The following is a 124,611-nucleotide window of genomic DNA, read 5'->3' on the forward strand; positions in this document are numbered from 1 at the left end:
ACGATAGACAATTGGCCATAATACACGGTTGCCAGTTAGGAGATTTTTCAGTTAGGATGATACCTTGCAAATCGTGACTTCGAGGGAGTCTGCACACAGTATTGTCGACAATTGTCGACAAAGAGGTAGGTCCTTTAGACGTCCTCGTTTCATGCCGGCGCTGCCATGAAACGCACGTGCGTCAAGGCACGCCGCGGGATACGAGGGCAAGCTTGCTTAGCACCGGTTTCTTTCCCAAGTACGAAATAATTTGACATAACGTACATGCCAAGCATACCACAGTACCCAAACCCGGTTTTACCTGCCGGCCAAAGCAAACACTCACGGTATTAAACTACAACACCGGAAACAATTAAGTTGCACAGTTCCGCCATACTCAACCGCGTAACCAGCTTCTGGATAAAATTTTACAGGTAGAGGGCCTAGATACAGTGCGTGCAGCACTTTTGCGGAAAACGCTGTGGCCAAACCACAGCGGTAAATTCCCACTACCCCATGATTGTTGAAGAAACATAGAATGTGCACAGTGCAATGTCCAGCAAACATCCCCAACGCAATGCTTCGCCACCGCATTTGCCCTTTAAAAAATCTCGATGCATCCGTCCCCTTTCCCCCAAGCCGCAAAATCCCTCCTTATCAGCACCCTGGTTTTTAGTTTGAACAGGACCAAGCTCACATTAAGCCCTATACCTGAACCTCCCTTGCAAACCCCACCCGTACAATTTTCATTTCTACGATTCAGGGGCAGCTGCCGTTTCTTACACGATCCTCGATGAGAAATCGGCGCATTTGGCAGTACTGCCAAATGCGGCAGTACCATTCAGATGATCATAGCTGGCAAGACAGATCAAAGAACCAATTTGTTAGTTTTGTAGTGCCGCACAAGGCCACAAGCAAAAGCCCTTTTGTAATAAGACCCCACGGATTTTCCCCTCAAAGCACATTTCCACCTCAGCGCGTGAAGCCCGGCAGCGGCGCCACCGAAGGCAGCCACTCTCCTGCCTGTGCCCGGAAAAAGTCCGTCTCCGTCGTAAACGTCGCCTTGACCTTGTTGTCATCAAACATGCGCCCCTCCATCGTCTGCTGGCAGCGTTGTGCGTCAGCGGGATTGGTGTATTTGAGATAGACACGGCAGGGCTCGCCATCCGGTACGTGCAGTGGCGGCACAGGGATCGTAATTCCCGTCAGCGTACCGAACTTGGACGCCTCCTGGTACACGTCCGTTTGAAGTTCCCGTCGCTCCTGGTCGATTCGAATCGCTCCCACGTTCATTACGTTCTCCAGCACGACTACTGTTGTAGGGCCGCCAGGGACGGGGGGCACAGCCACTGGCGTGGGGACTGCAGAGACGGGCATGGCACCGTGGATACCGGCAACAGTGGGGAGAGCGGTGGGCAGGGCTGCAGCCGGAACTGCGGCAGGGACGCCAGGAAGGGTGGCGCCACCAGTAAGCTGCTGCGCGAAGACCTGCATTAGGTGCCGCGGGAAGCACGGGTAGAGAGGGAACAGAATTAGACAGTGTTCAGTAATAATTGAGCCTGAGTTGGGTCCCAGCCAAATCAATCAATGGAGGGAGCGTGGTTAACACACGTCAGCAATACATGGAGCTACACGGACAGAAAAATCGCCAAAGAAAACTCTGCGCTTGCAGTCAATCACAACACCGTGCCTACACAAAAATCTCGATAAAACCAACTCCCATCCCCGGCAGCATCCTTCCGGATAGGAGAGGTACTATGAGGTTTGCGACTGCATAAAGTAACTCTTTGTCACCGGCCATGTCAGAGAAACATAATCACTTCGCCACGCACACGCTACTGTCGTTGTGGACCCAAGTCATTTGCCTTCCAATCTCAGAAACAACGCCTCTCACGAACCTGAAATATGCCCCGAGTCAAACACATATCCTTATCCTCTGCGCATCCTGCCAATTCTTCCCACCCACATACCTGCGCTAGTTGCATTTTCTGGGCCGCAGCGTTGAGGTGTGCCTGGCTGTCCGTGTAACCCTTGGCGCGCTCCACCGTCATGGGCTTGCCGCACAGCTCCATCTTGTGAAGCTGCGTGGCAGCAGAGGCTAGCTCAGGGGACCGCAGCTCCACGAAGCCGTACTTGCCGGACGAGTCGAGGCGCGCGGTGATGACAGGAGGGTTAACGAGGGGGTCGGGCACCATATTCGCCAGTACCGCGTTGAACAGCTCGCGAAGCATTTCCGCAGAGACTAGGCCGCGATTAAGGTTGCCGACAAAAATTTCCCTCGCGCGCCGGTCGCCCAGCATGGCCGCAGAATTCGCTTGTGCTGTAAGCAGCTGAACCTGCGCCTGGAGGGCTTGCTGGGCTTGCTGCGCCTGGAGCTGAGCTTGTAGCGCCTGTTGTGCTTGAAGGGCTTGTTGGGCTTGGAGAGCGGCAATGTTTGGAGGGATGGTCGGCGGGGCGGGGAGAGCAGGCGGACCGGGCAAGGGCAAACTGTTGTGGTGATGTTGGTGCTCAGGAAGGGGGTTAGGGGGTGGTAGCGGACCGCCAAGGCCGGGAATAGTTGGAGCTGCGGGGGGGGCGCGCTCACTACTGCGGCTGTCACGCCGGCTGCGCTCGCGAGAGCGAGATCGACGGCGGTCGCGAGAGCGGGACCGCCTAACCACGGCTGTGCGGTCGCGAGACCGAGATCGAGACCTTGCACTGCGCTCACGGCTGCTGCGCCTGCGGCGCTCGCGAGATTTAGAACGGTCCTTGTTAGCACGATCTCGCGAGCGTGAACGGTCCTTGCCGCGCCGGCGTTCCCTGGACGCGCTGCGAGATCGAGATCGTCGTTTCTCATTCTTTTCCCGAGAGCGACTGCGGCTGCTGCGGCGCTTCCTTTCGCGTGAACTGCCACGACTACGCTCTTTGGAGCTTTCAACTGCGGGCTTCGGTGGAGGCGGAGGCAAAGCCGTGACATCAGCTGAACCGTCATTCACGCTGGGAGCCGCGTCGTGGCTCTGATGCTGCTGGTCGTCATGGTGCTTGTCCACATTCTCAGCTGCTGTACCAACGTCAATGTCCGACATTATTAACTGACCAAGTGCTGACCGACTGCTTGGAGCGTTGAATCCAAGAAATGCGCTGTCTAGAACCGCTCAACGCCAAATAACCAGCGCAGCCCTCAAGAGCTGGTCTGCTTGGGAGGGTACGAAGCGTGGGACGGGACGGACAGGAAGGGTAGGGCGGGGCGGGCGGGATGGGGAGGGCGGGATGGGAAGGGGAGGGTGGGAAGGGAAGGGCGGGAGGGGAGCTCAGGCCTCGCGCCAAAAAGTAGGAGACAAATTGATTGTAGGCTATGGAAAGGCGTTGTTCAGTGAAGAAGAGATCAGTCGGCTATGTAACCGTCCAGGCCCTATCCAGCCTTCTAGCCTACTAGCATTTACTTGTGAGGGAGAACAATATAGTAACAAGTCGCGCAAAATCGATTCCAAAGGGGCGGCTCGTCAGAAACGGTCCCCTGGAGCCCGAGTAAGGCCCTTTTTACGCCCAAAGCGGGAGATAGAGCGAAAATGTCACTGCTGCAACAATGGAATGAAGTCACGAAGCTGTCCAGGTTCATTTTCGCGTGGTTCACTTTTGAGTATTGCATTAACCGATAGGAGTGTTGACAGCCAGGCTGAAGGACAGAAATATAGTGCATAGAGCCTCGTGTGCGGTCCCACAAACATGGCCATGAACAATTTAGATGACGAGCTTTCAAGCTTGAAGATAGTTACGAAAGATGACGAGGTGGGCTTCAAGTAGGCATTGCATACTGAGGTTTACCTTTGTGCCAGCCCAGAGATTTGCATGTAGACAGGCATCAGTCTGGGTGACTGCTTTGGGAACGATGGCAGCCCAGCACTTGGCACCTGGCAATGTCTTTGTTCCATCCGTTCGGCAAGGTTGGGAACTTGCAGGACAGGGCATATGCTACACGTAGATGATTAGTTGAGAATAATGTTTTCTGGCCTTAAAGGCCTCAGAAAATGATCTGCAAAGACTTAGCGCCCAACTGACCCATGGTTCACGGAAAAGGCACCCTTCCCACCCACATCACACAGTCCCCCCGCCTCCCACATGTTCCATGTCATCCCCTTCCTCCCAAACTCTTTTCCACCAATCAAACACACCTCTTCACCTCCACACCTCCCCCCTGCTTCCCCAACTCAAACCCTAAGCCTTCCACACACACACACACAAACGCACACTTCCCGGGAAGCCTCCAACCTCTACAACACAACACAAAAACAAAAGCAACAACCTCTCCACCCCCAATCATTCCCTGCTAGGCAAAAGAACGAACGAATGGATAAACGAACGAACGATTGAATAAACGACGTTGCCAAGGTGGATCTGAATAGACCACCACGGCCGTACGGTACCTCAGCCAGCCACATAAAAACACCCGACAACAAAGGGCAACACTGTTACGCTGCCACCAGCTTCACTACCTTATTCCCTCCATCTCCGCCTTGCTCGCTGTCTACTCTCCCTCGCCTATGCTTACCCCCTTATCTCCCCCTATTTGCACGCACCCCCCTCCGCCCTCCCTCTCTTCCCTCCTCCTTCCGTCGCTCTCTCACACACACCGTCAGAAGCTGGTGGGCCCTGCCCGCTGGCTACCCCGCGTGGAGCTCCGCTGCGAGGACAAGCACTGCCTGCTCCTGGGGGGTGAGAAGGAGGGGGGAGGAGGAGGGGAGGAGGAGGAGGGGAGGAGGAGGGAAGGCGGGATGAGATAGGGGGATGTGTATGTGTGTAAGGCGAGGAGTTAAGGTTTCCGCGGAGGCTTGGAAGCGACAGGAGCCGATAGCGATAGTGATTTGTTTCCTCTCTGATACCCACTCCAACATAACTCCGACCCCCCGGTGCTCTCCCCCCCCTTCGACCCGCCCCACCTTCCCGCCCTCGACCCGCCCCGGACGCCGACAGCTTATATTCTTTTCATTTCTTGCGTCGCCATCATCATCATCATCATTATCATCCCCCCTCCTCCACCTCCACCTCCCCCCCACACACACCCTCCCCTCAGGCCACCAGTCCGCCACCAACACCATAATGGTGTGGTGCACCTGCCCGCTGGGGGACACGCAACATCCGGAGGGCACTCGGCTCATGGCGCTGGATGCATGGGTGGTAGAACATTGCAAGTAAGGGAGGGCCCGGCCCCCACCCGGGGGAGGGGGGGGGGGCCTGAGGAGGGAACACCCCCTGCTGCAGGTTACCTTTCGAACTTACAGGTTTCGATGTGACTACTGGTTGTGGTCGTTGGTAACAACGGGGGGTAACGGTATGGCGGTTGGTGCAAACGGAAAAGAACAACTGCCGGTGTTGGGGAGGGGAGGGGAGGGGAGGGGCCGCGATTTGGGTGGTCGGGAGGGTTTTGCGGAAGGGTTGAGACATACATGCATACATGCATACAGACAGACAGACAGACAGACAGACAGACAAATATATAAACAGATATACGCGCGAACATATGATTGTTTACGGGCCAACGTAACATTGTCAGGGGTGAGAACCTGGACGACTACAATGACGAGGATGATGAGGATGAGGACGAGAAGGAAGATGAATCGTCGGCCCGAGTGGACGAGCTGTGTATGGAGCAGGCACTAGTGGTGCGAGCTGGGCCCAACGTGTTGCCTAAACAGGTAGCGCCCCGGGGGGGAGTGGGACGTGGGGATGGGGTCGGGTGGGGTTTCGGAGCCCGGGAACTGGAGGGGGAAAGGGGGTCGCAAACAGGACAGGCAGTTTGGGGGACGTGGGATGGTGTGAGGTGGTGGAGTGGATGGGCCCACGGCTACCCCGCGGATTTCCAAACGGCACATGCGGATAGGGTATGGACCCACATCGCCATCCCTCCAGCCTAGTAACCCTTTTGCCTTATCGCAACACCAGCAGCACCACCAGCAGCACCACTCTGCTGGGTATCCCCCTGAAAGCTCTCACTCACTCACGCACACGTACACACACTCGCGCCCGCACACACACATTCTCCCCGCACCCAACCATTTTCTCCCCCCCCCCTCTCTCTCTCTCCCTCTCCCACTCTCTTCCCCTTTCCCCTCGCTCCTCCCTCCCTTTCTCCGCGGGGTGGTTATGTTGGTTATGTTGGCGGTTGTGCCCCCCCAGATGCCCCTCCGTCAGCTGCTCAGCAGCACGCTGGTGGCGCAGGGGGGTAACAAGGAGCTCAAGGGGGCCACGTTCTGGGTAAGGGGGCGTGTGTGTGTTTTGTGTGTGCGTGTGTCTCATGGAGAGGGGGGAGGCCTGGGCGGGCGGAGTCGGGTTACATAATTGGGGGAGGGGGGGAAATGACTGGGTGGGTGGGTGGGTAGGTGGGGCGTTCAAGGCGACCTTGGATATGGGGATATGATTCTAGCGGGGGCTCTCTCTCTCTCATCTGTTTTATCTATTGGGCGGGGAAGGGGGGAAGGGGAGGGGGCTTTACGTGGGTCAGGATCCTTCAGTTTTGTTAATAAAATTCGATGGTTCGGGATATGTTGATTGTTTAGTTTCGACTGCATTCCTCCTCCCCGGCTTTGTGACCTGTCCTGTCTAGTGCCTCGTGGCCACCTGTGTAAGTGTTTCGTCGCGATGTGTCCGGGGCACCACAACCACCTGTCGGTGAGACGCTATCTCACTGCTTTAGGGGATGGGATGATATCCCCTAAAGAGGGAGAACAGAGGGGGATAGAGGATAAACTTTGGTTCATTATCCCCTTCGCCTCCCCCTTCGTCTTCCCGAAGGGCCTATAGCAGACACGGCTAAGAGTCATTGGCCGTTACACGTGCTCGGGAGGTCCGCGACCTGCCTGGGGGCGTAAACGTCTGAGGTACTGTTACCGGTAATCTGAGGTACTGTTACCGGTAAACAACAGAGCCTTTTAAAGGCTTGGGTAGCCTATCCTGATGGACGAGCTGGCAGTACTTTAGGACCTGCCAGCCGTTGCTCACAACACCCTCACGGGCGGTCTTCCATATGCCACAACCGCCACTCACAGCAGTCTGACGGGCTGCCTTAAACAGGCCACAACCATTACCTAAACAGGCCACGGTGCGACACGGCATCCCTTCGCATCAACACCACCACAACCACCACCACCACAACCACCACAACCACCTCCAGACAGCGAATCCGGCAATCCCTCCTCCACCCCACACACAAACACACACACCCCACAACCACACCGCCACACTACCACCGCAGCCACAACCACCGAACTGCTCCAGGGGGTGGCGCCCGCGTGTCGTCATATCCCGCAGGTGTATTGGTACGACCAGCCCATCCCCACTAAAAACTCCTCCGCGTACGGCGGTCTGGGTCGTACTTGGGCTCCGGGACCACTTTCCCGTAACGATCTAGGTGTTTGGTACCGGGCCAGGATTATCAAGTGCGAGACGTCCACCGGGGTTGTCAAGGTGGGGAAGGAGAATTGTGTGTGTATGTATGTATGTATGTATGTATGTATGTATGTAAGGGGACGAGAGGGTGCTGTGGTATGTATGTATGTATGTGAGGGTTATTATCGAGGGGATGGGTGATCATATTCTGGCTTAAGAGGCCGATCTCAGGAAAGGGTGTCAGTGTACGACACCGTAAACTGCTATTTGGAGCACCTGTCCAAAGCGATGACGCAACTGCGCGCGAACCGTACGGACATTACCTGTGCCGTATCGTGTACCCGTAGCCGCCCTCCGCGTGTTGTTCGCCGTGTTTGGGGGGAGGGTGGGCTTGAGGGCTGGGAGGTGGTGGCGGTAACTTTGTTTCCTGGAAAATGGAGTCTTAGCGAACAAGATCTGACACACACGATTATAGATACACATACACACACAGCGTGTCGCCATCCCCCTCGCCCCCCTCCCCCTCCGCTGCAGCTTCGAACGCCGGCAGTCGCCGTCTTCTTCCTTTGCCTCCACACCCCCACACTCCCCGGCAACTTCTAATGCTTAAGTGTATATATATGTCTGGTATCTGCTTCACTCATCCGTGGTTTGCCGTACCCCCACCTCCCCTCCCACCACCACGGCCACCACCCACCCCGGCTTGACAACCCCCGGGGGCAAACCCCCTCTGCTGGCCACCGCTTCCGTCCGACAAACCTTATAAAACCCCTCCCCAGATCAAGTACGACGTTGACAATAGCGAGGACACAATGTACTTGTTGGTGGCGTTCGTACACTTCGGTGCGACGCCACCTGCCCGGGGCTCCCGACCTGCCGTACTGCCGTACATGGATCTGGTGGGGCCCTTTTTGGTGTTGTTGTGGTTGAGGTTCAAAAGTGATGAGCGTGTGTGTATGTGTGTATGTATGTGCTCGATGGTGGTTGTGGTGGTTGTGAGCTTGTCGTAGTGGGAGGGGTTGGGAGGAGGGAGGGCACGGATGTGAGTGAAGATGAGGGTGGGGGGGGTGGGGGGGAAGGCAGGGCCCGGGTGTGGGGTTCAGCTCGCCAGGGCGCAATGGGGGGACACGTGCACCCTGGGAGGGGACTGGGTGGGGAGATGTGTGTGTGTATATTGCGTGTGTACGTGTGTATGTGTATATGTGTGTATGTGTGTGTACTGGCTAGGGGAGATGTTCCCCGAACCCCACGCACCCAACCCGGGTGTTGGGCAAAAGGAGTTGCCTCGGCGTGCCACGTCCTAAGTGTACGGCGTTTTCCGTGCATACGGCATGATTCGTACGTATTGTGCCAACTAACACGCAGGTGAAAGACCTGGGCCTCCCCAAGTCCGCCACCTCGGGCGGCGGCGGAATGGGCAAGGGCTGCGGCGGGAGGGGCAGTGGTGGCGGTGCTGCCGCTGACCCGCCCAAAAAGCCCTCTGCCGCTGCCGCTGCCGCCAAGCCCTCTCCAGATGCCGCCGCCTCTCCCGTCAAGTCAAAGCCGGCTGGAAATCAGCCCAAGGCGCAGGGCCGTACGGCAACGGCCGCCGTGCCGCCGGCGGTCACTGGCACGGCAGCGGTGCCGCCGCCTGCGTCCGCAGGTTTGGGGGTGCCGCCACCGCCGCCACCGGCGACCGCCGCCGCTGCCGCTGCGGCCGAGCCCGCCGACAAGACCAAATGCCCCGCGCTCAAAATCAGACAGCTGGCGAGTGTCAACCCTAAGGGCTCCTTCTCGACCCCCAAGGCGGCCCCGAAACCGCCGCCGTTGCAGACGCTCGCCGCTGCCAAATTGCCGACGGCGGCGGCAACGGCAGCGGCGGCGCCTCGGGGAGACCCCCAGCCTCCGCAAAGCAAAAAGGCCAAGTTGCATCACCATCAGCAACATCAACAACAGCCGCCAGGCAGTAGCAGTTGCCCAGTGCCGAAGGCGGCGGCGGTGGCGGCGGCGGCGGCGGCGGCTCCGCTGCTGCCAGCGGTTCCCTGTCCCGCAGGGTTGCGGCCCGCAGCCCCTGCGCGGGGGCCCCGTCACGAGTTCGACATGGTGCCGCTGGCGGTACGTGGCGGCGGCGGGGGGGGAGTAGGGGCGCTGGGTAGGGGGGAGCTGAGCCGGTGCTTTGCCTGGGGTTTTAGGGTTTTTAGGGTTTTTTACAACTTTACAACCTTAAGGTGAATATTGGTTAAGGTTGAAATCTAATCCTCCTGTGCTCTGATCTGAGTGTGCTCCTCCAACCCCAGGGATCGGGGAGGGGGAGGGGTTTCATGCCGCATTCCGCACGTCCGCCGTACCCCACCTTCATCCTGTACGTCATCTGGATCGGCCAACTGTCGTCAACCACTGCCAACCGCCGTGAACTGCCTCCAACTGTCTCTCGCTCCGGCCCCCTCTGCCCCGACAGTCCTTAGATCCCCAGCCCAAGGGCTCCAGGGGGGAGGTCAGCGGCGGCAGCTGGCCCCCTCCCCCCCTCAGCACCGCCGCCTGGTCCGAGTACGAGGGCAGGGTGCGGCGGAGCGGCAGGTCGGGACTCGTGGGGCTGCTGTGCGGGAGACAAGAGCAGGTGCGTGTGTGTGTGTGCGTGTGCGTATGTGTGTCTGTCTGTGTATCGGTGTGGGAGGTGGTCGTAATGGGATGAAATTTCTTTTCTTTTTTCTCCCCCAACGAACCCGCCCACTCCCCTTCAGCCGCTTTACTCCATCCCATCTTTTCTCCCCCCCCTTTGTTTGACCCCTCCCCTTCCATCTCCATGCAACTTTGCCCCCCACCCCCCCCAACCCCCCAACCCCAACCCCCCAACCCCCCCCCAACCCCCCCCCCCACACACACACAACCACCCTCCGTCAGATTCCCATACCTGTCTTCAACGAAGTCGACCAGGCGCCGCCGCCCCTGCTCGGGGAGTACCTTTCCGTGGCGGCCTTCGAAAGCCGGCTGGCGGCGGACCTGGCGGCGGCGCGGCGGCAGCAGCCGGCAGTAGCTGCGGCGCTACAGGAGCTACAGGTGCTGGCGGACGCAGCGCAGCCGCGCTGGGGACAGGAGTGCGGCCTTGGTTATCACGACGCTGTACGGCAGCGGGAGTTGCTGGACGAGCAGCGGAAGGTGGAGCGGAGCGGCGGTGGCGGTGGCGGCGGAGTGTTGGTGACGGCTGAGGCCATGAGCTACGGGGCCGACGGGAGGCTGCTGTCTACCCGGCCTCTGGGTAGGGGTGGGGGAGGGGTGCACGGCCCCTGGATGAGAGATGGGGGGGTGTACGGCAGTTGGTTTGGGGCCAGAGCGGGGAGGAGAGGAGAGTCTTGTTGCTTGTGGTAGTGGTAGTGCTGCTGTCCGCCTGCCTGCCCCTATCTGGAGTTGTGTGCTCCCCTGCCCGCCGTGGTGTGCTTGCTGAGGATACTGCATGGCTTTGTTTCGTAACGCCTGGCTGCTACTGCTATTGCTGCGGCTCTGCGGCTACTACTACTGCTGTTGCTAATGTTGCTACTGCCGCTGCTACTGCTACTGCTGCTGTCAATTACTCACTGCCAACTGCTAACGGCCATTGCCGCAGGCATCCACGAATGCGGTCCCTCTTGCAGCCGCCCGGGTTGCAGGGCGAACATGCAGGTGAGGGGGCCGGGGGCGGGGGGGGCCGGGGGCGGGGGAAACCGGGGGAAGGAGGAGAGGAGTTGGGTCTGGGTGGGGGAGCACATCCCGATAACCATGGAGAGAGACCTTCCCTCCCCTCCCTCCCCCCCCCCCCGCGGGGGAGGTCCAGGACAAGGAAATGTCGTACGGCGCCCCCGGCAGCTCCAAGCGGTGCGCGAGGTAGCGGCACTGGGGCCGTTGGGACCATCCCGACGTTTACGGAACGCACCCTCCCCTCACTCCCCCCCCCCACACACATGCACTTGTGACCATTGTGAATTGAATATTAGCCCCGCCAATAAAACTGGCGGGATGGCGTCCCTTCTCCCTCCCCTCAACATCTCGGCCACCAGTGGTCCTCCGACCTCCGTCCCCCTCTGCTTCCACCTGAAACCTCACACGTGATACCGTAACCTTATGTACAAAAAATATTTTTTTAATCTGTCGTACACGTTCCGTACCTATGCCGTACGTGGCGTTTTTGCGGGGATCGGCGGCAGCTTTCCCTCGGTGTACGCCGTCCCCTTGAGGTGTTTCGAAGCCGCAACCGATCTAACGGTGATAACGGTAATAACGGCTGCGGGCGGTGGTCCCTCCGTTGCTCCGAGCCCTTGGAGCCCGGGGACTTCGTTGCCCCACTGCTGGGTCGAGTGGTGGCTGCACAGCAGCTGATGGACGAGCTGCTGTTGGGTTCCGGAGCAGCTGTCCGGGCCTCAGAGGAGCGGCGGCTGCCTGACCCCCCCGAGGTGCTGCTGCTGAACCACTTCTTTGGGCTGTGGGAGGTGGGTGGTTTCGGTCGGGCTGGGTGATGGTTGACGGGTTGGGTTTGTGGGCGTGTGTGTTTGTGGGTTTTGAGCAGCGTGCGTGTGTGTGTGTGTGTGTAGTTGTTTGTGTTTTAGAACATCTCAACTCAAACAGATGTTTGTAAAAAGAGACCTGTTTTCAGAATCGTACTTAGTCTTAGGCTCATGACTTCGGGAGAAGCATTATTCTATACCAAACCAAACTGCAAATAAGAGGTCACATCAGATATTTAAGCCCCAAGGGTGTTTGTGACTCCTGCCCGTGATTTCATGCCCTCCCCCTGTGCTGTGTGGCCTGCGTTCAAACGTTCGTCTAGAGCAGCTTCTGTGCGCCCTGGCGTCCGTGGCAAAAGCAAAAAGGAGGAAGACAAAACCCAAGCAGGCATGCAGGCAGGCAGGGGAAGGCCTCAACCCGGGCGGGCCTCCCGTCCGCATCCAACTCCCACCACTTCCCCTCCCCTCCCTCACCGCCTGGCACCCCCTCCCGACCTGCGGGCGGGGGGGGAGAGGGAAGAGCAGTTCATGTGTTACTGCCGCTGCCGCTGCCGCTACCCCCGATCTCAACCTTCCCCCCTTTCCCACCCCCCTCCTGCCCCTCCCTGCTCATCAAAACCCTAAAACACCCAAACCGACACGCTCATCGCCAACCACGGAAAAGGCGGTATTCACTCGGGGGCTGATCTGGTGCGATCAACACATGAGGCTGTGGCAGCTGCCGCCCAACCCCCTCTCCTGCGCGCTACGTAACGCCAGCTGTAGCAACAGCGATGACACTGCTACAGCCGCCGCCGGATCCGACCCAGCTCGTCCCGCCGTACGGCGCCTCGCCTGCATGCTCGCGCTGGATACGCGCAATGTTGGCAACGTTGCGCGGTTTGTACGGCAATGGACGCAGCCGACAGCGGCGGCGTCAGCAGCGGTGTCGCCGTCGGCGGGTCCGTCGTTGGTCGCGCAGCCGGTGCTGGCGGGCGGCTGTCGTAGTCCGTTGTTGTACTACGTGGGGTTGTTTGCAGCCCGGCGGGTGGAGGCTGGGGAGGAGCTCACATGCGACTTTTCGGCGATGGCGGTGGGGGGTAGGGGACCCGGGGGTTTAGAGGGCCCTGCACGGTGACCGCACGTGTGTGTGTGTATGTATGTATGAGTGTGTGGGGAGAGCCAGGGGGTTGCAGCTGCGGATGTGTCGTGCATTAAGGGGACGACGACGATGATGGTGATGGTGATGATGATGATGATGATGATGATGGTGGTGATGAGGACGAGGAGGTGATTGGGGGTTTGGGGGGAAAGTGTTTTTCGGATCCTTTCCTGATCCCGGGGTTTGCCTTGACTGTTGGTTGACTCCGCCGACTCAGGGAGCCCCAATCGCGTTTATCCAGGGTTTACTTGGGAGGAGAGGTCAGGAGATACTGGGGGTAGCATTTAGCTCTAAATGCCTTACCTTTTTTTGCAGTTTGTGTGGCTGGCTGGCTGGCTGGCTGGCTGGCTGGCTGGCTGGCTGGCTGGCTGGCTGGCTGGCTGGCTTAGACAGGAACGAACGGACCGACCGGAACCAAGGATGAGGCGAGAGCCGCAGAAAAATACTGCGTTATGCGAATAATCGGGTACGAATGATGGGGTACGATTGATCAGGTACGAATGATGTGTTAATGATAACGGGGCTGGACATTCAGGCATGGGTGGAAAGGCCACCGTTGCTGCTGCTGCTGCTGTTGTGGCAAAAAGCTGTAGCAGCTGCGACTTAATAACCGGTCAGCCGGATGTGGCATCTTGTACAGGCAGCAGGTACAGCATGCCTTGGGGCGTTCGCGGGGCTTAAACGTGCTGAAATGTGCCCTTGTTTCGTCAGCCAGGCAAAGACAAAGGCTGAGACAATCAAGTCTGGAATACATTGACGATAACTTCAGATGTACGTCTAGTTATGCCGCAGAAAGATACAGCCTGCAAAAAAAACAGCCTTGGGCAGGTGTATTCATAAAAAGTCCAACAATAAAAAGCTACTTCGAGGAGCGCATGTCGGAAAAGCCGCTGCTGCTGCTGCTGCTGCGGAGGAGGAGGAGGAGGAGGGAGCCACGAGGGAGCTCTGCAGCGCCTGCCTAGCGGGTATATCTGCGTGCGCCATGTGCCTGCAGGAGACCCCGCCCTTTGCCATTGAGCTGCATCAGCCAGCAGATCGGCCAGGCGCGGCCATTAGAGTCGCAGACACACCTGATCTAACTGAGGATAGAGTTGCACCCAGATGTGTGTAGTGTGTGTGTGTGTGTGCTGGATGAAGTTGTCGGCGTGGTGAACACCTCCACTCACCCCAAACACCAGCATGTAAGAAGGGTTCGGTTCCCATGGCATCTTGTTGAGTACTCTTGGCCTCTGGTGATACACAAGACCCGTGAACTGGGCGACATGCAGGTGCGGGTGGTGAGGGTCGACAGCAGCAGCAGCAGCAGCAGTGCAAAGCTCTGGGCCAGAGCACTGGGTGTTTTTTCAGCTGCAGACTGCCACCGTGACGTTGAGGACAACGGCATTGGACAGGTTGGGTAGGCGGCAACAACTCCATGAACAGCAGAGATTGTGGCTGTGAAGCTGCTGTGTGCTTTCAGAAAGTGCCTCGCTGCCATGTGGGTCACCTGCCGAGATGTTTGTGTTGTTATGGCCCCGCAGTTCAGGAATGGGGGCCGGTTGCGTGTGGGTTCCATTTAAGGGTCAATTCTGATCGTATGCTGGATTGCCCTGCCCATGGGACGGGGGGTGAGTTAAACTATCCATCTGGTCCACATTTTAGTTATGTTTCCAAGCGAGTGCCGACGACTTAACTGGCATCATTGTCAGTTTGGTAGTCCAACCAGTGCTCCGTGATGCCATGTGTTCGGGTGAGGTGACGCGCCTCACAAGTGTGCCCACCACCGGGTGAATTCATGTTGACGTCTACGTCAGCCTGCCGTGCGTTAGTTATGCGTCTGGCCGCCACGGTGGCGCGGGATAAGGACGCTGCGCTTTGTAGCAAATGGGCATATGCACGGTGTGCAGGTTTGTTTGGCATCATATGTTCCTGGGCTTAACACGGTTGTTGGAGGCGTGTGCACGGCTTCAACCCATCAGCGCGCCATGGGTATAGTTTCGCGTTAAGTTTCTTCCAGCGGTACAACGGACTTTTCCTGTTTCAAAAGTCACATTTTAGAGCCTGGAGCCATGCTTCTATGTCCTCTCCTCTGTACTTTGTGGTTAAGCATTTTTCATACGGTGGTAAAACGTTGACGAACAGCAACCGGTCCAGGTGCAAATTAAAACAACGAATACGTCTATTGAGGCCCCCAAATGTATCAAGTTATTTAACCAGCTTAGTGTCGCTCCGATACAATCTTGTGTTACTAGCCAACCAAGGATTGGCCAGCCATTCGTGACTCCTGCCATTAAGCTGTTGTTCGTATACATAAAAGGGCTATATCTATGCCATAGTCCGTTAGATGGACCATTTCTGGATTCATGTACCGGTACTCATAGGTAAGGGGGGGCAGGGCATGTTTTCGCACTGCGGTACGGCATGATGGCCGTCTGACTGAAGCGGTTGGTGGATTTGCCCGAGGCCAGAAGGCCCACAAGACATGCTAATAGTTCACTGCTTTCAGCATTTTAACGATATTGATTTTGTTATTGCTTACGTCTGGTGGCGTATAGGACTGCCCATCTATACAGGCAAGGAAACTTTGAGATGGCAGAGACAATAGTTGCGCCTGAGCTTCCGCGAGTAAAGCCAGCAGAGGTAGCTGAGCGATTAAAGGCTCATGAGATTGTGGTTGTGGATGTTCGGGATGCCAAGGTACGCGCAGCAAAGCCGAGCCGTAGCTCAGTCGTATTGGTTCAGAGGCCAACGGGTTTTCCCACATAGTATCTGATACATCGCAACATTGTGACTAGCAGGAGGTGGCTGAAGGACGTATTAAGGGTTCTTTGAACGTGCCATCGTCGGTCTTTAAGTCCGATGATACCACTGCGCTGGACGAAATCATTAAAGGCCAGCTGAACGGCGCAAAGGAGGTAGGCTGGCATTACGGCAATATCAGGAAAGGGACTTCCTCTAAATCCGGGGCGCTTTTTCATACTTTGCAACATGGCGAAACGCCGTAGCCTTTACTAAGGCCACCCGCTTGGCCTCTCAGGTGTCTAGAACACAGTTGCATAGGCAGTGTTCTGTTGATATTCGGTCACAACCGGGCGGCTGTTTGCCGGGCTGGGCGCGCGTACTGCAGGAAATGGTTACAAGACAACCCGGGTCTCGCCCACCCGGATGCGCCCTAATGCACATCCTGAGCATGTACCACAAAACTATCCCTTTCAGTCCCTTGCACATCCCTTTTAGTTGGAAATCCTCAGTCGCGAGCTGCACACTTTAGGTTCAGGTTTCAAGCCAGCTTATTCATAATTCCTCTCTACGCTTCCAGCCGCTGTGCTTATTCATTACCGCCTAAAGTTCCAGTACGGCGACGGCGCCATGCTCATATCAATCTGTGCATGGTTTTCCAATTCTTAACTCTCACTCTGCATCTCAGGTGGTGGTTCACTGTCACTTCAGCAAGGTCCGGGGACCCACATGCGCCCAGGCGCTTAGCAAGCAGCTGAAGGCGCTGGGGTTGGAGGCTGGAACTGAGGTGCGCACGGCCTCTGCTCGTATAAGGGCCTAAGGTGCCTAAGGTTCAATCGATGCGCGGCGATCTAGGTCGCTTGTTGGCGCATTTGCGCTTGTTTCAGCTCGTTTAAGATCTTCCCTAAGACGATACGCACATATGGTTCACACTTACTGCGCAGATAGGCCATGGATCATCTGACTCATCGCAAAAACACGAACGATAAAAAAATAAAGACGCCTGAAATTGGGCTCTTTACCAACCCACATCTTCCGCCTCACCGCCAGCCAACGCGCTCTCATGCGCGCTGCACAACCCTGCAAAATCGACGTCTGCATACAGGTCAAGGTGCTTGAAGGCGGCGTTGCCGCCTTCATGGAGCAGTTCAAGGAGGACCCATCGGTGGTCGAGCTTCCAGATGGTGGCTGGAACCCCGCTCAGAAGCACTAGAGGACGAGTGGTTGAGTGCTCACCGGATCTCCGCGTGGAACACCGGGGCAGGGCAGGGCAGGGCGCACGACAGTGCATGGCCGGGCAGCGCAGACTCCCACAGCCTAGGATGGCAAGTGCTCTAAAGGCATATGTGGCTTCCCGCTGTCAGGGCAGACGCCTTGGTCCTGGTCCTGGCTTGGCGTGTTAAGAAACGACTCGAGACCGTCTGACGCGGACTCATGCTGCTCGGGGCCAGTGGTGCCGCGCATGTGATGTGCCTAGAGGCCAGGAGAGGAGAGAGCAACAGCGAGAGAAGGTATTGCGCTTAGCAAGTATGGGCATGTATGATGTTTGCTGGCATGCCCGGCATGCACATGCGCACACGCATGTGCGCATGCCGGGGGCACACGCATGTGCGCATGGCTTCGGATGCATCCAGCGTTGCGAATGTGGCTGATGATACTGACCTCTGCCGCCGAAATGCTGTTCATGAAAATCGCACCGAAGTGTGGAGTCCGTGGAAGTGATCCGTCTTCAACGCTCTTACGCTCTTAGATTTGAGTCGTCTAATCCATGACCCTTGGACGTCCTCTGGAAAAGGGTATTTGTTTCTCTTGCGGGGAAGTGATGTGGCTGCCCAGAGGAATGAGGGTTTGACATGATGGTGATGATGATGGTGATGATGGCTGGAATTTGTTTTCCGTTTTGAAATTTCTGACATGTAATATGATTACGCGCGCAGGGAATGTTCTAGGGCACAGTGGAGCGAGTATATTTCACTTTGTACGTAGAAGCCCGAACTCGCGTAAAAACGAGTAATGAACACAACTGTGCATACCCTTCGTCTTGTCACACTCTCGCACACATGCCATTGGACATGAATTCACACCTCTGACCGAGAGCCGCTATTTTCACCACCCCAGACATCGCTTCCGAGCAGCCAATGATGCAGAGCAGTCGCCACCTCTTTTCCTTCATAGCATCTCTTCCGGGATCGGAAAAACGCTTCGCGCCCTCGCCTCAATCACAACTTAAATTCGATTAAAGAATTGCTCGTTCATAGCAGACAGCTTTTGTACAGCTGCACTGTTAGCATAAAACAAGTACACAACCACAACAAGAAGCCGGCGGTCGTATCGGATGCGACTGCGACGAGGTTCATTCATTTAAATATACACAGACAGACACACAGACAGACACACACACACACACACATACACACACACTCACGCATACGGGTGAAATAGACCGGGCTGCCGAATGCTGATATGAGACACTGGGTTCCTCCGGTGCGCTGGGCGGCTGGAGGGGGAGCTCTCACCATGAAGGTGGAGGAATAATCCTGCATAGAGCCTGGACCAGGGGCTGTATTCCAGGTGGTGGTTGGATAACGAAACCGGGCGGCGGCAGGATTCGCAAGGATTTGGCTCCGGTGTGAGTGCATGGGTAGATCGTACAGCTGTAGAGGATGCACTTTCGGTGGGACGGAGGTTGCTTGGCCATGAGCTGGTGTATATAGCTGGCCAGAGGATTCGAACAGGTGACGGCGCCTTGCGTTGATGATAAGGGAGAACGGTTCGAACCGATATAACGCCGCTCCAATTCTGGAGTGCTCCGGCGGTCGATCCCGTTGGGGTACGGCTATGTAACACATACACACATACAGACAGACACACACGCAAACATACATACAGATATACACGCGCGGCTAAGATCATTAAAAAAACACGCCCGCGAATTCCCGAAAGCGCTCCCGCAAATCGCCACTCGCGTACCGTGCAGTGTGCCCGTCTCCTCGCGACCAACCCCCCGAGTTTTGGCCGTGCCCGTCCCAACCCTCCACACCCCCGACCATTTTCTCCCCTCCCCATTCTCTATCCCTGCGTAGCGCCTGCCCCTTTGGACGAGCAAACGTGCAAAAGGCCGGGAAGCTCACATGGTCCAAGTGTGACTGCCTCCAAGCGGCCCAATTGAATGAAGCTTCTATAACTGCTAGCCACTTCAACCGCCGCTTTAACAGCTCCTAAGGAAAGTTAAGTCCTTAACGCCTGAAGGCCCCGCCCGCACCGCTGCCCCGCGTAATGCCGCTGCCGCCGTCGCCGCTGACGCTTTCGATTGTGCGCGCCGCCGCTGCTGCTGCTGATGCCGCCGCGGCCGCTGCTGCTGCTGCAGCCCTCATGCGCTGGACTTCCGCCAAGATGGCGTCAAAGGAGGGTCTGGCCGTTGTATTTGCGTTTGTGCGTTTTGTGTGGGGTGGGATTTGTGTGGGGTGGGGTGGGTGGGGTGTATTGTATATTTAAAAATTGTGTTTGGCCCGGTGGTTGAAAAGCATCCAGAACCGCGACAAGGGGGCCCGGCTGGAGCCGCTCCACTCCACTCCACCCCACTCGGCTGCGTGGGCGACAAGCGCAACACACACAAGGACATGCACATGCACATGCACATGCACATGCACATGCACATGCACATGCACATGCACATGCACATGCACATGCACATGCACATGCACATGCACATGCACATGCACATGCACATGCACATGCACATGCACATGCACATGCACATGCACATGCACATGCACATGCACATGCACATGCACATGCACATGCACATGCACATGCACATGCACATGCACATGCACATGCACATGCACATGCACATGCACATGCACATGCACATGCACATGCACATGCACATGCACATGCACATGCACATGCACATGCACATGCACATGCACATGCACATGCACATGCACATGCACACGTCAACTACGCGAGCCACCATCGGCACCACCACTTACCGCTTCCGAGGATCAGCTTGCCAGCAGCTCTCAGCGAGGCTCCGGTAGTCGGGCGGCGTGTGGGGCGGCAGCACCGGCCGCAACCCCTGGAAAGCCACTTGGTGCGGAAGCAACGCCCGGTTTATACCCTTGTACGGCCGGTCCCCCGTAAAAAGCTCGTACAGGAGGATGCCGTACGCGTACGTGTCGCAGCTCTTGCTGATGTGGCCGTGCAGCAGCAGCTCCGGTGCCGTGTGCGTCAAAGTACCCTGCCAGGGGGGGGGAGACGGCAGGGGTGGTGATGTACGGCAGAGCGATGCTCGATCTGTACGGATGTGTGATGCAGGGACCGGCAGTAGCTTACAGAGGACCGAGTACGGCAGGGTACGGCATAGCTGCCACCCTGCGGAACTACAACAAGTTATAATCAGTGTATTCTCAGGGTCCCTAAAACCCTAAAGTAAAACCCCCTAAGAACTTCCCCTCCCCCAGCTCCGCAAAACATCCGAGAACCCCAACCACCACCCGGCTCACCTGCGCCGCAGATGCCGAGACGTGGGTGCCGTGCGCCGACTCGTCAACGTGTGTCGCCAAACCAAAGTCACCCACCTGGACATCGCGGATGGGGAAAACACGGCGGGTGCCACCAAAAGCCGTTAACTGCTTCAGGCCGCCCCCGCCTTCCCCCCCCCCGACGGGAAGGGGCGCCGGCGGACAACTGAAGAGGTGCAACTGCTGATAAATACAGGATCCAAATACAGGATTCAAATACAGGATCCAAATACAGGATTCAAATACAGGATTCAAATACAGGATCCAAATACAGGATTCAAATACAGGATCCAAATACAGGATTCAAATACAGGATCCAAATGCAGGATCCAAGTAATGGATCCAAATACAGGATCCAAATACAGGATCCAAATACAGATTCAAATATAGGATCCAAATACAGGATCCAAGTAATGGATCCAAGAGACACATACATGACATACACGCAAGCAAATGGGCAGGCAGGCACAGAGCAAGCACAAGGGAGGAAAGGCAGTCCGCAAAGCAGGACCGTTTCATACCAAAGCAAAACGCGGCAAACCTACTTACACCCTACCTACACCGATGGCCTCCCAGGGCTGTGTACGCCACGGAGTCACCACATGTGTGCGTGTGTATGTATGTGTGTATGTGTGTATGTGTGTATGTGTGTATGTGTGTATGTGTGTATGTGTGTATGTGTGTATGTGTGTATGTGTGTATGTGTGTATGTGTGTATGTGTGTATGTGTGTATGTGTGTATGTGTGTATGTGTGTATGTGTGTATGTGTGTATGTGTGTATGTGTGTATGTGTGTATGTGTGTATGTGTGTATGTGTGTATGTGTGTATGTGTGTATGTGTGTATGTGTGTATGTGTGTATGTGTGTATGTGTGTATGTGTGTATGTGTGTATGTGTGTATGTGTGTATGTGTGTATGTGTGTATGTGTGTATGTGTGTATGTGTGTATGTGTGTATGTGTGTATGTGTGTATGTGTGTATGTGTGTATGTGTGTATGTGTGTATGTGTGTATGTGTGTATGTGTGTATGTGTGTATGTGTGTGTCGCATCACAAACATAACACAGCAAATAGAGCGCGGCCAGGCCAAACAGAGCGCGAAACTGAAAGGACGGACGAGCTCCATGGTTCCATACTCGTGCACACTGCAAACGCGCACACGGACCTCGTACCGCCGCACCGCACCTTGGCCACGACCCCCGGCGGGAGCTCCGCTGCCAAGACTGAAGACGGATTGGAGCCATGGACAGAACTGCCGCCGCCGCCGCCGCCGCCGTACCCGCCAGCGCCGCCACCACTTCCGCCGGCAGCTGCTGCCGCACTGCCGTAGCGGGTCCCGGTGCGCGGCGGCGCCAGATTTTCCTCCAGGGAGGGCAACCTGGCGGCGGCCAGCCACAACGACCCGGCCTCCGAGATAGAAGAATCGAACCCAAATAAGCTGTCGTTGCCGTACAAAGTTGCCGCCGTACGGCCCGCGCCAGCGCCGCTAGCGGCATCGGCGGCTTGCGTGTAGGAGGGCGTATGGAGGCTTTCCAGGCGGTGGCAGATACCCGAGCTGAGCATGACATTACTCGCCTGCGGGGTCGAGTGCTATTTCGCGAGTGAGTGTGTCGGACGTGATTGGGGCCGTTGGTTCAGTCTTTTTGTGTAGCGGTAGCGACAGACGCCGCGATTGTGGTGACGATGGACGCGGATAACCGGTAAGAATCTTCTGATGGAAGTTTTTACTAAAATTGCACAGATGGTGCATTTTACCAAGACGCCAATACGCGTGCGCTGCCGTACCGTGCCGTACCTTTAGGTCGCCGTGCACGATCCCGTTGGAGTGCAGGTGCAGCATGGCCGACGCGACGTCACACGCCATCGCAAGCATCAGGTCGTACCGGTACGACGGCGTGCTCGTCCGGGCGCTGACGTCAGCCGTCGCCGCGGGGGGCGTTGCCGGCGCATGCGGATTCCTCCAACATCCCGCCGTCGCCGATGACGTCAGACACGTTATCACCGCGAGGCCATGTCGCTGCGCCTCCGCCGCCTCCGCCGTCGGAGCCGTACCCGCCACCAACGCCACTGACTCCGGCGGGGAGGTGCGCTGTGACGCTTCCCGGGGCAGTACGACGTCCACCTCGCCGCCGCCGCCGCCGCCATCTCCAGCGTTGCCACGCGACAGGGTGAACCCAGCTGGCGAGGAAGACGACGCCGCTGCTGCCGTACCCGCGCCTTCCTCTTCTTCGGCATCGGCGGCGGCGGCAGCACTGGAAAGTGTGGCAGCGACGGCGGCTGTGCTGGGTGCGGTTGTCGTGGAGCTAACCGCCGCGGCGGGTGGTGCCGTACGTTGTAGCTGGGCAAATGTTGCGGAACGAGGTGCCTTACAGGTCAGCCGGCAGGACATGGTGGTGTCCCCGTCGACCGGCCTGGTAACGATCAGGGATTCCATCGCCTCGTCAAGTTCCAACGCCGCGTCCCCCCCAGGCGCCGCCGGCGCCGGCGCCGGCGCGGAGACTGCCGTACAACCCGATGAGTACGGCACATGTCGCGGCGTGCGGGGGTGGAAGGCGCCCTTGTCGAGTGCCTCCCGAAGGGTTCCGAGGTCGCAGTACCTGTACGACACCAAAATACGGCGTATGGATGATCATGGATTAGTGTCCAGAATGAGTGTGTGTCTCAGTATTTGTGTCCTCGTCATTGACCTTCTTCTGTCGTGTCCTGTCGTATTACATGTCTTACGTGCGCTGCTTAGCTGTCGTCTGACTGCCGTATATTCCCGCCGCCATACTGCCCTGTCACGACAAACCCTCCCCCCTCCGCTCTCCCCGCTCCCCCCCCTCTGCCCTCCCCGTCCCGCGCCCCGCGCCCCGCCATTACGACCCACTCGAGGACAAGCTGTAGCTCGTAGCGGTGCGGGGGTATGGGCGGCTCCAACGCCCCGCCCACCATGCCGCTGGCCGCCAGCCTTGCAGGGAACCTGTCGACTCTCCCCCCACACACACGGCCGCCGTTGTACGGCACCGCCATCGCCGCACCGCACCGCAGCCGTTGGAACATTGATCAGCGCCGTGACGACAACGTCGCCGACCAGTGCGGTGGTGGCAGCAACAGAAGAAATAGCAGCAGCAGTAGCAGCGGCAGCAGTAGCGCGCGACATGGCAGCAATAGCCGAGGCACACAGCAAAGGCAACGAAGCATGACGGAAAAAAGAAAGAAGGAATATAGAACCTTAAAAATTCAAGATCCTTGAAATCAGTGGCGTTGGAATGCCGTACCCAGCCATATCGTACCAGCTAGCTTGCCAGCCAACAACAACAACAACAACAACAGCGGCACGAACGACAACCATACAAGGCTGCACCACACCACATCACCAGCTGTTGTCCAAAGGCTCCCCCGGGCTCGTACCCCCCCTTCCGTACGGCTCACATGTCCCCCCTTTCGTACGGCTCACATGTCCCCCCTTTCGTACGGCTCACATGTCCCCCCTTTCCGTACGGCTCACATGTCCCCCCCTTCCGTACGGCTCACATGTCCCCCCTTCCGTACGGCTCACATGTCCCCCCTTTCCGTACGGCTCACATGTCCCCCCTTTCCGTACGGCTCACATGTCCCCCCTGCCTACGGCACTGTCCAGAACCGCGTTGAAGTTGTAGCAGTACGTCTGGTGGGCTCGGGAGTGAGACGGGTAAGTGAACGACTAATGAAGTAATGAACAGACAAACAAACAAACTCGTAACAGAGAAACATTAATATATATAGTTTGTTTGTATGTCTATATATAATACTTTTTTTTATTATTTACTGGGATTCCACCGCTGACAAGGTCGGTCACATGGGGGTGCCATCCGTACATGGTACGTGAAAAGATACAAAGACACGAAAGGGGAAGGACCTGCTTGCGCTACTAAGAAATAGTAATACGACAGTGTGGTACGGTATACCGTACGGTACCTGTACGACACGCGGGTGCTGCGCCATGGACGATACGGCGGCCTCCATGACTGCCATGTGGTGGTGGCGCTCGTCCGGCGATAAGCTTGCTGGCAGCATCAGCACCTTGACGGCCACAGCAATGCCTTGCCACACCCCTAAGGAGCCGAGGGAAGGCGGGGGAGGAGGAGGAGGCGGGGGAAAGACGAACCACGAACGAGTGAAGCTGCTGCCAGGGCAAGAGTGTACCAGACGCAGAACTGACCAAAAGGCGTTTTTGAAGTGCGGCGACCTCGTGGGATGACGTTGTGAAGAAGATGTCGGAAAACTACCTACCTACCTACCTAGCCGCCAAGACTAAAATAAGAACGCAGAAGAAAAGCAGTAATGCCAAGCCGTAAAGAAGTAAAGATAGGCGGCGGGGAAGGGGCGCCCGTGCAACACATATGTCCGTCCGTCTGTCTGTCTGCCTGTCTGTACCACACACCCGCCTGTACGGCACGCACGAGCCCACTCTCCTGGACACGGTGTTCTCCCCGCCAGGAGGAAGAGACGCCGTTTCTCTCTCCGTACACACACATACATACATACATTACATACATACATATATACGCACGCACGCACGCGCCTCAAGCCATGAGCACGCGACTACCTCGGTACACGCGGCCAAACGCTCCCCGCCCGATGGGCTCCAGTATCCGGACCGCTGCGGACTGCCTGCCGCTGCACGCCAGCTGCCACCTCACCGCCTCCACAGAGGACGACGTGGTGACGGACAGCGGCGTGAGGCTCAGCCCCAACACCGCCCCGGCAGCAGCAGCAGGGGGGGGGTCTTGTGGCCGCGTTCTTACTGTACACGCTGCCGCCGCCGCCGCCGCCGTCGCCCCCCGATCTCCTGGTACAACATCGCCTGTTGGGGCCCCGCCACCGATGATGGCGGCGGCGGTAGTGATGGCGGTATCAACACCGCCAGCTGCAGTGTGGCTTGCGTGCACCTGACCCAACAGAACACCCCCACCATTGGCATCGCCACCACCACCGCCGCCGTTACCGCCACTACCGCCGCCAACAGCGCCATCGCCATTTCTTTTCCTGGCGCCGGCACTGGAGAGCTGGAAAGCAGCCGGCGCTCCAGACGCCGGGTAACCACGAAGGGCCCGGCAGCACACGAGGAGGAGGTCTAGGAGGGAGGACCGTCCGCCCGGGCAGTGGTGGCGCTGGTGTTGCTGGTGCTGCCTATGGTGGTGGTGGTGCTGCTGCTGCTGATGATGATGATGAGGTTGACTGTGGTTGCCCCGCCGTACAAGGGCGTACAGTGCGAGGCCTAGCAGCAGCAGCAGGAGGAAGAGGCCGACAGATCCTGAAGAAGACGCGGCGGCGGAAACGTGGACGGGTGCGTGACGGCGTGTGATTGTAGCTGGGGGATCCCGGAGGCAACACAACACAGCTCCACACGGACTCAAAACCCGGCATCATAAAGACGTAACGACACAAATAACACAGGCATACCACATTCACAACCATGCAGCTCCAACAAGCCCGCTTTGCAAATCCCGCTCAGTCCCCTCTTCAGTCCTCAATACTTTCCCCCCACCCCACCCCGCCGCCCGCGAGGGGCTCGCTCCGTCGCTCCTAAACACCTGCAGACACACAGGTAAGCTGAACATACCGCATTGACACACACACACACACACAGACACACACACACACACACCTAAGCTGGCACCCAGCGCCACCCGCCTCCGGGGTCCCGCGCCATCACTTTCTCCTGATGACGTCGCCGTCATCTCCACCTGCTGCTGCTGCGGCGGTGGCGGCGGCGGCGGCGGGGGCTGCTGTACTCCGCTCCCGCCATCAGTCCCTGAGCCCGCCGGCAGCAGCTGCTGCCAGCGCCCCGCTCCCTCCCCTACTCCCCCGTCGACCCCTTCTTCTGCCGTCGCCGGTCTCCCGCCTTCTTCATCGCTATCGTCATCTTCGTCGTTTGCGTGCGCTGCCAGCAGATCCGCCACGCAGCGATCCACCCCCAGCTCTGCCACACAACGGTCGTCCGTATAGTAGTCGCAGGCCATAGCGGAGTTCAGGTACCTGAAAGACGAGGACACCACAGCACAGCACAGCACAAAAGTTGAAAGTTCCTCGCAAGTGCGGGGCCCGTCCGTAAAAGCCTGAAGGGGGGCCATGGACTGCCAACAGCCATTGCTGCTGCGCCGAGTGAGGACGTGTTGACATATTCTCCTCCCCCGCTCGCCTGTGGCCTCAGCGCGCCTGCCTGAGCGCGATGTGCCTGTTGGTCTCCTCATCAGACCTCCCGAGAGAAAACTATCCACAGCTTTAAGGGGGACTTTCGCCATAGTAGTGCGCATTACGCGGCGGCCCCAGAAGCCAATATGCCCCCCTCCCTCGTCTAAAACTCCAAGCTGGTGGTCATTCACACTTGCAACAACCCGTTCTCGACCACTCCGCAGTCACAAAGCCAGCGGTAGGTAGGTACATGCAGCACGCTCTCGCGGCCTTTAGGACATTCGTTAATCTGTTTCACCACAGCCCCCGACAACCCAATCTGAAACGCATGAGCACCTGGTGCAATGGCCTATATAGGCAACACAGCCCCGGTGCGAGCGAGCCACCGCACTCGTGCGGTGCGGGAGGTGCCCTCATCTTGTACTGATACCGACATGCCTGCCTTCATAACCCCATCCGGTGACTCCGTGGTGGCAACACCCCCCCTGGGTCGGCTATAGGGTGTCAGCACACGCCCACCTCGCACCACCTTTCAGAATATCACCAATAGGCAGTTCAATGGCAGCATAATCAGCCACCAACCCCCTGTCGGCCCTGTAGGCCCCCTCACAGGGGCTGGGCTAATGCACCCGCCATACCGGCCAGGAAGGCAAGGACCCCTCCTGGCCAGCAGTCAGTGATACCCTCAACCGCCAGGGCCCCAGGTCTGAAACGAACGCTAGGTGGCACATTGTCCCGCCACGGCCTCTCGCCACGGAGATTCAAAACCTAAGAACAGAACAAGGGCGGCCCAATGGCACTGCAGTGGCCGCACTGAGATGTAGCTTATCGCTGTAGATTCAAATCATATCGGGATTTCTCGCAACTGCAACAGATCGCAAGACTGCTATCACGCTATTCCTCGACCAGTGGGTCATCAGCCATTGCGCTCACATCGATGAAGCCGGGGCCCCACACGCCTGGGCTGTGGTGCCGTACCGTGCCGTACGTTACGCGCGCCGCGTTAGGTCTTACCTGACCACGTAGCCGCCGTTGTTGTCCATTTTGAAATCGAGCATCTGGGTCATGAACGCCACGTCGTGGATGTCAAGGTACGGCGATCGGCAAAGCGTACGGTTTGCTGTCACTGCACCGCCTGTGCCATTTCCTGCCTTCGCCGCTGCTGCATTCGGCATCGGCCCCGCCTTTGCCGGTGGCCTTGTGCTCCAGCACAGCGGCGGGCTGCTGAGCTCCCCGAACACCTGCTCAGCTCCCGGTGATGACGACTGATTGCGACCAGGAGCGATTGTGGGTCGCGGTCGTGGCAGGCGCCGGAAATCTACGACCCCCATGGCCGGCGGCATGCACGCCAGCCGCCGCTGTATGACACCCACAAGCTCCACTTGCGCTCCTGGGCTGCGAGCCATGAAGGTCAGTCGGCTGCCGGTACCGCTGTAGCTGCGGAAAAGCTCAAGCGAACGCAGCGTCAACACCGCGCCTGGAACCAGCTGGATCTTGCCGTACAAGAAGGCAAAGTCCAGCTTGCTGGGTGAGCAGAACAAGAGCGGGAGGGCGTGAAGGAGGAACCCAGGTGATGATGATAATGACGATGATGATGGAGGAATTGGGGTTGGGTTGCAGTTGGCGATGTGTGCTAAATTGTTTAATTGTCCTGCGCTATTAGAAATTTTATTCCTCTGCAGCCCAGGAAAGCTGAGTAGAAACTCTAAACTAATGGATCGTTGTGTAATCTGCAAAAGGCTAAGTGCGTGCTGCTATGTCTTCTTACGTAAGCTGCAGGAATGAAGTTCCGTTGCTTGCGGCCGCTGAAAGAAGAAGCTCGGAGATTGGCACCGCGCCGCTCTGGTTTGCCCCAGTTCCAGATGGAGCACCTTCGATAGACAGGTTCCGACGGATAACCACGGCCGTGGTTGGCACATCCTTGGGATCCAATTGCAGGTCTGATCGAAGCTGGATGACCAGGACGGTTGGATGCAGGAGCAGCGTGAAGAAATCGCGGGTGGAAGTCGCAGCTGCAGTTCTAGAAGCCATTTTGCTTAGTTGAGAGGCTGCTTGCTGAACAGCTAAGCCGGCAAGTATTAAAGAAAGCAAGAGTAATGTTAAAAGTGCTGAGGTGGGGTTCTTCGCTGAGAGACTGCGTCTCATGTCGACCGCATGCTGCGGCGTAGCACGTTCCCGATAAGAGCAGAGGGTTTTTATTAGGATGGCTACTGTGTGCGTCAGCACGGCACGGATCGTAGACGACTTGCTGCAGGACTTTGGTTCTTTGGGCCTAAAGTTAACGTTCTGTGTAAATCAAAGAAAACCTTCGCGTCCGGTAGTGTCATGCACTTGTCCGGCGGCTAATCAAGGGACAGCGTTAACTCGGCATACGGTTGTCCTGAGCCATGCAGAATCGGGTATCATGATTAATGCCTTTCTTAGGGTTTCGTGGTTCTTAGACTGCTCACTCGTGGTTCCAGGCTCGGCCAGTACAAAATACAACGTAAAATGTTTTGTGTGGATTACCAAGATAAATAAAGGCGTTTTGTTGCCTTGCCTTTCGACAAATGATCCAGGCTGAATCCATTGCTGACCCTGGGGTCAGTCCAGGAAAGGGGAAAATTGTTGCAACTTAGGATCGTTCTCTAATGATTTATAAATGTAATTTATAGAAAAATACATAGGCGTTGGCGCGTTTCTCCTATTGCCTCCTATTGCCTCCTTGTCCATGGCTCCATTCTAAGGCCTATTTCAGGTAACATAATATAAATTTGGATGTTATGTATCAAATTAAATATTGTAATTGATGCCATTGCTTGTAATGCCTGGGGTCAGTTACGTACGGCCCGCGTTTCTGTGTTGTGCCAAGCCGGCCAGACTAGTGCTTGAAACCATCCTCCATATAAATTCGTTACCCTGATACCACTGATGGGCACTAAATATATCGTATTAACTAAGGAGAAGCGTTCACGATTATTTTGAACTCCTAAAACGGACTATGTTTCTGTAATTGTAAACATTGTCACCAACAATGTAGTCTAATAAATTCAGCTTATGTCTTGACGCTTGTTGCGCCGTTGCTGTTAGTCATTCGCAAGTTGTCGACCTAGCTAGCCACACGAACACTCAGAACTTCGCTATAAGAAATGACATTCTGAGGGCTGAACGTCAATGAGCACAGCGCAGGGAGATCGGCCGGGCTGGACACGGCATTGGGAGGTGAGCGTGGTGTCTGTTACACGAAACGATATGCCCCGTCCTGGCGTCGATGGCCATTAACCATCGATCATCCTTCCTGTTTCCATCAACCATGTCCAGGTTCTCGACCGCGTCGGCCTGCCAGACTTCACACCCGACGTGCTCTGGCAAGGTACATAACGGATATAACCGCCTCTCCGGCAAAAAGCAAACTAGCAACGCATTACCAGCCAACACCAATTATCCCATAAGGAAGTAATGAGCAGGGACTCACCCCACGGACCCCGCACAAGCCATCTCCACACAGCGCCGGTACACAACATCGGCCGTCCGCAACATCGCGCCTTCACGGCCCGCACAGCTCCTCCTCTCAGCACACGCCCGTCACCTCATCCGTACTAAACTCGCGCCTACTAACCCCAGTACCGCAACCCAGTATCATCAATAACTGCATTAAAAGCCCTAACATACATACATACAACCTTAAGAGTCATTCGTACATACCAACCTCAGCCTAATCCCTGGTAGCCACATAGCCACATGCACCCCGCGCGACCCAGCTACTCCAAGGTCTCCTTCCCCCACGCTTACCTGGAGTATCCGACCATCTCGGGGTTCTGCTTCAATTGCCAGTGGTTCGTCTTAACCCAAATCTTGTCCTGACCCGTGGGTCGCCGCCCGCAGCCGACGTGCTCCACAGAGCTGGCGTGCAGCTGGCCCCGCGTCCCAAAGCAAAGCAAGACGGCAGGGTCTCCTCAGCAGGCACCGCCGCCGCCGCGGCCGCCGCCAGCAGCAGCGTTGCTGTCGGCGGCGGCAAAGGAGCCAGCAACGTTGACGGAAGCAGTCGTGTAAGTCGCCGCGGCCCTCAGAGCCACCCCTTGCCAGCTCGGGTCGCAGTGGCCGCGGCGCTGGCGCAGAGCTCCGCCAGCAGCAGCCGAGGTGAGGGGTAAGGGAGGGCTCACAGCCCAGAGGCTGCACAGTGGCCAGAGAGCTTAATTACGAGCCTAATTAGGAGCAGGGGTGTTGATAGTTAGGAAACATCGGAAGTTGTGTAAGGTGGGGCAGGATAGTAACCACCTTTGGGGTCAGCGAGAGAGTTTTTCTTTTGCACTAACCCCCTCGCCATCAGAACTGCCATGCCCTTTCTGAACCTGTACGGCTGTACGGCACCCAATCTTCTCTCCTCAATTGACTCCACGGCGACGGCACTTGGGCCCTGGGACCGGTTCCACGCGGTACGACATTATTGTCGTACGGGGCGATGTTATCATCCATACGGCGGCGACGGCGTATCGACGGCAGGTAGCAGCGGCGGCAGTGGCGGCGGCGCCGTCAGCCTGCATGTACGTCTACGACCGGGGACTGCTAAGCAGCCCTCCAAGCGATGTCACCAGCCCCCAGTTCCGTTGCAAGCCGCCGTAAATCTTCAGTTGGTAGAAGATCTTGGAATGTACGGGCCGTACCAAGCGCAGCCACAGGCGTGGCCGTCGCCGTCGTCATCGCCGCCGTCACCGTCACCGTCGCCGTGGCTGTCCGGCGGCGGCGGAGACAACGGCAGCCCCAGTGCCGTGTACGGCAACGCCATTGGAAAGGATGACGTAAGCAGGCTCGCCGAGGATGGCGGGAGCTGCCAGTCGGCCAGCACTTTGCCGTCGCTGGGTCCGCCAACGACCATGAACTCACCACACGGGAGCGGCGATGTCTTGCTTAGCTCTCCAGGGCTGGCGGCGGCAGCGGCGGCGGTCGCAACGCAGCCCGACGGCAGCGGCAGGGGCGACGGCACGTCGGGCCGTGGTGTCTCCGTCGTGTCGTTCCGCCTTCCGACGCCGACAACGCAAGCGGCGCGGGTTGGACCACTGACGGCGGCGGGGCCGCTACCGCGTCCAGGCAGCGGCCGGTCCACCGCCGCCGCCGCCGCCGCCGCCACCACAGGTGAAACAGTGTTCAACGCGTCCCATGGCGAACCGAGTCCCGAGTTGCGATTGAGTTCTTCCGGAAGGCTTCGTCAAGAACAGCAGCAGCAGCTTCCCCACCCTCCGCCGCTGCTGCAGCTGCCATTGCCGCCGCCGCCGCAGCAGCAACAGCAGGCTACTGCCGGGCGGCCCTCTCCGGGCGTCAGCAGTAGCGGTGGCGCGCTGACGGCCCAACCCCGGGCGTCTTGCAAAGGTTCTGCTGACGCGGGGTTCTTGCTGTACTCGAACTCATATCCGTATACGCAGCAACAGCAGCAGCAGCAACAGCAGTGGTGGCAGCCTCCGTTACCGCCGCAGCTGGCCGGGGGAAGGTCGCTATCAGGGGAGCTCTTGACGCCGTCGCAGCACGGCGGTGCCGTACAGCTCGCGACGGCGGTGGCGGCGACGCCGCGGGAGCGGTACAGGGCCATTATGGAACGCGCCGGGAGAGCGGCGGTGCACAAGCAGCAAGAAGGCCGGCGGCTGGGCGCGCTGGCGGCGGCGGCGGGGTCGCCCCGCATCCGCCGACCTGGTCCCGGGGTAAGCGCTCCACTACCGCCGTTCCTTAGAGACCCCTGGGGCCCCCAGCCCCCGGGCTGTAGTTCTCTCCGTGCTCCTCTCCTCTCCTCTCTGTCTCTGTCTCTGTATACATGTATGTGTATACAGCTTGGGGTGGATGTCGTCTGATCCGCTGATGTACGACAGCTACTGCCCCTCAAAAATGCCTCAAACTAAGGCTCCGCCGCCGCCTCATCGTCATGTCACCTTACCCGCGCACAGAGGGTCTTTCCGCCGCCATACGGGCCCCGCTAGGGTACACCAGGCAAAACCATTGCCCATTCATAACCTCTCCGGCTGCTACTGCCGTTGTTGTTCTTGCTGCTGCTACTGCGCCTGCTATTGCTACTGTTGTTGCTACTGCTGTTACTGCTATTTCTAGGGCTCCGATTCGGATGATGCGGATGCGGATAGTGATGGCGAGGGCAGTGGCGGCCGCGGTGGTAGCCGCTCCGCGTCGCCGACATCGTACGGCGGTCTCGGCCGGTGGGGAGCCCGTTGGACGCCGGCCTTGGCGGCGCTAAATGCGGAGGGAACATCCTCAGCCGGCGGCAGTGGCGGAGTTGGCGGCAGTAGCAGCCGCGACGAATCACCGGGTGTGTTACCTTGTATTGCCTACTACTGCCGTACTACACGTGTGCCGTACACTTGCATACATGCACGCGCAAATATTGGGCCATCCCTTTTTTACCGACCCATAGAGAATTGTTGCCTGTGGAAAAAATGCCAGGTAAAATTGATGAGTCGGCGACTGTGGCGACGGCGATGGCGACGGCGGCGGCGACGGCGGCGGCGACGGCAGCGGGGGGATTCCCACACGGCGATGGACAGCAAGCTCCGTCCGGCCCACCTGCTCCGGAACCCAGCTACCAGAGCCCGGCCCAGCTTCGTGACGGGGCGGCGGCACGGAGGTGTGGCGTAGCGGAGCGTGCCGTGTGGCAGCTTCGTCGAGCCTTGGACGAGCTGAGCCGATTCAGTTGCGCGAACGCGATGCAAGGCGGGCTGGAGGAGGGAGGTTCGGTGCTGGCGCAGGTGAGGTGACGAGTACGGCAATACGAGTACGACATGCTCGTTTTCTCTTCTTCCTTTTCGGGTGAATAACGATGATGTTAATAATGTTAGTGATGATCCGAGACCGTGAGGACTATGTGTTTTTCCGCCTGTTCAAAGCTGTAATCGTACAAGCGTACGGCGTATACCCCTGGCGGGCAGGTCGATGCGCGTATCATGGCGCTACGGCGGTACGACAGGGTGGAGCTGGGACCCGACGGCCGCCGTACTTCTGTCATTCCTCCTCCTCCGCCAGCGTTCCCGCTGGAGGCAGCGCACGAGTACTTGACGGCGGCGCAGAGCGGCGTGGCGGGTCTGGAGCAACTTGAGGAGGCGGTTGCATCAATGAGGAAGAAACTACAGGTACGGCAGTACGGCGTTTGGAAATACACGTTTCTGTGGGGTTTGGATATACTGATGATTACTGACGATGTTACCGTTGTGGTTTGTTTCTGTCGTACAGATCGTTGTGGGTCAGGATACAGATGACTTGCGACGGGCTGCGGCGGAGGCCCTGGCAGATACAGGTTCCAGCGGGGTTTCGGAGCCGGGTCACGTCGCCTCCGAAAGCGGCGGCGCCGACGGCGGCGCCGGCTCCCAGGCGCTGCCGCCGTACCCCGTACGACGGCCCAGCAGCGGCTGCACATTAGGATCTGCAGCCCCCAACGGAGGCGGTCCTAATGCGAGTTATGACAACTACTATTACCAGAATTACCAGAATTACCAACTGCCTCTGGCAAATGGTATGGAACCGTTGTCAGCCAGGCCGTCGTACAAAGGATATACTACTCCACGACGAGCCTCAACCGCAGCGTCAGGTAGCGGTTTCGATACCGGGGCTTCTCTGTCCGGCGCCGTCGGAGACGCTGGTCTCAGTGCCTTCCAATCGCCGCCGTCTTCGTCGTACCCGTCGTACAGCGGCGGTGTTAACGGTGTCGCGCCGCCACCGCAGCTGGCGATATCTCCCCGGACTGGTCATCCCTTGCAGCCTAACCGCAAGCTTTCCAGCCTCTCTGTAGCAAGTCTGCAACGTCCATCAGGTCCCGGGCTCGATCCCGCCTGGGCGCTTTTAGAATCGCTCGTCATTCAGCTGCTCGATTCACACGCATCACGAATCGACATGATGGATGCCTTCGACAAGCGGCCTTCGACGGATTCTGGCGACTCCACTCGCGGCGGTGGCGCGTCCGCGGCGTTGCTGGCGGCGGCGGCGGCGGGCGCCCACGGCGCCGTACACAGTCGCCACCGCCGGGGGCATCGCGCCGGCGGTTTTGAGCGACTTCAGCGGCTGGTTGAAGTCATTGACGAAGACGGCAGCGGCGCCGGCATGGCGGAGGTGAAGGAAGCGGCAATGGAGGCGGCAGTGCACGGCAATGCCGTACGGGCGGCTGTGGCAGCGACCCTGGAGCCGAAACACACGGAACAGGCTCTTTATTTCCTGGCGAAACTGGCGCTCATGATGCTGCAAGGTACATCTTGAAACCATTGTACGTCACAGATCAACCGTGTACGGCTTTACGTACAATATGTGTTCAACCCTGTACGGCTTTACGTACAATATGTGTTCAAGGGCTTCACTGGAAAGGCCCCCATCAGCGCCCCCCCTTCATCATTCAAATCAAAACTACATCAACATTTTTATTCAGAACCTTTTAAACAAAAATCGTACACGGCCGATAGTACACGCTTCCACGACTGACTGCGGAAGCGGTCTTCCTAATCCTGCACACATACATACATACATACATACATACATACATACATACATACATACATACATACATACATACATACATACATACATACATACATACATACATACATACATACATACATACATACATACATACATACATACATACATACTAGGGTTTGGCACTACTGGTAATGCGCGACCATTGCCCCCGGGAGATCCCGGGATCGATACCCATTAGGGTCAAAAGTCCTTCCGATGGTGGAAGGCATTGCGCCCCTAGTTGATGGACGGTGGTGACCTGGGATAAAGTTAACCTGCGAGCCGACCAGGAATGGAGTTGGGCCGCTGTCGACCCGGCAGATTCCGTTGGATGCTGGTGGTGGGTGCGGAACCTGAGCGATCCACTGAGAAGTTGACTAGGGTGACTGGATGAGGGTGCCCCGAAATACCGGGGAAGGCAGGGTTTCGCAGGGTAGCTGCCACGGGCGAAGATACACCCCCCTGTTTCACACATCATACATACATACATACATACATATATACATACATACATACATACATACATACATACATACACATGTGCAGTCAATGCACCCTAAATCTGTTAAGTAAAAACCCTAAAACGCCAAAACCCCTCTGCCCCTTCCCCGCAGACCCCCGCATACCCCCCGACGCAGGTTTCCTGATCGCCGCCGGTGTGGATCTGCTGCTGGGCGAGGTGGCCTGGCTGCTGGCGCTGTTAAGGTGCGCCTCGGGGGCGGGATCCCCGCACCTGGCGGCGCTAGCGGCGGCGCTGCGGGCGTACGAGATGCAGCGGTCGTACACCACGACACTGCTGGCCATTACCGAGAGGTTGGAGCAGGCGGCGGAGGAGGCCATGGACAGGTACAGGGGCGGGGTGGAAAAGGGGGGAGGTTAGGGGAGAGTGGGGGATTTCAGCTCTTTTAACCGTTTTAACCGTTTAAAACAACTTTTAAAAAAAACAAGTTTTTAACAGTTCGTATAAACAGTTTTATACAGCTTTTTCCATGACAGTGTTCAGCGCCTCCTCCTCGTTCGCTTCCGTCTCCGGCCTCCATCCTCGGCTCTCGCCCTCACCTTGCCTTCACTTCACTTCACTCTTCATTTCACTTCACTTCACTTCACTCTTCATTTCACTTCACTTCACTTCGCCGCGCGCGTCGCAACCCCAATTTTCTCAGGTCCCCCATTCTACTCCTTCCGGTCACTACCTTCTGCCCTTTTCCGGCCCCTGCGGGCCCCCCCTCGCTCCCCAAAGCCCACCACTCCCCTCCCCCCCTCCCGCCCCTTTCCTGCCAGGGCCGCGCTGGCTGAGCGGCAGCTAGCTGCCACCCACTCCGCCCTCCAGAGGGCCCAGCTGGAAGTGGCGGATCTCGATAACAACATGCGGGAGATGGAGCGGGACATGAGGCAAATAAACGCGAGGGTACGACACACATACACACATACATACAAACATACAAACACTGGGGGCCTCATTTAAATATATACACACCCTTGGCATTTCGTCCAAGCGGACTTAGCGGGGCGTGAACTCTTACCTCTTCTTGAACCCTCCCCCCAACCCCACGCCAACCTCCCCACCCCACACGCGCACAGAACCAGGCTTTGGAGGAGACGGTTCTGGAACTGGAGGGTGACTTGGACCGCGTGGAGGCGGCGCACTCGGTGCGGGAGGCGGCGGTGCAGCGCTCGGAGTGGCTGTCCGGGATGATGAAAGAGGAGCACCTGGCCCGCATCAGGGCGAGGTCCAAGGGATCGCAGGTGGCGCGCGGGGGGGTGTACAGACCTTTGGGGGGACGGGGATGTCAGGGTTTGGGAAGTGAAAGGGTTGGTTTGCGGTTTTTAGGGGCTTTAGGGGGTTTCTAAGGTTTCTTGATGGAAGGGGACGGATGGGTGGGAGAATGGAGGGACGGGGGTTTTTTAGGAAAAGAATGGAAGATTTATGGTAGGGAACGGCGGGGGGGACGTGCGCTTGCGTGTGTGTGTGCGCGCGCGCGTGTGTGTGTGTGTGTGTGTGTGTGTGTGTGTGTGTGTGTGTGTGTGTGTGTGTGTGCCGTACCTAGGTAAGTGCTGGGGGAAAGAGCTCCGGGAGGGACATCACGTCATTTCACCTGTCCTGTGAAGTCTGAAAAGTCCTCCGCCTCCCGTCCTGCCACATCACCCGGGGCCCTATACATCATACATCTGGTGATAACACCTGGGCGGCTCCGGCCTTTGGATTGGAACCAAACGCAGGCAGCTCGGGGTACACAACATGAAAGCGTTGTTTAGGTTTAATTTCCTCCTGATTTCGTGTTTTTTATTATTTATTTGATGTTTGACATGCATGCTTAAATTTTAAGAAACACAAAAATTATGTCTGACTGAAGTTTTCTATTCTTATTACGATAATACCACAAATGAAGATTGAAGTTGCGGAACTTGGCCGGGCCGCGTGCTGCTGCGCTTCCCCCGGATCTGTATTAATAGCCCAAAGCTTTATTCCGTACAGCCTGCCGTATCACGGGTACCCTCGACGGGTCTTTATAATCCCGACGTCACACACGCACACACACACACTCTTTGGGAGTGCATCTCCGTGCCGTACCAAACGCGGTGCCACGTCACGCAGGTGGCTACGGAGGGCGACTGCAGCGACCCACGGGCCATTCCACCTGTACTGCAGCCAACCGCCGGCAACTACTACCCCATAACTCCCTGCGTATCTAGCCGCCACCTCAGCATCCAGCCGTCAAACCAGGAACGGAAGAGCCCGGAGCGTTCACTGACGCGTTCTAAGAGTCGGCGGAACGTCTCGGCAAGTAAGGCCCACGGAAGCCGCAGAGCACCGCCGTCAAGGACGACATCGAGGCGAGCGCCGCGCGGCAGCGGCGTCGTTGCCGCTGAGGCCGCTGCTGCAACAGACCTCGCGGCCGCGGCGGCAGCACTGGCGGCGGCTAGGGCCGCGGCGGAGGTGACGGACGATGAGGCGCAGGAGGATCTCGACGGTGACCGAGGTCAGGAGGGTTACGGAATTCGACGTCGGCACGGCAACGGCAACGGTGACGGCGACGGCGATGGCGGCGACGCCGCCGCCAGGCTCCGCGGCTCCTCCACTTCTTCCCTCGCCTCGAGGAGGATGTCGGCGCTAAGGAAGCGTGGCGGTTTCCGTACCGTCAGTTGGGTGGATCGATCTCCGCAACGAGATCCCGGGGACAGCTCAGCAGACGAGCTACACCAACAACAACAGCCGCCGCAGCTACAGCAACAGCGACAGTACGGCGTCGGCGTCGCCAATGACGGCCGCATTAGTCCAGTGGCGGCGGCAAGCGATGACGAGGATGATGCCAACGGTAACGGTAGTAACGGCTACGTTAACGGTAATGATGATCCTAACGGTCGTCCTAGCAAGGGCAACGGCAGCCGGGACTCCAGTGGCGCGCTGGGAGGAGGGGGGAGAGTACGAATTTCAGAAGGGGAGACGGGTTTCGGAGCGGCGCCTCCTCAAGGCGGAGGGCGTCGCGGCCGGTCCTCGAGTCCCAAGGTGACGGCCACGGGGACGCGACCCAAGTCGGCCCGAGCGCGGTCGAAAGGGAGCCGGAGTCCGGACCGGAAGCAGCAGCAGCAGCAGCAGCAAGGACAGCAGCAAGGACAGCAAGGCATAGGAGAACAGCAACAGGGCCGACAGCACGAGGAGGTAGAGCAGCAGCAGCATGAGATACAGCACAGCGGCCAGCAAGGTGTGGAGGGTGTGGAGTATTGGACGACGCAGGGAGATGAGGCGATGGTGGTGGAGGGAGGTGGTGGTGGTGCGGGGGAGGGGGAGGGGATGGGGAGCCGGCAGGAGCCCGCGGAGTTGATGCATGACGCGGCGCTGGAGCAGGCGGCGAGAGACATGTTCTCGGATGTGTTTGTACGGCAGACTCAGTAGTGTACGGCAGAGTCAGTAGCGCTTCCTTGAGCTTTGGTATTATATTGATTCTGGGGGAAAGGAAGGCTCCCGAAATGGGGATGTTTCTTTTTGGGGGGGAGGAGGTAGATTGCGGGAAGTTGTTCCTTCCGCAACGGTGTATGAGTGTATGGACCGCTTTCTTTTTTTTGCTGCTTTCTGCCTTTGCTCGTGCTGCTGTTTGCTGCCGCTTTCTCGCCACGGTGCCTTTAATAATGACGGAGAGGGGCGCGGCGCAGCCCAGGGGTAGGGACAGTGGTAGGTCCAGGCATGCAGAGAGGGGTGCAGGGAAGGTGGTGACGGCTGTCTTATGATGTGCTGTGCTGTGATCTGCCACTTGATGTGCGACCAGAGGTCGTCCTGTCCACAGATGCATTGCATTGCATTGCAGGCTGCAGCTGTTGTTGTCGTGCATCATCGTGCGCTCTCTTGAGGCTTCGGAAGGTTACGTGACACAACTCTGTATGGCAAGTTCGCAGGAAACAAAAGCTCGGAGTTGGGGCTGGGAAGTCAGGAAAACGGGGGGGGGGTCCCCCACGCTTAAGCTTGCGCTCTGTTGGCGACATTTTCTTAAAGGGTTGGATAGGTCTTCGATTCTCTGATGCCTATTGACACGATGCCATTGCACGATTCTGACAATGTGTGAATGTGAAAAAGCGTACTGGTGGACGCGCACCGCCGTACAGAGTTATGGAACTTTTCAGTGAGAAACGGCACAAGCGTCAGGATGCATCACGATCAGAAAGGCCAAGACGATTCGGTTGTCAGCTTTCCTGGAGCTGGGTGCGCAGCAGCCCCTTGCGTGAAGTACAGGCCTGTTTATTGTGCGTGGCGGCACTTGGCGGCCCTGTGTACCCACTTGAAAGGACTTGAAAGGACTTCAAAGGCGAGTCGTTCGCAGGTCACAGATGGCACAGGAAGGAAGCTGACACACACACACACACACACACACACACACACACACACACACACACACACACACACACACACACACACACACACACACGCATTCAGGAGATGCGGTATGGCACCTCGAGTAGATGATATCCGTAACCACCTCTCGCCCCTTAGGGTACTGGGAGTCCGAACCACTCGGTGCGGTTTTATGAAAATGTCCAGCTAGCCGCACATGCATGGATGACCCGCGTGTGTGAGCGCAGTATGGGTTGCGGCGTGGTGTGCGCGTGGGGCTGGGCAGGCAAGGTATGGATGTACGTACGGACCACCCCCAAATGCACGGAAGGTTTGTGGCGAGAAGGTTCGGTGAATGCGCGGCTGCGGAACTGTCTGCTCCACGTCCACGTTCCCTGACTGCTGACTGCGGGGTGCGGATTGACTGTAAACAGGGCCCCCTAACCCCCCACCCCACCCACCCACCGACCCCCGAATGGCGCCGTGCGCACTCAAGTCACTCACCATACACTGTACGACAGTGATGGTGGTGGTGACCACGTGAACACACCAAGAACACACACCACTGACACGACAGCTGTACGGCACATAGCACGTGGACTCAAATGCAGTTTTTCCGGCTGGAGTTTGTTGCTGTGGCGCTCACACTGTTCGACGCTGAGGCGGTGCGGCCACAGGAGTGCCACCACACGCAAGAGGCACTATTTGCTACTGCTGCGCGTCCGACGGGTCGCCAGGTGGCGGCGGCGGCGGCGGTGGCGGCGGCGGCGGCGGCTGCGGCTGCGCCCCAGGCGGCGGTGGCGGCGGCGGCGGCGGCTGCGGCTGCGCCCCAGGCGGTGGTGGTGGTGGTGGTGGTGACGGCGGCCGCTGCAGAGCCTTCAGGACCTGAGGGAGAGGGAGCAGCATGAGAGAGCTCCGCAGGAGGTTGCAGCAGCCGCCAGCGGCGGCCGTCAAAAACGAAATCAACGAACGCCATATTATATTCTACATATGGCCAACACTCTCCAGGTCTTCTCAAGCTTCGTGTCCGCATGCAACTCACATATAAGAACTTGGAAAGATTCGCACCGGCAGAGCATTTACGGCACATGTCGTATCAACCTGTCCCTAAAAACCCCCCAATTTCCCCCGTGGAAAACACACGACATCCCACACTGTCCCACCTGTCGTACCGCCGCGACGTCCTGCCGGCTGAGCGGATTGACTCGGTCGAAGAAACCCCGGATCGCGTATTGCAGTACGTCCCTGTTGTACTGGTTGAAAAAGGCGCGGGCGTCTAGCGCGCGGAACAGGCGGTCGAGCATGCCCTCCACCTGCAAGCGAACAACACAACAGCACAATGCGGTAACGGCAAATCGGATCCTCCTCCCGCATGCTTTCAGAATGTGGGGAGATGGCATTGGACGTGTTGCCATCGTTGTTGCTGCTGCTGCTGCTGCTGCGGCTGCTTCATGAGTTAGTGAGAGAGGTTGCTGACGTGGATGTCTCTGGAGGGAGGCATCAGGATTTACCGGCCGGGGCGGGGCGGGGCGGGGCGGGGGGAGGATGGCGGGGTGTAGGAAGCGAGGCCAGAGGGCCAGGAGGGAGAGGAGGGAGAGGAGTGGTCCAGGGAAAGTCCGTCCGTCAGCTGTGAGTAACCGCCGCCATTGCAGTGCTGTGCGGGGTGTTATCTGTGGGGTGCGTGTGTGTGTATGTACGTGTGTGTGTGTTTTCATTCCTAGCTCCCCCTCCAACCCCACCCCTCAGTTCCTCCCTCTTCCAGCCGCCAACGTATCGTGCCGTGCCACGGAAATGTGTACGGACATCGCTCTTCAGTCGCTGTACATCAGCTGGTACTGCACACGCGTACCTCCCGGCGGGATGCACGGTCTCGCTTGGCTCCGAGCCCAGGCCGTCGGGGCGCCCTGTACGACAGTTAAACCCCAGGCATGGACAGACACGTAAGGCAAGCTCCGAAACAGCACGTATGCAGGTAGTACGAAGTAATAAAAAGTGGAGGACGACGACGACGACTCGAATCTTCCCCCCGGGTCTCCCCCCCATCTCCCCCCCCCGGATCTCTCCTTGGTGTTCCCACGGAGGCCTCTCCCGCAAATGCGGCACGTGTGGTTCGTCCTTCCCATGTGCCACAGCTAGCAGTTACATGGCTGTCTCAATGGCGCGTGCGTGTGTGTGTATGTGTTGGGGGGGGGAAATGTCTCCTCCCATTGGGTGGTGACGAGGGATCAACCACCCCATGGGTCCGTGCACCCACACCGCCCCTCCCCGGACGCAGGTGCCCCCCCCCCTCTTACCCCCCCGTCTACCCCGCTCGGATACGCGGGACGGGCAGGCGCGCGCACACCTGAAGAGCTCATAGCACACGATGAGCACTGCCTGACCTAGGTTGAGCGAGTAGAAGGAGGGGTCAGTGTCGATGGTGAGAATTGCGTTGGCGCGAACCAGTTCCTCGTTGTAGAGCCCGTTATCCTGCGGGCAGGGCGGGGAGGGAAGGAGGGGGAAGGGAGGGGAAAGACGAACCACGAACGAGTGAAGGTGCTGCCAGGGCAGAAAGGAGGGGAAGGGAGAAGATAACCCCGGTCCCGGAGAATACCCGGAGAGGGAGAGAGGGGTGTGATGGGGGAGGTCTGGTGCAGCGCAGTGGTGTGTGGCGGCGGTGTTGAGGGTAGAACTGAGACCAGTTGTTGGTGGAGGTTGTGGAGGTTGTGGAGGGCGGTAAGGCTTATTGGGGACTGGTGGGGTGACAGGGGGTTCTGGGGAAGCGTTGTACGGCACACTGGCGGGAGCGCCACGTAGGGTCGCATGTGAGCTGCTTGACCTGGCCGGGGGGCTCCGGGGGGCCCGACTGTCGCGTCTGTCTGTCGCATCTGTCAGCACCGAAACAAGTTGAGGGTTTTTGCTGTGGTCATATTTCCCGTGGCCACGGAGGGGTGTCCGGGCTGTTCCGTCCGTCCCCTGCTAGCTCGCTGACACGTACGGCAGTGCTGTCCGATCCGCTACACCGCGGGTGATGATGAGGGGGAAGGTGATGAGGGGGAAGGTGATGAGGGGGGGGGGTGAAACTCACCTCGCGACCGAACATGACGCCTATTCGGGTGCCCGCTGGCGGCAAAGAATCCTGCGGGCCCACGAGGTGGCGAGATGCGTTATACACACATACATACACACATACATACATACATACATACATACATACATACATACATACATACATACATACATACATACATACATACATACATACATATATATATATACGTACACATACATACGTACACATACACTTTAAGCACGTAAAAGGCACGTGATCAGATTAATCGCGAATGGAACCTTTTCGGCAAACTCACCCTTTCGTTTGCGTAATCTCGGTACGGCAGCTTACCTGCACTTGCCGTAGGAGTACGACATCTTTCGCCAACTTGTCCTGCGCACGTGGCCGCCCTGACGCCGCGTACACATACTGCAAGTCCGCCAGCGCAGCATCCAGCGTGTCGTACACCTGTGCCGTACACGCGTTTGTTTTTCCTAACTGGGTGAAATCATGGTGTCTGTGTGTATTGTGTTTGGGGGATCGGGGGCCCCCTGTGCTGGAGAAGGCGGGGGGGTTCCCATATCACCCATGAGCCATGACACCTCGCATCCGCTGACCACTGCACCCAGGGGGGCTGCCGGTGGCGGCGGCTCGGCCTCCGCCGCTGCCGTTCCCGTTCCTGGGAGCCCGGCCAGGCTGTTCGGCGGTATCGGCGGCGGCGGTGGGCCTCAATTGCCCGCCCGCCCGGCGCCCAGCGGCCCCAGCGCGAGCAGCTACCGCTCCCGGTTTTCTGTCATCGGGGCATCGTATGGTGGCGCCACAGGCTGCGGTACGGCAACGGGCGATGGCGCCGACGACGCCACCGCCACCATGGCAGCCGCGGACGCCGCCACGGTCTACAGTCCCAATATGCACCACAACCCAACCAGCCCCGAGTTCACCTTGGCCGAGTCCACCACATCGACGGCCCTCGCCGCCACAGCGCGCGCCTTCTCATCCGGCCAGTACCATCCCCCACTGCCGCCGCCAGCATCAACAGCTCTGTCACCGCCACCACCGCCGCCGCCGCCGCCGCCGCCGCCGCCGCCGCCACCAGCGCCCGCCATCGGCCGCACCAGTCTGAGCTCGCGGAGCCCGAAGTTCTTCATGCCGCGCGCTGCGGCACCTATGTTCTCGCCGCGTTTGGGCTCTACCAGTACAATCACCAGGTCGCTACTGCTGTTGCTGTTGCTGTTGCTGGTGTCGGTGTTGGTGTTGGTGTTGGTGTTGGTGTTGGTGTTGGTGTTGGTGTTGGTGTTGGTGGTGTTGGTGTTGGTGTTGGTGTTGGTGTTGGTACCGTCGCTCGTTGGCGGCCCGTCTGTCCCTAAGACATCGTGGCTGCCGGGAGTGGTGGTGGTGGTGGTGGTGGTGGTGGTGGTGGTGGTGGACTGAGCAACCGTTGAGGATGATGATGATGATGATGATGATGATGATGATCGTGGATGGAGGTGGTGGTGGCGGCTGTGATGGCTATGGTGGTATAAGTGGTGTTGGGAGGTTTGGAGGAGGCTCAGATTGCAAGCAGGTCTACACGGACATGGCTGCAGCTTGATGCTTGTGGTATCATGGATTGGTTTAATGCTCGTGGACGGGAGCCGGCTTGGTATCAATGTCGACATCAAAAATAATTAAGGAGGTTATCAGCGTGAAGGCTGGCGGCGGGCTGAGGATGACGACCAATAAGCAATTTATTGCTTGAAATGCGTATTACGAAATCCAGCAATGCGGTAAGGGTAGTTTGTTTTTGTCAGCCAACTGCATCTTGAGGCTCTTGGCTTCTTGGGATTGATTTGCGCATTCTGGCAGTTAATAACAGTTGCTTGCAACTGAGTTTCGACGCGCCGTTGCCCCGATAACAGGGCGACTGGACGTCCATAACAGATTGCACGGAATTTCCGACAGTCACATAAGTTAAACAACGGTTCATCTGCTCTGCACGCGCCTTTGATAATTGTATTGGTGTCCTCCTATCTGCGAGATTGCGCACATTGCGACCGCGCGGCGGCTTTTCTCTCAGTCAATTATTTTATTAGCTTGAAAAGATGTCATGCAAACTTATCTCGGTTTTAAAAGTTGAGCCAGGGCTACGTAACCGTATGAAAATTTGACGGCTGCGGTCGTTAGCTACTTTCGTCGATGCTTACGTCAAGGCAGCTGCTTGAGCGGCCTATACAAGGATATTCTGAGAATGAGCTGCCCGGTACGCAGGCTTGCAAATCGTAAGTGCAATTTCTTCCGGTCGGCCGCCGACAGGGGCCATCGCGTATGCAGGACCGAGTAAAAGGCCTGGACCAGCCTTGCATGTTAAGCTTGATAACCACAGAATTGTGGAGCGCCGCGCGACTGAGATGAGACGACTTCATCGGCAATTCAACGGTGTCGTCACGCGCACATCGCGCTTCCAAGACGACTCCTTGGAGGCCTGGCGCAGCGAAAGTAAGTCATTTGGTTCCCTGATTATCCTCTTTATCTTTTCCATATGGGGCAGCATCCCGCTTTTCATTCCCGTTCGTTTTCCAACCCGTTGTACTTTCCTAACCTCCCGCAACCCACCCTTTCCCGCTTCGTTTCCAACCCCTGTTTTCTGGCATGCCGTATTACCAGCCTACGTCCCCGCGCGGCAGCGTTGGTGCCCACGCTTGGAGCGCGACATCCATGCTGTCTGCTCCGAAGCTGGTCTCTCTGCAGCCGCCACCGCTGCTATCGTCGACGCGTCGCGCCGCGGTGTCATCCCCCAAAACCCGGGCGTGCTACTCTCGCGCCTCCTGCGTTTCCAGGAGTGCCTCGGCGGGCCCCTCGGCCGCCGTGGCGTGCTGTGCGTGCTGCGCTCCGCGCCCAGCCTGCTACGCTACTCCCCGGAGAGCCTCCGGTGGAATGTCGACATGCTGGCGGCGCTGCTGCCCGACGCCGACGCCGCGGCGGCGGCGGCGCGACGGGCGCCCATGTTGCTGGGCGCCTCCGCCATTACATTGTGGGGAAATTTTGAGGGCCTTCGCAGATTGCTGCGGTTAGATCACGATGCGGCCGTCCGGTTAGTGGTGAGGGCCCCACGGCTACTTCTCAATAGCCGTGGCGCGCTGCAGGGTCGTCTGGAGGCGCTGACGTTACTGGCGGGAGGCAGCGGCGGCGCCGCATCGCGTCGTGCCGTCGCAGCGGCGGTCGCCCGCCAGCCTGCGCTGCTCGGCTATTTCCCAGGCACCCTGGAGCGCAACCTGCGCGCCGCCGCTGCCGTACTTGCTGTCCCGTTCTCGCGCGTGCAGCCGCTGCTGCTTAAGCAACCCGCGCTGGCGATGCTGGCCCGCGCATCACTCCGAGACCGGGTGGCGTCGCTGCGTGACGCCGCCATGCTGTACGATGAAGCCGACCTGGCTTCTGTCGTACTTCGTCAGCCCAGCCTGCTGACACTGTCCCCAGAGAATGTGCGGCACAAGGTTGCCGTTGTGGGGCAGGTTTTGGAGCTGGAGAGCCGGCCGGAGGAGCTGCGTGCCGTGCTCCGAGGTGCGCCGCAGCTGCTGACGCTGGCGGCGGACAGCATCAGAACCAAAGCAGCGGCGCTGTGGGAAGCGGTGGAGCCGGCCGCCGTGTTGCGCGCGCAGCTGCAGCGTGCGCCGCCGCAGACAGTGGCTGTGTGGCTTTGCATGAGCAGTCGGCGCTACGACCATGTTCGGTCTGTGGCGGAGGCAGCGGCAGCCGCTGCCAACGGCGGCGGGAGTGTGGGGCAGGAGGAGAAGCGGATTGGTGGTGCCGTACGTACGGCGGCGGACAACGACTCAGCAGCCGCTTCTAGCAGCCGCCGAGGGGAGCCAGGTGGTACAGAACGTGTAGGTGGTATGGCACGGGCCCGGCCGTTGTCGCTGTACGCGTTGTTGAAGGACGGGGGGTTATCGGCCGCTGCTCCACTGGCGGTGACGGGGCCGCCACTGGCGACGGCGGCAGCACTGGAATCCACGCCGCTGACGGAGGCGGTATCTGTGCCGGAGCCCGCGGCAGCGGAGGCGCAGCTTGGAGAGAAGCCGCGGAAGCCGCGACGGCGAAGATAGGCGAGTTTGGAAAACCAGAGCCGCCGGTGCCGTACAAAATGGCGCAATGACGACGATGGCACCGGCGGCAGCGACAGGGAGTGCTACAATCGGAAGGGCAGGGCTGTCTCCGCGGCGCATGCCGGCGGTTTTGGTTGTCGTTACGGTCGTTTCAAAATAGTTATGTTGTCGAAGCGCTTAAATCGTTTCACTTGGGGGGCCTTACCTGCCGTGTGGGTCCAGAAACGCCCTTTCCTGGTTTTTGCTTTCTCTCCCTCGTGGGCTTTGTGGGGGCCGGTGAGCTAGCTAGTTAGTTAGTTAGTTAGTTAGTAACTTAAACTGGCGTTACGGAAAGACACGTGTTTTTCCCAGCTGCAAGCACGTGTCGAACCCAGCTGCTGTCACATGATCTCGCGCCCAGGAGTGGCCCCCTGACGGTCATCCTCGACCGCCTGGCTAGAACACTCCTCCCCATCCGCGACGGACTGTCATGTCCCCACCCAGGTCGCGGAGGAACTCGAAGCGAAGGGAGTTGTGGTGGGGGTGTGGAGGTGGGAAGTGGTGTGTTTTGCGCAGCTGCAGAGGGCTGCGGCGGTTAAAAGGAGGCGTACCTGTATGCTATTAACAGCCACAACCCATAAGCATGTAGGCCCGCCCTACTGCGCTATGAAAAAAATGCCACAAACTCCTTGATATCTTTAAAATCCTTCAGGGCCCAAATTAGGTTCCCTGGGTCGCCATGTCTCAGGCCTACTCCGGGGCCGCCGCGGAATGGCCGATTTCGTGATGGCAGCGGCGGCGGCATCGCCAATGCCGCGAGGTCCGCAGCGGCAGCGGCAAGACTCGATGAGAAAGCTCAGGAGTATGGCGCGTACTATAATGCCGATATGTCACACACCGTACGACGCTCCCGTACTAGGATCCCAGTCGACGGCGACCCTTCATGTCGTGCAACGAGTGCTCTTTCAGGCCGGGCCGCCTTGCTGTGTTGTGGAGGTTGGGGCAGTATATATACATGTTTGGGTATGAATTAAGAACTTGAGACTGGGAGTGGGAGGTGGGTCCAGCGGGGTCCCCGAGATCCGCTGCTTGGAAGTGTACAGAGGCGAGGGAACCGCGGATTGCTGTGAGCTGTGTGGTGGGATAAGAGGAGAGAACAATACAGGGCTGGCACCTTGGCATTAGGGCCAAGATGTGGCAGGATCAGGAAGAGATGCGGGCTGGCGGAAGATTTTATAATGTTTTATATTTGTGATATAAGTTCAATTCATTATGATAGCCATTCAGCTTTTAATTGGCTGGCTGGTTCTGACAAAGCTAGGTTCTGACAAAGCAAAGTGCATCGATGAAGAGACGTCGAAAGTATGGTGTCCAATATGCAAGTAACTTAATTGGCAAAGAGGCAATAATTGATCAGACCCATACTGACTTAGTTTTAGATTGTCAGAGAGAAAATCTAGCCCGGTTAACCTGAACTGCCTGGATCGCAAAAAGCATAAATCACCATCTTATGCTATAATGGTTATACAATATTTCCCTGCTTCATCTGACCTGTCTATCTCCCAAATGTGAGGCTTATGTGATATAAACGGCTTGTCGAGACCGTGTTACGACCAAATGATTCAAAAACTCCGCAGCGATCGATCACGAATAGTCACTGATCGTGTTGACAGCTTGCTTTTGCACCGTGAAACAATTCATGTTCTTGCCCCGCACGCGAGGCGACCGCTATGGTCTCGTTCTCAGCACGCAGCATCTGCCTTGGAAAAAGTAGGCACCCCATCAGCCCCTCCCATCATGGCCACAGCTCAACTGAACTGCTCGCTGCGCGTCTTTTGTCCAGAAGACGATCCGACGGTTGCAGACCATTGCTGCGAGACGATTGCTCAGGTACGCAATCTTTGGCAGCTGATCCCGGTCAGTGGTCACGCGGATTGTACACCTCCATCACCCGTACATGCTTCGCAACGACAAATCGTTTGAACATACCGGGCACCGGCCAACTCCACTCTTACAACCACTCGAGAGGGGGCCTCCCCACACGCGCACATGCCAGGGCTTCCCCCATACACGCACATGCAGGGGCTCAGAATATGAAAAAAAAACACGCACACGCGCATGCCAGACGCTTCCCGCGTTAACCACGTTATCAGATTTATTGATTGCCGCCGCCGCAGGGCTTCGCCTCTGAGCCCAACAACGGCTTGTTCAGCGCCGATCCGTCCCAGTTTGCCGCGCGATGGCGGGCCATTGCATACAACACCTTGCTCCGAAGCCGGGGTGTGCCTCTGGTGCACTGTCTTAGCCTGGGGCAGGCGCCCGGCCAGGAGCCCGGTCAGGGAGTCGCGCCGGTGGTGGCAGCGGCGGTGATGTTGGCGTACCTGTACCCAGATCAGAAAGGCAAGTGCGAGCTGGTCGTAGATGTTCAAAAGCAGTACCTCTGTGTGTGTGTGCATGCAAGGCTGCCGTAGGTTGGGCGTCCAGGGTATTATTTGAGCAGCTGTCAAGACGAAAGTGAAAGCCGAAAGCAGCAGCATTATGGTGTAGAGAGGGGGAGAGAAGGGCGTTATGACGGGCTCTACAACAATCTGATTATCGCCCCGGGCGGAAGCAGCCCGTGTGGGTTGTCATAGCCCTATTCCCTCCATCTCGCCATCCCTCCACCTAGGGCATCAGCGTGATCCTCCGCGTCTACACATGTGCCGCTTATCGCACACGTCATCATTTGCAAACCGAACCCAGCCTCGGGGCCGTGAGGAGCCCGTCAGTCCACTCGTCTGCTCCTCCCCCCTTGCGCCGCCTCCCACACACCTCCACCTCTTCACCCCGAACCCCGGAGGGACCCCCGACCCATGGCCCACTGCTGTGTTGTGTTGATGTCGATGTTGTCCTTGTGTTGCCGCATATCCACCACCATGGATCAGTTCAGTTCCCGACGATGCGCCGGAACCTCCGGACATAATCGACCTGGCCGGCATCACCCGCCCTGAAGCCATGCCCGTACGGGATGACCTTCTGTCGTACATGTCTGTCAAGAAGGCGGAGTTCCTGGACGTAGGTTGCATGTTGGCTCCGGGTTGGGGTGTGTGACGTGTGCGCTTTCTCGGGCGGTGTGTGTGGGGGGGGGGGAGTGCGTACGGCAAGAGAAAGCCTTGTGTGTCACTGCGTGTATACACTCCATTATGTGTGTATGCATGTATGTATGTTGTTACAGGGTGGTTAACTTCGCCAGCGGCCCCCTTTCCCGAGGCAGTCCCTGCTCTCCCCTGCGAGAGGGGCACCCTAATCCATTCACCCCATCCGATTTCAGAATGTATTCGTTGGGTTCAGCAACTCACCACCAGCATCCAACCAAATCTAGCGGATCAACGGCGCATCAATTTAGTTCCTGGTCAGCTCGCAATGCATGTATTTATGTGCGTACGTACCAGTGCTGGTGCAAGTAACCCACGAGACGCGAAAATGTGCCCCGTTTCTGCAGCGCCCTGATGTGTGGACACGGGGCGGTCGGTAAGAGAATCTCTTCCTGCAATTCGAACTGCCGCATGTGCTACTGCTACGGAGTCCCGTCCCTTCCTGTTCCCTCAGTACCTGGTCACAACAGCAATGTTTCCAACACGGGGTCCGCGTCACTCGTCCTCCTCTTCCCTGCGCCCCGCGGTTTCATGTTGGGTTGCACACATGTGTGGTGGCCCCTCGGATCCCGCCACTCTCCGCAGTCCCATGGGTCGTTCGAGTATGTGGCCTTCCTGGCCACCCATCCGGAGCACTGGGGAAAGGGCCTTGGCTCGCAACTGCTGGGCCACGTCACTGATAAGTAAGCAGGCGCCGAAAAAGTTACCTCGTAATAGTAGTGTGTTGTGCTGTGCTGTGCTGCCGCATCTCCTTGCGGCGCCTTGCCATGTTCCGCCTCGCACTGCATCGCCCGGTGCTCTCCACAGTGGTGTTGGGCCTTGGGAAGGTTGAACGACCTGCTGCGCCCGTGCTAGGCAGGCACACAGACAGGCAAGCGCTGCTGTGGAGGGCCAATGCAAGTAATCCTAAGCTGCGTCTGTCCCGACTGTTGTTGTTCTCGGGAGCTTCGTCCAGCCGGGTTAGTCGGCGCGATTGCCATTCCTTCGTTCTCTCCCGGCGCGTTGTATTTGACCCGCATGGACCATCCTGACCCTCGAGAGGGACGTTTAATGTCGTACAGGGCGGACGCGGCAGGCCGCTGGTGCTACCTTGAGGCGACAAATCCAGATAATGTACGACTGTACGAACGGTAAGATGCTTAACCTGCTGGCTCCTTAGCTCTGCACTTCTTGTGTTCATATGTTCTCGCTTCCTCCTTCGTCATCATGACATGATGTTCTTGCTAGTAGTAGCACGCGTATAGGAGGCTTTAGTGCCCTGTGTTGTGTGGCCGCTGCACGCAGGCACGGCTTTCGGCAGTTGGAAACCAAGACGTGGAGCCTGGAGTCGCTACCCGGTCAGCGTATCATGCTCATCCCCATGGCCCGGCCGCCCCTACACCATATCAATACAGCATAAGCCTTCGGCACGGTGCTGCGCGTTTAGTTTCGAACGGCCGGATCAAGTCGGTTGCTGGGATGGCCCGCTTCCAATGCCTAAGAAACCGATTGGGAAATCTCTTTCATTTGCTCGAGTCAGGAGACTGCTTACGTCTTTAATGGGCAGCTTCGCATTCACTGCAGGACTTGGAATTTTGAATTTGGCATTGTCAAGTTGACTGCCTGCATGGCATGCTTTTAAAGCAACATCATAATGCTACATTCGCAGAATGGACACCTCGTCACAATTGAGTCTGTTCAAAATGAGCGAACAGCTTCTAAGGACAAGTCATCTATGCAGAAGTACGAACGGCATAAAAGAATGTTCCCTCCTAACTCCATAGACATCACACGTGCGATAGTACTGTATTGTGGAGTATATGCGCATGTGGTGGGTTCCATAAGGCGCAAACACACCGACACATTGCGATGGGCATGTTGCCACACCGGTATGAAAAAATGTGCACTAAAAACCTAGTGCAGTCGACTAGGGGGGCAATACACATCTGTTGGCACTCAGGGTGGACCAAAAAGACAGTTCGGCTCCTAAAACTCTACAACTGCAAAACACAAATCTCAAAACAAAAGTGAGATAACTGCATCTAACACAACCCATGCGAACACACAATGCGAAGTCCAGATAAAGTTAATATATCTGACCGCATTTATGCAGTGCTAACACAACACAAAGCCGAGCCATGCCCCTGACGAGGCCTACTTGAACGATCGGAACCAAGCAACACACGCCACCAAGTGCATACATCCAAGCCTCTACCTACAAACCTAATGTTACAAACCTAATGTCAGTGTGAAAGCATATAACCCTACAGAGCTTTAATTAAGCTAAAGAGTCCTAGCTCCAACCATCATGCATGGTTGAAAAAACTCAAAATAGCTCATGGGCTTGAGCAGGGGGCCGTTTGCAACAGATACGCGGCTATGCATCCCTACAGCACACGTAACAGAAACAGACAGACAAACACCCGGAGCGGCCGGGGCTGTGAACACTGCCACCCTGTGTTCGAGCTTTAAAAAGTGCTCGGACATCTAAGGGACAATTTGGCAGGTCTGTGGACACAGCTTGCACGACAAAAGAACTGAGCAGTCAAAAAAAAGAAGTGTTTTGTGTTCCAAATTTAAGCTTGCAGCTGCCTAGGGCTATTGGAGATATTGTTACTACAGTATGCAAGCTTACGAAGAGGTAGGAAAGCCCTGCTACTGCAAAGCTTACAACCAACCCACAATCGGGCCCACATACATAATCCTGCCAGGATCGCCCAACCTGCCCCTAACCTCCGACCCCGCCAGCCCTCTCGTCCCCACGCAACCCGCCTGCGCCAAGCATACCACCGTGTCCACACATGCCTCTCAAGTCGCATACCACACCGTCTCATACCTGCCCGCGCATGCGGGTGCACACCTCCTTGTGACCTGCACGCCAGTGCTGCTGCTGGCAGGCGCGGCAGCAATAGGACACGGAACGGCAGCCACCGCAGGCGCTAAACCCCAAATCAGCCTCGCTGGGCCCATCAAAGTTGGTGCACTGCGGGTTGTTGCAAAAGCGGGGCGGCAACAACACCTTGCCGGCCTCGCCAACCACTTCCTTCCCCTTCCCCTTGCCCACCGACATTGTCATTACCTCGGCCGGCGGCCGCAGCCAGGCACGTTTCGGGCAGCATAATGCAAAGCGCCGCATGTTGGCCAGCGTCGTAATCTGCCTCATGAACTGTCGCCGCTCGTTCCGGCGCAGCTGGCACAGTGCGACTACTATCCCCCTTGCATACTTCTCCAAGCCTCCTCTGCCGGACTTTGCGGCGAGCGTGACAATAATACCCAGCGACGGGGAGCCCCAGATGGTCTTGCTAAAACTGCAGCCACCTAACCCCGCTGTCTTCGTCGGTTTAGCGGCGGTGGCGGCAGTGCCGTGGCTTCGGGAGGCCTGCCCCCGGCGGGCGCACACCTCACATCTGCAAGCGAGCTCGCCACCTTTGCCATCGAAGTACTCCACCGCCTCTTCTGCCTCGCGAAACCGCGCCTGCAGGTCATCAGGCGCCGCCAGCGCTACCGTCAACAGCGCATCAAGAGACAGTTCACAAAACTCCCAATAACAAGGTTCGCATGCTTCGTCGCCACCATCATGTTCGTCATGTTTGCCGTCCTCGCCTTCCTTCTCCTTATGCCGACTCGAGCTGAAGCATCGCAGGCGGCCGGGGCAGCACAACTGCCCAAGCACGTGCTCCAACAGACGGAAAACGCCCATCTCCCGCAGCAGCAGCGCCCGCCAGCCCGTCGGCGAGGACAACTCCGATGGCTTGAGGACGATGGTGGCGCTGCCACTGCCGCAGCTGCAACCGGCTTCATCGAAGACCACATGGTCGGCTCGAGTCCCCAGCGGGCAATCCGTGAATAGAAGTCCAGGCAACAACCGCAATACCTCGCTGGCAATGCGGACAAAGTCACGATCCAACTTCAGGACCTGGAAGGCCTTCAGCGCGCTGTGCACTAGCGCGGGCAGCCAGCTGTGGACCGTGTACGATGCCATCCGCACCCATTGCTGCACCTCAGGCCTCTGGAGGTCTGCCGACTGCTGCTTGGCGGTTTCAGCGGCGGCGGTGACGGTGGGCGCTGCGGCCGCTGCGGTGTCCTCCGGACTTGCGTCCTTCTTCTCGCCACCATCGCCATCACCACCACTGGCATTACGACTCCCGTCGCGTGAGTGACCACCACGATGCCCTTCACCGTCCTCATCCCCACTCTCACCCTCCTCCTGGAGCATCTTCCAAGCTTCCATGCCGTGGAGGGATTGCATGAGGATGCATGCTAGCCGCCGCATCTTACATGAAGATGTGATATATGCGGCCGCCAATTCATTGTTCATTCCCAATCCGAACCGCGTTATCAGTTCCTCAGCCTCGACCACCTGACGAACTAGCAGCTTGCGTAGGGTAACAACGAGAGGGGCCACTTGGTGCGGCGGTCCGAACGAGAGCACGGCCTCAAAGAAGCGACTTGGATGCATCCTGGTGTTCATGTTCACGCTGTCGGGGGAACCTGGACCTGTCGCAGGCGCTGTAAGGCCGAATTGCTCGTAGTCTCGCAGGCTAGCCTGCATGAAGATATGGACAAAGACCGCGCAGGTTCCATCCTGAGGTCCCCTCGAGGCGTGGTAGCGCAGGCAGGCCTCCAGCGCGGGCAAGATGCCGCCGGACAGGGCAGTGAAGAACGCCGGCGGTGGCTGGAGCGGCCGGTCGCCTGCAGTTGAAAGGCGGGACGTGGGGCAGCAAGTCAGGCGGGAAGGCAGACAAGCAACGCTGTGCACATGCCCTTACAACTCTTGCTCCCAAATCGCAAAGGAGGGAGATTCCAGAAATGTATAGTGTCAAGGTAATCGCATCAAAACCGCATTTCCAATTCATGAGCGAGTTTCATTCCACATCACAAGCTCCAAATTGTTTTTGTTTGTTCACACAGTATTGATACCTACATACCTCTCTGGGAAAACATATGTAAACAGCAGCCAAGCAAGGACAACAAATAAAAACATCTCCATAATGTCGCCCGGATCACAGCCTGTCTCTGCACACTTCAGGCCAGCCAACGGCTGCTCTCTTAGCAACCGACGAACATTACCCCTTCCCTCCGCACCTGAAAAGCCACCCTCAACCGGTATCGAAAGCACCGTTTCCAACATCTGGTGTAGGGACGTCGACAGGGACACCCCCAAACACAGGTCTGCAGCGGGTGTCTTCATCTGCAGCACCCGCGCCACTGCCCGCCACCATTCCGCTGTCAGGGCGGACACATGCCCTGTCCTTGCTTCCGCTTCCGTTGCTACATGGGCTGAGCCAGGCTTCGCCACCGGTCCCGCCAGGGGCCCCATAAGTAGGGACTTGGAGGTGGCCAGTGCCCGCACACCCACGTGCCAGACAGCGTCACGTTGAAGGACGAACCTTGCCTCACTCGGGGACTGCCCCGTGGCTGCCGCTCCGCCATCCTCCTTCTCCTCCCGAACAGATGCCGAAGCCACAGATAGCTCAACCATGCGCATGCAAAGCTGATAGGCGGCCCGCGGCCCCACCACACACGACCAGCGAAGACGGTTAGCGGTTCCGCCCGCGGTGGCAGCAGCAGCAGCAGCACCACCACCACCCGGTCCAGCACCCTCAGCACCAGGAGCAGCTGCCGCTACCAGTGAGGACTGCCGAGAGCCTGCCAACGCGAAAGCGGCCTCCAGCACCTGCAGCGCCTCGATGAGGACCTCCTCGTGCAGTTCCAGTACTCCATACCGCTGTGTACCGCTATCGGGACGCATAGACGGTAACATGTCCTCTGGGGACCGTATCGACCCATCACGTGCTCCTAACCACGCCGTCAGCGGCGCACAACTCACAACTGGCATGCTCTCCGCTACCGCTGCAGGCAGCCCATATGTGCCATAATTGCTCCGGTCACTGCCGCTGCTCGGCCCAAAAGCGCCATCACCTGATGCCCCCGAGGCCGTGTCGTCCCTGCCACCACCGTAGCCCGCTGCCGCCAAAGCGGTTACGGCCTGCGCGAGCACGAGGAACTGTAAGCCAGGACCTTGCATGAGCTCGTAGCTGGCTGGGGTGTGCTCTAGGATGCGCGTCATGTTCTCCGGGAGCACTCCTTGTTCTTGTAGCATGGCGCTGGTGCCTCCCTCCACAAGCTGGGCACAGGAATTGATGCACCCGAAAGCCTGCCGTGTGGGTGCGATATTAGCAATTGTGGAATGCGGACACTTGCCCATGAGGAGAACAACTCCTCGCGCGAAGTGCTCAATGGCCTGTGTCTCTCGCAGCTCCAAGCGTAGCAGGTCGCAGAAACGGCGTCTGGTGGGGTTCGTGGGGTTCGTGGCGTCGAAAGCGGCAAACCTCGCGCAGGTGTTCAACAGCTCGCCCATGGAGTCAAGCGTTTCGGTGTGGACCACGTCGACGCTGTGCTCCTGCTGCATGATCTTATCCGCGTAAGCAGATACGAGCCGGCAATAGCAGCGCAGAGTGCCCATACGTAGTAGCTTGATCGCCAGCTGCTCGGCGGTCAAGGAGACTGCCAGCGACGGGCAGGTGCCTCCAATACGAACGCAATCAAACAGCAATTTGCCCAGCAGGCTAACAGTGTGGCTGAATTCCGCATATTCCTTGTTTTCCAAATCCCTGAGCAGGAACCCATAGAGCTGCAGGATGGGAGTCAGCAATTTGCTGGGGACTAGCGCGGCCACGTTGTTTTCGTCGTATATGCGGGTTACCCATGGACAGATGGCCTTTGCAAGTCGCAACCGATGGTCCAAACATGGCCGCCTTCCGGCTTTATAGGACGACAAGATAGGTATCACAGCTCCAGCCAAGACGCCCAAGTTGCGTTCATATTCCTGCGCAAACCATCAGCTTTCAGTCTTCAGGAAGCCCCAAGACAGCTTGGCTTTTCATGCCTGCCTTCGGAATATTTCCTCTTGGTGAACTCATCCGAAAGATTGTAGTCCAGACAGCTGATGAATGCAGCTCATGTGCGCAAGTCGAGCTTTCTCATAAGATTGCAGGGATTCATGAAGGTACCTGACGGAGGTTGTGGGAACTAACACTCAGTGCAACGCCGCTTTGGTTTAATATGCGATTGTTAAAGTAGGCCCCAAACGGTCGAGTGCAGCGTCCCTAGGAACGCCTCTTGCACAGCCATCGCCTAAAGCACGCCCTCATTCGGATAGGGCCCCTGTAACAAAGCAAAGGCGTAACCCGGGATGCTCAGATGGGCCTTGCGTCGTTACATTGCCCCCCGCTCAGCAATGGACGTCCTCGGCCATTATATCGAGCATAGGAGCCATCCCACTTCACGCTTTCTGCGTTAGTTTATCCTTTACACCATAGTAAAGCTGTTGGCGATACCTGCTTGTTGTCAGAATGGAATCACCGACCCGAAGATTACATCGGAAGACGTGCGGCCCCGTCTGGATACCATTGCAACAAAGTAAAGGCCTAACCCGGGATGCTCAGATGAGCCTTGCGTCGTTACAGCCCCCGAAAACCGGCAACCGTTTTCGGACAATCTTTGCCAAAACAGGTTGACTTGCTCATTTCTTTATGGAAAAATGAAGGCCGCAGCTCTGCCGTCCAATCTGGCTATGAAATTCTGAACCAGAGCACATGCGCGTCACAACCTCGAGAACCGGAGATGCTGGCGATGCCCCGCTGCCGAGAATCCTGCTCCACCTATTTTTTTTGTTGTTCATGCGTTATCAATATTGCGAATTAAGCTCTACTTGGCTTCCAGGGCCGTGGTGTAGGCCATGACAATGGGATAGTGCTCTGATTCAAAATTTTCACAGTCAACATGGACGGCAGAGCTGCGGCCTTCACTTTGCCATAAAGAGATGAACAAGTAAGCCTGTTTTGGGCAAGCCCGTTGGGGGCGCATGCGTCGGCTTAGCGTACCGTAGTGACAGGAAATGTTCGTGATTTTATTGTTCGAGACACCCTCAAAATTACACCCGAAATTATTGGTGAAACTGTTGAATTCGTGAGAAGCCAACGCAATCGAAGCAACGGTGCCTGCAATATTCGTTAAAGGGTGCGACTCAGAACGCCGATTGACGCAAAAGCTGGCCAATGCATGCACGGTTATTTAGGAGCGGCAAAACCAGCTCTATCCGTAGCTGGGGCGCCGCGAGCAAGTGTGAAGAGTCCGCAATGAAGGAGGCTTTGTTGCTTAGGCCGCTTGGCCCTCGGATCCATGTCCGTTCAATTACTATGGATGTATATGGGGCCAGAAAAGTGGAATTCGACGAGTAATTACTGTGTTGAAGGCATTATACGATTTGGCTCCGGAGCACACATATATTCGTGACGACCATCGCCTGGAACAGCTTGTAATTTATATGTGACATAATTTCGTGATGCCGTCACGAAATTAAAATCACGAACATTTCCTGTCACTACGGTACGAAGCCGTTGGCCAGATCCACAAACGCTGAAACTTTGTCTGCTGGGCAAAGCAAACATGGCCATATTATTCTAATCATGCGAAGATTGTCCGAAAATGGTTGCCGGTTCTCGGGGGCCCTATCCGAATGAGGGCGTGCTTCAGGCGAAACTGCCCGCACAACACTGTGGGCCTTATTCAAGAAGAACTCGGCCAGGCCGTACTAACTTAACTGGACACAAATCCTCAGTTATTACGCTCATAATGGTGAGGCTCAGATGTGAGCCCTCAGACCTCCTCATTGTACACCGGTAAACGGCAAACAACCTTCTTTGCATCGTTGACATACAGGATAGGGTGGTTGTAAGGCACGTGTTCCCAACGATAAACCGTCTGACCGTACGACGTGACCCCGCATATCACAATGTTTATCCCGCGTTCAGCGAATCGCAAGCTTATGCAGTTTAGGCTTTGCTGTTGGGCATTGGCGGCTAACAGAGCACGTTAGGGATGGCGTTGTATACCTAGGGAGGCGCGAGTATGCCCCTGCTGCGGCGCCGATAGCCATATCAAGGATGAGAAGCACATTTTGCTGGACTGTACGGTGTACGACCAAATCAGATCTGATATGGAATACCCACGCTTCGAGCATATGAAGGACGCTATGGAGTGGGAACCTGAACGCTTGGCATGTACATGGTCCCACCGCAACCTTATCGTTCCCTTTGGTCGTTAGTCTCCCCCCTATTACTTGCTTTGTCTGGAGTGCGAGGTATGATGGTGCTTATATCGGCGATCTGGCAGCGCTTGAGCCCTCGGCTCGTATTAGGTCGGTTTGCAGGTGCGGGGTACGCACCTCCACGACCATGTAACGCACATATATACAGATGGCAGGCGGCTGGCAGAGGTTAATGCCTGATTTTGCTCCCGGAGTGTCCGGGTTCAAACTCGGCTGCCCACTCCTCCGGAGTGTGAGTGTTGAATTGGGGGAGGACCCCCATCTTAAGGGACGGTGTTGCACGTGATACTATCAATTTGCGAGGTGACCGGGAACTGTGCCTGTTTGCTGAACCCAACGAATACATACTGAAGTCGGTCAAGGTTCCACTCGGCAAACGGGCAAAGATGTCGGCACCAAGCAAGTGGCGAAGCTCTCGGAAACGCCGAGCACATCGAGACTGTAATCACCAAGGCAACTCACACATGGGTGTTTAGGCCACATATCGGTGCGCGTGCAGCACTGACACATAGCCCGATTGAGCCCCGCCCCGGGTACGCACTGTGCATTACATGTGCGTTTTTATCTGTACACCTTCCCCTACCAGACTTTGGACGTGCCAAAGTTAGTACTCGCACAAATGGTACCCACAAACACCCAACACTCCCAACGGACTTAGCTGTCCTCCTAAGAGCGTCACAGCGGCATGCGAGACCTGCTGATGTTGCGCGCGTGTACTTATGGGCTTTTATGGCAAGAGGCAGCAGTGGGCCGAGCGAATGGTAGGCCCAGACAGATGGCGCACTTTGAAATCTGTTGTCGATTCAAACTGGCTTCCATGCAAACCGCCTTTGACAGCCTGGCAGCTGTCCCGGCAAACCTACTAAGTCTGAAACGCGCCGATTTCTGCTTTCTGTATCCATTACATTATCAGTATATATGTACATGCGCGTTGTGCGTCAACTCACTCGCTTATACGCTCACTTATATATATGAACCTAGGGAATTGTCGCCAGCCCCGCTTGACCCACAGCCCGGGTGCTCTTCGCACCGCACATCATCGGGCCACCGCTTTGCCAAGTAAAACTGTAAATCAGCACCACTATATTTGCCACCATCACCATCACAACCCTCCACAAAAAACCTCTCTCCACCCATCCACCGCCACCAAGGCACGCCACTCTCTATCCAGCACACCGCCCTCTCTTCCCCCACCACACACACCCTACCTCGCCCTTTTTTCCCCTCTGCCCCGTACAACACCACTCCCCGCGCTCTCCCTCCCTTTCCCCCCTCCCCGCTCCTCACCCTTTTTGCCCTTTTTGTTCCCTGCCGTTACCGCAGCCGCAGCTGTGGCCGCCGCTTGCTCCCGTAGTCGTGGCCACAGCCGCAGCAGCACTGGCTGTTGAGTCTTGGGCAGCCAAGCCGCCACCTCCCGCTGCAGCAACTCCGGCTGGGACCGCCAGGCGGCCGCCAGCGACCTCCGGCTGTCCACCCGGGCCCTCACCAGCGCCCCCACCAGCTCCCCCACACGAGCCACACCTCGCAACTCGGGACGCAGCAGCATGGCGGGAGATGCCGCCAGATGGGGGCGAACTTCTGAGGTGGGAGGGAGGTAGCCGGTGGGAGGGGTTGAACTGGGGTGAGGTTCTGGGAGGAAGTGGAAACCACTATGGTAGGCCGCAGTGCAGCAGAAATTTCACCGCCGCCATCAGAGAAACAAGGGGCCACGGGGGAAAACAACCGCTCCAGCCTGTGCTACTACTTACTCCCTACCCTCATCGCCTCTTCTTCCCTAAGGACACCTTCCTAAAAAGCATCAAAAAGCACCTGTCATGGCTGGCAGCACTCGCCCCTCCAGCAAGGCTGCAGCGAACCCAGCAGCCCGCTCCGACGCGTCAGGGTGCGGGGCCGCCACCGGCGGCAGCGCCCAGCCGTGCATGCCGTACCGCGCCTCCCGCCACGCCAGCACCGCATCGACCGGCGGACCGCGGTACGACGGCGGTGGATCGGTCAGCGGCGTCGCTGACAGCGCGCACAGCGGCGTGCCGCTCTCCGCGAGCCACTCGGGCTGCCAACACGATGAGGAGGACACAGCGGGCGGAGCAGGAGTTGGGCGGGTGGGAGGTAGCCGTGCAGGCTGTTAACAACACGTAGGACGCACGGAGCGGTAACACATCACGTATGACAATATCGCAGATGGCTACAGCAACCCCACGTCAACATCATACAACGCGCTACCATCTATTAACATGAACATAAACGCAAACTCGCAAAAAGCCAAAGCATCTTCGGTTCTTGTCGCCACCACGCACCCGCGGAGCAGCTCTCACACACCTACAGCCGCCGGTGGGCGGCAGACTGCACCGGGCTCTCACCTCAATTGCCGTAAGGCCCGTCATGTACGACCGCTTTTCCGTACGCAGCAGCTGCATGTACACCAGCAACTCCGGGACATCCCCGTGCAGTGCGGAGCGCGGGTGCAGGAACACGTGCTCATCCGCCAGGCAGGCGGGCTGGTAACGTACGGCATGATGCTTTCGCCTGTTGCGGTACGGAAACAGGGTGAGGAGAGGACGGGTGACCGGGGGACGCAGGCGGGTTGAGTAAAGTGACACAGGCGCCTCGATCCTGTACACATGTATGTATGTATGTATGTATGTATGTATGTATGTATGTATGTATGTATGTATGTATGTATGTATGTATGTATGTATGTATGTATGTATGTATGTGTTCGACACAGGGGGCGGCCAGGGGTGAGAAGTCGCCTCCTCCTCATTCCCCAAGTGCCAAACCCACTCTCCCCCGTTCCCTTTCCCCCCTGTGTGTGGGCCTCATCCGGGCGGCATGCAATACACACGCGACCCCCCTGCAACACCCTTCCACGAGACCCCCCCCCTCACACACGCAACACCTTCAGAGGCCCCGTTCCTCCTCGCTTGTACCTCACGTGGTCGCACATGTTCATGACGGCACGAGCGCTCTCTCCCTCTCTTCCCCCCTCAAACACACGATGCCTCCCCACCTCACACACTCACACCCACCCACACCTGCTCTCCCCAAGCTGCGCCAAGTACTCCGAGGAGCGAACCCTCCGCGCCACCTGGTCAGCCCAACCAGCCGCAAGAGCTCGACGAAGCACCGCAGCGATGCCCTCGGGCAGGACCGCAGCCACACTGCCGCCAGCCGCCGCAGGAGAACCGCCGCCGCCGCCACCGTGGGCGGCGGCGGCGCCTGGCAGGGCAAGCGCCGCCGCCAGCTCCTTTGCCGCCGCCGCCAGCTCCTCGGAGAGCGTACTGCCGCCTGCTGCCGACGGAGCCGCCGTCGCCGTCAAAGGAGTTGCGCCGACTTGCTGCATCGCTAGCACACGCAGCAGCTGGCGGTGCAGGTCGGCAGCTTCACGGAGGTTCCTGGCGTGAAGAAAGTGCGCCGATGCGAAGTCTTCGCTTTCGCCGCTCGCTTCGAACGCAACGAGCGCTGCCACCGCTGACAACGCATCGGATTGGGCATGACGGAAACGAGCCTGCATGGCTGCGGCGTGCTGGCGGCGCCGCCGCGCAGCCTCGCGTGCCGCCGCCGCTGCTTCACTGGCAGGCCCCGGGCCCGCACCCCCTGATCGGCGGCGGCCGCCGGGACCATCCCCCTCGTCTTCATCGTCCTCCTCCCCGCCGTCACAGTTGCCCTCACCGTCATCGTCATTCCGCTCCTCGTCCTCTTCTTCACCGTCGCCGCCGTCACCTTTCCGTTTCCGTACTACTGTACTATCCTGCCGCTTCCCGTTGGATTCAGGAACCGCTTGTTTCTTTCGCCGTTTAGCGCCGTTAGGCCCCTTCCTGCCGGCGGCGGCGGCGTCGCCGTCGCCCCCGCCGTTAAACCTCACGTCACCGTCAGCGTTGGCGGAAGGGTCGGTCGACGCCGGCGCGCCCACCGTGTCTATGTGCACGAAAGGACTCTCGATGCTGATCGCCGCCGCCAGCGCGACAGCGTACGGCAACGCGCGGCCGGCCCGCCGGGCGACCTTCTCGGGAACCGACAGCGCGCCGCCGGTGCCGTACCTGTCGTCCCCATCGGCGGTCACTCCGCCGACGGCCTTCTTGTGCCAGTTCAAAACCTGAAGCTCGTCCAAACGAGGCGGGCACAACCACAGCCAGAGGCAGCCACCGCCACAAGACATTCATTACATGTGGAGAATAAACAGCTAGAGAGGTAGAGAACGAGGCGGAGAAAGAAACTGGTACAGAGCGAAGGCGGCAGAGAGGGGGGAGAGAGAGAGAGAGAGAGAGAAAGAGAGAGAGAGAGAGAGAGAGAGGAAGAAGCCTTAGGGTAGCAACACGATTGGAAACGCGCCTGGAGAGGACAGAGAAGCGCTGACAGTACTACTCGCTGAGAGCGACGGAGGCGGTGAGAAAGCAAGTGCTTCTGCAGGGGCCCTCTACCTCAACTAGGCCAGCTCAAGCAGAAAACAACCCCAAAGCCCAGCCTGCAATTCACCCGGACACAACCACACATAACCAAGCACACAGTCATCTCCGTAGCCAACGTTCCTTTCTGTGAGACAGGTCTCCCTCCCTCCCTCCAAAACACGGTCCCCCCCTCCTTGCCCCCCTCCTCACCCACCTCCAGCAGCATCCTGGCGTGTCGGGGGCTGATGGGGAAGGCCGCCATCGCCCTGCCGATATCTGTCAGCTGACCATCTCCCGGACTCAGCGCACATAAGGCCTCCAGACAGCGGTGCGCGGCTCGCAGGGCCTCGGGATCAGGGGGGGTGGGGAAGGGGAAGTTGTGGACCTGCGGGTTGGGGCCGGGGGTTTGGGCCGGGGAGGGGGTGGGGGGTAAGAGGAGGAGGGGAAGAGAGAGAGAGAGAGAGAGAGAGGAGAGGCCGAATGATCATAGGTCCCATGTATAGGTGTATGTATGTTTGTATGTATGGGTTTAGCATGGCATGGCTGGAGGGGGAAGAGGCACGTGGTTTAACCCCGCTACCGCTACCGCTACCGCTACCCTGACGCACGAACTGCTCCACAACCGACTCATACTACACTTGCAACGTTCCCCCCTTCACAAACCCAAGGCTCGCGAAACCGTACCCGCCATATTCCCGTGCCCCGTCCCTCAAACAGGCGACCCTCCAGTCCCCCAAACACCGTCATCATGATTCATGACGATGTACTGATGACGATAATGATCACTATGATGATGACGATAGTGAGCATGATGATGATGATATTGATGATGATGATGATGATTGTCATCATTATCTATCGCCGAAAACACACGCCCCAACACCAGACACGCCCACACCTTATCGACGCCCATGCTCTTCATCACCAGCACCACCCCCTCCAGGCTCGTGTTGACAATCTCGGGCGGAGAGTGTTCCGGAAACGTGTCGTTGAAATGAGCGGAGCTGTACAGGCGGTAGGTGTGGCCCGGGCAGGTTCGCCCCGCCCGCCCCGCCCGCTGAGCGGCTGAGGCCTTGCTGATCCAATGCACCTCGTACCGGGCCACCTGCCCGCCAGAGGAGTCCTCGAGAAGCTTCTGCTTGCTGCGGCCGGCGTCTACCACGTACCGGATGCCTGGGTGCAGTGGCAAGCCACGTCACGATAAAGACAAAGATTTTGTAAGTTTTCGGTGTCGTACTCGGGGCCGTACATAAGTCGTACATATTGAGATGTAGGGAGTCGTGTACTTATGGAATTGGGGAAGGGAAAGGTTTGGAGGAGGCGCCACATACATGCCAAACGGCACGGCACACGTCACTGTACGGGCAATGCAGTCCCCCATGGGATCCGTACACAGTCGTACCAAATATGTTGACCGGTGCTTACCGGGTATGGTTAGGGAGGTCTCCGCGACGTTGGTGGCGACAATGATGAGGCGATGGCCTTGGGGATGCGGAGCAAACACCTTGGCCTGACGAGCCTGTGCGTGTGTGCGTGTGTGTGTGTGGGGGGGGGGGGATGGTTTTTTGCAAGAAACAAAGAAACAAATGCCCACGTCCGAAAAGAGAGCGTGTTTTGGGGGAGAGGGGAGCATGGTCGTATGCGTATACGTAGGTAGGTGTGAAGATGTGCAGGCGTGGTTTAGAAGAGATCACGATGGCCTTTACTTAGGGTTTTTTGAGGTTTGCTGTGTGGGAGGATTACAGATGACGATGATGTCAAACCAGAAAGAGGTTCGTACTTGTCGTACGCAGGACGCTCTCAAAACCTTTCCCTCCCTCCCTCCCACCCCGCCAACATGGCAACAACCCCAGGAGGCAGACTGTCGTCGTACACTGCCCTGTGCCGTACCTGCGGCAGCATGGCGTACAACGGCAGTACATACACGGGCGCGGAACCCCCCTGCGGGCCGTCCCGCCCCGCGGCACCACCGCCGCCACTGCCACCACCGCCGGCGGCGGCAGCTGACGGCGCCGCCAGCGACTTGCCGTACTCTTCCTCGAACCGTCGCTCCGCTGCGGCAATCTCCTCGGGTGTGAACTGGTCGCCGCCCAACACCTGCACCTCCTCCTCGTCCTCCTCCTCGCCCTCCTCGCCCCCCCCGTTGAGCTCCTGTGAAGGGGAGCACACGTCCACACGCACACGTTCTAACAAGGAGGGAAAAAGACAGCCTCTGGCGCTGACTTGACCCCAAAGTCAAGCGAACTGCGACTGAGAATAAGCTAGATAAGCTAACGTTCGGATAAGAAAACGAACTAATGAAAATGCGAAATCTCTGAGACGGCGAGCACTGACTAATAATCCCAATCCGCCTCACCAATGAGGGGGTTGGGGGACTCTCTGCTTCAACAGGTCAACTCAACTCACCCCGTAATCATCGACATCGTCGTCGCCGCCGCCGCCTCGTCGCCGCCGCTCCGCGGCATCCCCCGCCACCTCCGCCGCGTCGCCGCCGCCGCCATACTGCTCTGGCGCCGCTGCCGCCAGATCCCCATCCTCCTCCCGATCTCCGTCCCCATCCGCATCCTCGTTGCCGCCTCCGCCTCCGCCTCCACCTGCGGCGGCTGCCGCCGCCGCCCTGCGACCCCGCGCCGAATAGTGCGCGTTCAACCTCTTGCACAGCTGCTCCACCTCCCTCTGACCGGTGAGGAAAACCAGAATGCCACCTGGGGGGAGCTCCGCATGGATACGTGTGACCTGCCGGTAGTTGTGACGGTTGTTAGTTACCGTACCTCACCATCGCGGCGGTAACGCGGTAAGCGCGTTTTCAAGTGCGAGGTATGTAACTCGCTTACACACAGGAAAATGCAACAAAACAGGTTCACCCACAGGTTCCCCACGCTTCCTGACATGAATCATGTGATAAGAAGGTAAAAAGGCGAGGGTGAAAGAGGTGCAGTTGCACGCACGTTTTTGCGTTTGTCCGATTGCTTGCTCCAGCTCCCTGAACTCCCGAACCCTCTCTCAACTCCTCCTGTCTTCTTTTTCCCCCTCCCCGTCCCCCCAATCATGGCCACGTCGCCGCCAAGACTACTAGTACTACTGCTACTGCTACTCCTCAAAGAGTCATCACTGGTCAGTACATATATAACTATTCCTGAAATGCAGCATCATTTGCCTTCTCCGGGACTATCCGTCTATCTATCTATGGTACATGCTTCACTCGCCAGTGGTTCGTCTTACCCCCACCAGTACCCGCCATCCAAATCCATTACAGACCGTACCTTCCGAAAAGCCGCCGACACGTAGTCCCCCATTGCCGTACGGCGGCTGAAATGTACGGTCACAGGGTACTGCCGAGCAGGCACCTGCAGCAGCGTCGGAGGCGGCAACGGCGTATGCAGCAACATCATGTAAATACCACTTGCTTGCACCATCTTACTCTCGCTCGCACAGGAGCATGAATAGCGGGGGGGAATAGTACGGCAGTACGGACAGCGCCACGTGGCGTCCTGCGTTATGCATTGGTTACGCTTTGCGCCGCAATGCGTTACGCTTTTGTGCCATGGAATGTGACCACGGATGGGTCACACATTTGATGGCCCCGTCGTGTTATATAGCTCATATGTGACCCACGGGTCGCTAGCAATCTACTCAACCCACATTAATGACGGGTGGCGGCATGGCGAAGAGGCGCTTGTTGTCCGTGAAGTCCGAGGTACGCAGAGTGGCGCTCATGATGACAAGCTTGAGCGGGTACACGACCTGACCCGTGGGTCGCTCGCCACGGGCCAGCGCCTCTTGCCGCTCCCGCCACATGCGGCGGCGCAACTGTACGATGCGTGACAGCATGCCTGTTGTGTGCCGTGCCGTAAAAAGAACATCAGACCCCCGGGTAAATACACTCTCTTCTCTCACGGTGGCGATGTGAAAGGTGTTGCTGAATGCGTAATGCCGTACGAAGTGGCTGAAGTGGCTGAAGTGGCTAACATGGCCAGGCCGCCACTGCCTGGCTTGCGTAGCCCCGCCCGCATCGAGCACCAAAAGTCCGTCTCCTTCGCACACTGGCAATTCCTTCGCACACTGGCAATTCGCCAGGTCCCGTCCACGGCTCAAATCATTCACACCCAAGGACGCACAAACTTACAGACGCACACGAGGCCAGTTGCTCACCCAGCAATAGGTCCGTGTTGAGCGCCCTCTCGTGCGCTTCATCCACCACTATGGCGCTGTAGCCGCGTAGGAGAAAGTCAAGTTGAAGCTCCCGAAGCAAAATGCCGTCGGTCATGAACTTGAGCCGCGTGGCGGCGCCCACGGCACGGTCGTACCGCACCTGATAACCCACCATTTCCCCGATGCCGCATCCAAGCTCCTCCGCCACGCGTTGTGCCGTACTAACTGCTGCCACGCGGCGCGGCTGCGTGATGCCGACAGCCCCAGCCTTCTCGGGGAAGTCACGGCAGCCGTACCCAGCTTCAAGAAGGAATTGGGGTACCTGCGGTGCGGCCGTACAAGACCATACACGTCCTTACGTGCCGTACATGCCCGTGCTTGGTTCTAAGTCATTGTGCAGGCGTGTGTTGTAGGAACGCCTTAGGGTTTAGCTGCCGCACCTGCGTGGTCTTGCCGCATCCCGTCTCCCCCGCCAGTACGACAACGTCGTGCGCCGCCACCGCCTCCATGATATCAGCCTCCATGCCGCTAATGGGGAGCTCCAGCCGCGCCGCCGCCAGCGCTGCCGGCCGCGACACGTGAACCACTCGGTGCGGAAACTGCGATGCCGCCGCCGCCGCGGCGGCGGCCTGCCGCCGCGCCGCCGCCACCTCCGGATCACGCAGCTGCTCGTCTTGCACGACAGGTACGACACCTCCGAGCTCCTGTGCGCGGATGCGCTTCGCTTCAAGCCGAGCCGCCAGGAGTGCCGCCCGTCCGGCGGCAGCGGGGTCCGCGGCATCGCTGCCGCCACCGTTGCCGCCATCCTGGCGTCGCTTTTTTGCCGCCGGCCCGCGCTTTCCCTGGGGCTCCCGCTCCTCCTCCCCCTCTTCCCTGTCGCCCTCACTAGAATCATTGTCATCGCTCTTTACATCGCCGCTGGGCCCTTGCCGTACCGCCGCCGCATGTACGGCAGATGCCGCTGCCGGCGGCTTCCGCTGTTCTGATGCTCCACGGCCCTGCGCGGGGTGCTCCCATGCGTCTACTAAGTTGCCCAGATGCCTTTTCGTAACTCTCGCCCCACCGCCCTCCGACCCGCCAACGCGCTGTGCGCCTAAACCTTCCTCCAACCTAGCACGCCCCAGAGATTTACGTCGATGCGGAAACGGCGAAGAAAATCTCTGGGGCGCGCTAGGACATTTTCCACATCGAAAAACGATATGGGTCAAAAACGTTCTCTTCGTCCTCTTCATTGAAGCGACGTCGTCGTCTTCGTTAGCGACAATGCCGAGGGCTCCCAGCTGCTGCATTCCTCGCTCTTCGCAACACACTATGTCACCAACCTCCCTGTCCCTGTGTCCTCCTTCTTGCATCTCGCTTCTCGCCTCGCTCATGTCCGTAACCCCCCTTTCCCCCCTTCCCCTTTCCCTCGCCACACACGCACACACGCACCCATGCTGCTCTCACCTCCTCCTCATCCTCCTCGTCCTCCTCGTCACTGTCACTGCTCGCCCCAGCAACCGCTCCTTTCACCGTGCGCTGCCGCAGCAGCTCGCTCACTCCTCCTCCTCCTCCTCCACCCCCGGTGGCCCCCAGCACCTCCGCCAGCTGCTCCCCCTCCAGCCCAGCCCTCTGCAGCTGCAGCTCCCTCCGCAGCCGCTGCTTCTTGGTCTCTCGGTGCCCGCGCTGGTGCAGCGGCCGCATGAGCGCCAAAGCAGTGTCGCTGGCGGCGTGGGTGTGCAGCTGGGCCAAGACCTGAAGAGGGGCAGGACGGCGGCGGCGAGTGGGGAGGGGGGAGTAGGTGGGGAGCTGTCACCCCGGGCGGGACGTAGTCGCAGTCGCATAGGGGGGAATGACAGAAAGCAAGTATATGTACGCGCCAGGAATGCCACGTGGCGAATATTCTGTGTGCGTGTGCGTGCGTGTTTTGGTGTGTGCGTGATGTGGTGTCATGTGATGTGGGTCTTCACGTGAGCTTGCATTGGTGGAGGTGAGGGCCCTCAAAGGATGCTGCCGGTCGGTGGTAGGGATTCGGGGCCGTGTGGGGTGGACAGTGCCGGGGAACGAGGGGGAGTCGAGGGGGTCTGGGCACATGCTGGACGCAAGGCTCTCTGGCGCACCCACCCACCACACCCACCCACCCACACCTGCGCCAGGTTCTCCCGACGCTCCTTCTTCTGTTGGATCTGCTTCAGTTTGCGCAGTTGAGACTTACTGAGCTCCTGCGTGGCGGATGGTGCCTGCCGGCCGCTGCCATTTGCAGCGCCGCCCTGACGTGGGGTGGCGGTACAGGGTGTGTGTGTGTGTGTGCATGGGGAGGGTGGGACGGGGGGGTGAGGTTAGGGGGACAGGGGTTGCATTGCGGCGGCTTCGCGAGGACTGTGAGGCCTTGGAGGAGGCGGAGCCTTGTCCTGTAGTACAACGCTAGGTGCGCGAAACCGAGTTGCGTACCTGCTTTGCGCCTTTCGCTTTGGAGCTTTGAGCGACGATCAGCTGAGATGGGTCGATGCCCGACCTGCGGAGGCAGTTATCGGAAATGGGTCAAGCCTTGGTCACGGCCGCCGGCTCATGGCGCCACGGGAGCCTCGCTGTTTATGTATGTTCAATTTTCTTGACCTACTCCTCATACTGTTGCTTGAGCTCATCTGAAAGCAAGTCCAGACCGCTCGCCTGACCCGAAGTTGAGCCGCCGGCTTTGCTACGAAGGCTTTGCACATGCTTGTTCTTCTGTTGTCGTTTACTCGTTTTTGTCATTTCTCAAGGTTGTTGTGTAATCTACTTCCAACCCCATACATAAACTTATGTCTCGCACGTAATGGCGCAACCTAAACAAAAGAGGGCAAGGAAAACCTTATCCTTCCGACATATCGTCCTTGTTTTCAAAGACATTTCTACGCAACTGCGACTCTGCGAGCGACAGGCACTCCGATTGTTCACGAGGCCGTTGACATCCGTTACTGTAGTAATGCACGTACACCCCGTCGAGTCGTCGCCCCCTCATTGCAACGCGAACTTTGCATCTGCGAAATAAACTTATACAGCCGAGTTATGCAACATGTAAACTCTGGTTAGGACGCCTCTGGTTTGCAGCTTCGCACTCGGCCATATGTGCGAATGGGTTTTGAATCGACAGGGAGACTATCTAAGCACATTCTCCAAAGATCCGCATATTAATTAGGCATAAGAGCCTTCTGTCCAAAGAAGCAAGCAACACATTTTAAACTTGCGTCCTACTTGCCCCGCATTGCGGCAGTCAACCTTGCGAATCTTCCCAACAGGGGCATCCATCCAAATACAGACGCAAAGCCGCGAACTTAGCTATCCACATATTTCATCCCAGTTGTTTCAAGATGTCTGCCAACAGCCGTTTCTCCCCTGCCCGCAATAACAATGCGCTGCGCCGGGCGCCAACTGCTTCCGCCGTCGCCGAGCCATTGCTGGGCTTCCCACCCACCGCGCCCTCAGCTGCGCAGCCTACTCCTCTGCCCTTGATCTTGTCCTGGCCAGCTGCAGCGTCCTTAACGTCGACCCGCTTCTCAGAAGCTCCGGTCCTGTCGAATCGGAAGGATGCAATACGGGTCAGTTTTCCACACTCTCGGGTACCCCTCGGTCCTCGACTATCCACGTCTTCCAGTGGAACCATCCATCCCCGCTGTCCGCATTCCCGTGACCGACCCCCATTTCGCATCTAACTCTATCGCATTCCTCCTGCCGAATTGAGAACGAATCAGCCGTTGAGGGAAACGTCGGAGAGGAGAAGCGCAACGAGACATGAAAGCCGAAGCCGGAGGGAGGAGGCGCCGCCTAAATTCGTGAAAGCGCGGGGCCGATTGACATACAACACAGAAGGTACTACCTAACTTAGTAAGTGCCCCCGGTGCTTCCGATTAGAGGTTATGTCTGCACCCAAGCAGCTAGCGGACGATGGCCCGCCGTATTGACGTGTGTCATTGTCGTACTTGCACAGAACACGCTGTAAACCACTTTTACCTGAGCGCGGGTCTGCCCTCCTGATGCTGTTGATCCTTCTGCCCCATTTCCAGGTTTCGGAGCTCTCGCTCGTCCTCCTCCAGGGATGTAGGGTAGGCTGCAAGCCGTTCCGAAACCACATGCCGGAGCACGGACCGCATCCTCTCTGTCCACAGTTCCGTTGGTGCCACAGAATCATCTCCGTCACCTCCATCGCAAGTTCCACCTCTTTTCCCGCTACGCACCCCGGGGGCCGCTTTCCGCTGCAGCTGCTGCTGCTTGATATTTGTCGTAGCACCCTTCCGGCGAGTGCCCTCCGCCTTACCATCGACGCCTGTTGGCTCCGATCTGGATTCAGGTTTGGATCCTGCGGAATCTCCGTTCGCAGGGGCTTGAATCTCAACGTCCTCGGGAAGATCGTCCTCCTGTTCATCCTCCCCGGACGAAGACGACGACGGAGCCTCCTCGTCAGAGGCATCCTCGTCTTCGTCACGATCCTCGCTGTCGTCATCGCTGCTGCAACCGGTGTCCGGATCCGTAACCTGAACCGTCTCCTGCTTCAAGGAACCCGTCCCAGCCTCTGCAACACCGACTCCTTTTCTTGTTTTCTGTTGCTTCTTCGGCCGTCTAACAGACCCTTCCAAGACCGCCCCGTCCTCCTCCTCGCCATTACCGTCGTCATTCTCTTCACCGTCCCTATCGGCGCCAGCACGCCGCCGTTTCCTCTTCCCGGTGTTGGAGCCGCCATTCCTTTCCACAACCTCCGCCGCAGGAGCTGCTGCTGCTGCTACTGCAGCTCGGTTCTGGTGATGGTGATGCTGCCGTGCCTGCCGCCACATTGTGCGCAACGGCTCCACGGCATCCTGCGGTATTGGGCATGATGGTCGCGATGCCGGATGCTTGAGGCAGTTGTGTAAAAGCCCCTGAGGGGCCCCCGGGGGCCATGTGCCACCGTTAGCTTAACCAGAGAAAACTACGACAGTGACAATGGTCCCAACAACACGCCAACGCTTGCAAAAGCATGCGCATGTATTGCTTTGCTGGTAGCCGTCATATAACCAGGCGCAGACTTGTGTGTGCCTGAAAGCGTTGCATGTGAATGTGCGCGGAATGTCGTACACCCTCCGTACCTCCAGCGACGCCCAGCTCGCCATCTGTCGCTCGCCCGCCGTCAGCACCCTTAGCGCCACGTACAGAGACGTGTTGACGTGGCGGGGCGGCAGCAGGAGAAACGGTTCCTCATCCTCGTCCAAAAGCTCGCTGCAAGAAACATTGTGAGAAATCTGAGGAAATTGAAAACGAGATTTCAATGAGGCCCATAAAATATTTTTATGGTTTTGACAAGTGTTAAAAACAATCTCAGGGATGATGTGCGCTGCATGCCCTTCCAGATGTCGCCCAAGAAGGACAGAGAAGGCGGAAGGGGGGCGGCCCACGCCTCATCTTTCTCTCACGGTGTTGGGTTGGGCCCGCGGAGAGCTCTCCTAGTCCGTCAGCTTGGCAGCCCGTTGGCGGATCTAAGGCTGGTCAAATAGTCCGTCAGTATTAACCGCATGTGCTATGTGTGTCTACTTCTACCCTCCAGCCCACCAACTCGCCCTGATGTCCACTCAGATCTGAGTATTCACTGTCTGTTTGTCAGTCAGTCAGTCAGTCGGTGTGTTGCGTACCTGTGTTCCGCCAGGAAGCTCGCCCGCTTGCGCGCCGCCTTGCGTCCCACCTCCGCCTCTACAGCCGCCATCACGGAGCCTTTGGACAGCAACAACTGAACGACCGCGCACAAAAGAAGCCCAGGTGCATAGCCCCATAGCCGCCGCCACCGTTGGCGACACCGCTCACCCGTGCCGCCGCCGTCGCCGCAGCAACAGGATTAGCAGCGCAGCAATCATGCGCAACAGGCGCAACAGGAAATGGCAAACGTGGCTCAGAGTTTTCCTAGGTAAGGGGGTGGCAAAGGCAGGGCAGGGAAGGCCGAGGCCCTAGCCAGACGGCCCGCACGGAGCGCCCGACCTTCCAGCGATTTGAGGAATGCAACCAGCTTAGCGCCTGCAGCTTTAACACATACCCAATGATGTGCTCTAGTTCTTGTTACAAATAATATGTATATGCACATCTATGGGCTGCAAGTGTATGAATCCGGGCAAAGGCTTGAGTAGTCGTGGGTCTGGGATACCGAGCCTGCTGACATGTAGAAACGCGTGTGCCATAAAAAAAACCGTTTTGATGGGATGTTGTGGTCGCAGTTAGCCTCAGGCCCCCGGCGGCCGGCCCCACCCTAACTACCTCATCAAATGGATTGTACTGCAGTGCAAAGCCGTACTTGTTGACGAGCTCGCCGTTGCCGTGTTCCCCGTACGTGTTGAATACCTCGGTACCCGCCGCCAGGGGCTGCGCCGCAACGATGTCCAACACCTCTACACCTGGGACATCAAGTGACATGCAACAAGCCAATATATTCTTCCTTTACCAATATTTAATATTTATGAAGGAAATCTTTCGCTTGTTTGATTCACTTGCTTCGGCCTTCTCATGGATTGTCGGAATTTCGTTTTACCAAGACACGCGCCTCACGGAGGCCTCCGTCGCGACCCCGACCTCCCCAACCCTGCTTGCACCGACCCAGTCACTTCCTCTCGCCCCTTTTTTCCAAGCTCGAAAACTAACCATCTCTTACCTCCCCTTTCCCCCGCACATATTCCAATGTCCAGATGCAAGTTGAGGCCACCACGACTGGCCACAGACGCCGCCAGGTGGGCCCAACGGCCGCCAACACCGCCAACACCGCTGACGCCGCCCTCCCTGACGCCGTCACCTGCCTCCTGGCAGCCCGCGGTGCGGCCTGCTGTGCCATCAGCATCGGCTGCTGCTGATGCTGCTACTGCCGCCGCCGCCAGTGGCTGCCGTGGCGGTGGGGGCGGTGTCGGCCAGGGATCATCGCCATCGTCTCCCGGGTCTCGATCCAAGTTCACCTTCGCCGTTGCAATGGAAGCAGCGGCAGAGACAGAGGCCTTATCCAGGGCTCCACAGTCCTCCTCCTCTTCTTCTTGCTCTTCATCCTCCTCCTCCTCCTCGTCCTCCTCCTCTTCTTCCGCTTCCTCCTCCTCTTCATCCTCCTCTTCCTCCCCGGTGTCTGGCTCCGCCTCCTTTTCCTTCGTACCTCCTGCGCCTCGCACCTCCTTCTGGGGCTGCAGATGACCGTGGCGGCGCTGCTGGCCGGAACCTTTGTCGCCGCCGGCGGCTGTGCTGCCGCCGCCGCTGCGTCGTCCGTTTCCGCCTGGCTGCCGCCGCCGCGCGTCTGCGAAAGTGAGGCGTCAAAAGCAAGCAAACATGTAAAAAGCGTTAAAAGCAGCGAACCTGTACACACACACGCGCGCGCAACCTACATGAAATCAACATCTACCCTGAAGAACTCAAGCTACGTCTATAGTTTTATTGAAATGCCGCACATATCGCTGGTGACTACGGAGTTCGCTTCGGTGTTGAAGTTGTTCTCCAGTGTCCCACCATCATCGGCGTTCCCTCAACGTGGCTCCGAAGATCATTAAAACACACACACACACATACATACATACATACATACATACACACACGGGACTACTTTTGCAGCGCCTTTCAGCCACCGTGGACTTGATCACCGCAGATAAATGCGAGTCCTTGCGGCTTCTTAACTGGGGAGGATCCCTTCACCTACCCACGGCAACGTAACTCGTAGCACAGACACACACACATGCATGCGCACATACACACGTACACGCACACACGTACCTGCATGTTCTGCGACCTCGAAGCCGTCCGCCCAGCCCCCACCACCACGGGCCCCCAAGTCCACACGAGCCGCCTAGGAGTGGGAAGGGGGAGGAAAGAGACACACGGACCAGACCCAGATCCAGGTCAGTTCAGATCAGATCAGACCAAGGAGAGAAAAAGGAGGATTTCGGATTCCATGGTGTCGGATGGTTAAATGGTTGGTTGGTTGGTTGGTTGGTAGTAACAGTTTAGCAGTTGGTCACTGTACCTTGTGGTTAAACACGTCGGCCAATGGGACGAGCGCATCGCCGTGGTGCTCGTCCACGTAAAAGGCCCGCGAGGCCACCCAGGAAGCTGCGCGCCTGGCGGAATTGAGTGTGCACGGAAGGGTCACTGTTTGTTTTAACTCACAATAGCGGAATGTGCTTTTCAGTATTATAACATAAGCGAAGATGACGATGTCGATGCAGTTAACAGTTGCGAGCGGGGAGAGGGGTGGGGTGGAGGTGAAAGGGCGACGTCGAGTTGGCCAATCGAAAGGGGTTGTGAAGTGTGGAAAGGGCAGGGTGTAGGTTTGGAGGTCACTGCGTGCCCTACGCCTCCAGGGTTTTCGGGTTTTCGGGTTTTCATTATTAGGTTTTGCGAGTTTGGAGGCCACTTACCGTCCCGAGCAAACGATTCATACCGAACCCTCAATGCATCGCCCACATCACTTCCCCATGCCCGCATGCATACATACATGCATATGTACACATGTGCACAAGCTCGTAAAGTGGGATGGCACACATGCGCAGTCGCCATGAAGACTAATATGAAGACTACATCGGCACTACACGACCTATGCACTGTAAGGCATGTAACACATTTCTGCCCATGCGTACGACATACGCACATGAAGGCCTCCAGGTTCCAGCCTTCCTTGAGCGGCCCCAGTCGGGCCGGGTAACGCCCCAGCAGCGGCGCCAGCTCCGACTCAAAGTCCGCCGCCATGGCCTCTCTGTGTGACAGACATTTGTACAGGCGTACGGAACCAGCAGGGTACGACAGGCCATCCGTACATACGCTCTCTGATCGGCCTAAGAGCTAATCCACCAGCACATCGACCCGTGCCCCAGGCACCCAGTACTTAATTACAGACCACTATCCGCTTCCAAGCCCCATCACCAGGCCCGCACCGCGCTTTATCCCGGCCCCCCTCCAACCCCATAGGACTCCCACTTCACTCCCACTTCACTCCCACTTCACTCCCACTTCACTCCCACTTCACCCCATCCCACTGCAATAGACCAAGCAGGTGAAGGGACGACCCACGACAGCGGCCCCGTTCAACCACCCTCTTAACCCGCCTCTTCGCAGTCCACAACCAAAGCACTCACCATGGCTCCGTCGGGATTCCCGGGCCCCAACCCGCCCCCGGGGGGGCCTCCGGAGCCTCTCCCCCTTTGTCCGACTCTACACGCAACGCAAGCCCTCCCTCGCCCCCGTTCGTCCCACCTATCCGCCAGGGCCTTATCCGCAATATCAGTTCCCACCAGCTCCCGCAGCTCCCCGCCGCCCCAGAACACCGGAAGGTACTCCCGGGGGGGCAGACTGGACAGGTAGCCGTACCTGGAGACGGTGTTGAAGAGGGGGGGATGGGTTGAGGTTTTAGGGTGTAGAGCGGGAGTGGGCACCGAGCAGCGGTTCAAAAAGCGTGTGGGAACGAGCGGGGTTTGAAAGTGCGCATGTCTGGGTCTATTTTTGTGTCTGTCTGTCTGTCTGTCTGACTATCTGTCTGTTACATGTAGAGAGCAGAACCGGCCTGGCTGTTCGGGCCAGTATTTAATTGATGTGTGAAACAGGGGGGTGTATCTTCGCCCGTGGCAGCTACCCTGCGAAACCCTGCCTTCCCCGGTATTTCGGGGCACCCTCATCCAGTCACCCTAGTCAACCTCTCAGTGGATTGCTCAGGTTCCGCACCCACCACCAGCATCCAACGGAATCTGCCGGGTCGACAGCGGCCCAACTCCGTTCCTGGTCGGCTCGCAGGTCAACTTTATCCCAGGTCACCACCGTCCATCAACGAGGGGCGCAATGCCTTCCACCATCGGAAGGACTTTTGACCCTAACGGGTATCGATCCCGGGATCTCCCGGGGGCAATGGTCGCGCCTTACCAGTGGTGCCAAACCCATATGTTATATATTAATTGCAATTTCAGGCCGGCGGTAGCGGCAGGGAGCTAAGCACACATAAGTCACGGCGCTCCGCTCTGGATTGTACGGATGCACGCTTTATCCACGACCACATACATACATGCATACACGCGCGCGGCGGCAGCAGCGGCAGAGGTGCTGCACCATCCTGAGCCTAAGGGGGAGCCCTCCGCCCTTCAATCGAATAACGTCCCTCCCCCACAACCTGAGGCAGCGCTCCTGCACATCCGCACTGCCCTCACTCTTTCCCCCCAAGCCTCACCCCTTCTTGCTGCATAAGGCCTTGCTCAAACTCAAATTGAAATTCAAACTTGCACCCAAACTACCACCTACCACTTGGACCTGGGTCCCCGGGCCGCCTCATACATGACTGCCGCCACCAACGCGAGGCCGCCACCAAGCCGTTCCGAAACCAACAAGTCTGCCAGGCCGCTGTTGGCGGCGGAGAGTACGGCGTACCGGGGAATGGTGGCCAGCACGCAACCCTCCGGCACGTCCGACGCTGCAAACGATTTGGCCGCGGTGTTGGTTGAGGTTGCGGTGCGGGTGGATCGGGGTTATAGAGGGGGGGATAGACTACATCGTGGGGGTGGGTGGGAGAGCACTGTGGGACTTGGTGACGCGCTTTGCGCAATCGGGAATGGCAGAGGACGATAAGAGGGGTTGAGAGGTGTATGCAGCTTTGCTCTTTCAACGCAACGAGCTATCACACCTGCATAGACGGCCCAGGGCCCGTCGGAAGGCTGTGATGCGGGGCCCAATGTGTCGTTTGAGGTGCAGTTGGAGTCAGGGTCGCAAGCTTTGGCGCTGCCGGCCCGTAACTGAATAAGCGATGTGTCCCATATGATGCCGGCTTTCCTCATCCAGGCCTCGAACTCCGCCAGTGAGCTTCGTGTACCGATGGGAGCCGACTGTCCATTGTTTGCAGCGCCTCCGCCAGCCGCGGCGGTGGAACCGCTGGGGTCCTTGTGACGTTTCAAACCCATGAGCTAGTTTTTAGGTCAAAGATAACGGCGTTTGGCTTAAATTGCTAAAAATGAAGATTTTGCCGCCGACATGAAAAATACATAACAATAGGACACCAAGCTGCAAGGAAGCAGATATGCAATGTAGATAAGCTTACGAGTTCGTAACGCGCGAACTATGATAGAAGAGTAAAACATCACAGGTTCCGAGCACCGCGCCATCGATTTTGGGTCATCGTACAACGGACAACGAGTTCCATTAGTAATACATCGGAAGATCCCAACAACCGGGGCTTGCAAACACCCTGTTAAGCAATCAACTGTAAGTTAAGACACCTTAAGCTGTCATTGGACACAGGTTACTAATTGAGGCAGTGCTAAACATTGGAGGCCCGCACATTACCGTAACTTCTTGATCTAGCAGTCCTGGAATGTTGAGGGATGTGTCTTTATGGAAAGTGTGCAGGATCGTGGTCAGCCAAAGCGGATAAACTCACCTCGCATGATGGGCGATATAGGTGTAGATCAGGCGGGTATGTTGTTAAGTACAGCGCGGCTTTGCCCTTTGGCGCGCGAAAACGTTGCCCAGGCAGATTTCGGCAGCGTAAGAATGTCCATCACCGGAATTCGTGGCGCCAAGAAAAGGCTGGAAACCACCAACTTTGACGGGAGGTTTTTGGGCAAACACCCTCTTCCCCAATCCGTGTTGAGGTACCCCAATACTACCGTCATGTCGTAGTAAATTGAATCATGGAAAAGGAGCGGCTTTGTACTACCGTAGAGCAGATATGTGGTAATAGACACGCAGTCCAGTGCAAAGACTCCCGCCGCCGCGGGAGTTAACCATTGCTGCATCTGTTTGTTTCTCTAGCATGTCTAAAAAGACAAATTGGGGAGTTGTGGGAATCGAACCCACGGCCTCTCGCACCCAAAGCGAGAATCATACCACTAGACCAAACTCCCTTGTTATTAGAAGGGAGTGTGCAGGGATATATAGCCGCCGACCTCCGGGGAAGTTAGCCCTTTGGCGAACTTGCGTTGACGACTTCGAGTGAGCACTTGACGCCACTTTTCCAGGCGATTTCCAGGCGACTTTACGACAAAAGTGTCGGATAGAAGTTATCTTTAAATTTCATGTTACATAGTGGTTCCCCTTAAATTACATCTTTTAATCCAAAGTACCGACGCATCTTCACGTTTGACCCGATTCGAGGTACGTGCCATGAATGCAGTAACCTGTCACCCATCAAACATTTGTCCTCGCCCCTTTGCCAAAATCGAAAGCAAATGAATTGTCGGCGCGGGTATTAAACTCCTGTGCAGGACCACAGACAACACCAAAACGTACAGTAAATTAAAGATTGCGCTTTGAATTATACACACCACGGCCACCATTACTACCACCATGTTTCTCTGTAAGGTTCGCCTGGCCTCAATCTGTTCCTTTCTCTCTTTCTCTCTCTCTCTCTCTCTCTCTCTCTCTCTCTGTGTTTCCGCAGCTGCACGCATGTAATCATACAAGTATGCGGACGAGGATGCACGCCAAACAACAAAACCAAATAGCAACGCAAAAAAAAGACGTCCTCTCTCGAAATTGGGATTGAAGCCTCCTGTCAGTTTTCTGGGGGAAAAAACTGGGCTCGAGCCCCATATACAATCAAGCACATCACATCACAACAGACAGCATTACATCACACTACCACAACACGGTCTGTTCACTGTGAAGCGGAAGCCGACATTCCTGCTGACAGCAGATGTGCGGCTTGCCGACTGTCCAAATCTAAACACAGGAAGCCAGCCCACATGGAATGCTCATTTCCCGGATTCAGCAGCGAATAGACATACATACAGACATACAAGCGGATTCCCATCCTCGGCGCTGCGGAAGCAAACCAAAAGCTTATGCACAGCCCAGTCGCTTCGCTACCACATCCAGGCTCACCCGCGCCTCCACGTCCATCCGTATGGTAACGTATATTATATATGTACGCCGTGGAATGAATCCAATGGATTCGAGTCAACCAAAAACCAAGTTATTTGAAGCTCCGTGCCGGCATTGTACAGCCAGCCGGCCTGCGCGTCCGCTTGGGCCGCAGCCACGATCCTGTCTCTCGCCGTGCGCGCAACCATCTTAACTGCACCACAATTTTATGCCTCCCCCAAAGACTGCAATACGTGGGCACGTTTCTCAGTCCGGCGGTAAATGATACTTCTCGATGCTACCCCCAAAAAAATACTGAGGAGCTGCGGGAAAGCTAAAAGACACAGCTGCGCTCCCGGGCAATCATCCTAAACTTATTTCTCAAGACACAGGCACCGTCTCAATAAACCTTATTATGGCGCATGCGATGACAATCGAAATACTACGCCATTGCCTTGTATTGTGCAACGCAGGGCCACAGCAGCTGCGACGTCACAAGTGCGGGCCACAAGGTTATAAGAAGCTTAGGGAGCGTGAGCAGGTGGTGCAGGGTTGTAGCAGGGCCGGAGTATCTTCGCTCCATCCCTCGCTTCTTTCCCCCCTCCACCAGCCCCCTCCCTGAGCCGAGGCCTGGCCCCCAGACGACACGTCTGCACGAGACCCCAACGCCACATCGTTGACGCACATCACAACCCGAACCAATTGACATTGCACATGCCGGCATTGCATCCTCAGATACAGACACTTCCTCACATTCGGTAGGTCTGCGGTTGCAAACGTATTAATGGGACACAACAACGCACGTGTAACCCGCACACGCACTAGCACGCATGCGCCAGGCTGACTCCCCAACCTGCACAACATACTCGCACACCTACTACATGTCAACACATAAAGACAAAACAACCCACCTACAGTCCATGAAGTGACTGCGGGGCGCACGTCAAGGACACTCGATGAGGTTTTGCAGTTTCAAGATGTCTGTGAAGTACGACACTGAGGGACGAAACGAAGATGCGCAATCGAGGGCGGGCAGAGCGGAGGCCGGTCACATCGTCCTTCCGCGCATAAAGCACCCGAGGGCTATATCACTGGCCCACAATTAATGGAGGGGCCAACTGGCGCAACGCCGGCTGATTTCCCCCAAATTAAAACACCAGGAGCGGCATAAACCAATCCTCCAGGTCGTAGGACCGCGGCACTGTTCCCAACACCGCCATATCAGGGAAACGGCCACTAGGATGCTTCAACAGAGAGCTGCCAGGATCGGCGGTCTGTCTCGAGAGCCGAGGACCACCCGCCGCCCAACAGCAAAAACACCATTCCCAGGGAGCTCTACCTCGTAAACCTCGGTCTAACCGAGACGACTACCCGCGCCCCATTAAGCAAATCAGGCGCACCGTGATTGCGCTCGCGGAGGACGTTCTGCCATCCCAAGATGGAATGAATGCCCGCTTCGCCAGCAACGCAAGCTGCCTAACAGCAAAATCGGTCCGGGCTTGGAGAAGGTACTAACGGAGGGGCAGCGGTATCGATGCAAAGAAGGAACGCGATTTATCAATAGGTTTGGGTGGTGGCATGGCATGCGCCAAGTGACAGCACACGACGAAATTGCACAATGGCGAAAGCGTGCACGTACACATGCACACTATGCCTACTACCGTGAAAGCCGCTGCCGCCACCAAAAAAGACATTTAGAAAAACATACACTGCACTAGACCACTGGCAGGAATGGGTAGCTGTGATGAAGACAACCCGACCAAAGCACAGGGTGCGGCAATGCCGTCATAAACAAATAAACCGAGGACAACAGGCAAAGGACAGCGAAATAACAGGAGACACGCCCAGCGCCGCCCGCGACCGCCAATCCGGCAGGCGTGCGGGATCATGGGCACTGAGGCCCCCAGTCAAGCGCTGCATCTGGCCTTGACAACGAAGCCTCACTCAGGCCGCCCGGCGAAGGACCGCTATTATATCCCTCTCATCTTTTCCTATTGTATCCATTTTGTCGCCTAAGTACCGGGCAATAGCAATACCTGCGTGCTGCATCGCTACTGTCAAGCTGAGCCAAGGAGCACGGCACCTCGGATATATGCCTTTTCCAGCCATGCTCTTCTCAAGCCGCAACAAAACCTCGATAGCAACCTCAGCGACATGAGGCCATCCATACCACCTTAGCCATTAAAACTATTGCAACTACTCATACAGTGCATCAAGTAGCGTTGATGCGCCTGCAGCTTAGTAGGTGTTCGTAGCCCTCGCCAGTTCGGTTCCGTCGTGATTCCGAAACCGCGTAGTCCCGTAAATGCCAGATTGGACCTGTAGACCGACCCGTGGGTCTTCCATGTCCATCCTCGCCAAAGGCGGTAGCAGCAGTGTCGACGTCACACGCATCTGCGCACATGACCCTTCACGCCGCCACGGCAGCATCTCGGCGGCCTTGCCGATGTTGCCGTTGCTGCTGCTGTTGCTGCACCTGCTGAGAAATCTGCTGTTGCGCATGTCCAAGTTGCTGCTGTGTCTGCGCCGGAGCCGCCGCTGCCGCCCGCCGAACGATGTTGTTGGCGCCAGCGCTCCCAGCCGTCTCCGCCGCCTCCGTCTCCACCAGTGGCCCCGCCGCGCCGCCGCACACCTCCGTGCTCGTATGCATGCGAATCCAGGGGTGGTCGAGAGCTTCGTCAAGAGTCAGCCGCTGCGCCGGATCCCGGTGGAGGCATCCACGCACAAAGCTGAGGCCCTCTTGTGACATCGTGAGCCAGGGCCCGAAATCCATCCGGATTTCCGCTTCCGTAATCGCCTTTGCAACCTCGTCCAACGACAGGGCCTTATTGTACGAGTCGCCCTGCCAAAACGGGAACTGCCGACAGAACAGCTGGTACAGCAGCACGCCAGTGCTCCAAATGTCCACCTCGAAGGAGTAGTCCCGCTTGAAGATCTAATGGTGGGGAGAGGGTGCGAGGGCGGTGGGAGGTGGACGAAAGCGCGAGGGATTACCGCTTGCGGAATGTGTTCCTATCCGATGTGGGTCAACCACCTGTACAAACTATACGTGGATCTGCTCGCTTGCCGGGACGTAGTATCCCAATCATGTTAACCCATCGGGAAGCACGAACAACGACGAAATGTTGCAGCTGTCCTGGGCGCTAACAACGGCTTCTAGCCACCGACCCAGATCCCCCTAGATGCGCTCATCCCATGGCCAACCTTGCAATCCATCACCTTCCCTTCCCTCAATTGCCTCCCCTCGTCCCTTCACGCCTCACCTCGGGTGCCATGTAAACTGGCGTCCCAGATCGCTTACTGAGGCGCGTGTGCCGGTAATGGAGTTGCGAGCAACCAAAGTCCACAGCCTTCAGCCAGGGCGTTCGTTGGAGCGACGCGGCCGTGGCCACGTATGGGTGCCGGTGCTCGTCCCTAATGCAAAAGTTCGCTGTGCAAAACAGGCGCGAAAGGTAGGCGAACTTTAGGAAGCAGAAACGGATACACTTAGACAGTAGGACGGAATCGCTAGGGTTGAATAAAGAAAGGATTGAATTACTGACGCCAGAAGGGCTTTGGCTAGGGCAATGTACGCCTTCTTGGCGGGCTGGACAGCGTGGAACTTCGTCGTTTGGACACCTTCCTTTCTGGGTTGCAAACATCCCAACATGCAAAAAAATTGCATACGGTGCAGGCGCGTGGGGCCAACTGACAGGTGCAAATGGTCCGTAGTGCAACAGTTGACCACCTGCTCTGCCCACCCGAAAGGTTTTGAAGGTACACGGTGGCTCACCTGGCTTCACATCACCATGTAGGATACCAAGACGGTGACAACTTTGCACAACTTGGAGAACTTCCAACGCAACTAATGCCAGGCAGCGCTCCGTCAAAGGGCCGTATGTCTGCAACATGCAAGTAGACCGTGCTCAGAAACGGCAGCCAGATAGAAGACATCTTCCAAGTGACTGATAAAAGCGGAAGCCACTCACTTCCGAGAACTTTTGGAGGTCCCCTCCTCGGCATGCCTCGGTCACAATGTAGACGTTGTCCTCGTCCTCGAAACAATCCAGTAGTTGCACAACCCGTGGACTGTCCGATAATCTGTCCAACAAAGTGAGCTCCCTGCAATATGGTAGTTAAAAAATCAACGCGATAGTCTCGGAACATGAATGCCGCCTGCTCCTAGGCATAGCACTCACCGCTGAAGCTTCTCCAGCACTTTCGCACGTGAAAGTCTTGGCCGCTCCTTCGGTAGTGTCTTAATGGCAACCTCCTCACCCGTTGCCGCGTGAATGCCGAGGTGCACCTTTCCGAAGCTGCCCGTTCCGAGCGCCTTCCCTTGTACGTAGGTCTCCCGAAGGTCAGTTCGCCACCCAAGCTCAAAAAGAGATGCATCAGATGACGATACTGAGGTCGAGGTTGACACATCAGAAAACGCAGTTGCAACTATACGTCTGACGTGGAAGCACGGCCGCGGCCTTGCAGGTCGACGGTGGCGATAATCCCAATGCAAACTGGTCCCAGCTCGCAGTGATTGGTGGCACATTGTTTATTTCGCTCGGGACCTGTATGGAGGAGGTTGTGATGGGAGCAAACTGCAGAGAATTGTGAGGAACGTGATAGCTGCTATGCTCTTGTGTATGTATTATAATATTGTAAGAGTTCTTAGCATTCAGGTGCCTGGCATGGGTATATACGGACTGCTCTTGTTGAGTCAGCATCCACGCACGACAGTCAGCAAGTCGCTTTCCACTTTTTCGCCGCCGCTCAGGCCTTCTGTTGAAGAACCACTTCCATACAAAGAAGGCGGTATGGTTTGAAAGCTATCACTTTGGGTACCTTGCAACCCTAGCTTGGACACGTAGCTACGCCTCGGCCACTTCTGAATTGCGACCGTCAGCCTTCCTACAATGAATTCGTATATGAATTCTTCCTTGTAGAGAACGAAAAAAATTAACAAAGATGTTGTGCGCTCTTTAGCGGGCAAGCTTGGCCGTTGCAATAGTTTCCCCGGCAAGTTGCACATTCAAATGTGTCATGTGACCTCCATTTGTTCTGGCTGTACACGTGACACACAGATACTTTTATGCAAAGCAGGACTTCCCCAGCGCCGGCACGCGCTGGCACACCCTTGCACGACGTGAGGCGCAACGTTAGGGTTGCTTCCAAAGGTACCACGTTCAAATAAAAGCCAGCAGTCATTATCTATTGATGTTGATTAACAACGCGGGAAGCCAACCCGAAAAGAGAGGACCTAAAGCTAACCCCGTAAAATCTCGCCCTCGCACCAACGCCATCGCGGGCTTTCACTTACTTCGCCCATACCTATCCCCCACGGCATTACCCGTCGGGAGCTCCCCGCTCACGTCCGGAGCACGATGAGTTCAAAAGGATAGCCCAGTGGCGAAGAGAGTGGGCAGGTGTTCTGCTGCTCTGTATGCGTGGCGAGATAGCGACAGCAGGCGATGCTCCTTGCAGGGAGACAGCCTCCCTGGAGACGCATCAACTAGTTTGCTTGTTTGCGGCGCTTAAATCCTGCATGGCCGATGAAGAGGCGTATTTTATGGAAATGACAGTTATCGGGGACGTCGGACCGGGCTGCCACGATGCAGACTAGGACCGGGCTGCCACGACGCAGACTCACACTAATGCTAAGCCTTTATAAAGACACGGTCGGTGCACCAAAGCGGCAACTAGTGCGGCTTGTAAGGCGAATATTAACTCCTGGAATCCCTGGGTGGCAGAGGTCGGGGGTTTGCCTTTGGTGAGGATTTCGCCTAAGATTTGAGCTGGGAAGCATTAGAGGTTGGACAACGGGGGAAATCCTCCGGTGATGCATCTGGCAAACATGCACCGAAGTCCACCTACGGCGGAACAGCTGCTAGCGTGTGGGTGATGTGCTGCGTATATCCACCAGACACCCACAAGAAGAGAAACCCGCATGACGAGGGTAAAAGATCCGTGGTTGTGGTGCATGCAGCGGCTAGTCCCTGCAGGTTTATGGATGCGACTGGTGCATTTAGCTGCCACTCAGGAGTTGCACACGAAGCATGCAGGCAAGAGGCTGGGTGGAGTGGTTCCCGACGGCCAGCCGCTGGAACGATGATGTTACTGTCGCCGTTAACAGGCAACCACCTATGGCACCCACCCGGTGGCTAATTACCGTTAGCGTCACACGGTGTCCTGCTCTGTCCGTGTCTTCTGGGCTCCGCGTTTGGATCTTCCGTTGTGTGGGTGCAGTTGGTTTGGAGGGTGATTCCCGTTTCGGGCTTGCTCCCCTTTCTTGGCCGTGCTCTACCTCCTGCTGCTTCCCGGTGGGTTTCAGAAGGAAAACCGCACAGCGGTTCATCGTTCAATTCGCCGCATTCTGCCAACCATGTATGCCATCGTGGGGGGTTTGCCATCGTGCGGAGAAAGAGGGGACTATGGCCCTCATGCGCCTCTCCTTCTATGGAGTGCTTGGCTGCGCTTTCGTTTATGGAACGGTAGCACCCCTTGGGCAGTACCAGGCCCGGTCATGTACGATATAAAACACAACGCACACATACACACATGCACGTGTGCACACGCCAGTCCCTCTCGTAGCCCCTGGTCTTAGTTCCGTTCCGTGTTGAGGTCTGTACGGGCCCCCGTTGCCCGTTCTTCCTCACGGGCCCCCGTTGCCCGTTCTTCCTCACGGGCCCCCGTTGCCCGTTCTTCCTCGCCAGCAGGACAGGTGAGGACACAGCATGTGGGGGCTCAGTTATCACCCTTCAGGGTGTCGACGTATCGCTGAGCTGAGATGCGCCAAACAGTTCTCAGCAAGTTGATTGATCCTCGCTATCGACTAATGTCCCGGTGGCAGCTGCATTAGTCGCCTATGCCAGCTGCGGAGTAGTGACAAGAGGTTGTGAGGTCGCTGTCAGCCGAGGACTAAGAGGACGCACCCTACATGTGTCTTGGCTCACACACACCGAGCGGAGTGGAGTGGAGCATAAAAGAATTACATGCGTTCAGGGGCAGCACAGCAAACGTACATTTCGGTTGCAGAACGTGTAGTGCTATAGTTATATGCAAGTTGCTAATATCGATATTGTACATCGCACATAAAATTTCGTTGTTAGGCAAGGCGTCCATGCAACGGTCAATATGAGTCAAGACTGAGAGTCTTAGGCTTCGAGTTTGGCGGTTGACTTTAACCACCGCTCAACGCCCACAACAACGTTAGGTCGCCAAGACGCCAAGCAAACCGGGCTGGACAGGTTTACAGACAGCACCAGTGCAATTCATAATTGGCCTCAAAATCACTTGCTCACAACGATCCCACGCTAAACTGTACTGGGCTGTCACACTTTTATTCCGTCGCCGTTGACAACACTCGCCATGCTCCGATAGGAATTGAGCTTTCAAAAGGGCACAGTAGTTAGTAGTTATCATGCACCGCGCCCTGCGGCCTGGGAGACAGCCGCCGGCCTGCTTTTCCAGCAGTGGCGGTGTAGCATCATCAGCATCAATTGTGCGTAGAACACTATTATCTGGGCGCCTCACTGCATATCCAGGTACAGAAGAGGCTCGGTAACCACATTCCGACCGGGGCCACTTTCGAACCAAGTTCTTGTTCCTTGTTTTAGGCTTATCAAATGGAAGGCGAAACAGATTGGAACCATGCCGCGTTACCAGCACGTCCAAGGAGCTCTTCCAGTCTCAGCAGGCAAAGGAAATGGGCATGGACGATAATGGAGAAGACGCATACATGGATCTTCCAGATTACCAGGTGCTCTACCCAGAAAGAGTAATAAAAGTCTTGATGGATAATTTTTGTATGGCTACCTGGCTGACCATTCGCCGGCCACTCCGAGGGTTTGGCCCTCAAGCGGTTTGTCAGTACGGATGCGGCCGGAGCGTCCCGCGTCCAAACGCGCTGTGCTTATATGTTGGAGGGACCATTGTGGATCCACACCTGAAGGGAATGTTGTGTTCCTTCACCGCCGAGGTCCTGACAGCTGATGTGCGGCTGCGCAGGTGTTTGACCCGGACAAGGGGCCCTTGGAGAAGCGTGTGCAGCGCTCTTTCCTCGATGCGGTGACCGACGACAAAGTGGACCTGAGAGATACGGAGTACTGGTTCTCTAATCCGGAGGGTAGGTACCTGGACTGCCTGCCCGGGAGTGCCGCTGGCCGGCTGGCGGAGCTGGCTGGCTGGCTGGCTGGCAGGTCATTTGTGTCTTGTCCAAAAGGTCACAGCCTGGGGGGAATTGCACATGCAAAACCCAAATGCGGTCAGCGACCGTTGAGTTGAGGCTGCTCCCTCCCTCCCTCCCTTGCCTCGCGTTGCCATCCATCACCAGAGTCGGCGGTTTCTTTCCTTACCCCTTTCCCTCCTCCCCCCCTTCCCCCTCCCCCCCGCCCACTCTAAGGTAACTGGAATGGCAAACCCAAGCGGGTTTACTTCATGCAGGAGGACGAGGAGCCGCTCACCCCCCAGCCCTGGCACTCACCCGAGCTGGAGGAGGACGCGGTGGACAGGGTAGGCGGCCGGGGGTCGGTAAGGGACTGGGGGATGGGGGGATTATCGGTGTGTGTGCCGGGGGGGAGGGTCAGGGCCTTTACCTTGAAACCCCTCTTTTCGCTTCCCTACAGTTTGAGATGGCGGCGGCAGCGAGACTGAGGGCAGGGCGGGGCGGGAGATTAGGCGGGCCGCGTGTTGAAGGCGGAGATGTATGTGTGGGGGATGGGACCTGACCTGGTCTCTCTCTGTATCTCTCCCTCTCCTCCCAGGGCTATGATATGATATTATATTTATACCATCTGTGACCTCCATCCTGGGCTGTTCCTCCCGCCCTGGCGCCCCCCCTCCCCTTCCCGCCCTCCTGCCGCCCCTTCAGATCGGGTTTGACGACCTGGAGGAGGGCCGGGTGTATGTGGGCCTTATCACAGACGTGTGGCTCTACCACGGTGTCCAGGTGGACATTGGAGCGGAGTTCGACGGGTGGGTGGATGGGTGGGTCGGGGGGAAATGCGTGTGTGTGTGTGTGTGTTTTGGGGATGGGGAAATGGGAGGTTGCATGCAAAATGCAAGAATTCAAATTGCGAATTGGTCTACTCAGGGGTTAGCCGTCTTGTTTGGCTCTGCTAATGCTATAGTCGGTTTCTCGCTTGCCACCGTGACGGCTTTTGGTCGGTGCATGTATGCTGCGCCTTGCATATAACCCCCCTTTCCCTCTCCCTTTCCCCCTTCTCCCTCTTCTCCACCCCTCCCAACGCCCTGAAGGCTGATCCCCTGCAGTGAGGAGCTCTGGGAGCTGGCAGTGGACCACATCGATGTGGGGGAGGTGGTCATGGTGGAATTGCACAAGGTGGGCGGCTGGGTGGGTGGGTGGGTGCATCGGACTGTGAGGGAGGGCTGCATGGGCGAATGGCGGTAAAACCTGCATCGGCAGTTATGGCCCCAGCGCAGACCAGCTTGCATTCGATGAGAATCATCACGCCGCGTTGTCAGCTCTGGTCATCGCACATCCACGCGTTGGGTTTGCGCGTATGAGTGTGTATGTGTTTCCCCCGAATTACCTCCCCCCGTTCCCCCCTTTTTCGCAGCTGCGCACCCCCGGTCTGTACCGGTGGCCGGTGCAGCTCAAGTTCACGGTGAGGGGCTTGCAGGACCTCATGTGAGTGTGGGGGGGGAGGGGGGGAGCTCGGGGGTTGGGTGGGTGGAGGATTGGGGGGGCCCGCGGGAGTAGGGGAGGGCTGTGGGAAAACACCCGCTGCTGGACTCCACAACATCTCCAGACGCTGGAGGTGGGGGCAGGGTGAAGTTCATGTATGATGTGCAATCTTGTGGATGTGCGGAGTGCACACGTCCAAGCAGGGGGCTTGGATACGAGGAGGGGTTACGAGGAGGGGAGCGGGAAGGGGAGGGGAGGGGGAGAGAGGGGTGCCGTGGAAACGCACTCGGGATGATAGCGGTGATAAGGGCTCAGGGAAGAAAATGCAAGGAAAGGGAGAAAAACAGGCGAGAGCGTAGTGGGAAAGAGAGGTGCATGCAGCCGCCGGACTGGCAGGAAGACGGCAGACAGACAGACAGATAGACACATGTCCGCCCAGTGCATCTAAAGGCTGAAGGGGGGGAGGTTATTGTTAATGTTCCAACCCTCCCCGCCTGCGGGGCTCCTCCTCCTCCTCCACTCCCACGGCACCCCAGGCTGCCCCCGGACGACTACGAGGCCCCGGTCGACCACGCGTGGGCTGAGGCCCAGGGCTGGACCGAGGAGGACGTGGCAGCTGCCACCGGCCGTACACTGGACACACCCACATACTTCGTGCCGCAGGACGAGAACGTACTAGCGGAGGAGATTCTTGACGTGAGTGACGGCTGCACGTGCTGCTTCTTGTTATTATTAGTATATTACTAGTGGTGGCGGGAGAGGTTGCGGGAGAGGGCAGCTCGTCACCAGCTGGTTAGCCTTGCCTGACCTGAGCTACGTCCATCATGCGCTTGGAGGGGTTTGGGGCATGACGGCATCGGTGTGTGACAGGAAAATACCGAAGGCGGAGCCACCATCTCGCCAATCATCATCCTGGGTCTGAATCTGTCCCTCTTCTACACACAAACACACACAACACTTACACACACTACACACACACGGGGCACTACCGGTGATTGCTCATCCCTTCCCTCCCGTCGTTCCGTTCGTCCCGTGTCCAGGGCTACGGAACCGGCGACATGTACTGGCGCGAGGCCCCCTCCGAGCCGGTGGAGGACTACATCGACGACCCGCTGGACAACCCCGTTGTGGAGGGCTGGCTGAGTGAGCGGGTGGATGAGGTGGATGCGGCGGCGGAGTCGGTGGTAATGGGCGGCCGCTGAGTTGAGTTGGGATGAGGAGGCCGCTTCGGCTTTGAAGGAGGAGGAGGGGGAACGTCTCTCCAAATGTGTGTGTGGGGGGGGGATGGGGGCGTGGGGGGGATGTTGAGTGAAAGCCCCTGGGGGAGGGGGAGGGGGAGGAAGAGGGGTCGCCAGCTTGTCTCACCGCCTAGGAAGGGAAAGGAGGGAGGGGGTGGTGGAGGAGGAAGAAGAAGAAGAAGAATAGTAGATCGGGGACAAGGGGAAAACGAGGAGGAAGAAGGTGTGAGGAGGGAGGAGGAGGACGCAGAGCACGCCGCGTTACGGCACACGGGGTTGGGAGGAGGAGGGGGGCCTAGCGACGGAGGAGGGGGGCCTAGCGACGGAGGAGGTCCCACGGTGTGGCGCGATGTGATGTGGTGTGGGGAGCGGCCCGGGGATGCGAGGAGGGGTTATTGCTGTCCGTGGCTGTGCCGTCGTGGCGGATCTTCAGGCGCACCCGGGTGAATTGTCGGCTGCAACTTCTGTACTGGGACGTTGTACTGGGTTTTGATGCTACTCGAGATACCCGTACCTCTCTTACGTCGCCGGAAGGAAACCTGTGCTGGACTACGTTTCCATGTGTGTATGAGGGGATGTCGGGTGTCTCACTTGCATTACACATACACACATCATGGGTGCACCACCGGGGATGTGACGTACATTCTACATGTGTGATTCGCTACCCTTTCCGTACTACCGAAATGGTGGCAGTGTGTTCGTCCCAAACACGTAATTTCAGCTCATTTGAAGCCAGGCCAGCGTTGACCTCGTCCTTCTTGCAAAACTATTTTCGACTCTTAAAAGGTTGCAATGAAGGCAAATATTATTAAGGCCACATGAGCAAAAAAGGTTAACTCTGAAGCAAACCCACTAGCAACTTGCAACGAGTAGAGAGGCTGCAAACCGCTCGCTAGACAAGAAGGTTCCCCTCGCACAGGTCGTCTCCGCCACTACGGCCACCACTGCATCCTAACCTACAACCATTACTTCCTCACACGATTATTTACAGACCTACGTTGCATTCAATGAAGTTCCCCACGCCAGGAACACTAAGTCTATACGAAGGGGGCGATGTTATCTTTCATTCGAAGGAGTGAGAATGGGGCGGGTGTTGTGTTTTTATGTAAGCACAAGGCACAGTCATCATAGACCTAGGAGGCGCCACTAGGTCAGCACACAACCCCAGCCTCACCGCGCTGTATCTGTCCATACACACGCACGCACGCCCTGCCGTACCATGCCGCACCGCATCACACGACACGACGCCATGCCGTAGTACCATGCCACACCACGCGATATTACATACTGTGCAACAAATCCTGGGGAAAGCCGTGTCGGCAGGGTCGGGCTCCGGCGATCTATTATCCCATTACCATCCGGACCGTCGGAAATAGAACCTTTCACAGTTTCGGCGCCGCCCGGAGTTCGAGCCCCTGTACGAGCATCTTTGAATACCACCTTGCGTGCCGCTGTTGCACCTCGCTTGGCTTCACATGCCTTCCGGCCCGCTCGCCTTGCCCGGCCCGCTCCAGCCTCCCCTGCGCTGCACCCCGCTGTCTTCCCCTGCCGCTTTACCCTGCTGCTTTTGAGGGTTCCTCTGTCCACCTCTACCGCCGCCTCGTTTGTGTCCATCTTTGCCACTCTCCAGAGACCAGTGCCCATCCACCCATCCACCATTCAACATGCAGCTAATACAGGATGCCGCACCTCGCCCGCCCGCCAGCTATCAAACTCCCCACCACCACCACACACACACACACGCACACATACATTTCCGTAAGCGGCCGACAAAAGCGGATGCTCCTTCCCGGCACTTCCGCAGTCCCTCGTTTCCACGTACACGGGGCCGGGGAAGCAGCCGCTGCACTCTCCCCGCGGGCTAAGCCCCTGCCCCCGCCCTCGCCCCCTCAGATCCTGCCCGTCACAGCCACATCAGGTTGCTCGTTTCTCCAGCGCCGCCAGTCCGTAAAATTGCCGGCCTGAGACGGTAAGGGTGGGGAAGACGAACCACGAACGAGTGAAGCTGCTGCCAGGGCAAAGAGTGTATCAGACGGTAAGGGTGGAAAAGACGAATCACGAACGAGTGAAGCTGCTGCCAGGGCAACAAAGAGTGTACCAGACGGTAAGGGTGGGGGGGAAATTACATCCAAAAGTCAGAAGGAAAACTGTCCCCCAAAAAGGGCAGTTACGTCCAACGGCGGGGCCAGCGAATGTTAGCTCGTGGCCCGGTCGCAGAGCCCTGCGGTAAAACGGGTTGCGTCAGGACAGGTGCGGGCGAAGGCTCCCGAACACAACTCATGGGTGTGGAGGTGGAGGCAGATGCGGCGTTGGGGTAGTGGTTAAGCAGAGAGGCACTCCGAAGGCGGGGAGGCGCATGATGTCCGACATAACACACAGCTTGGTTTATTGGTGGTTAGCCGTTGGTAGTTTTGTTGGTTCATGTTGGTGATTGCTATACACCTCACCTGGAAGGCGCCCTGCGTGCAATCTACGGCTCCAGGGCGGCCCCACGAGCCAGAACGCTCCAGGGAGGCAAGTGGGCGCTGAAGCTGGGGGGCTAGATTGTCCAAATGCTTGGCCTGGGCTTGTGGGTGGGGATTCAGGAGGGGTTTACAGGGTTTATTGCCGTACAGGGGGAATGACGGACCTTGACAAGGGTGCAAAACACGCAAGGTTGAGTGGCAGTGAAATCAGGCTGGTGAGGGTTATGGGGTTTCGGCAAATAGGGGAAGAGGACGAAAATGATTTGTGAGGATAGGGGATGCACCGACTAGGAGCGCGTGTGGTGCGGGCAGGAAAGGAAGGGTTGCGAATTCCAGAGTCACTTTTCTTCTCACTTTTTGGAGCCACTCCTACTTTCTTCCTCAGCAACCTCACTCAAAACTTGTCTCACTCCTACCCACCACGGTGTCATCGCCACAGCCCATGAAAGGGTGCTTGAAGCCGGGGTGGTTTCGGAGCGGTACCTCCCCCTGCGCCCGTACACAAGGCAAGACCGGAAGTGGATGCAAAAGGGCTGCGAGTGGCGGGCAGGCGGTGAGGGAAATCGACACAGGTGGCAGCACAGACGCATCTGAAGGCCGGAGAGAGTCATGGAGCCAGCCCGTTATTGGGGGGCGGTAGCCGGGTTCCATGCACGCGCATACAGAGGCAAAAACGCGAATCGTCCTGCATGCAAGGTCCTTCTTGAGGAGGCCGCAGCCCATATCTGGGCGGGGCCGTGGTTCTTCGGATCTGCCAAAGGTCCCCTCCGATCGAGCCCTCACCAACAGGTGGCTCATACTGGTGACAATTACACTGGTGATAATGCTAGGAACTAAGGTGAATGAGCGCTGCATTGCAAAAACCGTAGAAATGCGCGTCCGCCCGCCCGCTCGCCTGCCCACACATGCCCCGATGGGCCTTAGTACGGCAATGCACACACGCATCTTGACCGTGTCGTACATACCCACAGCAGCGCCCCCAGCGTCACGTCCTCCCACGGCAGTTTGCCCCACCAGCGGGGGGCTGCGGAGGGCTGACGGCTGTAGTGCACCGCCTTGGCTGCAGCGGGGTGCCCAATAACCGAGGTAAGGGGGGAAAGAAACGGAATTAACGAAACCGGGACGATGAGAAAGGGGTGAAGGGGAAGAGAACAAGTAACAACTTGCCAACAAATGCCACTCATGACCCCGAAACCCGCAGTCCCACTCTTCCTCACCTAGAGCACGTCCTGCCACATCACGTGACATGACGTACATCCAACCAACTGGGTACGGCGCCCCTAGGGGTGCCTCATGGTCAGACAGCTCCTCGGGGGACAAATACCACCTGTATTGTACGGCATGAGTTGGGCGGTGGGAATGGGACAAGGGTGTTGGATGAGGCTTTGGAAGAAAGGGTATAGAGTCTGACTGGACCGCGACATCACCCCCACATGACGTCAGCGACCCGGGTCCTCGGCGTCGGAGGCGTGGTGGCCCGTGGGTTTCGGCACATGTTGAGCTGTGACCCGTGCGTTGAGCCTATGGTTCACCCGGGTGGTCATGCCCGGACCAGCAGCCAAAGGTTTTAATGAACCGTGGGTTAGGCGATGATCATGATTTAGCAAATGACCCCGTTCAAAAAGCGACCCAAGGGTCAGCAGGGACCCCTGGGTTAGAAAGTGGCCTTTGGGTCATCACACGACCCATGGGTCAGCAGCCTATGGGTTGATGGCCCCGATGGGAAGAGTGCCTTCACCCAGGAGGCGCGATGACACAGAACTCAAGGTGGTCCGTTGGCCGGCTGGTCGATTGCAATCATCGTTTGCCGTCACGCTTGCGACATTGTGTAAACCCCATGGCCTGATGGCCTCCGGACCGCACAATCTTTTTCTTGCCGATCTCCCCCCCTGTCTTACTTTGACAACGGATCCCGGATGGGTCGAAAGCCGTCATCCGCGTGCGAGAACCAGCCGGATACGCCGCCGCAGAAGAGCCCCTCCTCGATCTCCACTTCCACCTCTGCCGCCTCCTCCTTCCCCTTCCCCTCCCCATCCTCCACTTCCACCTCCACCTCCGCCTCCTCCCCCTCAGCAGCAGCAGCGACCGCGGCCGCCTTGGCCAGAGCCCGGGGTCTGACTTCCGCCTCCGCCCGCTCTTTCCGCGCCTCCAAGCCCCCAAGCTTCTCCTTGCCCTCCTGGTCCTGTCCTGACTTGATACCACGCCTTTTAACGCTGTTGTTGTTGCTACCGCTACTACCGCTACTACCGCTACTACCGCTACTACCGCTACTACCGCTACTGCCGCTACTGCTGCTACTGCTGCTACTGCCGCTACTGCCGCTACTGCCGCTACTGCCGCTACTGCTGCTACTGCTGCTACTGCCTCGGCCACCAAGGATGTCACCATTGCTGCCAGCGTCGTTGCTGATGTTGGACAGCTCGCTGCTTGCGTGCATCGCCATCTGGCCATCAGCCAGAGGACCGTTGTCTCTTCTGCTGCTGCTGCTGCGGCTGCTCCTGCTACTGCTGCTGCTGGTATCGTCATCTTGGAGCTCCGGCGCGGTTTCGGAGCTGCCGTCGTCCTTGGGCCACTCCGCGGGCGGCGTCAGTATGACATCGTACAGCAGCCGGTGCGGCCGTACAAACACGTCATCATCGCACTTGACGATGTGCGTATAGTGCAGGGGGCTGAGCAGCGCGGGGTGGTGGTGGTGGGAGTATTAGGGCAGGTGGGGACCTTTCTCATTTGAACCTTGCGGACATGCAAGTAAAGCCGAGGGATGGGCAGTCGAGGTAATGTGCACCACTCACCTAAGTTGCCCCTAACCCGTGTTACACAATCGGGTGCCCATCGTTAGTCGTTCAACTATCAATGGCAACAATTCATCGTTGTATCTATCGTTTTATACATAGTTTCCTATGTATCAGGCGGCCACAGCTCCCGTAATGTTTCTCGTCATGATTTACCAGGCACACGGGCAACTAACCCAACTAACCCTATGCCGTCGGTTGCATGCGAAATGAGCCACCTCCATCAACCTTGCTTAGCTTAATGTTTGGGAATTGTGGACTGTTCCGCTCTTTCACATTGCACGTTCGCACCTGCTCAGGGCCAGTTGCACCATGCGCAGCGTCTTGCTGGGCAGATTGCGATACGTGTCCTGCAGGGCCGAGGGAGGTGACGGAGGGGAGCAAAGGAGAACACGACGCGGCTACTGTAGCGCTACGCTGGGGAACGACTGGACGGGCCAACAGAAAGATGTGCGAGAAGGTGCAGGGAGGGGCTCGTCATGCAAGGGGGAGGTCACTGGTAAACGGAGCAAGCATTGCGGCGACGGTGATGGTGATGGTGGGTGCAACGAAGAGTGGGATTTCGTACCTAACCCACCAGTCCGGGGACGAAGACAATGTCACCGTTCAGGCCAAGCGAGTTACCTCCTCCACCACCGTCGCCGCCGCTGCCACTGCGGCGAGGTACGACACTGGCGGAAGCCGCCACCGCTGCCACCTCTTGCTGCAGCACCGCTGCTGCCTGCCGCGCCTGGTGCGGCGGCGGCTGCGCAAGTACGAACACCAGGTCCATGCAGTCGTACAAGTACGACCGAAGTTGGGCCCCCCAAGATTCCCGAATGGAGCTGCGCTTGGCGGAGGACTTCGGGAATTCAAGGGGTTTACCAAGCGAAAAGTGCAACAAAAGGAATCCATCACGTCGCAGTGTGTGTTTTCATACACGTGCACCACGCGGTTGTGCGCAGGTGCCCGGTGGGCCGGTCGTTTTTCCGGCTGTTGGCCTAGGGTAAAATTAGTTTGCTCTATGTTGATTGGCGGGGCATGTGTACAAACGGATATTGCAATCAGGGTTACGGGTGTACATGGGGTGCGCGCCAGCGATAGCGGAGGCAACGAGGCACACGGAGGGCGAAAGATTCAAACGGGGGGCTTGCCGTACAGTACTACAGTATTTATTACAAATTTATATTTCTATTAGTTCAGTTCACAAGCTACGCAACAACAAAAAGAGAGGATTGCCCAAACGGTTGTTGCGACAAGCAAGAGATTTTTTTATCAAGCGAGTAAGGTTTTCTTAGCAAGCAGACCCACCTCGGCGTCGCAGCACCGCGAGATAACGGCCATAAGCACCCGCACTCGTCGCCCCTGTCGGGGGCAGCCCCATAAACCCGTGTTGGTGCGGCCCTCGACGGCGAGGCTGTGACGAGCGCCGCCTGGCCGTGGCGATGTCGACAGCGGATGGGGATGCGGCGCCGGAGCGGCCGAGGACATCGAAGGCGGCAGCAGCGGCGGGAGGGTGAGCGGAAGGTGCCTCCATCTCGCCAGGTCCAAGGCGAATTGCAGTGGCACCGCGGGCAAGCGGAAATCGGCCATCACCACACGCAGCCATGGCTTTGCTATCGCCGGCGTTGGCGGAGGGCCTGGCGCTGTGGCGAGCTCCAGTGACGGCGCCGCCAGCACGGCACTACGGCTGTTACTACCGTCACCCGCCTCCGCGCTGCCGCCCCCGCCGCTGCCGCTGCCGCCCCAAACCGGGGCCCAGCCGCCAGCGGCTACAACCTCTGCAGCAACGGCCCTGCTCCTGTAGCCGGCGGCGCCGCCGGCTGACGCTGTGTCGCTGCCGCCGCGGCCAACACCGCCGGCTCCACGCAAGTCCGGCAGGGACCCACGCATCAGCAGAAGCGCCACTAGTAACAGCGGCAGCATCGCCACTATGGCTGTAGCCGCCAGCCAGCAGCCCTGGCGCACGCCATGAAATGCCCAGGGCAAACGGCTGTAGCGCCCCTCGTCGCATCCTTCCGCGCCGCTGCGGAAGGGCGTGTTGAAACGGCGGTGAGGCAAGGTGCAGAGTGGCAGGGCGCGGTGATGAGCTCGGGATAAGCCTGCCGTACGCCGCCAAGATGCCTTCGACTGCTGTTGTTGGCCGAAGTGCTGCTGCTGCTGCTGCTGCTGCATGGGTGCAGCGGCGTCTGTGGCGGCCCCAGCAGCCGTACACCACTCCCGGAACGTGAGCGTGAGCCGTTGAGTCACGTTGGGTGGAGCTGGAGTTCCATGGGGGCACCTCGTCGATGACGCCGTGCTGTCACGTGGGACAGCAGCGTTGACGGTGGCTGTAGCAGTTGCTGTGGCGGTGGCAGTAGCTTCCAGGCCCGGCGGCGGCGCCGGCGGCGGCGGCCCGAGCGCCGCTCTGATGGTGGCGGACGCGGTGGTAGTGGCTGGCACGGCGGCCACGCCTTTATCATGTATGATACTGGGGTACGACGGTACGGCGGTCTTAACAGTTGAGGTCGTTGTATTGGCTGTACCGCCCGCGGCAGCCGTCGCCCGCTGGGGGCCGCAGGGCTGGGGGCCGCAGGGCAGGATGGTCAAGGTAGCGTGCAACGTTGTATTTCCAGACGAACGAGTCCCACCAGATGCCGCTGGAGCTGCTGGCGGCGCTGGCTGCTGCTCCGTGAAGGCGGCTGCAGCCGGCGGCAGCGCCGCCACCGCAGCTGTTTGGAATGCTGTAGCTGCGACTGCCGGCTGTAGCAAGGGCGATACATGTTGGCTGCTAACCCTCGGGAGGTTTGAATGGCTACTGCAGGGGTCGCTGCCACCGTCGGCATCGCAGCCGCCGCCGTCTTTAGGACTACCTCCAGCGGTTGTGGCGCGGTGGCTGCTGCCAACCCCATTACCGCTACTGATGTCCAGGTCCTCGACGGCAGGTGCATCGCCGCCAATACCGTTGCCGCCACCTTCAACCCCCACAACGGACAACCGTCCATGAACCGAACAGGCGCCTAGGGAAAGCCGGCGGCACACACAGTACCCAGGGCTTTTGTTGATGCAGAGTCTAAAACATACCCAGGCCTACGACGGGAAAACGCACTGGTAATGGTCATGGCCGGAGTGTGGTTCGCCGTTGCTCCATAACTGCCATCATTCGCGGGCTGAAAATGGCTCCTGAACAACAGACAAAATTGTCTCTTATTACCGTATAATTCAGTCGTACAAACAGACTACGGTGATGTGTCTGCCCAGGAAAGATATCAGTTGACCTTCGGTTTGGTCGATCCGATCCCGGTTGGCTTCCTCCGGGCCCTTCTCTCTCTCTCTCTCTCTCTCTCTCTCTCATCCTTACCCGTGCATAGCGGTGCAGTGGGGTTCGCGGGCGTTACGTCGTCGTCGCATTTGCATGGAATGTCGACGCCGTGATGGGCACTGCCGGCCCCGCTGGCGGCACCACCCGATGAGGGGAATGCGCCGACAGCTGCCCGCGCCCGCGGCCTGGCGCCTAGGTCGCCCCGTCCGCCATCGCTGTTGCTCAGGCTGCTGCCCTGGATTTCGATACCAACCTCGCCGCCACCACCGCTGCCTCCGTCACCGCCAGCAGTAGCACTGCTGCTCCCACTCTCGTCGCCAACGCCGTCGCCAGAGCCGTCAACCCCGTCACTCTCATCCGTACGGCACTTGTACGGTCGCTGAACTGGTGTGTACGGCGCGTCAGGATTCCCTGCCCGCAGCCTCATTGACTGCTGCCGGAATCAATGTCCGGCAGATGTACCTGCTGCCACTGCCGCCCGCTGCTACTGCCGCCTGCTGCCGAGCTCCTGTGCGTGCATGTGGTCACAACATCCAGGGATAAGGAGCTCTGTAAGCGCATGCCTGCGTATGTATGTATGTATGTATGTATGCCAGCCCTGGGCAACAGCGTGCCCCGCCGTGCCCTGCCCTGCCCTGCCCTGAAGCACACATCGGACATGGACTCTCGCGAAACACGCTAACCCTTACACACACGCAGCCTTCCCAAGCTCCCATCACCTCCTCTCCTACCCTTTCTCGCCATAGCCCCAAACCATGGGGCCCCGGGAACCCTTAAAAGCCCCCTCAATGGCCAAGATCCTTGGTGTTTTTTTCCTCGGTCTCCCAACCCAAACGGGGTGTCCTTCCACATGGCCATGTGAGTCGCAACGTACCGAGGCGCTACGGCGAGCTCGTTGCGGGGACTGCGAAGCGCGAGGTGGCGGCGGCGGTGCACTGAAGCGCCTTAACTACGTGACGGAGCTTATGAGCTCTTGCAGCCGGGGGAAATGTCCCGACAGCCCCAAGTAATAGATGAAAAATCTTCTCTGCGGCGCTCGTGTAGCTATGATCCCTTCACAAGGCTTGATTACTGCATTTGATTACTGATTACGAATTGAAGAATATATTATTATCTATCGCCGCCGCATCCTCCGAGAGGAATTGCTTCCGTTTGAAATACTTTGCAAAGTACTGAGTCGCGGAGGCGGGAAGGACAGAAACGGGACGGTGGAGGGTGGACGGTGTGAAGCTGGTGGTGGGGCCGCGGCTGCAACGCCGCCGGTCCTGCACCGGATCTCAGTCGCGGCCTCTTCGCAAATCCCAGGGCGATCTGGAGCGGCAGGCCATCCAAGGGGTGCGTGATCAGGATTCATGAGCGCGTGACATCGCGCCCATGGGGGCTGTACTGCGTGCCAAAGACGTAAGTAAGTGTTGTCTTTTGATATCGAGTACGGCCGAGGGGCATGACTTCGCCATCCGAGGAGAGGCGGACCTGCAGCAGAGCTCTGTCGCAATGCTTTTTATAGTCCATTTGGAGTCCTTTTTGTTCCTTAGATGGCGGCCTTGAACGTTTTCTTTACGAAGCCAGCCGGCAGCCCCGCAGGCTGACGAGGTCGCGCAATGCGCAGCCTAGCTGTTGGCCCTTAGTCTTAAGCGGACAGCTGGACTTAAGCGGGAAGGTGTAATTTAAGTTGTGTACATGCCGGTTTCTTGAAGATCGATCATTCTTTCAAATTATTTCTTGTGCCATATGTTGGGCGGTCAATCCGGCGTTACACCGAAGAAGACGCATCGAGCGCAGCGATTGCCTGAACAGGACTGATCGCGAGCAAACTCCCAAAGACATGCGTAGATCCAAAATATTCCACGTCAAAGCGCACGCACTGTTTGAACCAGAGACTTTGGAAGGGAATCTAAGAGGCCAGATAGCAGCATCCTAACTGGCGGCCAAAGTAGCTTCCTCAGCATCCAACACGGGCTGCTGGATAGTTGTGGAAAGAAGGATTCCGATGTTGCAAGTCTGGCACACCCTCGTGCACGCCCCGTGCGGCGCCAACACGCGTGAGCTAGGAATGAACTTGATGCCATGCAGAGTTGCTTACTTACTACGGTGTGCAGCTATTTATTTTTATTTTTTTTTTAATTCAATTCATGCAAATAGCATCATTGGAGTTTCGGCCAAGGCAAGGCCATGGCACAGCCCAGACCAGCCCAGACACCTATTCTGCCCTTTTGTCCGACTAACTAACTAACTACTAACTGGTTACTTAAGCACCCCCATCGTAGAGTATTGCTAAGAGTCCAAACTGAGAAACCCGCTGGGGATTTTGCCGTAATGTCAACCACATATTGACGTTAACCGTAACAGCTCCATTTTGTGGGACCGCATTCCCCCGGGCAACGCTAAAACCCTTCTGGCTGCTCAGGGTCCCCCCCCCGTTTTGCTGCCTGAGACCGGGGTCCAAGAGAAATCACGCAGAAGGGACATGTGAATGACATTTCCGTATTGGAAACTTTGCATCCCTTTGTGTTGTTGACTTTGGTCATAATAAAAAGGTTTCAAACGGCTCTCTGCGGCTGCAAAGGTGTATATGATGTCGCGACGACTTACGTCCATTCGTTTGGAGCCGTAGGACAGCGTTCCGGATGATGGGGTATCTTGGGATCTAATGGAAGGAATTGGCTCGAGTGGGCTCTGCACAGCGTCGCGCGGCTTGCAGTGTGACTTCTCTTCAAGGCACGGGAGCAGGTGGGGAGGGGAAGCGGAGCAACTATCAGAGGTTGCGGACAGCCACGAGAAAAAGTCATTGTTGTTGTGTATATTGCTCATAATATGTGATCAAGTAGCATTAGTAGTGGAGTACTTTAGGTGATCTGGAGGCACAACGAAGAGCGTGTTTTATCTGACAAGGTTCGGCAAGCGTCAGCGGGCCTGGACCCGATATACATTGCAAGATTGACGGCTCTTATGTTGGGAGCTGCGTAAAGCTAGGGAAGGACATTACCTGGCATATGACAGAAGCGGAATTGCGTTTTACTGTCATGTTTAAGATGGATGCGCAGTCGTACCCACCGGGTTAGATGTAGGGTAGGGCGAAGGTAAGAACAGAGAGTTGGTGTGCGAATACATATCGCGCCCAGGGCATACAGTTTATCAAGCGCTTTACAGCACTTCGCGCACCGTGCAACCCAGCGTGATATGCGTGTGCAGGACAGCAGGCCAGTCGATGATTGTGCGACATTGACTCCTGCTTCAATTACATAGGCAATATCGGTACCATTTATGTTACTTGTAAATGCATTTTGATCAATATCTGGAACGCGTTGAGAAGCAAAACTTGGGAGCGCACGATACCTGCACCATAATTGCGTGATGATGCATATATATTGACTCCATACATTATTGTTAATTAGGGAAAGAAATGGACAGGCTACGAAGTCATCTTTACGCTAGCTCGTTAAGCCAACACCGCCATAGCCTCGCCGTTCAGCCTATGCTTCAGCCTGTTCATGCTCGAGGCGGTTGTATTCACATTGGATGGAAAGGTGAGCGGGTTGCGTTTTGGCGGCGGACCTCCTCATGCCACTGAGAAGCTCCCAAAAAACCGTTTAGGGCTCGGAAGATACCGGAGACAAAAGCTTCTGATTTGTGCTTCCACTGCGGCGGCAACGGCATCGTTTGATCCACCGGGTGAGATAGCGGTACCGCGTCATGCTGCGCTTCTGTGCAAGGCGTGCTACCGAATCTGACCGGATTTCCCTACGGGCTTTCGTTCTATTCATAGGTGGTCAATCACCTTCAGTTAGCCTAGGTCAGCAGCCTCTGGAGCCTGCAGGTACCGCTCACCTGGCTGCTGTACAGCCTCCACCATCACGGTCCCCAGCCCCTCCTCCAGCCTCACCCCGGAGTGCATCCACTTCCCCTGCTGCTGCCGCGGCTGCTGCGGCTGCCGCAAAAGACCCCTTCCAACCTATCGCGCGGTTCCGGTTGCCCAACCTCTCCGCACCCATTACATGGACCTACATGCTCAGCTACATGGCCTTCATGCTCATCATGCCCATTACCGCTCTTCTCCAGAAAGCCAGTCTGGTTCCCCTCGCCACCTTCATCTCCCGAGCCACCGAGCCCGTCGCCATGCACGCCTATTACGTCACATTCTCCTGCTCCATTATCGCTGCTGCCATCAACTGCGTCTTCGGCTTCATCCTGGCCTGGGTGCTCGTGCGCTACAAGTTCCCTGGTCGCAAGCTTTTAGACGCCGCCGTCGACCTGCCGTTCGCGCTTCCCACTTCCGTTGCGGGCCTTACGCTCGCCACCGTGTACGGCGACGAGTTCTTTATCGGCCAGTTTCTTCAAAGGCTTGGCATCCAAGTGGTCTTCACGCGCCTGGGTGTGGTCATCGCCATGATTTTCGTATCTTTCCCATTTGTTGTGCGCACGATGCAGCCGGTAATGCAGGAAATCCAGCGAGAGATGGAGGAAGCGGCCTGGTCGTTGGGTGCGTCGCGTTGGCGAACCTTTGTGGACGTGGTCTTTCCGCCTCTCTTTCCGTCGTTGTTGACAGGTACCGCACTTGCGTTCTCGCGCGCGTTGGGCGAGTTCGGGTCCATCGTGATCATCTCGTCCAACTTTGCCTTCAAAGATCTGATTGCTCCCGTACTGATTTTCCAGTGCCTGGAGCAGTACGACTATGTTGGTGCCACTGTGATTGGCACGGTGCTGCTGGGCATCTCGTTGACCATGATGCTTGCGGTCAATCAGCTACAGTCTTTTAACCAGCGCTTCCGGAGATAGAAGACAAATAGGGAAGGGAAAAAAGGGGCATGCATTATATCCGGCGGTGAGGGCTGTGCTTGCACTTCACTACTGGAGAGGCCGGAAGTGGAGATAGAAGGGGAGGGTGGCAGGGTGCGCGGCGGAGGGGCCAGATGCTGCAAAGCGCTCGGCGCGGAGGGTGGGGCCTTGCATCCCACGTGGCTGGGGTTGGTGCTTTGGTGGTGCGGTGGATAAATTGCAGATCTTGTAGTGGCGGTGATATGAGGTGTGGTGGTGGTTGTAGTGGTGCGGAAAGAGGAGGGACTTGACGTGTTATGCTGCAGGAAAGTGAGAAGTTTGGAGGGAAGAGGTGTGTGCGTGCGTGTGTGTGTGTGTGTGTGCTGCGCGCAGGAGGTTACGGCAAGTGCTGTAGCAGGGAAAGGCAAGCAGGGACGGCCTGCTTAGGAAGGGGGCCATGTTGGAGGTGCGGGTGAACGGCCCTTTGGGGTTTTTGAATTCCCTTTTTTGGATGCGGGATGATGCAGCGAGGGGAGTTGTTCCTTGTAAGAAGGCCTAAACAGCTCGTGGTTACGTCTGTTACGCACACAAGTGAAGCACAGGAAATATTACCAAATACTCGCCGTCATCGCCGTTGCTTGCCGCACTAACGTCTTCTGCGGCGCTGGCGGGAGATCGGTTACGAAGGTTCCCAAACACACTGCTCCATGCAGCTCAGCAATGCGGCGAGCATTTCAAAGGGATCTCTGTCGCCCTCGGATCTGTGTGAGGGGGGAACCTCAACAATGCCACACAATGGAAGATCGCTTGCCGCTTGAAGTGGTCTTGCTTTCAGCCTTGTGATTCGGGACCCCGGATTGAAGCATGCCTGCCCATTAGCGGCAGGATGGCGAAATGCTAGCGCACCGTGAGTTCGTGCTGGTTGTTGCAGGGACCCATATCTCTATCCCTGTAGTGTGTGGTGTGATGTGGTGAACTATTTCCGTGTCTCTCATGTCATCAGCTCTCAAGTGTGATTCTCTGCTAAGGGAAAAGAACCGCCTGCTGGAGTGCAGCATTGGGAAAGTCATCAACCCTGGTTGCGCATAAACTCGTCAAATGCATCGCCGTTGGCAAACTGGTCGCCTTGCAGAAGTACCTGTCCATCCATTCTCCTCGCTCTGAATAACAAGAGGAGCTGCAAATGTCCTTACAAGGACAGTAGGAGAACCCTGTCGCTGGGCCCCCACCCTTCCTCAGTGGAAAAGCAAATGGCCAAGGACGCGCCAAATTATATGCCACACGCCACCTGAGCGCTGATAAGGAGCATAGCTTCAGGTTCCACATCGCGGGAGAGGCTTCCCTCCACGCAAGGTCGCTGGCCGCCCTCCCTTTGTCACCAACTGGTGGCGGCTACCAAAGTCCGTTCCTTGGGGGCCAGTCCTTTTCCTGCCATAGCTGCAAGCCACCAACCGCCGACCCATTCGACATCGTGTCGCAACGGTAGTATCCCCACTGTAAGCTGTCTGACCAGATGAACAAAAAGGTCAGGACTTAGCACCCTGTGCGCGGCATCCAGCGGCCTGGTTGGGTCCCGTCCGTGGACCTGTGTTCAATCCCCCTGTCCTCATTAATCCCCACCTGCCGTCGCCAACCGCTGGCTGCCCGTCCGGAAGACTTGGTACTTGTGCACTCCCAGTCCAACTGCTTGGAAAGCAGAAAAAGTCGTCAAAAGCTTCCCGGAAGCCGTGCTCTAAGAAGGGGCCATATATCTCGCCCCGAGCCCTGGCTTTGGTCAAAACTTCAATCCAGCAGGATCAACGACTGCAACGCCCAGTTACTTGTCTCGCTCTACATGCCACGCGGGGTTCATACTCGCCCTGAAGACAACCTTAGCACTAAACAGGGAGTTTCATGCAGATCCTTCATGCAGGCGCTTCATCAGCAACCCTTCCGCCCGAGCAGCCCCAATTAGATTCAGTCAAAAGCGCCCAGGTCAGCCACGCTCGCCAGGAAGTCCAGGTACTTCTGGTCGGCGGATGCCGGCCCGGCATCGCCGCCTGGCCCCCGTCCGCCAGCACCCGCTGCCCCGCCGGCTGTCGCCGGCTGTGGCGCCAGGCCAAACCCAGAGCCCGCATCCGCGCGACCGCCAGCTCCCCCTGCCCCCAGCGCCGACCGCTTGGGCTTGGGTGCCGAATCTTCTCTCCGAATCCGGAGCGAAGCCGGGACCTGCGGGCAATGGAGCGACATCACAAACACACACAAGCATGCATACTTGAGTTTGGGGTATGGATACACGAACATGAATGACATATAATGGATTTGGGACCGTTGAGAGACTCTGGATTTATTCAGGTCTTCACCTTACCCCTCTTGTTAGATGCCACTACCACTACCAGTGCCAACCCGACTACCCTCACGCTCCCTCACACCCACCAAGGACAGCAGCTGCTTATCCTGGGTGGCAGGCACCCGCTTGGCCACTGTGGAGGCGGCTGAGATGGTGGCGGCGGCGGCAGCGCCGTCCTTGGCAGTACGGCCCGCGGCGGCAGCCGGAGCGAGCGCAGCAGGGGCCGAGTACTGCGCGGGGCCACCTGCAGGAGGGGGCGTGAGGAGAGGGGGGGTTGTGAGGGGATGTGAATAAACAGGGCGCTATGCTGACTCGGTGCTGCTGCCGTCGTCATGGGTGCAGTTCAGGTGGTACAGTCCAGCGACGTGCAGAAGAGGGAAGTGCACGGAGAGGATGCGCTGACTCACTTGGGAGCGGCATCCCCGGTGGTGGCGGCGGCGGCATGGGCGGCGGCGGCGGGAACATGTGGGGCGGTGGCGGTACACCCGGCGGCGGCCCCGGCGGTGGCGGCAACGGCGGTCCTCCCAGAGGCGGCGGGGGCGGTAACCCGGGCGGAGGCCCCGGGGGCGGCCCCGGTGGCGGCGGCAACGGCATCCCAGATCCAGGCGGCCCGGGAGGCCCCGGTCGGCCTCCCGCCGCCGCCGCTGCTGCTGCTGCTGCTGCTGCCGCCGCAGCTGCCGCTGACCCTGGCCCAACGCCGGGCGGCGCATCGTCTTCCGTGCCTGTGGGGCGCGGGCGGGTTGGGCGTGAGGCGCGGCATGTACGCAGCACAGGTCGTTGGTGTGCTGTGTCGCTATGCTTCAGCCATGATTCGCGGACTCAGCGGACATCAACTGAAAAGATCGATGACGCCCGGGCGACCTGGGGGCCGTCCTCATTCACGGTCAGGGGTAACCAGGTCAGCACAGTGTCACCAGAGGGGAGGATAGCCAGCAGACAACAAGGGCCCATGCGCCAACATTTCCCCCAGCCTGGCGCAGCGACGCCGCCACAGCTGCTGCTGCCGCCAGTAGCTAACAGACGGAAGGCAATCATCGGAAAAGTGCCAGTAGTGGGGTTTTGTAGACTGTTCGCGCCATGACGATGACCGCTCCTCTCTCGGCGCGGTCGTCGTGCAGCATCCAATCTGCGATCCCGTAGGTCCACGTACCTGACTGGTTGGAACACGTTACCCCGCTAGGAGCTTCGTCTCCATCAACCCCCAGAACATGCATGTGAAACGAACGGGATACATACAGGCACACAGATATACACGCACCGGGAGCAGGGGGCTGTGCGCTCTCCGCTGCTGCCGCAGCCGCGGCCGCTGCAGCTGCGGCCGCTGCTGCCAAGGCGGGCGGCGGAGGTCCCGGCGGCGGTGGTAGGCGCCCGCCCGCCATCAACGGTGGCGGTAGCATCGGCGGCGGTGGCAGCTTGTATCCCGGTGGCGGATGGTCCGGCGGTGGCAGCACCGGCGGCGGCGGTTCATCCGGCGGCGGCAGCGGCTCCGCGGACGGCGCCCCCGGTGCAGGGCCTTTGGGCAGCGGCGGCGCCGCTGGCGGAGGCGGCATCGTCGGCTTCGGCCCTGACGGTAGCGGTGGCGCCTTGGGCACGGGGATTGCTGGCCCGGCAGGGGCTTTCGCTGGCACGGCGGGCACGACGCCCTTGCCAGGCGGCGGCGCGCCCGTGGGGTTGAGGGTGGGGTGATAGTAGGGAGAGTCCTGCGGCCGGAGCATCACAGGCCCCGCCGCGCCGGGGGCTGCTAGCTGGGGCCCACCTATCTTTGCTTTGAGCTCCTCCTCCTGGTAAGGGATTAAGTCGGGCATCGAGAAAGAAGAAATGGGGACTAGGAAGGGGATGTCCAGTAGGCAGGGGGGGTTAAACGAAAGCGCTTCGGGTGTCTACGAAGAGGTGAAGCATGGCGTAAAAAATGGGCCGGGCCGGGCAAGGGTTTCTGTTTTGGCCCAATTCCGTATTGCTCCCAGAGCACGACGGCACCAGCGTTCCCTACAATACCCATCGCACTTTTTTTCGCTTGATGGCCTGGTCGTAGGCCTCCTGCAGCGCTTTCTTCTTCAGCTTGAGATTCTTGGGGAGCGTGCCGTTCTCCTCCATATCAATCAGCTCCTGAAGCTCCTTCTTTAGCGTGTCAGGATCTGACCTTAGCCTTGCTCCCTCACGGATGAACTTGCGCTCCATTTTGTTCCGTGCCACCTCCTTCTTCCGCTGCTCCTTGCGGAACGCATCCGCAGGGTTGAGCAGCCTGCCACCCTTTGTTTTGACCATTTTCTCCTTCAGCGACTCGCAATTCGGTCAGGGGCTCCTAAATAGTCGCGCTGCAAAGAGGGACGGCCCCCTTGGGACAAGGGTTAAAACTAGCCAAAAGTACGTAGTTAACTATAATTGTAACATTAAAGTGTTATGTACTTGTTGCTTCCTCAAGACCCGGTTCCGTGTGCATCGCTGCTGGTAAAGACATCCTCAGTACCTTTCTGGAAAAGCGTTACCTTTTGACGTATATCAATATGAGCTCATGCTGACATGCGACGTAAACCCTTGTGGCCCGCTCGGCCCCATCGCGTTTTGTTGACGATAACGGTTGCAGTACAAAGTCGCAACTAGGACTGCAAATCCTTAGGCCAAGGCTGTAACCAAGGAGCATCGTAGGGTAAGTGGTCACTATCTTAATGTCTTATCCTGCCTTCGGCAAGTCACCATGCATAGGAAGCTCCCTGACCAATGCACATCTTCACCAACAAAATGTTTGCCGTTGGAGCAGCGCTCCTGGACAACACACCACAATCGGAATCTCGATCGTGAGTCATACAGGAAGTCGCAGGCTTTGCGCACTTCCCACAGAGCGAGATCCTCAACCCGTCACACCCAGCAACCCCCATGCTAGCGACCACCAGAGACCTCCTGCCAGCCCGGGCACTCCCCTTCTAAACCCTGCAACGTCATGTACTACCGAACTAGCCAACGGCTCTGTATCAGTACCTCCACCAGCAACTCTCAATCCCTCAATACTGGTTTCGGAGCTCCTATCGGGCCAGGTCTTTGTGAACTCCAAGCGCGTTTTTCCCTCGGTTCCTTGGGGCCCCACGCAATTGGCTCAGGTAGACCTCAGATCTGGTGGATGAGTTTATGGTTGCATGTTGGGAAAGAAGACTAGGGGTGGGTTCGGATAGGTAGGAGAGTGCCTGGGTGGCGGCCGGGCGGGACTTATTCTTTTCCAGGTTTAGTGTTAGGTGGTAAACAGCTCCATCTACCTCAAAACGTCGCGTGATTGGTATGAAATCCAACTTTAGTTTGTGATGTGTTACCAAGATGGTTGGGAGGGTGAGTCGCGATGAAGCCCTCTGTTTAACTCGCCTTTTTTACAAAGTAGAAGCAGCGTGTAATGCAACACCCTGCATGGAAATTCCACATGGCCGCACACCCGTCGTACTTTGTCGAACCCCATGGGCACCACGCCGTGTGTCGGCGCTCACAGGTCATGGGCTGGAGTGCTGCACTGGCGGTACTGAGCGCGACGACAGCCGCCACCACACCCCAAGTAAATACATAAAAGGGCCGGATGGAAGGCCCCTAGGGGTGAAGGGGCTATTGGGTTGAAGGGTGCCATTGCGGGCACAGGTGGTAAGTCAATTAGGGAGCTGAGTAATGAGAAAATACGAAAGCGGAGATGTGTAAAGCTTTGCTGCACGGATGGGGAGCAAACTGAGACATTTTGCCGACACCACCACTATCATTGGGTAGGTGATCCGGTGGCTTTCCGGTAACGGATGCTGTTGCCCTGCCGAGTGTTACCTTGACCCGCGTGAGGAAATCTTCTCACGTTCCTTCATCGCGAAGGTGACCTCGTGACAAAACAAGGTAGTGTGTGAGCTGCTGAACATGACAGCACAGCACAGCACAGCACAGCAGAGCGCATGACAAAGGATGGCAGGCGCGTGTATTGCACGTTACTGATGCGTATGCCACCACCGCTCCGGTGACACCGCCCACCCCTCACGCGACACCAGGCATCTGCGCTGCTCGAGTTGGACGAGCTACGGAGTGCCGCCGTACGACATTTGGGACTTGAGGTGCTGTGCAGCTGCCTGGCGGTTGCCGTACTTTACATGGGTCTGCGTGGGAGCAAGCCCAGGTGAATGGGTAAATGGGTGGGTGGGCGGGTGAATGGCTGGGTGAGTGAATGGGTGGTCAAATGCGGCCAAATCACCGTGCGGATGACCTGGCAGGGCAGTTGCTTGCTTGGCTGGTTGGCCTGCGGAACACGATCGTGACAAAGAGGAATATCGACCATCTGACACCCGTGTCTGAAGCGACCGAGGTGATCATGTTGTCGCACGTGGCGCTCGTTGCGGTGGGGGCCATTTTCGGTCCCCCTGGGGCTTTCTCGCACCGCCCCGCACCGGGGACCACATCAATAACATCAGCCTTCTTTGCGTCTTTCCTGTCGATCATTTTCCTTTCGCCCTCTATCTGTCCCTCACGGCCCCGTCGCCGTCCTCAACCCCGGCCGGGGCTGGTCAGGTCTGCAGGCCTGTTCAGATACGACATAGACAGGCCGCTGGCGCTGACGGTGGCGACACTAGCAGCGGTGTCGTACCCACTTGCTGATCCAGTATTGTACGGCATTTGGTCCTACGTGGAGCAGGTATACGACGGCGTTATAGAGCTACGTACGTATCGCATCATATGCATCGTTACGCCGCCGCGCTAGATGCTTGCGGTTGCTGTGCAGCCTCTCATCCCCCCATTACCTCCCCACCCAACACTAAAGCTTTCCCAAGCCAGTCTTTCTTTCTCAATACGCGCCTTTGTGCTGCGGCAAGTTCTGTAACTCGGCAAAGCCTGGGCCATTCACGTGTCGGGTTTTCCCACAATCCACGTAGTCGCTCCAGAGCCCTACCACCCTTCACAGTCCTTCCCTTTCTGAGTCCCTTCTGCTTCCTACTGGTGCCCACCGGGCTCCCTCTTCCTGCGGCCATCCTGTGGCCCGTGGCCCCCTCCAGGCGGTTGGCTTGACCGGTCAGCTCCCCGACCCAGGGGCCAGTTTGGTGACCCAGCTCCGCGGGTGTGTGGAGGTGTGGGACGTTCCAAGCATCGCCATGCACGTCCTGGCGTCATGTCTCGTGGGACCACTTTGGGAAGAGGTACGGCAGGCCGATTAAGGCAGGGTAGTGAGGGAATGTTTAGCAAGGTACGGCGTCTGGGGTACAGCAGGACAGGCACGCGGGTTTTACGCTTCCGCGCCTCAGTTCCCCACCCCCCCCCGTCATCTCGCGCCTCTCCCCCCTCCTGAGACCCTTTACCGCTCTCGCCGTCATCCTTCAAATACCCTTCCCCGCATAACCTAAATACCCACCCCGTAAAACCCTTCAACCCCTGCCCCCCCGCAGACCTTCTGGCGGGGTTTCTTCCTGGCCTCCCTCAGTCGAGTGCTGCCACTGCCCGTCTGCGTGGCGCTGAGCTCCTCCGCCTTCGCCGGGCTGCACCTGGGCCCCGGTAACCTGCTGCCCATTGCCGGGCTGTCCGCCGTGTGCGATGTGCTCTACCTGCGTTCGGGCAGTCTGGCGGGGCCTCTGCTTTTCCACGCAGGGTGGAACGCATACCAGCTGGCGGGGATAGTGCTGGCAGGGAAGGACAGCTTCGTGTGAGGGCACACGGGCGGCGGGAGAGGGGGAGGAGAGAGGAACTGGGACGCAGGGGAATACACACGAACCAGGCAGAGGGGAGGTCTGGTGGCGTGAGGTTCCGTAGGTAGGGCGTTGCGCTGGTTGCTGCGTGTCGGGTGGGAGGCTCGTTCTTGGGCATTCCATTGCAGGGGGCAGGGTGATAGTGGGAGCTGCGGACACAGCAGGCGGGGTCGGGAAGCGACATCGGTTTACCCGTTGAGGCCGGCTCGCAGTAACGTGCGCACTGGTAAAGAGATTGTCATTGACATGGCAGCCTGTGTCGCGCAGACGGTTTTTTGACGCAGAGAATTTTGATTACATTGTTTTGGTCACAAAATCTGTTTAAACTAAGCAGGTGCTGTCCGTATAACTCCACCACGGCAGAGGCGCTTCTGTCCGGCAGTGCAACCATCATGCTTCTCCCACAATAGTATAACTGCAAAGATATCATCCCCGTGCGATGAGCCAGCTTTGCTGACTGGCTTATTCCTTGGGCTCCTTGCCAGCCTCCCAGGTTGAGAAGGATTCAGTGTTTCGACTCAGCGTAACGACTCAGCATGCGCAAAACTCTGCGAGCGACGCGCAGTGTGCTATACCGCATTATCTGCCGTTTCCTGGGGGGATTTGTGGGAGGGGCCGTCCTTGTTTGCTTACCCTTTAGCGGTAGTGGTGAACAGAGGGGAGCTCGCATGCTCCACAATAATACACGGTGCTCATGAGCACACGTGTGAGGATGGGAGGGCTTGCAACCAAGTCGGCCGCTTCCGGGCATCTGAGCAACTTCTTCCTCCCCGTCAGGGGAGGGTTGAGAGCCCAAGCCATACCGAATCAAGATCCACTCTGGATTCGACCGGTGCCGGATACGCCCAACAAGGGCCGAAAAAAATAATGTACTGTTCGTACTTCAGGTCGGGCGGCAAGCATTGTTACAGCTGATGCCACATTGCAGCAGCTGTTGCACCAAGCCAATGATGGGAGGCAACGGCCCTCCGCGCATTCTTGGCTGATACATGGACATGTACGCAATCATATGCTCCTCGGGGATCACACAAGCTTGCGGCCACCCCCCTTATGGGTGGAACTTGGTGGTGGTGGTGCTGCTGATGGTGCTTCCCGTCCCAAACCCTTAATGCACTAAAACACCGACGAACGGCTCTGAGGAAGGCTGATATGCCAACCCGCTACGGCCCCAACCCACCCCACCCCGCGGGCCCCCAAATAGCCTCTACGGGTTTCGGCAAAGGCGGCACTGCTCCACCCCGACTGGCTGGGATGGGTGCGTGCTGCGTGTCTATACCTCGCGCGGCTAGAACGGCCATCGGGCCCGCACACCTCTCCCACCATACAAACAGTCGGAAGCGAGCCTGTCCCAACCGCCTGTTTTTCTTCGCCCTGCATCGTCACCCCACCAAGACAGTACGACTACGTACGGCACAGCTGTCGGCACCATGAGGCCACGGGGAGGGAGGAGTGTGGACACTGTCCAGGCCCAAGTTCTCTGGGCCATATCTGCGTGTCAGTCATCTGGTTGGATGTTGGATTGAGGTGGGGCGGTGTGCTGCCGGATGGGCGACACGGCGTCCCTTCTTCACTCCGCAGCACCTCATGCACCCGCACTCGCACTCTTCGCATGATATCGCAGGCCATGTGCGCGGGCCCATGGGACATGGGACCGAAGCAGGGGCAAAGCTGGCGCCCGCCCACCCTCCCGCAAGCAAACATACATACATAATACAGGAAACACACTACGTAATTACGGACAGATGCCGGGGAACCTGTGCCCTTTCCCCGGCACCCACGCTGGATGTCGCCCAACGCGCACGTACACGCACGCGTTACAACCCACGTCCTTTCTTCCTCCCCCTGACAGCTCCCCCTATCCCGGTGCGGGATTCCTGCGCGTACTTGGTAACTGCCGTGTGACCACAGCCCCGTGGGGGGGTACCTTCCCCTCCTCCTCCCTATTCCCTCTCTCCGCCATCGTCCCCCTACTCCCCCCACCCCCACTCCTGCAAGTAGCCCCCCTCCAAAATGCCTCTCACCCTCCCATGCCCTCCTTACCCCACTTCTACTGCCAGCGCCAGTGCCAGTGCCACTGCCACAACCCTTATAAACTACTCGTAGGCGCCCTCTTCCTCCTCACCCTCACCGCCTTCTCCCTGCTCCGCCCCCACCCCCATGTTGGCGATGTACGCTTCTCGCTCCACGTGTTCGAGTGCATCACAAATGAAGTTGACCAGCTCAGTCCAGTCCACAGTGCCGCTCTCGTCAGCGTCGATGGCGGCGAACATCGCCTTTGAGGGGTGGGGAGGGAAGGGAGGGGAGGCGTGCGGGTTGAATAAGGAGCGCGGGCGTTAGGGCCGGGTTAGGGAAAAGCGTGCTAAGGAAAGAAATGGGGAGCGCGGGACGGGACTGGCAGAGGGGCCCTCAGGACTGAGACATGGCCCCCCGATCGGACTGCATCCGGAATGGGAAAATGGGGAGGAGGGAGTTTGCGCGGGTGGGCCCGTTAACAGATGCTTGCTGGTGTTGCCGACGCACAAACGTAAACTTGCCACCCCTAACCTCACCCCCATCGCCCCCCTCCCCACCAGGTCCTCACACGTCCCCACAACCCGCACGTACCTTCATGTGCTGCTCCGACAGCGCCAGATTGGCTTCCGGCGCCAGGCTGTTGAGGCTCTCAATGACCTCCGTCACCTGGGGCAGTGTCAGCTGGCCGGTGCCCTCCTCGTCCACACGCTGGAAGGAGTCAGACAACACCGCCCGCAGCTGCTCCAGGTCCAGAGCGCCCAGGGCCTGTGGATGGCGGGAGGGAAGCGGGTGAATGGGAAGGATTAGGTAGGGTGGGAGGCGGGTGAGGGGTCTGTGAGGGAAAAAACACACGTTGTCCAGTTTTCCCGTAACTTAACCCCCTCCTTACCTTTCTCTTTCCCCCGACAACCCTACTGCCCGCGACCACGGCCTGCGCCCCGCCCACGGGCCCCCCACCTGAATTCCTCCCGCCTCCGCCACCGCCTTGATGGCGCTCATCCTGCTCTTCATGCTCTCCACGTCGTTCATGGAGCGAATGATGGAGGCCGCCAGGGGTACGAATTGAATGTACTGCACCATGCCGTCCGGGGTGGTGGGGGCCTGGCTCAGCAAGCTGACGGTCTGCAGGGTCGTCAGTCCCAGCGCCTGGTACGACAGCTCCTTGAAAATTGCCTTGACCTTCGCAGCGGGACGGGGAACGGGATGCGGGGCAGGTAATGAGGTAAGGTGCAGGGAGAAGACGAGCAAATCCAAACGTGAAAAATGAGTTAAGCGGGAGGGGGAGCTGCGGAGGCAGGTTCTGAAGAGGGGGTGGGGAGGGTCTCAACAGGTAGTTGCAGAGGGAAGGTGGAGAAGGGGGGGATAATGGGAAAGAGGGCCTTCCTTCGGGGTTGAAACAGGGCCGTTGGAACAGAGCAGTCCGGGGGCCCAGGCAGGCAGGCAGGCAGACAGGCAGGGGGTGCCGGGAGGGTATACAGCGATGGCTGGCGCAACGGCAGTATGGAAGCGAGAGCACAAACACACCACCTCGTCAGCACACGAAGAAGACAAGCAGCGTGTCGCACACACACATGCACACCTTCACCCGCGTCTACCTGTCGCTGCGTGAGCAGGCCGGTGTTCTCTGAGTCTGCATCCCTAAAGGCGGTCAGCAGCATCTGTTGCAGCTCGTCGGTGTTGCTGAGGATGTCGTTCACCACGATCTCATCCTTAAACCGCTCAACAAGCACCTGGATGGCGGCGGTCGGGTGTTGGGGGGCCGTTGGGGGGGTCAGGGAGCCCACGGAGGGGGGTTCGGGGCATCGGGGAGAAGAGGAGGCGGGGAGTCAGGGTCGTGTCAAATCCACAAACACGAACGCGCGCGTCGACACACGCACACACGCACTCTCAGGCCAGGCACCTTCGTGGATCATCTCGCCATAAAAAGACATACCGACATGCGTACAAACGCACAACACCCTCCACCTTACCCCATCAGCCCACCTGGAAGCACACCGGGATGAACTCCTCGTACGACACCAGTCCGTCCTTGTCCACGTCAATGTGAGAGAGAATGAGGTTGATGTCCTTGCGAGTAAGGCCCAGCTCGGCAGCCTTGAGGGCCTCCTTGAACTCGTGCCTGATGCGGGAGGAGGCGCGGGGGGGAGAGGCGGGGTGAGAGTAAAAGAGAGGTGGAGAGGGGGGCATGGGGAAAACTCCGCGTGAGCGTGTATGTGTTTGAGTACATGCCTAGTGCTAAACATACGGCAGCCAATACCGAACAAGGTACGACAGGGCGTGTTTTCATGTGAAGGTCACGGGACGGCGGCCGCGTGTGTGTTTTCTTACGCGGGGCGCTATGAGGGGGAGGGCGGATGCGGTGTGGTATACACAGTACGTGTCATATTGTGGTTGTGGGGAGGTGTCAGCAAGCAGTGCACACACCACCAGCACCAAGTGAGGGCCTCCAGCACCTCAGTCTCTCAGTCCATCCTCTCGTCCCACCTGTTGAGGGTGCCACTGCCATCCGCATCCGCCTTCCGGAACACCTTGAGCATCAGGGCCTGAGGGTGTGTGGGGTGGGGAGGTGGGGGGGAGATGTAGGTGGTATGGTGTGTGGTGTGTGTGTGTATGTGTGTGTGGGGTGTGTGTGTGTGTGTGTGTGTGTAGGTAGGGAGGGAGGGATATCAGCGGGAGGGAGGGGACAGGACAGGGAAGGCAAGGAGGAGGCAAAAGGGAACCTCCAGAAAGCGGAAGGACGACCGGCATCAGGAAAAGAACGAAATACGACCCGGGGATGCAGCTGCCATACTCTCACCGGTCCGATACGACGGCACCGTGTGTGTAGATGTGTATTTCAGCTGTACGGACGAGTGCCGTGTACCTGAACCTTGCAGCGCACCCCTCTGCCGTGCTCCTCCCTCCCTCGCTCCAATACCTCTCCTCCCCCCTCCCTCTCCCCCCCCCTTCCCCCCACATACACACCTGCAGCTCCTCCTGCGGTAGGCCATGCAGCAACATGCTCTCCACCTCCGTACGGACCATCGACTCCACTCCATGCATCATGGCCTTGGCCTGCTCCTTAGCCTTAGCGGGGCGACGGTTGCCGGTTGGCGGTTGGGGGCGTATATGCGGGATGGGGTCAGGGGATGGTGCGTGTGTGGGACAGGAAATCGCGACCAGCTAAGAGTATTAGGAGGCTCGCCCTAACCGTCGCTGCTCCAAGGGTTGGGCTGGGTTGAGTAGGTTTACGGACATGGGGGTGACAGCCCAGTTAGGATCTGGTGCTTCCAGTGCTCTTCCTGTCGTTCAATTACTATGATGTGTTCCGTTCTGGCCCTCCGGGTGCCGTACCTTGATGCTCTGCATGACGTCCACCATGATGGGCAGGAACTCCTTGTACTGGATGACGTCATCGTCGTTCTCATCCGCCTCCGCCAGGATCTGCCGAATTTGCCTGTCCAGGCGCACGCAGCGGATGACAGGTCGCCGTACAACGTAAAGGGCGGGCAGGGTATGTGGTGGGGAGCGCACTGTCGTACACCAGAGCGGCGTGCAGTGCCCCACCCCACAAACCAGCGCCAGGTGGCTCTCTCCCCTCCCCCACCACCGCTGAAAGAGCAGCAACCCGTCTCACAACATCACCCTAATCGACTTTTTGCTGCCTCAGATCCTTTTTATCCTACCGACCACGGTGCAAGTTCTTCCCCCTTCTCCCTTCCCACATAACACCCCGCAAACAGGCCATCATCCATTTCCCCACCAATACACGTACACACCCACACCCACACACGGGCGCGTCAAAAGGCCCTGCAAGTCACGGTCCATTCATCCTCCCCTCCCGGCCCCCGTGCCTTACAGAGCCTGTCCATCCGTGCCGTTGGAATCAAGTGCTTATACGTTATACCTGCTCCGCGTCCTTCACACTCCCAAGCGCACACGCAAACACACTCTCACCCAATGGCGCAAATTCGACACCCTCACGCTCACGTGGCGGCCCCCACTGCGAACAACGCGGACACAATCCCAGCTCAGTCAAACGCGGCCCCCTGCTCCGCCACTTGCACATCCCACCTGTCACTCAGCCGTAGATTTGCGTTCCGCAGCACCGAGGTAAGCTCCTGTCGGTCGAGGAAGCCGCTGCGGTCCCTATCGGCCTCGATGAACAGCTCTGGCGGGGTGGATAGGAGAGGGAAGGGAGATGACGGAGGGGACACAGAAGCGAGGAAAGGTGGTTGATGGTTGGTGGTTGACACTGAACAGAAGGAAACTGACAGGCCTGGGCCAGCGGGTGTGTTGTGGGGGGAGGGGGGGAGGGGTAAGCAGCAGGAAGATGCCGTACCGCACGCGGTTTCCCCACGAAGGCCGGCCGCTGCCGAGTCAAAGCCGAACATGAGCAGCAGGACGGTGCTTGGGAGCCCGGCCAGCCGTAGCCTGGAACACCACCCACCCATTCATCCACCCACCCCACTGCCGAGCGCGCGCACCCCGGTATAGCCTGGCCGCCCAGCGGTGGGCGAGGTGAAGGGACAGCCCGGGGGTGGGGGTGGGGACCTACTGCAGGGCAGGTCCCAGGCACCCGGCCGCAACCCACTGGCCCTGAGCCATAGGACGGCAGCAAGAGCCGAAGGGCCGCAGCGGTATGGACTGCACCGGAGAATGGTCAGTCGCTGTTGGCGGCCACACACAGTAGCGCCACAATGGCACGCTTCTGAGGACCATCACCGGAACCAACAAGCAACACCTGTCAACCAGGCCCCAAGCGCGGCACGCCACACCGACCCACATCATGCCATCCCAACCTAAGCCCGGGCGGGGCCACCCTGCGGGTTCATGTGGGTTCACGACACCGAGCGAGGGCGGCAATAGGATACCAGGGGGGAACCAGCGCTGGTTTCCCCGGTCAGTCGTCAGCCAGCCGCGGCCTTGACAACCCAACAGTTTATTGGACTTGAATGCGGGACGTTCAGGGTGTGAGGCCTTCACCCTAGTTAGGCAAACACCCCCCCCCCCAACCCGAGCCCTCCCGCGGCCCCAGAGCCGCCAAGAGGCCGCCCTGGGGAGCGGACCTCATGGAACCAGCAGCCGCTGCACGTTGCTGCCGTACAAACATCAGCTGCCGTGCTGTCTCCTTTCCCCCCGGGAGGGCCATCATGCCCCTCGCGCCTCAGCATTAGGTCTCCCGTTGCTCCACAGGCCGTTTAGGAACGGGGCCCTCTGCAGTGAGAATGCAGCTGCTGCTGCTTCGACCCACCCATACCCCTGCTCTTGTTGCCCAGCGGCTTGGCTGTGAGCTGGCTCCCGGGGATCGCCACAACAGCGCTGCGCTGCAGGAAGGGCCCCTGCTCCCATCCCCCCCCCACACATCATCAACCCCCCCTGGCGTTAGCGGGCTCGGATGGTGTGGGCCTCCGAGCGCCCGAGGACTCCTACCCATCCGCTTAGTTGGCACAGTATGCCACGTCACGTTTTCGAGGCACGGGGGCAGCGGTGACGGGTTCCTACCGGCGCTGTTCCTTAGGGCTGTGCATGCGGCCCTGGAGCACGGCCTGCAGGTTGGGCCTCTAAGAGGGCACCCGGAAATCTCCAAATCTGCCCTGGCGTACCTAGCCGGGGCCCACACCGGCTGCATCCCTACGCCAAGACGACGACATGCCCAACTGATACCCTTCTTGACACCATGTCCGCGCGCCCGTTTACTGATGTTTTTAATGCTAGCCGTGTTGGGAGAGCCAACTGCCGCGGGACGGGTCCCCTTTCGAAGAACTGACGCACGACACTGGCTGGGCTTACTCATAAGGATGGGCTCCAGTTCCGCTGATGTTGCTGTCGCCAGGTCCATCATCACGGCCGTCTCCTCAACGTCGATCCCCCCTTTGGCTTGTGAAGCACTTGTGCGATCAGGTGCGTTCATGGCGCTCTCCAGGCGGCCCAATAAGTCCGCCTCTGTCTCACCGCCTTGCAGCCCCGCGAAATACCGTGCACCGAACTCATAGATGTTTGCTGGCTGCACAAACAACAAACAAGTTTCGTTGCCAGGAGGGTTTTCCGGATGTGCTTCTCTGTGCAGGTACCCACTTGCGCTCGAAGGATTTCGCGAGTGAAGGCCTTTAGAATCGCCGGGAACTCTGGGGGAATATTTATGGGCTTCTGGTAAGCGGATGACATCTTGTTCCGTCGTCCGCGGCTGGACCCCAAGCGAACTGCGCAAGTATGACGACCTCAGTTGCTAATCCTAACAACTACTGCAACAAAAGTGTCAGTAAGACCTTAATTACATTAACAGGATGCTAATTAAACCAAGCAAACGGGCTTCGTTGTCCGAAGAATTGACGGTACGAGGTCAAACCTGTTGGGCTGAGCTTCCTATCATGTGCATTAAATAGTCTCCAAGCTATAATTTGTGGCATCAGGAGCCGCAAATGAAAATCCACCGGGAGGCTGCGGCAATTCTGTTTCAATTCGTTGACACAGAGGTACGGCAATTCCTAAATTTTTTTTATGCATCAACAGTATTTATAGACTATTGACCATGTAGAAGATGATTTTCTGAGGACTGATAAACGCAGGGCCCGGGGGGATCTTGCCACTTTAATCAGTGCAGCTTAGTAGACGCAGGCGTAATACGGTCTACACCTTGGTCTACGCATATCCTTGTCATTCCTGTGCGCAAGGCGACCCATCTCTGTAACTTGTTACTTCGACTGGGCAAACCGATGCTGCAAGCATGGCATGGTTAAGCATGGCGTGGCATGGTTATCTTAAGGGAGATGATATGTGCTGATGTGAATGTGAGCGATGTGAATCATTGCAAGATTTTATAGCCGTAATCTTTGCTCTTGTCCCCGCAAGTGCCGCTGCAGCCTGGAGTTGCCATGGCATATGAAATAAGCTTCCAGAACTATGCCCCGAATCACCACAATACCACTTTGGGCTAAGGGAAGCGTAGGTCCCTCAGCAGCCTCAACCACGCGCAGCCCAGACAGCCCCGGAGTAAGGCGGTTTCATGAGCCTTCGGGTTCGTTTGAACCATACAAGCTCATGAAGTTTGTAACCATCTTTCCATCCATTCAACACATCAGAGGATGCAGGCAACGGCCTCGGGGTGCATGACGTTTCCTCTCCCTTACCAACGTACTTGTAGTCAACGAGTCTTACACCAACAGCATCTCAATCATCCTCCACCGCGGCTTCAAGCGTCGAAGTCAACGAAACCTTTCAGCCTTACAGCGTGTTCCATCTGCGAGTTGGTAATGCGGCCCAAAAGGGTCAGTGGGCGGTGCTTCAGCCAGGATCCGAAGTTTGACCACACGCCCTTATAAGCCGCGAAGAAGATTGGGTTAGCGGGTCACTCTCCCAGGGTCGCACCTAGGGGTTGCAAGGGATTCCACGCACCCACAAAGTGAGCAGTCCAACAAGATAGGCTTCCCGCATTGTTGCCTGCTCTTCTCCCCTGCTCTCCCTTGCATTGTTGCCTGTTCTTCTCCCCTGCTCTCCCTTGCATTGTTGCCTGTTCTTCTCCCCTGCTCTCCCTTGCATTGTTGCCTGCTCTTCTCCCCTGCTCTCCCTTGCATTGTTGCCTGCTCTTCTCCCCTGCTCTCCCTTGCATTGTTGCCTGCTCTTCCCTGAAACTCATGTCGAAATCACTGCCCCTCCTAAACATCTTGGAGTATCCGTCTATGGCGTTTCCTTACATCAATCGTCTGTGCTTCATCGTGCCCCTCGTGAACCACTCGAGCACTTAGAATTGAAGACTCTGCATACACACAGCCATGCAAGGGCCATACTGCACCACACCATAACCCACTAACTCGCAGCCCCACTACCCCCGCCGCCGTCCCTTTCAGGGAGCCGTAAGCAGTAGGATACCAACCGAAATGAAAACAGGCCGCTCCTAACAGTTGGAAAGCATAAGCTGACTGTACTTGCCGAGGAACTGGCGTATGCCAAGAAGATCGGAATTTTCAATCTCAACTTAGACTTACAATATCAAAATACTTTGTCCGCTTAAATAGCCAAGCTAGCGCTTACTCGCCCAGCGCTTACTCGCCCAGCCCTTTTTCTCACCGCCACCTGCCGACAACGCCTCCACCATCGTCGCCCGCTACCAAGATGCCATGACCGCCAACCCCAGCACCTCTGCCGTCATTGTCCTAACCGATCGTCCACAAGCCCCTTGGGCCCCTCTCATCCGTCACATGACTGTCGCGCGCAGCTTTCCTGCTGGCGCACCGATCGTCTGCCGCCCCAGCCCCTCAGACCCCTCCAGGTATGGAGAACCGGGTCCCAGCCCTTGGCCTCCGGTGCTACTCACACGACCCTCAATCGTCAGCTCCTTTTACTCTGCGTCTACATCCGCCACCCTGTTCCCCGATACCACCCTTCACCCCGCTTCCACCTCGTCCCATCTTTCACCCTCCTCCACAAACCATCCGGCACCACCGTCCACGTCTGTTAGAACTCTCATGAAGCATTTTTTAAGCACACATCTTACACCGCCGCCCCAACCATCGGACCGCCCTCCACCACCTCGATCGAATGTAACTAACCTTATCGCCCGCTTCTCACAACCTCCAACACCAGCCTGCTCTTCCCCACCTCCGCCTCCACCACCTGTCACTCAGCCAGCCCAACCGCCTTCGTCCCCCATGCAGCGCCCCAACCTCCATCCTCACCGCACTCCTCAAGCCACGCTTCCGCAGATAGACGAACAAAGGTCTACGGTGGAGCGCCCCTTCATTCCGCCCATCATGGGTCGCATTGCATCCGTATCGGACAGCCTCTCCACCACCCTCATCGTCTTCGACGCTACCATAGCTGGTCGCCCTTCCCGTGTTCTTGTGCATTCCGGCGCCTCCCGCAACTTCATCGCCAATTCCTTCCTCCAACATCGCCATCTGCACTCCGCTGACCTCTCAGCATCGCAGTCGTTTCGCGTTCGTTTGGCCAACGGACACCTCGCCCTTTGCGCCTCCGCCCTCCCCAACGCCTCCCTGGTCATCCAATCTCACCATGAGCGCACCACCTTCTTCACCCTCGACCTTGACGGATACGACGCCATCCTTGGGAGACCTTAGCTTATTACCAACAACCCCCAAGTGGTTCAGAGCCAAGTTCCTGGAGCACGCTCCGAGGATTGTACAGTTTTTAGCGGAATAGAGCTGCGGCTGGACGTGTGTGTGTGTGTGTGTCTCATCATGTGCGTTCGTAATGTCTATGTTTAAGTCTTTGTTCTGTTTCTGCTGGTAGAGTACTGTGTCGGGTAGATATTGCGCTTAGCGTGCTGTCGTGTATTGTTATTTGGTTTCCGTGTTTTGGGTACCAAGGATTTCAGTCGTTACTCGTTGCACTTTGTGCGTATCAGTTGGTAATCTCCGGGTTACTTAATCTGGACTCGATAGGAGTCGTGCGCTACTTTTTGGCCGGTAAGGTTTTGCCTTGACTCCGGTTCCCTTTTTCCCTTCCCCTCGTTAGCCTGGTTCCGATTTCGCCAAGGGAATCGGAGAGGTGCACGACTTGGCCGCTTAGTGTAGCTTAATGCTTTCCCTTCGCAACAAGGATGCTGCTTGTTTTTAAGAAGGGGAGTATGTAATGTTATGAAGTTAGCTGACGAACTTTCGGAACACGTGTGACCGTGTCGTAACTTCGGAGCTAGCGGAGCTAGAACTCGTGTGTACGGCGAGTAACGCTAGCTTGGCTATTTTAAGCGAACCAAAATATTGACATTGTAAGTCTAAGTTGAAATTGAAAATTCCGATCTTCTTGGCATACGCCAGTTCCTCAGCAAGTAAAGCCAGCTTATGCTTCCCAACTGTTAGGTGCGGCCTGTTTCCTTTCATACCCAATGATTCATCAATTTCCCGGTATCATTCTGTATCGCGACCGGGGGCCGTCCAGATGATGGTTAATAGCCCAAAATGATAGGGATGGGAGGTTAGACAGGAAAAGAGGATAGAGAGGGCGATGTAAGAGAGGGGGAAGTCAGAGGGATTGAACTGTGAATAACTCTTGATTGTCATGCGTTGAGGTTCCGTAGTTTCGTAGTAGTATCATACCACCTGTGTAGTTATGTTGTAATGAATGAATGGCTGATAAGGCTGGTAGTGCCACGAGCTCCCGATCCAGCACCACGTGCAACCACATTTTTCATCAACGTACCCAACTTGCGGCGCGAGGCAGGCAAGCAACGGATG

The 124,611-nt window shown here is 57.7% G+C and overlaps 16 protein-coding genes across 16 annotated transcripts; 7 read left to right on the plus strand and 9 right to left on the minus strand.

The window, feature by feature from the left end:
- Positions 1 to 951: 951 nt before the first annotated feature.
- Positions 952 to 3,367, minus strand: VOLCADRAFT_105202 (uncharacterized protein; the record flags this gene model as incomplete). The annotated part of the gene is made up of 3 exons (XM_002951734.1): positions 2,564 to 3,367; positions 1,950 to 2,395; positions 952 to 1,467 (listed from the first exon to the last, which is right to left on the minus strand). The coding sequence occupies exons 1-3, from the start codon at positions 3,042 to 3,044 to the stop codon at positions 952 to 954; spliced, it is 1,443 nt and encodes a 480-aa protein (XP_002951780.1). The 5' UTR covers positions 3,045 to 3,367.
- A 317-nt stretch (positions 3,368 to 3,684) lies between these two features.
- VOLCADRAFT_120993 (uncharacterized protein) lies at positions 3,685 to 17,588 on the plus strand (the record flags this gene model as incomplete). The annotated part of the gene is made up of 18 exons (XM_002951640.1): positions 3,685 to 3,747; positions 4,596 to 4,671; positions 5,030 to 5,147; positions 5,510 to 5,651; positions 6,133 to 6,210; positions 7,264 to 7,419; positions 8,121 to 8,240; positions 8,707 to 9,435; positions 9,779 to 9,937; positions 10,222 to 10,582; positions 10,922 to 10,977; positions 11,123 to 11,169; positions 11,540 to 11,780; positions 12,757 to 12,867; positions 14,115 to 14,204; positions 15,714 to 15,830; positions 16,343 to 16,441; positions 16,760 to 17,588. The coding sequence occupies 18 exons, from the start codon at positions 3,685 to 3,687 to the stop codon at positions 16,865 to 16,867; spliced, it is 2,871 nt and encodes a 956-aa protein (XP_002951686.1). The 3' UTR covers positions 16,868 to 17,588.
- Positions 17,589 to 18,075: 487 nt separating this feature from the next.
- On the minus strand, positions 18,076 to 28,370 carry VOLCADRAFT_92279 (uncharacterized protein; the record flags this gene model as incomplete). The annotated part of the gene is made up of 14 exons (XM_002951735.1): positions 18,076 to 18,143; positions 18,625 to 18,746; positions 19,650 to 19,897; positions 20,163 to 20,237; positions 21,366 to 21,755; positions 21,976 to 22,777; positions 23,774 to 23,829; positions 24,120 to 24,256; positions 24,751 to 24,847; positions 25,117 to 25,278; positions 25,403 to 25,458; positions 25,813 to 26,183; positions 27,354 to 27,863; positions 28,108 to 28,370. The coding sequence occupies 14 exons, from the start codon at positions 28,368 to 28,370 to the stop codon at positions 18,076 to 18,078; spliced, it is 3,357 nt and encodes a 1,118-aa protein (XP_002951781.1).
- A 1,122-nt stretch (positions 28,371 to 29,492) lies between these two features.
- VOLCADRAFT_92280 (uncharacterized protein) lies at positions 29,493 to 38,709 on the plus strand (the record flags this gene model as incomplete). Its single annotated transcript, XM_002951641.1, has 14 exons — positions 29,493 to 29,540; positions 29,640 to 29,691; positions 30,204 to 30,458; positions 30,822 to 31,366; positions 31,407 to 31,451; positions 31,856 to 32,011; positions 32,903 to 33,061; positions 33,242 to 33,442; positions 33,543 to 34,548; positions 35,453 to 35,660; positions 36,096 to 36,222; positions 36,396 to 36,560; positions 37,411 to 37,953; positions 38,350 to 38,709. 14 exons carry the CDS (start codon positions 29,493 to 29,495, stop codon positions 38,707 to 38,709), a joined length of 3,870 nt encoding a protein of 1,289 aa, XP_002951687.1.
- Positions 38,710 to 40,347: 1,638 nt separating this feature from the next.
- Positions 40,348 to 44,328, minus strand: VOLCADRAFT_117907 (uncharacterized protein; the record flags this gene model as incomplete). Its single annotated transcript, XM_002951736.1, has 7 exons — positions 40,348 to 40,524; positions 40,803 to 40,952; positions 41,489 to 41,543; positions 41,984 to 42,108; positions 42,707 to 42,757; positions 43,022 to 43,138; positions 43,612 to 44,328. 7 exons carry the CDS (start codon positions 44,326 to 44,328, stop codon positions 40,348 to 40,350), a joined length of 1,392 nt encoding a protein of 463 aa, XP_002951782.1.
- A 729-nt stretch (positions 44,329 to 45,057) lies between these two features.
- Positions 45,058 to 46,749, plus strand: VOLCADRAFT_92282 (uncharacterized protein; the record flags this gene model as incomplete). Its single annotated transcript, XM_002951642.1, has 2 exons — positions 45,058 to 45,145; positions 45,383 to 46,749. The coding sequence occupies 2 exons, from the start codon at positions 45,058 to 45,060 to the stop codon at positions 46,747 to 46,749; spliced, it is 1,455 nt and encodes a 484-aa protein (XP_002951688.1).
- A 1,776-nt stretch (positions 46,750 to 48,525) lies between these two features.
- On the plus strand, positions 48,526 to 51,261 carry VOLCADRAFT_117908 (uncharacterized protein; the record flags this gene model as incomplete). The annotated part of the gene is made up of 6 exons (XM_002951643.1): positions 48,526 to 48,618; positions 48,906 to 49,062; positions 49,658 to 49,782; positions 50,448 to 50,545; positions 50,924 to 50,992; positions 51,147 to 51,261. 6 exons carry the CDS (start codon positions 48,526 to 48,528, stop codon positions 51,259 to 51,261), a joined length of 657 nt encoding a protein of 218 aa, XP_002951689.1.
- A 1,410-nt stretch (positions 51,262 to 52,671) lies between these two features.
- Positions 52,672 to 70,223, minus strand: VOLCADRAFT_120994 (uncharacterized protein; the record flags this gene model as incomplete). Its single annotated transcript, XM_002951737.1, has 20 exons — positions 52,672 to 54,533; positions 54,927 to 56,475; positions 60,272 to 60,531; positions 60,763 to 61,003; positions 61,311 to 61,476; positions 61,986 to 63,046; positions 63,553 to 63,723; positions 64,237 to 64,511; positions 64,764 to 64,857; positions 65,229 to 65,489; positions 65,745 to 66,074; positions 66,602 to 66,685; positions 66,981 to 67,148; positions 67,465 to 67,608; positions 67,663 to 67,812; positions 67,931 to 68,488; positions 68,937 to 69,224; positions 69,617 to 69,739; positions 69,921 to 69,984; positions 70,090 to 70,223. The coding sequence occupies 20 exons, from the start codon at positions 70,221 to 70,223 to the stop codon at positions 52,672 to 52,674; spliced, it is 7,983 nt and encodes a 2,660-aa protein (XP_002951783.1).
- A 401-nt stretch (positions 70,224 to 70,624) lies between these two features.
- VOLCADRAFT_105205 (uncharacterized protein) lies at positions 70,625 to 78,847 on the minus strand (the record flags this gene model as incomplete). Its single annotated transcript, XM_002951738.1, has 14 exons — positions 70,625 to 71,020; positions 71,460 to 71,536; positions 71,684 to 72,361; positions 72,569 to 72,698; positions 73,109 to 73,203; positions 73,713 to 73,858; positions 74,113 to 74,733; positions 75,204 to 75,276; positions 75,454 to 75,547; positions 76,078 to 76,182; positions 76,680 to 76,793; positions 77,712 to 77,880; positions 78,091 to 78,309; positions 78,841 to 78,847. The coding sequence occupies 14 exons, from the start codon at positions 78,845 to 78,847 to the stop codon at positions 70,801 to 70,803; spliced, it is 2,748 nt and encodes a 915-aa protein (XP_002951784.1). The 3' UTR covers positions 70,625 to 70,800.
- A 4,085-nt stretch (positions 78,848 to 82,932) lies between these two features.
- VOLCADRAFT_44097 (uncharacterized protein) lies at positions 82,933 to 84,621 on the minus strand (the record flags this gene model as incomplete). Its single annotated transcript, XM_002951739.1, has 5 exons — positions 82,933 to 83,199; positions 83,528 to 83,614; positions 84,005 to 84,145; positions 84,233 to 84,361; positions 84,463 to 84,621. Coding segments are annotated over 5 exons (783 nt in total), but the record flags the coding sequence as incomplete, so codon positions are not given.
- Positions 84,622 to 86,091: 1,470 nt separating this feature from the next.
- On the plus strand, positions 86,092 to 91,085 carry VOLCADRAFT_92287 (uncharacterized protein; the record flags this gene model as incomplete). Its single annotated transcript, XM_002951644.1, has 9 exons — positions 86,092 to 86,131; positions 86,951 to 86,958; positions 88,245 to 88,362; positions 88,639 to 88,766; positions 89,107 to 89,210; positions 89,493 to 89,577; positions 89,816 to 89,886; positions 90,420 to 90,579; positions 90,924 to 91,085. 9 exons carry the CDS (start codon positions 86,092 to 86,094, stop codon positions 91,083 to 91,085), a joined length of 876 nt encoding a protein of 291 aa, XP_002951690.1.
- A 1,925-nt stretch (positions 91,086 to 93,010) lies between these two features.
- On the minus strand, positions 93,011 to 102,769 carry VOLCADRAFT_92288 (uncharacterized protein; the record flags this gene model as incomplete). The annotated part of the gene is made up of 15 exons (XM_002951740.1): positions 93,011 to 93,082; positions 93,569 to 93,682; positions 93,751 to 93,798; positions 94,007 to 94,075; positions 94,552 to 94,646; positions 94,804 to 94,913; positions 95,485 to 95,790; positions 96,670 to 96,728; positions 96,956 to 97,219; positions 97,669 to 99,311; positions 99,698 to 100,037; positions 100,121 to 100,166; positions 100,533 to 100,562; positions 102,251 to 102,369; positions 102,713 to 102,769. 15 exons carry the CDS (start codon positions 102,767 to 102,769, stop codon positions 93,011 to 93,013), a joined length of 3,372 nt encoding a protein of 1,123 aa, XP_002951786.1.
- A 482-nt stretch (positions 102,770 to 103,251) lies between these two features.
- Positions 103,252 to 104,407, plus strand: VOLCADRAFT_43808 (uncharacterized protein; the record flags this gene model as incomplete). Its single annotated transcript, XM_002951645.1, has 2 exons — positions 103,252 to 103,348; positions 103,425 to 104,407. Coding segments are annotated over 2 exons (1,080 nt in total), but the record flags the coding sequence as incomplete, so codon positions are not given.
- A 1,187-nt stretch (positions 104,408 to 105,594) lies between these two features.
- VOLCADRAFT_75104 (uncharacterized protein) lies at positions 105,595 to 109,233 on the minus strand (the record flags this gene model as incomplete). Its single annotated transcript, XM_002951741.1, has 3 exons — positions 108,747 to 109,233; positions 108,256 to 108,523; positions 105,595 to 105,636 (listed from the first exon to the last, which is right to left on the minus strand). Coding segments are annotated over exons 1-3 (570 nt in total), but the record flags the coding sequence as incomplete, so codon positions are not given.
- An 815-nt stretch (positions 109,234 to 110,048) lies between these two features.
- Positions 110,049 to 112,387, plus strand: VOLCADRAFT_117916 (uncharacterized protein; the record flags this gene model as incomplete). The annotated part of the gene is made up of 6 exons (XM_002951646.1): positions 110,049 to 110,060; positions 110,215 to 110,277; positions 110,747 to 110,871; positions 111,261 to 111,384; positions 111,743 to 111,883; positions 112,130 to 112,387. The coding sequence occupies 6 exons, from the start codon at positions 110,049 to 110,051 to the stop codon at positions 112,385 to 112,387; spliced, it is 723 nt and encodes a 240-aa protein (XP_002951692.1).
- A 318-nt stretch (positions 112,388 to 112,705) lies between these two features.
- rsp7 (radial spoke protein 7) lies at positions 112,706 to 120,586 on the minus strand (the record flags this gene model as incomplete). Its single annotated transcript, XM_002951742.1, has 14 exons — positions 112,706 to 113,842; positions 114,549 to 114,699; positions 115,031 to 115,204; positions 115,397 to 115,618; positions 116,035 to 116,169; positions 116,423 to 116,558; positions 116,924 to 116,982; positions 117,404 to 117,505; positions 117,773 to 117,875; positions 118,493 to 118,589; positions 118,885 to 118,916; positions 119,013 to 119,241; positions 120,194 to 120,425; positions 120,497 to 120,586. 14 exons carry the CDS (start codon positions 120,584 to 120,586, stop codon positions 113,712 to 113,714), a joined length of 1,893 nt encoding a protein of 630 aa, XP_002951788.1. The 3' UTR covers positions 112,706 to 113,711.
- Between the last annotated feature and the right edge of the window lie 4,025 nt (positions 120,587 to 124,611).

Source organism: Volvox carteri, assembly GCF_000143455.1.
Source record: "Volvox carteri f. nagariensis unplaced genomic scaffold VOLCAscaffold_25, whole genome shotgun sequence".
Classification (NCBI taxonomy): domain Eukaryota; kingdom Viridiplantae; phylum Chlorophyta; class Chlorophyceae; order Chlamydomonadales; family Volvocaceae; genus Volvox; species Volvox carteri.